The following is a 144,179-nucleotide window of genomic DNA, read 5'->3' on the forward strand; positions in this document are numbered from 1 at the left end:
CCACGATTTGCGGATCGCATGACGGATGCACATCCGCAAATCGCGTGACCGGGGCCGAAAAATCGCCCGAAAATACTGCTCCTAGTCGCGTTTCAATAGAAACGGGCCGGAGCTGTCCAGCGCATTGCATTCAATGGAGCCGGCAATACAGGCGGCTCTATTGAAAGCAATGCGCTGCGGGCGATCGCGGGATGAATTGACGGGAAGGGCTTAAATATATAAGCCCTTTCCTGCAATTCATCCAGAAATGTGTAAAAATTAAAAAAAATATACTCACCTGGTCCCGGCAGACGGAGTTCAGCTGCGGCCTGCGGCAGTTCTCCTGAACTGCTCAGAGAATGAGCTGCCTCTGATTGGTCACAGCCTGACCAATCAGAGGCAGCTCTTACTCACACCCATTCATGAATTCATGAATGGGTGTGAGTGAGAGCTGCCCCTGATTGGTCCCTGCGCTGAGCCAATCAGAGGCAGCACTCACTCACCCATTCATGAATTCATGAATGGGTGTGAGTGAGAGCTGCCTCTGATTGGTCAGGCTGTGACCAATCAGAGGCAGCTCATTCAGCAGGCGGGGATTTTAAATCCCCGGCTCCTGAATACTACTCTGAGCAGTTCAGGAGAACTGCCGCTGGCCGCGGCTGAACTCTGTCTGCCAGGACAAGGTGAGTATATATATATTTTTTGTTTTTACACATTTCTGGATGAATTTCAGGGAAGGGCTTATATATTTAGCTGTATTGCCGGCTCCATTGAATTCAATGGGCAAACATCATTCTTCTCTGCCACAGCTGTTTCAGCTGTGGCAGAGGAGAATGATTTGTCTACTATATGTTCTCAATGGGGTCGGCGCTGCTGCCGCCGGCCCCATTGAGCGCATATAGAGAAGAGAACAGGAATCGCAGATAGGTGCTATATGCGATTTCTGTTCTTTAATTTATCGGACGAGCGCATAAAAAGCGCTCATGCGTCCGATACCATTGCAAAGCAATGGTTTTATAAAATCGCCGGACGCATGCGCATGCGCAAATCGAACGAAAAAACGCCCGGCTGACTGAGCCCTCAAAGTGAATTGCAGTACTTTGGGTCCACCAGACAAAATTATTCTGTGTCCACCATCCATCTATACTGATTATATGCGTGTCCATTTTTAATCTTTTCTCCTTAGGGAGAGCACGTAGACCGTGGGTGAGGAGACTTAAAAGGCCATTTATGCTTCTCTGGGTAATATGCAAATAAGGGAGATAGAATAAAACCTCCACATTGCCACCTATTTTAAGGCAGCATTCCTTTAAGCCAAAGTCAGACTCTTTATAAAAGGTATTATTTCATCTCCCTTATTTGCATATTACCCAGAGGAGCATAAATGGCCTTATAAGTCTCCTCACTCACTGTCTAGGTCAGTGATGGGCAACCTTTTGAGCTCGGTGTGTCAAAATTCGCCAAAAAAACAAGCATAACTCGGGTGGTGTGTCACTTCGGGAAAAAAAACATAAATTTGCGATATTTATAGTTTAAATAGCAAAAATATATAATTGTAATTGATAACTGTATTTAATAAACCCAAAACACCCATAGCACAGGCCCTCGCCTCTCGCAGCCTCCTCCGCACTTATCACCCACAGCGGCCCCCAGCAGTGACAGTGGCCCCCGCAGCGGTGCCCAGCAGTGACAGTGCACCCCACAGTGACCCCCAGCAGTGACAGTGCCCCCAAAGCGGCCCCAGCAGCGACCTCGCCCTCAGCAGCGACGGCGCCCCCAACAGCACCCCCCCAGCAGTGACAGCGCCCCCCACAGCACCCCCCCCCAGCAGCAACAGTGCCCCCCACAGCAGCCCCCAGCAGTGACAGCGCCCCCCACAGCAGCCCCGAGCAGCGACAGCGCCCCCTCCCCTAGCAGCAACAGCGGCCCCAAGCAGTGGCCCCCAGTGGTGATAGTGCCCCTCACATCGGCCCTTAGCAGTGACAGCTCCCCCCCACAGTAGCCCCTAGCAGTGACAGCGACCCCTACCGTGGCCCCCGGAAGTGATAGCGCCCCACAGCAGTGACCCCCAGCGGTGATAGTGGCCCTCACAGCGGCTCTTAGCAGTCACAGTGCCCCCACAGCGGCCCCCAGTGGTGATAGTGCCCCCCACAGTGGCCCTTAGCAGTGACAGTGCCCCCCAGTAGTGACAGCGCCCCCCCCAGCAGTGACCGCCAGCGGTGATAGTGCCCCTCACAGCGGCCCTTAGCAGTCACAGTGACCCCACAGCAACCCCCAGCAATGATAGTGCCCCCCAGCAGTGATAGTGCCCCCCACAGTGCCCCCCAAGACCCATGCACTTACCCCCTCCACGTCCTGAAAGCTTCGCTCCTCCTCTGAACTCCGCACTCTCCAGCAGCGATGATCTCCCGCGCACACTGTGATGTCAGTGTGCTGCTGGATACCTTCTCCCCTGGACGCTCTCGCGGAACCAACAGGTAGGAGACGTCAGGGCAGGGGGAAGGAGGATCCCGGCTGCACAATGACATCACAGTGTGCATTGGGATCAGCGCTGCTAGTAGCGCTGGTTAGTGAATACTAGCAGGGGAGCCAACGGGGTGAGCAGCGACTATGGCTACCCGTGTCAGTGCTGACACGACTGTCATAGGTTCACCATCACGGGTCTAGGTGCCTTCCTAAAGAGAAAAGATAGTGTTTCTGACCCCGTCCCAGGCCTTTTACTAGCAAAGCCAGACTCCTACTGTACACTGATGAAGGGCAAACACCCTGAAACCGCTGTCTATACATGGAGTCTGGCTTTGCTTTTAATTTCCAGTCATTGTTACAAGGCTTGTATAAAGAGTCTGACTTTGGCTTGAAGAAATGCTGCCTTACAATAGGTGGCACTGTGCAGGTATTACTCCATCTCCATTATTTCCATTTTTAAATGCATTGTAAACTATTTCTATTATCATTCTACACACATGATATAGTCTTAATAAAGTCTAAAAGGTTATGCCATCTTGTGCATTCCAAGCCTTTTAGTATCCTGCTTTTGTAGTTTTTTTTTCATCTGAACAGGAGAAGTTATTTATCATTTTGAACAAATACTAAAGTAAAGATCCATTAAACTATTCCTCTAAGATATCACTGTGGTCTCCATGCTGCTGTGTCTATAATGAAGTCAAATCAATACTGACATAAAAACACATTCCTAGAGTCTCATTGTTTATGTGTTATGTCCATGCAGCGGAAAACCATGCAATTCTGCACACGCATCACCATAGAGGACTAAAACTGTACTAAACAGGGCAAAGACAGACTAAAATGAACAAACACAGGCAGGACGAATACAAACCTGAGAATATGTTCCCTAAACAAACTAGGGCACTGGTGGACCCCTGCCTGAGAGCAGGGCAATCATCCTGATAATGATGGCCCCGTGTCTCGTTCTTACTGGGCCTTGTCTATTACTGGATGACAATAAGGGATAACAAGACACAAGAACACGTCAGACAGGGAACATCGCTTCACCAAACTCACAAAACAAGACATGGATTCAGACCTCTGTACAACTACGGACAGGGGGAAATTGGGCATCTACACACCTACGGATCGAGGGGATTCAGACATCCACATACCTATGAATGGAAAGGACAGACAAGAGTAGGCCCTAGTGTCCGTTTTGCAATGGATGAATGGGAACGTACAGGACGAGACTTAGGCGTAAAGCAAACAAACATGGACCAGGCGTCCAACTACCCATTGGATTGATGGATCAAACATGTGAAAAAAATGGACTGATAAACAAACAAGCAGATGGACTAACAGACAAATGGACGAACAGACGGATGAACTTACAAAGCTCAGCATGGCATGCATGCAACAACATGACAGACAAATTAGATCCAGACAAACGGAGCTCAGAAACAACAAGCAGACAGACAGAACAGGAATGAATGAATTCTGGCCATGCAGCAATCACGCTATAGCAGGCATAGGCAAAATGACCAGTGATCATGGGAGGGCGTTTTAGGATTATATAGTAAAAGTATATCTCTGATTGTTCAACTAGGAGAACCTCCCAGAAAACCAATTGGAACACACACTTCAGGGGATGATATAGCAGCTAAGAGAAGAGGGAAACCTGAGATACTCAAAACAGCCCAATGGCTGAAGTGATGGCACGCTGCAAGACCCCTTCTCTTATACCTCCCCGGGAACCACTGTACTTAGATGAAAAGGTGATTGGCTGGCTGAACTATGACAAAAGAGATGAGACAGATGGACAGTCCAAATCACAACATGACATTTGGCTTTGAATGCTTAGACTGTTCCACACAGACTCTTGTTCCATGAGAGCTTCAACAGCAACTGTTGCAGTTGAGTATAGTTTTTTCTTTTTGACATTTTGTTACTCATCAGCTACATAACATTCACTAGTACTAGTACTTAAAGTTATACCCAACTCCAAACTAATACTGATTATGCTACTGCCTTGACTTTTGGTCGTTACGTTTGATTCCTGATCTGCTCTCCTTGATTCTACTCTAGACTCAGCTCCTGTGACTACATTCCAGTCCTGCTCTTGCGAACACGTTTCAGTCATGCACCTGTGACCATGCTGCAGTCCTGCTCCTGTATTCATGTTCCAGTTCTACTTTTGTGGACATGTTTAAGTCCTTCTACTATGGCCACATACCACTTTTGCTCCTATGACCATGTTCCAGTCCTGTTGTGATGCCTGTGCTCCAGGTGTCATTGTTCCTTTTCCATAGTCCATGTCTGCTCTTGTTCCTCTCATCACTTCTGTGTCCAGCTGCCTTAGCTATTTTAAATGATGTTTAAGGACTTACAATTATTGATATGTACAATGTACTTATTTTATATAAGAAATACACACTGGTTTGCACATATGATCTGATAATTGTATTTAAGAATCTATTTTTTTTACAAATGAAGATTATCTTAGCAAGACCTGGTTACACTGTGACTTTGTCAGTGAACTAGTTAAGCAACTTAAGAGGAGTGTCTAAAAGTGGATGTGGGATGGAGAAGCAGAGAACAGCGGGGCTGTTTTTGTGCAGCAATGCCATGTCATACAGAACACAGACTACATCTCCTGCCTTCTGCCGCAGCTGTGCCAAGGTACTGTGCAGTTTTATTTCTAGTCCTTAAATAACAGGTTTCACTATAGTTCCCTGTAGTTTAGCTCTCTAGTCCAGTTTTCGACACTATTTATGATTATTTTGCAACTCAGTAACATCACTTTTGTATATTTTCAGACATTGAAAAGTTATGTATACATAACACTTACTATTTACTATAGGTATATTGATACCAGACAACATTGAAAAATAATGTGCTATGGAATGTATTATGTGCTTAGAGCTTATTTGTATATAATATACTTACAGTTTATTTAGAAAAAAAGTGTAATATTATACAGCAATTCAGAGCAAGAATAAGAGAGGGAGCAAGTGTTATAAGTAAATGATTAACATTTTCTCCTTCTTCCAATTAGTAGCACCGGGGAAATTAAAGTGAAAAGCTGATGAAACACAAGTTTTGAATACAAATACTGTAAGTAATTACAATGATATCACTTCCGATAGTTGTGTGAATATTAAGGTTCTGGAAAATGATGCTGAACAATACAAAGTGAATATATTGCTTTGTACATACTTCTTTTCTAAGATGACTCTTAGATTCTTGATTCTTTGTCATTTTGACACCCAGCTTTCTGCCATACAGATGTAGGAGGGCTAAACTGTAACTGGCTTGTTTCTTTTCTGCACGGTTAAGAAAATGAAACCTTTAGTTGTGCAAAATGACAAACTCAGCTTTGCTACATCTGTGTGTAGGCTTTTTGAAATGATTATGGAACTGTCTTCTGTATAATATAGTAGTTGTACTTACAATCGTAGCAGAAGCATTTCCAAGAAAATTATATTTACTGTAGGATAAATTAAAGCAGATAATCCTCAAAACAGCACTTGTCCAACATAATAGTTGGAAATATTCCCTTTAGAAACATGATTAATCCAATCAGAAATGATCAGTGCTGTGAGCATACAATTTCCTCATTTCCTGATAATTATGTACAAAATACGTATTTATTCACAACACAGCCTACTGGATGGTATTGTATGTCTGATAACCTACCTCGTCTGCTATTAGGGTACTTTAATTGCAAGATACTGATTCTGATAAAAGCTTTATATTTTGTTGATGATAGCTATGCTATTCCATATTATGTAATGCTGAGCCAATAATTTACAAGGAGGAACCCATATTATTGTATATAAACTGATTGCCAGAAAATCCACTTTGATCTTTAGAAACATAGGGGTAGAGTCGTAATACCTTTGCATCTGATCAGTCCAGAGAGTTATTTATTTCCACCAGACAATTTCTACTATTGCCAAAGTGGATGAGTTTGTAGTCATCAAAAAATACTGCAAAAACACTAGTGCGAGCCCTTACTCATTGGATTTAGAAAAATAGCCCAATATGTGCTTCCACAGTCTGTAGGATCCAGTGGTGTAATTTGAAGCTGAGTGGCCCCAATGCAAAATTTTTAACAATGCACCTAATCTACTATTTGCCATTTACATTACTCTTTGGGACATGATCCACACCCAGGAACCTACTTACTATATATGACTATATCCTGCACCCAATTTAACTAGGTTAACCCAACTGTTTTAATTCAACCATCTTCACATGGCAGGTGTGTGGAATAATTTCTTAGGTAAAAATCATTTACTCAAAACATTAGAATTCCGTATTCCATTTGTGGTGCTGAGATCCTTCAAATAGTTTTCTTTAAGGCCATAGTACAGTCACAAGATTGTCACAGCCTATGTAGGAAACATGATTAATTTCAACCAAAACTGCTAATTAAATTGATAATTAATTGTTGGAAGCCAATGGTTGGTAGAATAACACGTTCTGTTTATTCATTATTTCCAATTCAAGAAATTAACCTTAGCTAATAGTTTATTCTCTGTGGTCCAAGATATAATATAAGGGTCAAGACAGTTGAACTTATTGGCTGGCTACAACTTATATAATGTATAGTTTGTAAAACAGCTTTAATTTGGTCTGTGAAAGAACAACAAGTTGATGTTTATTTATTATATTCAATAGGAAATACTGTACAAATACAAAGTACATAATAAAACATGTTAACGTCATACAAGTCTTGGTAAGAGCTCCACATTGGTAGATTTAAACTCTTACAAAAAATGGAAATCACTGGCCAGAACTATAGAAACTTGTTTCATTCTCCTTAACAGGAATGTATATATTTCTCTACCAATTGATATGACATATAAACATGTCAGAAAATGAGACTTGTCTTGGTGCTTAAACCTTTACTTACAGATATAGTAAAAGTCCAATGGAACTACTTTCTTCTAGATTTCTATAGTTTATGTTACATATCTCTCATATGCATGGAGATTAATAGCAAATCCCTGAGATAGTAGCCAATTTGTCAAAATGCTTTAAAGAATGTCACAGATTGTTTCATTTTAGTAATTTATCTCTATTACATGTTAGAAGAAAAGTAAATGTGCATGCACCCTTTAACCCATTGAGGACCAAGCACCGTAAATTTACGGCGCTTGGTCCTGGGCTTTAATTCCAGACAATAGTAAAAATAAGGCAAGGGATTAAAGTCCCTTCTTCTGCAATCAATCAGAAGCAGGACAGGTTGTCAGCTGTTCATCACAGCTGATAACCCGGAGGAGGAGGCAGGAGTGGTTTTTAACCCCTTCTGCCTTCTCCTTTCCCTAATACACAGCACTCAATGAACGCTATGTACTGAAAAGGGAAAGTGGAAGTATAACTTTCACTACACGAGCCGGCAGTCACGTGAATGCCCGGGATCTCCGGGCACAGCAGAGCTACAGGGTCCCAGGAGACCCTGATCAGCTCTGCCAGTGACTATTGTCACTACAGGGGATGTTTTCCCTGTAACTGGGGCTCCTATGGATGCCCCACCTGCAGTGTAAAAGTGTCAAAAAAAACATCTGAATGTCCCTAGAGTTCTTATATGACGTCATGAGGGACATAGATGGTAAAAAAATAATTACAAAAATAGGTAAAACAAAATTACAGAATAAAATAAAAATATTTACATAAAAAACAAAAAAAAACACAAACCAAAACTGTCGCCGTATGCGTCCTGTAATCCAAAACCATACATATAATATATCAAAATGTCTGAAATAAGAAGAGGAACCCATTCCCATACTTTATTTAATGTAAATATACTAATTAAAAAAAACAAACTATAAATGTTAAAAAAAAAACTTTTTTTACGTTTTTACCCCCAATAAAACTAAAAAACAGGGGAAAAAAGTCAGTGAAAAAGATATTTTAAAAAATCGCCCTATATGTCATGCGAAAAATAATGCAGCAAAAATAATTTTGGTAGCTGAAGGAAAAAAATAGGGCAGTTAAACCACCAGATGGGTAAAATCCCTAAAAGGTGTCTGGTCCTTAAGGTACAAAACAGCCTGGTCCTTATGGGGTTAATTTATTGTCGCATTAGTTTTAATCACAATCCGCATAACATAGTACACACCTTCCTGTCATACTGGGGGTCCACAAAGCACCCTAATATCTCAGATACTGCCACTGACCATTCCCTTTTCTACAAAAAATTGGAAAAAATGATTGTCTGGTCTTCTGGACAGCGTATAATATCCCATTCACAGTTGATGTTTCATGTTCATTGAAAAAAAAATCTACTTTTAAACACCAATTTACTATATTCTGCATCTAAAATCTACATAATATGCTTTACGTGATTTAAAATTCAAGAGTCAGCTAGTTTCAAATTATTTGAGAGCATTGCATTGTGGGAAATGACAGTAAAGAATAAGCATTGTGTGGAACTAATTGGATGTCCATTTATAGTGGGGAAAGCAGCAAGAATGTCAAACAAATGCATATAGAAAAATGTGAAACAGTTAGAAAACTTACATAATAAATAAAGCAAAATATTTTAGTTAGGCTTCATTGACACTACGTTTTAGCATTCTAGCACTGCCTACTTTTGCGCCGCTATCCGCCCAAAGCAGCAACAAGTCAAACTTTACTGCTCACTGCAACACTGCTATCTAACACAGTATGGAAGTGAATGCAACCGGACCCTCCCCCCCAACTGTAGCCTAAGCGGTGGAGACAGGAGAGGAGTCGGGCTGCATTAGCTACCATGCTGTGTCAGATAGAGGTGCCATAGTGAGTAAAACAGATTGACCTGCTGCTATTTGGGCCACCAGCAGTGTAGTGAGGTACAGAACAAGCACTATTTGGGATGAGGGCTTAATTATCTTGAAGGATAGAGGTGCTTGTTTAGGATCTTGCTTAGAGGTAACTTGAGGGACCATCACTGCTTATTTGGAGACTTCATTACTTTGAGAAAGGCACTATTTGGGGATGAATTTCCTTGACAGCACACACTTTGGGACTAAATTACCTTGGGGATTGCACTATTACTTTAAGGGCACAGAAGGGGGACTATTTGAGGACTCAGTCACCTTATAAGGGCTCAGTTACTAACTGGACACAGAGAAGGCACAAATTTGGGGCTGAATTACAGTACCTTTTAAAAAGTATTCATCCCTTTAATGTTTTTTCTTATTTTCTTGCATTGCACCCTGGAATTAAAATGGACTTTTAGGGGGTTGTACATTTTACACAATATGCCTCATACTTTAAAGATGCAAAATATTTTTAACTGTGACACAAAAAGTCATTACGACAAAAAAAGATTTGCATAAGTATTTACCCCCTGAAAGCTAATAATTAGTATAGGAACTATTTGCTGCAATTACAGATGTAAGTCTCTTGGGGTATGTTTATTTTGCCTATTCTTCCTGGCAAAACTGCTACAGCTCCTTCAAGTTCGATGGGCTGCTTTGGAGTAAAATGATCTTCAAGTCATGCCATAGATTCTCAGTTATATTAAGGTTTTGGCTTTGGTTAGGCCAATTCCATAAAATGTCACTCTGTGGTGTGTATAGATTACAGTAGTCCTATAGACAGATAGTTCTATCTCTGCTGTGGATCTTTGGAGCTCCTTCAGAGTTGGCATTGGTGTCCTTGTTCAATCTCTGATTAATGTCCCCCTTGCGAGTATGTGAGTTTTTGTGACCGTTTTGTCTTGTCAGGTTTGTAGTTGTGACATGTTCTTTCCATTTGGTTATAATTAGAGATAGAGATGAGCGAGCACCAAAATGCTCGGGTGCTCGTTACTCGGGACGAAATTATCGCGATGCTCGAGGGTTTGTTTCGAGTAACGAACCCCATTGAAGTCAATGGGCGACTCGAGCATTTTTGTATATCGCCGATGCTCGCTAAGGTTTTCATTTGTGAAAATCTGGGCAATTCAAGAAAGTGATGGGAACGACACAGCAACGGATAGGGCAGGCGAGGGGCTACATGTTGGGCTGCATCTCAAGTTCACAGGTCCCACTATTAAGCCACATAAGCGGCAAGAGTGGGCCCCCCCCCCCCCTCCCAACAACTTTTACTTCTGAAAAGCCCTCATTAGCATGGCATACCTTTGCTAAGCACCACACTACCTCCAACAAAGCACAATCACTGCCTGCATGACACTCCGCTGCCACTTCTCCTGGGTTACATGCTGCCCAACCCCCCCACACACACACACGACGCAGTGTCTACAGCGCACACCAAAGTGTCCCTGCGCAGCCTTCAGCTGCACTCATGCCACACCACCCTCATGTCTATTTATAAGTGCGTCTGCCATGAGGAGGAACCGCAGGCACACACTGCAGAGGGTTGGCACGGCTAGGCAGCGACCCTCTTTAAAAGGGGCGGGGCGATAGCCCACAATGCTGTACAGAAGCAATGAGAAATATAATCCTGTGCCACCGCCATCAGGAGCTGCACACGTGGGCATAGCAATGGGGAACCTATGTGCCACACACTATTCATTCTGTCAAGGTGTCTGCATGCCCCAGTCAGACCGCGGTTTTTTATAAATAGTCACAGGCAGGTACAACTCCGCAATGGGAATTCCGTGTGCACCCACAGCATGGGTGGCTCCCTGGAACCCACCGGCTGTGCATAAATGTATCCCATTGCAGTGCCCATCACAGCTGAGGTAACGTCCGATTAAATACAGGTGGGCTTCGGCCCACACTGCATGCCCCAGTCAGACTGGGGTTCTTTAGAAGTAGACACATGCAGTTACAACTCCCTGTGGACCCACAGCATGGGTGGCTCCCTGGAACCCACCGGCGGTACATAAATATATCCCATTGCAGTGCCCAACACAGCTGATGTAACGTCAGCTTTAATGCAGGTGGGCAAAAATTAATTGGATTACACTGTAGGCGAGGCGAAGCTAAAAGGTCCACGTTTTTGATGGTGATAGAGAACAATGCTTCCATCCGCGGGTGCAGCCTACGTATTGTTTAGGTATCGCTGCTGTCCGCTGGTGGAGAAGAGAAGTCTGGGGAAATCCAGGCTTTGTTCATTTTGATGAGTGTAAGCCTGTCGGCACTGTCGGTTGACAGGCGGGTACGCTTATCTGTGATGATTCCCCCAGCTGCACTAAACACCCTGTCTGACAAGACGCTAGCCGCAGGACAAGTAAGCACCTCCAGGGCATACAGCGCGAGTTCAGGCCATGTGTCCAGCTTCGACACCCAGTAGTTGTAGGGGGCAGAGGCGTCACGGAGGACGGTCGTGCGATCGGCTACGTACTCCCTCACCATCCTTTTACAGTGCTCCCACCGACTTAGCCTTGACTGGGGAGCGGTGACACAGTCTTGCTGGGGAGCCAGAAACCTGTCAAAGGCCTTAGAGAGTGTTCCCCTGCCTGTGCTGTACATGCTGCCTGATCTCTGCGCCTCCCCTGCTACCTGGCCCTCGGAACTGCACCTTTGGCCACTAGCGCTGTCGGATGGGAATTTTACCATCAGTTTGTCCGCCTGGGTCCTGTGGTATAGCATCACTCTCGAACCCCTTTCCTCTTTGGGTATGAGAGTGGAAAGGTTCTCCTTATACCGTGGGTCGAGCAGTGTGTACACCCAGTAATCCGTAGTGGCCAGAATGCGTGTAACGCGAGGGTCACGAGAAAGGCATCCTAACATGAAGTCAGCCATGTGTGCCAGGGTACCTGTATGCAACACATGGCTGTCCTCACTAGGAAGATCACTTTCAGGATCCTCCTCCTCCTCCTCCTCCTCCTCCTCAGGCCATACACGCTGAAAGGATGACAGGCAAGCAGCATGGGTACCCTCAGCAGTGGGCCAAGCTGTCTCTTCCCCCTCCTCCTCATCCTCCTCATGCTCCTCCTCCTCAACGCACTGAGATATAGACAGGAGGGTGCTCTGACTATCCAGCGACATACTGTCTTCCCCCGCCTCTGTTTCCGAGCGCAAAGCGTCTGCCTTTATGCTTTGCAGGGAACTTCTCAAGATGCATAGCAGAGGAATGGTGACGCTAATGATTGCAGCATCACCGCTCACCATCTGGGTAGACTCCTCAAAGTTTCCAAGGACCTGGCAGATGTCTGCCAACCAGGCCCACTCTTCTGTAAAGAATTGAGGAGGCTGACTCCCACTGCGCCGCCCATGTTGGAGTTGGTATTCCACTATAGCTCTACGCTGCTCATAGAGCCTGGCCAACATGTGGAGCGTAGAGTTCCACCATGTGGGCACGTCGCACAGCAGTCGGTGCACTAGCAGATGAAACCGATGTTGCAGGGTGGCAGCATCCGTGTGGGACTTGCGGAAATGTGCGCAGAGCCGGCGCACCTTTCCGAGCAGGTCTGACAAGCATGGGTAGCTTTTCAGAAAGCGCTGAACCACCAAATTAAAGACGTGGGACAGGTATGGCACGTGGGTGAGGCTGCCGAGCTGCAGAGCCGCCACCAGGTTACGGCCGTTGTCACACACGACCATGCCCGGTTGGAGGCTCAGCGGCGAAAGCCAGCGGTCGGTCTGCTCTGTCAGACCCTGCAGCAGTTCGTGGGCCATGTGCCTCTTATCTCCTAAGCTGAGTAGTTTCAGCACGGCCTGCTGACGCTTGCCCACCGCTGTGCTGCCACGCCACGCGACACCGACTGCTGGCGACGTGCTGCTGCTGACACATCTTGATTGCGAGACAGAGGTTGCGGAGGAGGAGGGTGGTTTAGTAGAGGAAGCATACACCGCCGCAGATACCAGCTGGGGCCCGCAATTCTGGGGGTGGGTAGGACGTGAGCGGTCCCAGGCTCTGACTCTGTCCCAGCCTCCACTAAATTCACCCAATGTGCCGTCAGGGAGATATAGTGGCCCTGCCCGCCTGTGCTTGTCCACGTGTCCGTTGTTAAGTGGACCTTGGCAGTAACCGTGTTGGTGAGGTCGCGTACAATGTTGCGGGAAACGTGGTCGTGCAGGGCTGGGACGGCACATCGGGAAAATTAGTGGCGACTGGGAACTGAGTAGCGCGGGGCCGCCGCCGCCATCATACTTTTGAAAGCCTCCGTTTCCACAACCCTATACGGCAGCATCTCCAGGCTGATAAATTTGGCTATGTGCACATTTAACGCTTGAGCGTGCGGGTGCGTGGCGGCGTACTTGCGCTTGCGCTCCAACACTTGCGCTAGCGACGGCTGGACGGTGCGCTGAGAGACATTGGTGGATGGGGCCGAGGACAGCGGAGGTGAGGGTGTGGGTGCAGGCCAGGAGACGGTAGTGCCTGTGCCCTGAGAGGGGGGTTGGATCTCAGTGGCAGGTTGGGGCACAGGGGGAGAGGCAGCGGTGCAAACCGGAGGCGGTGAACGGCCTTGGTCCCACCTTGTGGGGTGCTTGGCCATCATATGTCTGCGCATGCTGGTGGTGGTGAGACTGGTGGTGGTGGCTCCCCGGCTGATCTTGGCGCGACACAGGTTGCACACCACTGTTCGTCGGTCGTCTGCACTCTCAGTGAAAAACTGCCAGGCGTTTGAGCACCTCGGCCTCTGCAGGGTGGCATGGCGCGAGGGGGCGCTTTGGGAAACAGTTGGTGGATTATTCGGTCTAGCCCTGCCTCTACCCCTAGACACCGCACTGCCTCTTGCAACCTGCCCTGCTGCTGCCCTTGCCTCCCCCTCTGAAGACCTGTCCTCAGTAGGCGTAGCAAACCAGGTGGGATCAGTCACCTCATCGTCCTGCTGCTCTTCCTCCGAATCCTCTGTGCGCTCCTCCCTCGGACTTACTGCCCTTACTACTACCTCACTGATAGACAACTGTGTCTCATCGTCATCGTCCTCCTCACTCACTGAAAGGTCTTGAGACAGTTGCCGGAAGTCCCCAGCCTCATCCCCCGGACCCCGGGAACTTTCAAAAGGTTGGGCATCGGTCACGACAAACTCCTCCAGTGGGAGAGTATTCGGAACCCTTGCTGCCCATTCTGGGCAGGGGCCCGGGAACAGTTCCTGGGAGTCTGTCTGCTCCTCAGAATGTGTCATTGTAATGGAGTGAGGAGGCTGGGAGGAAGGAGGAGCAGCAGCCAGAGGATTCAGAGTTGCAGCAGTGGACGGCGCAGAACTCTGGGTGTTCGATAGATTGCTGGATGCACTTTCTGCCATCCACGACAGGACCTGCTCACACTGCTCATTTTCTAATAAAGGTCTACTGCGTGGACCCATTAATTGTGAGATGAATGTGGGGACGCCAGAAACGTGCCTCTCTCCTAATCCCACAGCAGTCGGCTGCGATACACCTGGATCAGGAGCTCGGCCTGTGCCCACACCCTGACTTGGGCCTCCGCGTCCTCGCCCGCGTCCACGTCCTCTAGGCCTACCCCTACCCCTCAGCATGGTGTATTACCAGTAGTGCAGAAACAGAACGCTGTAATTAAATGTGCCACTTATTGGCCTGTGGTTGGAGGCTGACTTCGCTTACGGAACGCACAGCAGAGCCAGGAAATAATTTTGCGCAAGCCTGCTGTAACACTTAGCTGGCTGCGTATGAATTAGGACAACTACCCCCAGCACAGACCCAGTACACTGAGGACAGTCACAGGCAGCCCAAATAGATTTTTTTTCCCAAATGTTTTTGGAAAGGCCCACTGCCTATATTCAATAAATATGTCTTCTGTCCCTGCCTCACCACTACTGGCCCTGGAGTATGTAAAATAACTGCAGACTGTTGCACTGTGGACTGGAATACAGCGGTGATGTAACAGCCAACACAGAGCCAGGAAATAATTTTGCGCAAGCCTACTGTAACACTTAGCTGGCTGCGTATGAATTAGGACAACTACCCCCAGCACAGACCCAGTACACTGAGGACAGTCACAGGCAGTCCAAATAGATTTTTTTTTCCCAAATGTTTTTGGAAAGGCCCACTGCCTATATACACTGTATATGTCTTCTCTCTCTGCGTCACCACTACTGGCCCTGGAGTATGTAAAATAACTGCAGACTGTTGCACTGTGGACTGGAATACGGCGGTGATGTAACAGCCAACACAGAGCCAGGAAATAATTTTGCGCAAGCCTGCTGTAACACTTAGCTGGCTGCGTATGAATTAGGACAACTACCCCCAGCACAGACCCAGTACACTGAGGACAGTCACAGGCAGCCCAAATAGATTTTTTTTCCCAAATGTTTTTGGAAAGGCCCACTGCCTATATTCAATAAATATGTCTTCTGTCCCTGCCTCACCACCACTACTGGCCCTGGACTATGTATAATTACTGCAGGGCACAATGCTCTGCACGGCCGATATACAAAAAAAAAAATGTGCAACACTGCAAAAAGCAGCCTCCACACTACTGCACACGGTTAGATGTGGCCCTAAGAAGGACCGTTGGGGTTCTTGAAGCCTAAAATACTCCTAACACTCTCCCTATAGCAACTCCAGCAAGACAGCACTTTCCCTGATCTCTGTCAGAACGCATCTGTGGCGAGTCGCGGGAGGGGCCGATTTATATACTCGGGTGACACCTGATCTTGCCAGCCACTCACTGCAGGGGGGTGGTATAGGGCTTGAACGTCGCAGGGGGAAGTTGTAATGCCTTCCCTGTCTTTCTATTGGCCAGAAAAGCGCGCTAACGTCTCAGAGATGAAAGTGAAAGTAACTCGAACATCGCGTGGTACTCGCCTCTAGTAACGAGCATCTCGAACACGCTAATACTCGAACGAGTATCAAGCTCGGACGAGTACGTTCGTTCATCTCTAGTTATAATGGATTTAATGGCACTCTGTGGGATGTTCACAGTCTGGGATACTTTTTAATAACTTAAACCTAATTTATACTTCTCCACAACTTTGTCCTGATCTCTTTGGAGACCCCCTTGGTCTTCATTTTGTTTGCTTAGTGGTGTTGCAGACTCAAAAGGTGTATTTAAATTTTAAATGACTGATCATAGGAAACTTTGATTACAGACAGGGGGACTTTATTCAACTAATTATGTGACTTCTGGAGTAAATTGTCCGACCCACGGCCCATCCGCAATTGACATTGCGGATAGGTCGCTGGTACCTGCGTCATCGTCTAGCGACAGCGTGGGTGGAGCAAACATTTAAAGAAAAATCTGTACTGTGCATGACCGATGGTGAGCCACAGCGGTCACAGAAAAGACCAGGTACGCAAAGTCGCCAGATGGAGACAGAGTAAGATTCCACTGCACCAAACAGAGCATGCTCAAAATCCTGAGTAGGGCTTTAGGATACATACTGAGGATATGGCAGAAAACTGATCCCTGCTTGCTGGGCACTGCTGACTTGAGTAAGAAGAAACACCTGCACAAGAAACTATTCTGCAGTTGAGTATTTACTAATTAGAAAGGATGAGACAACACGTTTTGAGCCATAATTTATATTGTTTCTACTCCTAAATCTTTGACAACAAACAAGCTGCAGAAACTTAGTTGAAGTGTTTTATTTATAAGAGACATTGTTTAGGGAGAAGGGAATTATTGGTTAAAATAACATTTCTAACAAAGTGAAGTTACATTATAAAATCTATTAAGCCACGAAACTACCAACTTTCCTTGTACTGTTCACTATGAGGATTATTTAGTCGTTAACATGAGAACAGAGATTTCACTGTATTCCTTTTTAGTTTTACCTCTGCAATACATTCAGTCTGTTAATCATTAAACTCGTTCACACAATGGGAGTTTACAACAATGAGAAGGTAGATATTTAATCTGATAAATCACACCGTCCACAGGTAAAATATATAGGAAATTTACAGCCAGACTCGCAATTACAGAACGGACCATATTCCATGTAAGTTAAAACTGGGATTCTTGTGCATCAATGGCGACAGCAATGAGTCTGTGATTGGTGACTCAGAAAAGTTGAAAATATAAGACAACAAAACAAAATTCACATAGACTCATGAAAATAATAAGTCTGTTCATTTGTCCATCATATTACATTGCTAGATTTTTTGATAATAATCTGTCTACCAATTATTTAATATTTATTATACCCTTCATCAAAAATGTAATGTTAAACTCCAGATGTCGACACTTTTAACACTGATAACAGTGAAGTTATCTCATTTCCCAGTGAAATAAAAACCACGTCTTCCGATTAATGAAGAATATAGATGATGGATGCATATCCAGTAACTCAGCAAGCAGAAATTAGTACAATCTCACCTGAAGTGGAAAAGCCAGGAAGAATATAGGCTTTTCCAATACCAATAATCGGGGTGGCTTTCTGTGCTGAGTTCCTTTCCTCTCCCATTAATAAATGCGGAGATAATGCCACCACATAGTCCTTAAGGGCTGGTATTGTTTGTCTTTATTTTTGTTTGGTGTGCCCCATGGGTTACATTTTAACGAATTATAATAAAAATTGAGTTTTAATAATTAATCTATACTGTGAAGCACATTGCTTTAACCACTTCATGACCGCCTATTGTTAATTTAGATTGTGCGGTCGTGAAGAGTCTTTGCTCTATACCTGGCAGCTATCAGCTGTTTCTGACAGCTACTGGTAACTGCCATGATCAGAGCTAGCTAACTCTGATAATGCTAGTTAACTGTATAGATGCTGCGGTCAAAGCTGACTGGCATTTAACAGTAAAGAAAAGTTAAAAAATATTACAAGTAAGAAAAAAAACCTTTTTCCATTAAAAATCAAACAATTAAAAGACCCCACATATTTTATATCACCATCTCTGGAAAAGTACAAACTATTAAAATAATACAATATTTATCCCATTTGGTGAAGACTAAAAAAAGGACAGAATTGCAATTTATTTTTTGTATCCGGTCTCCCTAAAAATTTTAATAAAAAATGACATGTTTCCCCAAATAGTACTAATAAAGACTACAGCTTGCCCTGCAAAAAACAAGCCCTCACACAGCCCAGTTGACAAACAAATGTAAAAATTACAGGTCTTAGAAAATGGCAACAGAAAGCAATTTTTGTTCAAGGAAAAATTGTATTCACTTTTTCAAAAACAGAAAGACATTTTTTTAAAAACGATATAAATTTGGGATGACTGTAATTATACTGACCCATTGAACAAATTTCATATGTCACTTTTACTGCACTGAGAACGCTGTAAAATCTCTCCCCCCCACCCCCCAATTGCATTTTTTAAATTTCTCCCCACTTAAAACTTTTTAAATGCTTTTCTATAAGTTAGCATTAAAGAGTAGAGCTCTCTATGACTATGTCAATGGGAAAATTAAAGCGTTATGAAAAATATGTGGTCCTGCAAAGGTTAATCATTATGCTCCACATATTATTGGCCAGCTGAGTCTTGTGATTTTCTCAGAAATAAATCATTGAAGAGTTGCTGGGCTGCTTAAAGTTCATCTCTGGAGGTGGTGGGAAAGGGGTCTGGAAGAGAAGATGACTTATTAGCTTTTCCACTAAAATCAATGGGGTAGGATGGGTGAGTAATGCCAGGCATCCATTATGCCAAGTACATCAGACCCCTAGCAGCTGTGTGGTCTGCCTCCATTACAACTGTAACACTGCTTCCCATGCTGCATATAACTGTGTTTAAATTCTTCTTAGTTAATTATGTCTTCTGCAGGAAACTTTCTAGGCTATCTGAATCAACCTGTTACCTCTGGTCTCACACTCTTATTTTTTTTTATCATATAATATTTAATTTAAATAGTACATTTAATTAAAAAAAAATCACAATTACTCATTAGGTAGCTGTAGATACATATTAGATGTAGTGCATAAAACTACACATGGTCCTCGGACTACAAAGTTCAAATATGTGCTTTTTGTGAAATAATAGAAGCAGCACCTACATAAACTGTACAAACCACTATGTAATAATCATGAAAATTAATTTTTATTAGTATCTAAAAACACATGAAAAAAGTTAAAAAGTCCTGAAGAATACCACAATGGTCAGTAGATAATGTGAATAGATCACCAGGGACATGAACTCACTAGTAGTTACTGATCTGCATGAACCACAGTTATGGGTCTAAACTACATCATATATCCCACAAGGGCACATACTAGAAAGGGTCGGTATCTATTGCCTATACATGTTACAGTCTTCTGTGTATATTTTCTCCTGTAATCCTCCATTCTGTCAATCTATACATATTATTTTATATAGACTGTAGCCCTTAGATCAATCGTTAATGATTATTAGTACATAATAAGAGAAATTTTACATGCAATAGTAAAAATGTAATCTATTTACATGGGTTTTCTCGAATGTCTATTGATGACCTATGCTTTAATCTAATGTCCATGTAATAAACAATAGCTTGGAAGGACTTCTAGGAATGTGAAAAGGAGGATTGTAGAACACATTTATAACATGAAAAGTGGTTTTGAGACGCATAATCTGTCTCAACACTTTAAGGGAATATTACTAGTGTATTCCTAGGGGATTGAGGTTTTTAGCTGTACATATTGTGCATAAAGATCAGAAAAGGAAGATTTTATGGTTAAAATATCAAGAGCAGAGTCAAGAAAGATTTACGAGCTTGAATTGCAAGCCCCCAAAAGTCTTAATATTAATTTTGAGATTTTTGGACTTTTATAAACACCTTTCTTTTCTTCATGTATATGTGCGTATGCACAGCTGTATGCATGGGAATATATTCTTCTGCAATCAATGATAAGTCTTCCAGATCGGGTTTGACCCAAACCAGGTATCCTTTGCCTCCAGCTGGCCAAGTTTAGGAGTATTTTATATGCATGATTTGTTAGACTCAAGGAAATTACCATGGTGCAGATGCAGTGCTTAACTCCTTAGTGACTGGCCTATTTTGTGCCTTAAAGGGTTTTTACCGGACTAACAAGTTATCCCCTTTCCTGTACATAGGGGCTAACTTGCTGATCGGAGGCTGAGGGGGATTGTCTCACCGCTGAGACTTTCACTGAGATCGAGAATGGGACTCCCCTGTCCTGTTCTCCTGTGACTGCAGTGACATGACTCTGATTGGAGTGCTGGCAGAGCGTGCGCAGTCATCGCTTCATTCACCTTCAATGGGACTGCTGAGATATTTCTAAGCTGCTTCTACACTACTCAACTAAAAACATATACAGTTTTACTTTATTGTTTGAACTCTAGTTTTTGCGTAACAATATTTTGCTAATTTGAGAGCATTGTTATTCTTAAGTAGTATCAATGCACCTCAGTGGATTTCTGTAATCTGCCAAGTCTATTGAACTTGCCTCCTATGTTTTAAAGTATTTTTTATCTTTCTTCCAGAAGACGGTCTCATTCAGGCTTTAGTGTACTTTATGAACTGATGTTTTGTATAGGGGTATATATGTGATCTGGTATCCATAATCCATCAGATTTAGGGGTTCCCACAGTATGAATGATATTTAAAATAAATTGCATTTAGGGGTCGTTCAGATGAGCGCTGTTTTAGCGCTGTTAGCAGCGAGAAAAGATCGCTGCTATAGTACTGAAAAGATCACAAGCTACATGAGCTAGCCGGTTCACACAATCCGAGGTATATGCTGCATGCTTTCAAGGCTCCCATAGGAGCCTATGGAAAGCACACAGCAAATATAGGACATGTCCTATCCTTCCACGCAACTGGGAGCCCAATGGTTCCTATAGAAGCACTGTTTTAACGTGTCTCACAAGTGCTAAAACAGAGCTCATCTGAACGAGGCATTAAGAATAAACTACTTTCCCAAAATTTCATTTTCAATGTTATTTTAGAAGTTGACCTCAATTTACCTCTTTTTTAAGACAGTTTTATAAAAAATGAGGCCCTGGGCAACAAGCAAAGCAGATCCATCTGGTCAGTTTGTCTTGTAGGTTGCAGTTTTTACCCGAATGTTTATATCCAAATAATGTCAAAAAACATTTCCATACAGCGCTCACACAATACAGCTGCTAAGTACCCAGATAATACCAACATAGAATACCTAAATAGTACCTCCATATAGCATCTCAATAACAGTAGCATCTAACTTTTGACTTGGACTGACAGAATGTTCTTCTGCTCCAATGTCAGGTTGCTGCTGAGGGTCCCATCTTCGAAGAGCGGCTAGAATATGGAGGCCCTGGTAATATTCCAGTTTACCTTCCGATGAAATTGTTCCTGATCTTTGTTCACTGTTAAGCAGGATTCCCATACGTATCCTAACAATGGAGAGAATGTACTAAACCTAGCTTTTTCTGAGCTGGGCTTAGTACAATTCTCCCATGCCCACGGTGCACTGAATACATGAAAAGGGGCACACATCTTCATGAATTCTGCGCATCCCGGCAGCTCTGTGCGCCTAGACAGAAACGTATGCCAGGTCCGACCAGGAGTTCATTTCTGGTATGATTTACACCAGTTTCTGGTGAAAGTTATACATAAATCTGTCTACACACCCTCCTGACAAGCCCCATCCATTTTTTTCAAAAAGTGGCAGTGCCGGCGCAGTTGCTAATTTTTACGCAAACGTGTAACTGGCATAAAATAGGTTGAAAATGTGCTTCAAAGTATAGTGTAAGCCAACTGAGCCTATGAATGACGAGGACCTTTCCTATCTTTCACACAAGTCTATGGAAGATATAGATGTCAGAACTAGCGACTTTTGGGGTCTCCGTACCCTCACTGATGATCCTATCTCCCGGGCTGCGAGGGTGCGGCGCAGGGGAGCCCCGGTCTTGGTGACCTCCCCTGGCTGCCGTGATCTGGTACGCCGGCTCTGGACGCACGCTCCCGTGCGCAGGGGGCATGCGCCTAGTTAGCCGAGTTGCTGGGGATGTGGCAGCTACTGTCCCGCACCGCATTACCTTTGCCATGGCACCCGGGCGTACTTGCTCTACACTCGCTGATTGATGTCTGGGTCTCTGCTCTGCACTTGCTGCATCATGTCTGGGTCCTGCTGCTGTTAGGCTCCCCGCCCAAATCAGTTGCTGGGGCTGGAGTTCTGACAGCATTTAAACTGCTCTGTTTCCTCCAGAAGTTGCCAGTGTGTGTTTGGCTTCCAGCTACACCCGCGTACCCTTGGATTGATGCCCTGCTTGCCTTTGACCTGACTTTGCCTACGCCTGACCCCTTGTTGCTCGCCTTCTCCTGTTGCCAACCCGGATTGCCTGATCTGCCTTTGTGTCTGTGTGTCTCCTTGTATTTGTCTGTGTGTCTGACTCCCACCCTGCATCCCTAGTGAGCCTAGGGACTGTCACCCATTTGTCGCCCTAGGGCTTAGACTAGGGGGGCAAGTAGGTAGGGACAGGGGTTGCGGGTAGTTTCAGGGACTTCCAGTTACCCGGACCCCAGTTCCCTGACAATAGAATTGTGTGTTTCCATCAGTCCCAATAGCTCTTATTACTGGTTCTTTTCTGCCCTAGTTTTAGAGTAACAACAATAGACCTGTTCTCAGGATCTGTGGAGGTTCCAGTAGTTACACATTGGAACACCAGTACTAATAACATGGCTTCAGTTCTTACTACTTTCGATGTCAGTGAATTCACTTTATATAGCATTTGTTTTCATAGCTTTCATAAAATGCTTGTCCATTATGGGAGATTAGTCTCCCAAAATTGTTTTGTGCTGTTGGGCCAACTGCCTCCAGTTAGCTGTTTCTTTCCATGTTTTGCTATCTAAATTCCCATCTCTGATAGCTCACCTGTTGCTCCAGATGCTCTGTAAGGTAACAGAAAAACAGCTGCTGTGTGAGTTGAGCAATAAAATGTTCTGCTCGTCACAAACATAAAGCAGCAGTAAACAGATGCAAGGCCCTTATGTTGTATGCATGCATGGACAGAATGTATGTTGTATTCGCAATATGCAGTTGCACTATTACAAAGAAAAGATACCTTTTTGAAGAACATGGAGGAGGAGTGGCCAGACATACTACCGTATATACCGGCGTATAAGGCGACGGGGCGTATAAGACGACCCCCCAACTGTCACCTTATACGCCGGTATACAGTGGTGAAAAAAAAAAAATTCATTACTCACCTCCCACGGCGTCCTGTCGCGCTCCGGCAGGATGTCGCTCGCTCCGGGAGGCTGTCGCTGGCTCCTCGTCCCCGGCGCAGCATAGCTTTCTGAATGCGGGGCTTGAAATCCCCGCTTCCAGAAAGCTAATACACACGCCGGCAGCCATGACATCATTGAATGGCTGTGATTGGCTAAAGCGCGCGTGGCTTCAGCCAATCACACTATTCAATGACATCATTGAATGGGTGTGATTGCTAACACGTGCGCCTTCAGCCAATCACAGCCATTCAATGCTGTCATGGCTGCCGGCGTGTGTACTAGCTTTCTGGAAGCGGGGATTTCAAGCCCCGCATTCAGAAAGCTATGCTGCGGTGGCGACGAGGAGCGAGCGACATCCTGCCGGAGCGAGCGACATCCTGCCGGAGCGCGACAGAACGCCGTGGGAGGTGAGTAATGAATTTTTTTTTTTTTACACTTTTTTTTTTTTTGTATTACCGGCGCATAAGACGACCCCCGACTGCAGAGCAGATTTTTCGGGGTTCAAAAGTCGTCTTATACGCCGGTATATACGGTAGGTCTCCCATAATAAAAAAATTAACTTTTGTTTTTTTGTTCTAAATGATCTAATAATACCCAGGACAGTGGCGGTAACAAGGGGGCATCCTCTACATTTCGAAGAAAGAGGGGGGTTCTTTACTGTAAGAGCAGTGAGACTGTGGAACTCTCTGCCTGAGAAATTTGACTGGGGAGTTTAAGAGGGGACTAGATGTCTTTTTAGAGTGCTCTGACATTACAGAATATAGACATTAAATAGTCAGAAGGGTTGCTGATTAGTGGATCTTGCGACTGTCAGACTTAAAGTCAGGAAGGAACCTTCTGTGAAGAGTGTTGATCCAGAGATTATTCTGACTGCTATTATGAAGTCCGGAAGGAATTTTTTACCCCAGGGTGTGGTAAATTGACTTTTTGCCTTCCTCTGGATAAACATGGGGGGATGGGGTGGAAACAGGCTAAATTAGATGGACATTTGTTTTTTCAGCACAACATACTATGTTACTGTTTCATCTATTACACTGGGGAACACAATTTTTGGTGACTGAGGTATTCGAACTTTTTCGGGGTATTTTGGGGTCATAGATTCTGAAAATGATATTAGTTTTTCTCCATCAGGTCTGCTTATCATGATATGACATATGTCCATATAAATATATACATGTACACATATTGTATTGTACATGTAATGACTGCCAATCAAAAGTTGAAGGTACAAAGATAAATCCCAAGAGGACTTGAACACAAATAAAACAAGAGTTTCTTCACTGAGACATGTCGCTGAAAGTACATTTCTGTGATTTCCTGTGATGAGATATTCCTGGACATTCGCACTGGATGTTTCACCAGTAGTCCCCCATCATATGTGTATCCCATTGTCTGCATTCCTGTTCTTCCATGGTCACCAGTAGTCCGCCATCATATGTGTATCCTATCATCCACAGTCCTGTTCTTTCATGGTTCTTATCTCCTGGTAACATTGTTCACCCTGTTCATCACTTACATCACCAAGACAATCTGGAAATCCATCCACAATGACTGCTGGTCCTGCAATCTCATGCTCATGTTACACCCAAGTCTTCAGAAACAGAAGTGATAATATTCTACAAAAATGTACCTAGGTTTACAGCCTTATAGTTCCCAAGGAAATGCTTTACAACCATAAAGAACAACGACAGAGCACACGCCTCAAAGTTGTCCACTAAATCTTGGAGACGCGGGTATTTCATGAGTTCCCAGATTTGTAGTCCATCGAATTTACCTGCTTTTAACTTCCTCCATGCTCATCACAGGACATATTCTACATTTGTAGTCGACACACGTTCCATTTCTCTTCAATGTCTTTAGCAAATTGTTTCATCAAACCAAGTTTATTGTGCAGCTGTGGTGATATGTATCATATGTACTAATAGTAAGCAAATGTTGGCGGGAAAATAAAGTAAATGTAACAAAAATAAATAATGACAGCTTGTAGAACGAAATGAAGGGTATTTTCGGAATGAGCAGCACAAAAATACCCAGAATTAGGTCTAGAATTCTAGGCACCATGAAAAAACATTTTTTTGTTCCCAGTGTTATTTGTTATGTATCAATTTTGAGATAGTATGGTTTTCAGTCTGATAATTATAACAGCTATTCAAAGACTTTTTCTTGTGCAGCCACTTTTTGTGAATCGGTGTTAGACTGAGGAACAGTACATCAGGCCCACCAGTGGAATTGATTCTGATGGCCCACCTTTAATCTGTTCAAAACTAATGCATCTTCATTCTTAGTTCTGAATTATCCTTAGCTTCCTGAACTGCAGCTCTCCTTAATACGGGTATTTCATAAATTGCGAAATAGTACAGAATTCATAAATGTGAGCAAACTGCAATTATTTACTAATCACAGATTTTACACAGGAATTGGAGGATGACAGGTTATGAAGTATGTAGACAATGCAATACAGTATGAGAAATGAAGCAGAAATAAAATGGAGATAAGACAATGGTGCTGCTACAATATTGTTAGGTCTGGAATCAAATTACCTGTAGGCAGAGAGCTGAGAGAAATGAAGATGTTTGGTAAGGGTCTTCAGAGTGGTAATATTCAAGGTGATTACTAGATAGTGGGTAATTGTAGTAACATGGTATATAAGGCCAAAAGACATATGTTCATTCAGTTCAACCTTTTATCCTACAATGTTGATCCAGAGGAAGGCAAAAAACCCCATGAGGTGAAAGCCAATGTTCCTTGTTTTAGGGGGAAAGCTCCTTCCCAACTCCACTCTGGTAACCATAATAAATCAAGTAACCAGTGATTATAACTAGAGATGAGCGAACACTAAAATGCTCGGGCGCTTGTTACTCGAGCCGAGCTTTTTGTAATACTCGAGGGCTCGTTTCGAGTAATGAACATCATTGAAGTCAATGGGAGCCTCGAGCATTTTTCAATGGAGCCGCGGCTGCTGAAAACAATGGTCTGCCGGCATCCCTGAATTGTTTTCCATGGAAGGGCTTTATATATATAAGCCCTTCCCTGAAAAACAATAATTTTAGTGAGAAAAAAGAAAATTACCTCTCAGCCGCTGCCGGTTCACCCGCGAGGATGCAGAACACATCTGCCACACGCGGCAGATGTTTCCTTCATCCCCGCTAGTAAAAAGAATTCCCTGCTGTTGCCCCTGCCACATCTGTGACAGATGCAGCAGAGGAGTTCTTCAATTCCTTACCACAGCTGTCACACATGACAGCTGCGGTAGAGGATCCTGCTGTGGCTCCCTGTCATTGGATTTCAGGGAAGGGCTTTAAATATAAGCCCCTTCCCTGAAAAACTAGTAAAAGTAGTGTAAAAAACAAAAAAAATACATACTCACCTCCCTTCAGCTGCTGGAGCTCAGCTGCATCTTCTCTCCGCTGTCCCCGGCTCTGTAGTGCTGATCTATCAGCAGGCAGGGATTTAAAATCCCCGCCTGCAGAAAGAGTTGATTGTGATTGGCCAAGGAGATGGCGGGGTTGGTAAGGATGATTATGTCACGGTGGCTCTCGATCCACAGTCCTAGTTATCCGTGTGATCCTGCTCCCGGCGACTCTCTCCAACTTTCTACCGGTCAACACACACTTCAGGTGTCTTTCTCTCTCTCCTTCTCGGAGCTTTAATGGTAACACTGGCACATCCTGAGAAGAGTAGACCCAGGCTGAGCTGAAGGATATCTCTCAGCTTCTTCCATACTGCACGCACAGACCGTCCAATGTCTCTGGGGTTCACTCTCTTGCAGAGACTACCTTACTCTTACTGACTTTGACCAACTCTATGCACATACCCTCACTCTCTCTCCTCCTTTTTGCATCTACCATGCAAAGCCATATATGAATCACAGTCACATGACATACAACATGATACATTTCTCAGACATAATCCAGACATTAACCCTTTCAGTGTTGCAGAGGTGCAATATACATCTCAAATGCATACTACATAGAAGACACTGACAATTCAATTGTATAAGACAAACATATAACATTATGGAGGGGCCCCACTAACTTCAGGCCACTACACTTGCAGGCAATGTAAACTTTGGGAAGCTTGTCCCATCTCATAGAGCAGTGTTTCCCAACCTTTTCAGGCTTACGGCACCCCTGGGAAAAAAATTTTACGGCGCGGCACCCCTACCAAAAGGGGGTGTGGTTAGGGGTGTGGCTGTGGTGTCATCAGGGGCATGGCTAGGGTGTGGATTATTATGACTTATTATGATTTTTACCTCCATCATCATAAAAAGGACAGGGCCATTTAAAAAAAATACATAGAGAGGAGCGCTGGGTGGGCTATTGATATACATTATATTTAAAATTGACATGCTGCGGAATTAAATTCCGCCCCTCATGTCAGCGTCTGCACAGGCTTTGTGCAGATTGTTTCCACACCGTGTGGATGATTTTCAAAATCTCATCCACTTTGCTGCTACAGCTGCTATAGAATCCACAACTAATTCGCCCTGTGTAGTAATAGTGTCCCCCCCCCATGTTGGTGGCCCCACTAGTAATATCAACCCCCTATATTGGTGGCCTCGGTAGTAATTATTGCATCCCCAGCAGTAACAGGTGACCCCCATTGCGGCCCTGGCAGTAACAGGTGACCCCCATTGCGGCCCCGGCAGTAACCGGTGACCCCTAGTAGCCATTGCAACCCCTATTGCGGCACCAGTAGCCATTGTGACCTCTATTACGGCCCCAGTAGCCATGGCGACACCTATTGCGGCCCCAGTAGCCATGGCGGCACCTATTGTGGCCCCAGTAGCCATGGCAACCCCTATTGTGGCCACAGTAGCCATGCCGACTTCTATTGTGGCCCCAGTAGCCATGGCAACCCCTATTGCGGCCCCAGTAGCATCATTATCCCTCCCCCAGTAATAACATTAACCCCCCCACTAATATTAACCCTCCCCCAGTAAAAACTTTAACCCCCCCCATACCCCCAGTAACATTAAACCCCCCAACATTAACCTCCCCAGTAATAACATTAACCCCCCTCTTCAGTAGTAACATTAATTCCCCCCAGTAATAACATTAACCCCCCCCCAGAAATAACATTAACCCCCCCCTCCCCAGAAATAACATTGCCCCCCCAGAAACAACATTAACTCCCCCCAGAAATAACATTAACCCCCCTCCCCAGTAATAACATTAACCCCCCCTACCCAGTAATAACACTAACCCCCCTCCCCAGTAATAACACTAACCCCCCAGTAACATTCACCCTCCTCCAGTAATAACATTAACCCTCCCCCAGTAATAACATTAACCCCCTCCCCAGCAGTAACATTAACCCCCCCCCCCAAGTAATAACATTAATCCCCCAGTAACATTAACCCTCCGGTAATATTAACCCCCCCTAGTAATAACAATAACCCTCCCCAGTAATAACATTAACCCCCCAGTAACGTTAACCCTCCACCCCCCCCCCCAGTAACATTAACCCCCCCCCCCAGTAATAATAATAACCCACCTCAGTAACATTAACCACCCCCCAGTAACATTAGCTGCCGAGTAATAACATTAACCCCCAGTAACATTAATCCTCCATCCCCCCAGTAACATTAACCCCCCCAAGTAATAACAATAAACCCCTCCCCAAAACCCATATACTTACCTCCTACTCGTACTTGTGTATCTTGAGCCACCAGGAAGCTTGGGGTGTGACAGTGCAGGGATGTAGGAATGCCCCTGACACACCCCTAGCTCCAGATTGGCTGCACCTCCAGGTCCTTGAAGGTCCTATAGCAGTGGATTGTATGTCGGTGCTGTTCCTCTGCTCGGTCTCTGCTCCTGGCAGCATTCCTCCAGCTCCTCTAGCAGGGCCCTGCATGTCCCCACTACCGATGTAATTTCCGCGGCACCCCGGTTGGGAACCACTGTCATAGAGAGTGAAAGTAAATCTGATCTCCACTTCTGTCCACTCTTATGAAGCCATAACCCTATTTTCTGTGGAACCACACTATGGTGCCATGCTGGCATTGTTTCAAGCCTGATGCTCCCCAAAAAATATTGAAAACCTAAAAAAATATATATTAACCCCCATAAGGACATGGCCCTTTTTCCGGTTTTTCCTCCTCCCTTTTAAAAAAATCGTAACTCCTTCATTTATCCATCGACGTCGCTGTATGAAGGCTTGTTTTTGCAGGATGAGTTGTATTTTTTAATGGTGCTATTTAACATACCACATAATGTACTGAAGAGCTTTCAAAATTCTAAGTGGAGTAAAATGAAATAAAAACGAAATTGTGTCATCTTTTGGTACGTCTCGTTTCTACGGTGAACAAACTGCAATAAAAATGATATGATAATCTTATTCTATTGGTCAGTACAGTTACTACGATACCAAACTTACATAATTTTTTTTTGTTGTGCTACTTTTATTTTTTTCAAAGAATTTTTTTTTTATTATTATTTTCTGTCGCCATCTTCTAAGCGCAATAACTTTATTTTCCTGTTGATATAGTTGTGCGAGCGCTCATTTTGTGTGGGACATCCTGTGGTTTGCGTTGGTACCATTTGAAATACATACGATCGCTTTTTTGATTGCTTTTAATATTTTTTTCTTGGAGACAGGGTGACCAAAAAATTTCTGATGTTCTTTTTTTTTTTCTAATGATATTCATTGTGCGGGGTGAATAATGTGTTACTTTGATAGATCGGACTTACTGATACCAAATATGTATTTTTGTTTTATTATTTAGATTCTTTTATTATAAATATGGCAAAACTTTTTTTTTTTACTTTTATAGCTTTTTTAATAATTAGTAAAACTTTATTGATCTAATTTTAACTTTTTTTTTAGTCCCCACAGGGGGCAACAATTTATGATGCTCTGATCACTCCTGCAGTATGATGTAATGCTATAGCACTACATCATACTGCAATCGGGCAGGCATTCTATCAAGCCACCCCACAGGGATGGCTTGATAGGCATTCTGCTATGACAGCCCTAAGCCCTTTCAGAAGTCCCCCGGCTACAATGACACCTGCCTGGCTCCCTGTGATCTCATCGCGGTGCCGTACAAGACCCCCGAACATTATTCGGGAGATTTAAATGCTGCTGTCCGAATTGACAGCGGCATTTAAAGGGTTGGCAGCTCCGATCAGCAGTGTTGTATTCGGAGCTGTTGCTACCGGGTGTCGACTGTAAGAGACAGCTAGTGCCCGCGTTGTACAGAGAGAGATCACCCCGCGATCTCCCTTCATACATAGAACGACGCTGCAGGACGTAACTGTACATCCTGTAGCATTAAGGGGTTAGGGAGAAAAAACATAGGAAATAGGAAGAGACTGTAAAGACTTTCAAATAGGAAATGCACTGGTTTTTCCGAAGCTGAAATTTCAGAGGTGGAAAAGGGAGTATCAGGGGGAAAACCAAGTACTAAAAGAAAAATTAAAAATAAAAGGCAGACATCACGGACTCGCATCCCCTACTTAACACATGGTCAACCAATCTCTTCAATAATAATAATAATAATAATAATAAAAAGCAGGATGTAGTGCAACAGGAGGATCGAGACTTACTCCACTCATTTCAAACTTCTTTCAAATACTGGTAACCCCCCTGCCATCACGAAATCAACCAAATATCATACCATCATATACTTTGGGTCAATCAAGCATGATGACAAACAATTCTATACAACTACTTACTCCCACTTCCCATCGGTTCAGTGGAATATCACACGGCTCCTCAACTTTTTGGGGGTTAACCGAACTTACAATTATGCAATGCAGACAAAATAGGCCACAATCAGAAATAATTAAATCTAATGATATTGACAATAAAATAGAGGATACCATGCAAATCTGTAACCTGTCATTTTGTTGACTGAACAAAATGTAGGGGCCAATTCTCCAAGAAGAGTTTCATTCACCCCAAACATCAGCTTTTAGCCATTTTGAATATGTTTAGGATATTAACCTGTTCTCTTGCAAATTAGCATTGTATAAAAGTAATTTACAAAAAGGCAGTTATCTCAATACACCAAATATCAGTGACCCGAAAAATTCTAGAGGACCTATTAGGAGAAAATGTATCGGGGCGAGGAGCAATTGGGGGACCATTTACTGCCTTGAAACCCAAAAAAAACCTCTCAGTATACCAGCACTGATGTCTTTACAAGACTTGTTGTTGAAGACATCAAGGAGATAAAGCCACATGTTATTCACTCGAATCTCAGCCGCGAAGAACAGCAGGCTCTTAAGTCCTAGGGACAGTAAGGAAATTATTTTTAAACCATCTGACAAAAAGGGCAATGTGGTCATTATGGATCGGTTCAACTACATTATTATGGTTAATTGTCTTCTCTATAATATCTATCATACTTTACCAAAAAATTCCACAGCGGCGTACCTCACTGAATTATATACCATCTCAGAAATGGCAAAGGAGGAGAATCTCATTTTTTGGATGAGTATAACTTTATGTTTGACCCCAATCCCATTATATCCACATTCTATGCTCTCCCAAGATTCATAAAAACATTTTTACGAATTCCCGAAAGACTGCTTGCCTCCAGAAATAAAAATTTCACGCAAAACGTGAGTATTTATATTGAAAAGATCCTTCGCTATTTTGTGGAGACTCTCCAATCCTTCTTGAAGGATACCAGGGACACAATCATTATATTGATAACATCCATATACCACCAACTACCCTTTTCTAGTGAGTATTGATTTATATAGTATTTGGATACCATTGTTATAATGGTTTGACACCTTTTATGTACTATCATCAGGCTTATGCATGTAGACATCAATTTTAGGCTGTTTATGTGTGTTAGGCCAAATGCAGACAGCTGGGTCGAATTCCGACTGCAAGATTCTCGCAGCGGGATGCGACCCTGTGCCCCTGCAGTGATCCGCAGCTTACCTGTGTCTTCGCTCTTCTCTGCGGATGTGCAGGCTGGCACGCAGCCGCACATGCGCAGTGCAGAGCCGGCATGTCAGTGATGACGCGTCAGTGCGAGCCTCTGCGAGGCTCATACTGAAATAGGACATGCCGCGATTTTGTTATCGCACGAGTTATCGCAATCAAAATGTGTCTGCATAGGATTGCATAAACCAATGCAATCCTAATGCAGGGTGCAACGGCAGAAATTCTGCGCAAAATCTCAGCGCAGAATTTCCGCCCGTGTGCATTCGCCCTTAACATATGGATACCACTGTTATAATGTTTTGGCTTTCTTTATTCACTATCATTGGGTTGATTCTTGTGAATGAATTACATGAATCTATTATCTATAATAATGGCAGAACAGTGCTGGTAAAGCCCTATGGCCAATATTAATAATACATCATTGGTGTCATCGTCATCACTATTTCAAACATTATGGTTTCCTCCTTTCATGGTAAGGAAGATACTGTTTCTCTTGGATCCTGTGAAGGTAACATCTTGATAACCACAGTAACGAGGGATGTGCCTTGTTAGCCCCTCTCCCGGCTGTTGAATCGATCACGCATGTGCTTATAATCTTGATGGATTGGGTTCCATCATAGCAGCGTCCCAGTTGCTTGGTGTATATTTTCCCTGCTGTCACGTGAAATGAGAACATATCTTGATGACCCTGGGGAAGCGCTGGCTACACTCTGCAGTTGTGGCAGCATCAATATTTGCAAAAGGGTGGACCCAATACTATGTATGAATGACTGTTTCTCACAAGTTACATCGCTCTGTATTGGTTCATTGAAAAACTTGATCTGATTGGAGGACGCAGGGTGATGATGTCACCACAGGCTATAAGGTGAACTCAATATTACGTATGATTGGCTATTCTTCACGAGTTATAACAGTCCTTATTGGTTCATTGAGAGACTTGATTGGATTGGAGGATGCAGGTTGATGAGATCATCAGAAGCTATGGATTACTCTTCACCCTCCACCATTGGACTGTGATTGCTCCCCAAGCTCCTGCTAACGCCACAGAGGTGGTGAAACATGTCAGGGAGGGCTGTTTGTTGCTTTTTTAATTTCAGTAAACTCATCAATTGCTGCTAGAACACAATAATAATTATGTTTAATATGTTTTTATTGAAATTTTAACATATTTATACATATAGACAAAGAAAAAAACAACCTTTAGCAGATCACATAGGACTGCAACATTGGCTCAAAATTTAGGAAAAGCAGATATCTTAGTAGTCAGAACAGCTGGAGCCTCTGCTAAAAAATCTTGCGGCTACATTCTTAACAACTGTTTGAATAGAATACTATAACATGACACCAGTGCCTCTGAACTAGCACTTCCTCCTACTTTCAATTGATTCTACAATTACAAATAACTAAGATCATAAAACATAAACTAAGACTAGGGCCTTCTACAGAAACTAGGAAAAATAAAGAACACAGAGACACATATAGGATGCAGAGAAAGAAGGGAGGGGGAGTGGGTGCCCGAGGTTGCACGGGTAGACAGGAACACTCTGTAGAGAGGGAGTGAAACCCTCTGTCACATCCCCTCTGCTGCTGCTCGATACCGCACCTCACCCCGAACATATCACCACCGCAGCCCCACACCCCATGGGCATCTGCCCCACCCCCCATCCCATGACATTCTGGAACTCAGGAGATTTGCGGAATGCGTTCCACAGAACCCAGGCACGCCCGCTCAACAATAGCCCCTCTGACCCCTGGTCACCCAACATCTCCATATACATTAGCTGATTCAACTCCTGTACAAACTCCAGGATTGAGGGAGCAATGTTACTCCGCCAGTGGCATGGGATCACAGCACTGGCCGCAGTGAGGAAGTGTCGTAGAAGAACTTTTTCATAGCAGCATACAGCCCCGGGGTGGCAAACAGCAATGCCAACTGTGGGGTTGCCTCCACTGTTCTATCCGACACCCCCTCATATACCTCAAATGCCGCCCCCAAAAAAGGCTGGATGAGCGGGCAGTCCTATCAGATATGTAGCACGGTACTTCGTCCGGACTCACATCTCCAACACTCTTCTGGAACTAAGGGAAAGATGCGGTGAATCAGAATAGGGCATCTGTACCACCTAGACAGGAGCTTGTAGTTCCTCTCTTGTGCCACACAGGCCAAGGGTAATTTGTGAGTGAACGCATCAGAGTCCTGCCAATCAGAATCCTGCAGTTCCAAGGCTAGGTCCCTCTCCCAGCTCCCGACATACTGAGGAAGGCCCTGAGTGAGCCACTCCAATATGATCCCATAGATCCTAGATAGCACCCGAGCAGGAAGACCAGCCTGCATAAACAGTTCCTCAATGGATTCAGGGGGTTCCTGAGAAGACACGACCCCAAACGGGCTCTCCAAAATGAAAGCAACTGGAGATATTCCATCTATAGCAGTTTCTGTTCTGGCAGAGATTTCCTGCAACTCATTAAAAGATGGAAGTCCCCTGGAACTCACGATTTGGCAGCATCGAGTATTCTCCTCCTCCCGCCACCCCAGAAAGCTCAGTCTCTCTGCCCCAGGGGTTGTGAAATAGAAGGGTCAAGGCTCCCCTGCAAATCGCAATGTCACCTCATTTCATGTCGCCTTTCATTTTCAACACGTTTAGTCACCTGAACCAGCTCAGTTGTTTAGCCACATCACCGTTCAGCTCTTCTGTCAGCTTTTCCAGCAGAGGGACATAATTAAGATGGTATAAGGATGATACGTCCGCAGTTAAGTGTACCCCTAGGTATTGGGTGGAGGTTCAATGATTTGGCAGCATCGAGTATTTTCCTCCTCCCGCCACCCCAGAAAGCTCAGTCTCTCCTGCCCCAAGGGTTGTGAAATAGAGGGGTCAAGGCTCCCCTGCAAATCGCAATGTCACCTCTGGTAGTCAGTCTGTCCCACACATCCAAACAATTCCAAGTCAATGGAGAATGAGGTAATACCTCAGGTCTATCTGCCACCAGAATCCACGGTAGCAGTCATAAATGGGGCCAGATCAGAGTCACTTCCAAGCCCACCGATTGCTTTAAAGCGGCATGGTGATGCCAATCTACCAGTCTGGTGAGGACCTCAGCCCAACAGTAGATTTTGAGGTCCGGTAGACTGACTCCTCCCCTGTGCTTTGTGTGTGATATGGTCCGATAGCTGATACAGCTATTCCCCCCCCCCCCAAATCTGCGGAACAATTGCTGGACCTGCCTGAAATAGTGCACCGGCACCCTAATCGGCAGTGCCTGGAACAGGTATAGAAATTTGGGGGTCACTTTCATTTTCAACACGTTTAGTCGCCTGAACCAGCTCAGTTGTTTAGCCGCATCACCGTTCAGCTCTTTTGTCACCATTTCCAGCAGAGGGACATAATTAAGATGGTATAAGGATGATACGTCCGCAGTTAAGTGTACCCCTAGGTATTGGGTGGAGGTTCAATGCCATTTAAAATCAAATTGATCTGCTAGATGGGCTACCTCCCCGGGTGGGAGAGAAATGTTCATGGCCTCTGATTTGTGTAAATTAACCTTGAAGTTGCTCAGATGTCCAAACTTAGAGAACACCCGCAAAATTGCCGGAAATGAAGCGGCGGCTGAGAGATGAAAAGGAGAAGATCGTCTGCATACAAGGCCATCTTACAGAGTTGGGTCCCAATCTGCACGCCCTGCACATTTGGGTTATTCCTCAGGGCCACAGCCAAATGTTCCATGACAATGGCATACAGAAGAGGGGACAGGGGGCAGCCCTGTCTTGTCCTGTTCCTAATAGGTACAACAGGAGGCCGTTCACCTGGATCTGCGCCGATGGGCTCCCATACAGTGCGAGAATCCAGTTCAGAAATCTAGGCCCCAGACCTAAATGCATCTGCACAAAGCTTAGAAAGTCCCAGCTTACGCGGTCAAATAGAACACAATAACAGTTAGATAGGATTTTTCCTTCTTTATATACATAGCAATCTAGGAAATATAGCTAATATCTGTTAGAGCAGCATGTGGAAGTTCCTGGATTTTTAAATATCCCTTCTTAATGCACACCAATAAAGATGATAGCTTTTAGTAAAGTGATACTAGAATTTGGTTTAGATTGCATCAGGCAAATTGTGAATTGTCTATTGTAGAAAAAAGATACAAAAACAGTGAGTGCTCCAGTATGTAGTTGTTTGAAGAGTAGTTTGTTACCATTTAGTTCCTGTGGCTTGTCATATCTACTGTGGTTAGCTCATTTCCTGGTACTCAGTAGAAAATATTTCCAGGTGAATGTATCTCAGTAGACATGCCCAGACGCAGAATGACTTCATTAGGATCTTGGTATATTTACTCGATTGTCTATATAATTTTCTCTCTTTTGTACACTTTTAAACATGTCACAATATATTTATGTCTTAAAGAGAACCTGTCAGGATGAAAATGCAGCCCAATTTGCTGGCAACATGTGATAGAGCATGAGGGGCTGAGAAGATGAATATACACTCATTGTCAAACAAAATCAAGCACCCACAAGGAGTTGTTGTTTTTCTGCATAACTTTGCATGCAGCTACATCTCAGATAGATATGCAAATGATTAGAGTTGAGGCATGAGTAGATGAATCGTCTTGTCACCTAAGGCCCTAAAAGTGGTTCCAACTTTGGCCTTAAAAAGCATCTCAGAGGCTACTTGTGCGTAGTAGACCTCTTTTTCCACTTGTGTAGGGCTTGTTAACTACTAGACATGCCTTGTCAATTGCATTGTAAACAGAGTTTGGAAGGAGGCACATTATTGGAATGCGAGAAACTGGATGGTTGTATCAATGAATTGACGCCACCTGGGAGGTTCTGACCAGACTGTTAGGTGGCATTGGGTACAGTGGATGTGTGAGGGCACACAAGGTGACCGGGCTCACAATGCCCTCAACAGATCACCAGTAGAAATGATTGCCTGATCGTTCAACAAGCATGAGCTGCTCCAACTGTTTCATTGTCCGCCATCCAGAGACAGGTGGCACCATTGTTACAGGATATGTCTGTCAAAACCATTTCCAGGCACTTGACTGAAGAACATTTGTTTCTCACGGCGCCCATTATGTGTACTGCCTTTGATGCTCACAACTGTTGCCTCCGTTTGCTATGGTGTCGTGAACGGCAAAACTGAACTGTTACGGAGTGTAACCAGGTTGTCTTTAGAGAAGAATACAGGTGTAGTTTGGGCGCTGATGATGGCCGTTATTGTATCTCGAGACCTAAGGGTGAGCAGCTTAACCCTGCCTTTGCTGTGAAGCTGCACACTGCCCCCACTGCTGGTGTAATGGTCTGGGGGGCATCACATATGACAGTCAGTTACCCCTAGTACTCATAGGAGGGACAATAACAGCTCAGTGATATTCTGCAGCCACATGTGTTCCTCTCATGGCAGCTTCCAAGAGGCTGGATAATTTTTCAGCAGGATAATGCTCGGCCGCAGACACAAGGGGGTCACAGGAGCCTCCACAATATTGCCGCACTTCCATGGCCTGCCTGGTCTCCAGATTTATCACAAATAAAACATATATGGGACCATCTTGGCCACCAATTTTGACAGTCTATTATTTTGCACGATCTAGAGGCTCAGTTCCAGCAAATGTGGACCGATATGCTATAGGATACTGTATGGAACCCGTATGCCTCCTTGCCCGCCCCTAACACATCTTGCATCCAAGCTAGAACTAGCCTAACAGGGTACTAGAGCCTCCCATTAAAGGTTCAGTTTTCCACAATAATTTATGCTTTTGCTCTGATATTATAATTAGAGATGAGAGAGCATGCTTATCCGAGCTTGATGCTCGTTCAAGCATTAGCATACTCAAAAGCACTCGTTCCTCAAGCAAGCACCACTGCGGTGCTCGAGAAAATTTCCCACTTTCCATTGTCTTCAATGGAGCCACAGCTGCTGCCAGCGGCTCCATTGAAAACAATGCTCTGCCGCCACCCCTGCATTGTTTTTCATGGAAGGGCTTTACATATAAGCCCTTCCCTGATAAACAAGGATTTTATTGAAAAATTTTTTTAAAAAACTTACCTATCTGCCACTGCCATGTGCCCCGCGGGGATAAAGAACACATCTGCCGCATGCGGAAGATGCTTCCTTCATCCCCGCTAGTAAAAAGAATTCCCCGCTGCACCTGCAACATCTGTGACAGATGCAGCAGAAGAATTCTTCAATTCCCTATCGCAGCTGTCACACATGACAGATGCATTAGAGGATCCTGCTGCCGGCACCCCTGTCAATGGATTTCAGGAAAGGGCTTTAAATGTAAGCCCTTCCCTGAAAAAACAGTAAAAGTAGTGTAAAAAAATTTTAAAAATAGATACTCACCTACCTTCAGCTGCCAGGGCTCAGCCGCGTCTTCTCGAAGCTGTCCCCGACTCTATAGTGCTGTTCTATCAGCAGGCGGGGATTTTAAATCCTCCCCTGCTGAAAGAGCTGATTGTGTTTGGCTGAGGCGCTCAGCCACTCACAGGCAGCTGTCGCCTTTCATTCATTCTATTTGTTCTGACAACGTTCACTGTTCAGGACAAATAACATTATTTTGATAGATCAGACTTTTATAGATGGTGTGATACCAAATATGTTTTATGGTTTGTTTTGAGTTTTCTTTATTCAAAATATTAGAAAGGTTTGTTTTTTTTTTACATTTTAGGCTAATTTCACACGGGTGAGGTTGACATCGCGCCATGAATCCTGCCCCCATAATGCATTCCCCACAACGTGAATTCCCTGCAGATGTGAGGTGTTTTATGTAGCGATCCTCCGCCACGGTGCACTGTGCACTCGCATTGTGTGCACCTAGCATGTGGTGCGATGCTGCCACCGGCCCCATTGAAAACAATGGGACTGAGATGTGAGAGCACACACAAGATAGAACATGCCGTAATTTTTTCCTGAATCGCATCGCAGTACATGCAGGAAAACGCTGCTCATGTGTATGACCCCTTTCAAAAGATATATTTGTGCGTTTCGCAATGCACAAATCTCATGCAATTTTCTCACCTGTGTGAAGGCAGCCTTAGTATCCTGTATTTTTTTAAAATAATATAGCAGTTTTTAAAAATTATTTTTATCTTTTTAGTCCTTGGGGGACTTGAACTTGAGTTTAAACTCCTGACTTCACTGGTACTTGGCTTGCTTTCATAACCCGATGCTTTGCTCTGAGTGTAGTTACATTAGTGTCTTGTAATGTTGGAGAAGGACAACAACAGGTGCTGCTGACATTAGTAAGTAGCCAGATAAATCAGGAAAGACAGAGCTTGTGCCTGCACAGCTCACACTTGCCAACACACAGAGCACTGCAGTGCTTCCTGCTATATAGATGGTACAGTACAGCTGCACATATACTCTGAACAGTCACTTTAGTCTCTTCCTGATAGATAACCAGCTGTAGGAAAGGAATGTGTCATTTATGAAGAAACAACTTTCTTGTTTCGCTGTCACACAGGAAAATGTCTCCATTTCTACGAATAAGTCTCTCCAATTTTGAAGTTGGGCCATGCGTGCCACCGAACGGGGACGTCATGCAGAGACCCTACTGTGCCGTTATGGTCAAAGAAGCTGTTGAGACAGGTAGGTGTCTTCTTATATGTTGTATGCTTATCCCACGGAACAGACCGCAAAGTTTCAACAGAGATATCCAGCTATATAATAATTCCTTGAAGAACATTTACAGAATATGTTGAAGGTGGGTAATAAGTGATGATATTTAATAACTGTTACAATACCCAGCTGAAAAGATCTAATGAATAGTAGTACAATATATATTCCCATTGTGGTTAAATATTGGTTTCTTTAGCTATGCTGTCACTTGTGTACATGGCAGATCGTGGTCATTAGTCCAGTGTGACATAAAATATGATGGAAATTATTTATATAGGAATTTAGCATTTAAAAGGTTGATGTTCTGGTCCATTTTTGCTTCTTTTTGCTAATGTAGGGCACTCTCATCTTCAGATATTTTTGGTTCACATGGAGCTTGGTAGCTCCTGTTGGAGCATTTGTGATTTGCCACTTAGGGCTTAAACAGACGAACGTGTTTGCGTAGGGTTATTGGCGTGCAATTCCTACGCACGAGAAAAAATAGGACATGTCCCAGCTGTCTCGCATGTTTTTATACGTGCGAAAAACACAGGACTTGCCCTATCTTTCTGCGTTTTACATAGAAAGCTGCCAAAGAAGTCTATGGCAGGTTAAAAAAATCAAGGGGAAGGGTGTGACCCAGCGTAGAAGGCAGCGGAAAAAAGACAGCTGACCCTAAGTCTGCCTTCACACAAGTGTCAAAATCATGTGAGATTTGTGCGTTGCGAGACTCACAAATCTCGCATAAATGTGAACCCCATTCTTTTGAAAGGAATCATACACAGGAGCGTTGTTTTTCTGCATGTACCAAGATGCGATCCAGGAAATAAATTGCGGCATGTTCTATCTTTCTGCGTGATTTCACAGCGCAGCGCCCATTGTTATCGATGGGGCTTGCGGCAGCATTGCAGCACATGCTAGATGCACTTGATGCGAGGTCTCTCTTGAAAGCAATGGGAGAAACTCTGTGATCCCCCGCCGTGGCTGACAGTCGCGACGCAGATTCCCTTCATCCCCGAAGTAATGCGAGGCTGTTTTGACATGAAAACGACTTACATCTTTAGGAGGATCACGTGATGGGGAGCATGATATGGGGGCAGAATTCACGGACCCATATCGTGCTCGCCCGTGGGAAGTTAGCGTAAAGCTGCTTTCACATGGCCGTGAAACTCGTGCGAGATTTGTGTATTGACAAACGCACAAATATCGCACGAATATGAACCCCATTCTTGGCATCTTCTAACTTTTCATGTTCCTTGGAACACATCGTCCATTGATTTCAACGGGGGCTTTAATGCCTCGCATGCCGTGCGATGCAAGGTTTCCCATTAAGGGCGACTACCCACTACAGTTTTTTCACTGCGAAATTCACAGCGTTTTTTTTTCTGCAGGAATCTGTGGGCTATGGGACTTGTAAAGTTAAAATCGCGATCGCGCAAAATCGCAATTTCGCGGTAAATCACGATTTTAACATTACAAGTCCCATAGACCCCTGCAGAAAAAAAAAAAGCTGCGAATTTCGCAGTGAAAAAAAACCTGTAGTGGGTAGTCACCCTAAATCTGAGGATCGCTAATTTACTGAAGTAATGGGAAGCGTTTTCAACAGAAAAACACCTCGCATCGCAATGAAAGCGTACATGGGCAAGTGCAATATCGGGGCGAGTTTCTCATTTGGCTTTAAAAAGCCATTCTATTCCATGAAAAGGGAGTATGTGAACTGGCTTTTGGAGTGCAAGAATACATTACTACACGCTGGAAAGCCTGATTATTGCCATTTCCAAGCCTTGTTCATTCATAAATTCACTCCGCTGCAGCAAGCGGATTTGCTAGTATTACCTTGTTTAGCAATTCTTTTCTATCTGGAAATCCCTGGAATTCTTCCCTTCAGATGCTTCATTTGGATCATGTGATCTTAGGCTGCCTTTACACTGGCGAGGGCATTATAGGGCCATGGTTCATGATCTGACATCTCCTTTGCTATCCATGTGAAAGCCCCGTGGGTGCAAGGCATTTTCATGTGAAAACAGCTCTGCATCAAGAACTCAGCGGCAGAGGAACGCTGAGTTCTCCCACTGCTCTCAATAGGACCGGCGCTGCTACTGCCACCCGCCCCGTAAAAAAAATGGGGCTGCGATGTGAGATCTCGCGGCTAGATAGAACATGCTGCGATTTGTTCCCTGCATTGCACCACATCACGGTGCCATGCAGGAAAACATTGCTAATGTGTATGACCTGGGGTTCATATTTCTGCGAGTTTTTCGCGCCACTGTGAAGGCAGCCATAGTATGATGACCTGAGAATTACTTGTCCTTGTGTGACTCCTGCAGACAACAATCTCAGTCACTAGGACCTCTTGTATAATGAAAATGCAGGGACTGTACCACACAGGACCTTCACAAGGGGGCAGAAACTTCTATCACAGTTAATGATGATGATTAGATGCACCGTCACACAGTTATAATAAGAATGATACCAGTTTATCCTCCCTGACTGTGCAATTATGGCCTTTAGCTTTAAGTAGGAGAATATAGAGGGTAATGATAATTACACTGTCTTTCCAGCTGGCAAACATGATACTGGCTCTAGCTAATTATGTGATGCTGTGCTGATGCATCATGGTATTTCTAGCACAGCATAGAGGAAGAGAAAGTAGAGAAAATCTGAAAATTAAGCTGGTGCCTTATAAGTATCAGACAGGAGGCTGTACTACAGGGAAATTAATATCAATATACAGAGCAAGCAAGATCCTTCTCAAAATTATGCAGGAAAGACTGAGATGAGTAGTTGAAGCAGCACTCACTGATGTGCAGGCAGGATTCCAGAGAAGACGCATCCCCCACGACCATATTGCAAACCTGCGATGGACCATGGAGAATGCTTGAGAATATCAAAAGAATATCTATATGTGCTTCATCGACTACATCAAGGCCTTGGACTGCATCAACCATGACAAGCAATGGCAGACCCTACAAGAGCTGGGCGTATCGGCACATCTAGTCAGGCTGATAAAATCACTTTATATCAACCAAGAAGCCATGAGAAAACAGTATGAGGAGACAGATTGGTTTGGGATCGGCAAAGGCGTCCGACAGGGCTGCATCCTCTCACCCTTCTTGTTTAACTCATATGAGGAAGTGATCACTCAGAAAATGGACCTAGACGAATTGGAAACCGGGGTGAAAATAGGTGGAAGAAACATCAACAGTCTCTGTTATGCGGATGACACAACTCTGCTTGCAGAAACAGAAGCAGTTCTGAAGCAGCTGATGTGTAAGCTTAAAACTGAAAGTGAAAAAATGGGCCTCTAACTGAATATAAAGAAGACTAAAAGTATGACAACTGCAAAAAATGGACGAATTCAAATAAAAATCGACAATGAGGCCGTAGAATGCGCGCTAGACTTCATCTTCCTTGGCTCAAAAATTGACCAGGCTGGAGAATCTATACCAGAGATAAAACGTAGGATAGCATTGGGGCGAAGCGCGATGCTAAACGTGGACAGAATATGGAAAAGTAGGGATATCAGTATAGCAACTAAAGACAGAATAGTGCAAACCATCATTATCCCCATAGCCATGTATGGATGTGAAAGCTGGACTGTGAAAAAAGCTGATAGGAGAATTAATGCGTTTGAGCTGTGATGCTGGCGAAAGCTGCTGCGTATACCCTGAATGGCGAGAGTAACAAAGTCCTGAATCGTATAAGACAAGATCTATCACTGGAGGGCAAGATGAGCAGACTCAGACGCACAGATTTTGGCCATGTAATGTGTACAGAGTCGCTAGAGAAATCTATAATGCTTGGGCAGATCAGCGGTAAAAGAAGACCCGGCGCCAAAGAACAGGATGGCTGATACTGTCAGAGATGATACTGCCATGGATATCACACAACTGAAAGCTGCGGTGCAAAACCGAAAAACATGGAGGGAGGGAGCCTTTAGGGTCACCGAGGGTCGTGAACGACTAAACGACTTACACCAACAAACATAGGATATATTCAGAGCATGCAAGGCAATCAGGTGGGGTTGCAGCGATAGAAGAATGCATTTTTGCTGGAGTGGACCTTTAAAGTGTACCAATCTATACAACAGGAAATCACACGTAGCTGAAACTATACATTAAATGTAGTGCAAACTGAACTGTTGTGTCTGCTTTGCATATTTTTGGCCTTTTTCCTACTCACTTCTGGTTTCTGTAAGTTTCTCCCCCTGGTGTGATGTAAGAGCTATGAAATCAAACGTTTCTCCCCTATTACCCCTCTACCTGTCTGCAGCCTGTAGGCAGAGAAAGCGGAGCTCCAAGCTGCTCAGGTGTGAGAAATACAGTTTTCTGTTGCTTTCTAAGGCTAGCCCTTGTACTTACCGTAGTAGTCTTTAACATATAAAATGTATCTTGGGTCCGGAGTCGAGGGTTATGTGGTGAGAAACATTTCTCTTTTTCCATTATAGCTGCGGCTGGACTTCAGCCTGTAAGATGTATTTTTCTTATCTGGGATACTGTTAACACTTGTTCAGTGTTTCACTTTTTCCACCAAAAAATGGAAAGGCAACATTCTCTTAACCAATATATACTGTCAATGAACAGAAAAAAATGTATAGATTTACTGAAGAGCTCTTTCACACGAACGAAATAATTCCACAATCCGCACCAAAAGACGATGCTTAAGTCTTTGACAGATGGGCATGATTTAGTCCTGTTATAAAGCCATGATAATCACAGCCACTTGACAAGATGAAATGAAACCATTTCAATGATTTCCTTTTCACTATTGGGATTCCTGCCCGTTAATGCTAAATAGGACTCGCAGGTAGCTAATACTATGTGCGGGAAAGATAGGGCAGGACCTATTCTCCCCCTTTTTTTTATCAAACTCGCACGGAATAGCCCGGAGTTTGAAAGGTAAAAAAAAAGAAGATTTTTACCTCGCTCATGCGCTACTACGCTCAGTAGTGACGAGCGTAGTTGTGTATACGCGCATCTGCTGCTGTAGAATTCCACTACAGAACCAACAGATCTACCTGCAGATTCCGATGTGGAATTGATGGCAAATTTAATGCATTTTCAATCTCGCATCAAAATCCGTATGGAGGCTGCAGACTTTGTTGTGGAGTTTTCTGTGTCTTGCGGTGTGTGTTGAGGGCTAATTCTGCCCGTATAAAAGCACCCTTAATGTATCTGTTTTTTTAACATTCTATAACAAGAGTAGTACATGGAGTAATTATATAGTAAGGCTTTCCATCTTCGAGGTACACTGGCATCTGGGCTTTGCTTATTCTGCAAGTTGTTTCAAATCAGCTGAATATCAAGCAGAGCTCTCCTGTGTGTTCAGCCTCATAATAGCAGCTGGCTGTCAATTACAGTCTTGCTTATCCACAAACCATTACTTCTGTTTTCTACTTGCGTGATCATTATACATGAGGAAGAATTCATAGCGGGCATGAGGTTCTTCTCAGATATGAGCCATTCCTATGTCTATATCACGCAGTGCTCTAGTTTATAAATCAAAGTAAAGAACATTGACAAAAATAATAATAATACAGTACAATTCTATGAAAGTAGGTGAAATGTGCACATTGGAGCTCATATTTTTCATGTATCATTCTCATTCCTTAAACAGTACCGCTACTTATTTTATACAAAGTTAAATAGGCATTGCACCTTTACAAGTGGCGTATGAAAGACTTGCCAACAATCCTGTCCATCGCTTTAACAACTCTCTAGTACAATTGCAGCAATACCAAATATGTATATTTTTTCAACGTTTTAGTGCTTTTGCACTATAAAAGCAAGTTTTATATAAAAAAAATAATTACCCCTCCATACAAACCCTGAACCTCCATGATGTAAATATACATCATGGAGTGTTAAGTGGTTAATATTGTATGCACAATAAAATATATATGGGGCAAATAGCTTAAAATATGCTGTTTGGCGTATCTTATTCTTGCAGGAACTTTGGTTAACCGATGGCTAAATCCACTAATTGAAATATGCAGTCACTGTCCCCCGAACAAATTATTAGCACAGCACCTTTGGGAAGGCTGTACAGTAATGAAGTCAAAATAATCAGTTTTACTGGTGAACAACCTGGGTCATGGCTCTCACGGTTACACACCACCAAAACTTTAATATCAGGATATTGTTTGTCGGTCTATCTGCTATCGCTGGTGGTCTTTCTCCTAGTGTTGGTTTGGTGCTTGCAGTCAGTAATTTCAGCTGACATTTCCTTAGATTATTGGTAGATTTCCCTCTGGCACTTGCATTGCAGCAATTGGATAGCACCACTCCAAGGATCCAAGTTGCATTCTCTCCTTCATACAGCAAAAAACAAGCCCTCCAGTAGCACTGGGGCAGCTCACTCCTAACAAGGCCCTGTGTAAAAACTGCTGAGTCACACTACAGCCCGGGAACAGTTCCTGCCTTTTAACCCCTTGAGTGGCGGGTTTCCTACCACCCTGTTGTGCCCACCAGGGCAGGTTTTTTAAAATGGTCTAATCATTGAATTTTAACAAATTTTGCAGTTGCGTCTCAAGAGCCATAACTTTTTCATTTTTCCATTGACATGGCCATATGAGGGCTTGTTTTTGCGGGACAAGTTGTGATTTTTTTAAACAGGGGGGAGGAAAAAAAGAAATGGGGAAAAAAGAAAAAAGGGGCCATGTCATTAAGGGGTTAAATAATGTATTAACTTCCTTCTCTGGGTCATTACGACACATGGATACCACATGTGTGATTGTATTTTTGATTTTTTCAAAGTAAAGGGAGACAAGTGTTTTTATTTTTTTTATAATTTTTTACCTTTTTTTTTTTTTTTAATTTTTATTTATTTTATTTTATTTTTTGTCCCTTTAGGGGACTTCCACAGGGACCCATCAGGACCCCCTGATCACATTCCGGGGGTCTGATGGTGACAGCCCTTTACATGCTGCAGTGACAGCCCTTTACATGCTGCAGTCACATAGACTGCAGCATGTAAAGGGTTAACACAGCAGAGATCAGGTTTTCTCTGATCTCTGCTGTAAGAGCTAGTACCTAGCTGTCCTCTCATAGCCAAGCACCAAGCTCTCCCTGCCACAGAGACCATCGCTTGCTTCTGACAAGCCGATTGTCTCTATGGCAACCTGTAAACAAAGCAGAAGATTGCCGGCATATCGGCAATATCTTCTGCTGGTTTTTCAAAGCCCTTGCTTTGTTCTCTGTGGGACAGTGCAGACAGAGCACAATGTCACAGCTTGTGGCATTATGCTCTGCAGCTCCCATAGTGATACATAGCTCGGAAATCTTCCTGGCTATGTCGCTGTGAGCAGTGGAGCTCGTCCCGGAAAATTTCCGGGCGTGCCACTCAAGGGGTTAAACCTAACTCATCAGCCAATCAATGAGTAGTGCACTTCCTCTTAATCCACAGAAGCAAAGTTAGAGTAAAAAAAAGTAATGTGACCTCTCTGAATGTTCTATCAAAAACATATAAAAATATCAGCAACAATATACATACAAATGCATGGGTATTCACCCCTTACATTGGCACAATCTTGCAGACAGTAATGTCTCTGCATATGAATATACAAGTGTCTATGCATGATGATTTTTAATACCACCACTTTCAAACACCTGCTGTATTCTGTCTGTCCGTGAATCTATCAAATAAACTAAAGTTATGACACTTCCAAAAAGTCATTCTAGTTTAAGAGTAACTATCGCTGTTGAGGGGATAGGTGGGCAGATAGATAAAAACATAGATATATCTGTTCACTGAAAGCGTAGATCAGAGCTTTGTTATAGCCATGCCATGAAGTTGTTATTTTGCTAATATTGTGTGATGGATAAGAATTCATTGTAACAAAATCCTCAGAATCCAGTTAATACAATATTATGTAAAATATATTTCCTCCTGTGCCACCGGCATAGATGTCAGTGTCTATCCCTTTAGAGCCTAGAAACATTACTTGGATTATTAGCCAAGCCAGAGACATCCATCTGTTTTGGAGTTGTTCTTTAAACTGTAAGTTACGGTTCGGGTTCGCTGTGTGAGATGCCTGGTGTAGTGGCTTTTGTAGATCCAGCTGATTGGAAAATGCAAGTTCTTTGAAATCGGATGTTGATTTACATGGTCGCCACTTATAGCACATTTGACTATTTCTATAATACAACTTAAAGGGGTTGTCCCGCGGCAGCAAGTGGGTCTATACACTTCTGTATGGCCATATTAATGCACTTTGTAATGTACATTGTGCATTAATTATGAGCCATACAGAAGTTATCAAAAGTTATTCACTTAACTGTTCCGTTGCTGGCGTCCTCGTCTCCATGGTTGCCGTCTAATTTTCGCCGTCTAATGGCCAAATTAGGCGCGCTTGCGCAGTCCGGGTCTTCTGCTTTTCTCAATGGGGCTCCGTGTAGCTCCGCCCCGTCACGTGCCGATTCCAGCCAATCAGGAGGCTGGAATCGGCAATGGACCGCACAGAAGCCCTGCGGTCCACCGAGGGAGAAGATGCCGGCGGCCATCTTCACCGGGTAAGTAAGAAGTCACCGGAGCGCGGGGATTCAGGTAAGCGCTGTCCGGTGTTCTTTTTTAACCCCTGCATCGGGGTTGTCTCGCGCCGAATGGGGGGGGGGGGGTTGAAAAAAAAAAAAAAACCTGTTTCGGCGCGGGAAAACCCCTTTAATCATGGCATTTTGGATGAACTGAGTCCTTACTTGTACTGTTACAATCTGCAAATTCATTGTACTAATTCAATTCATTGTTGAGTATATCCAAATGCATAGGTAACCTAGGCATAAGGAAGTTTGACTATCAATGAACTTTTCAAGTTTTATGACATTGTGTTCGATTTAAGAAATCTGACTGAAGTCCTGAATACATTAATTTACAGCTGTTTACTACCTTATTTAGCTGGCACAAGTTAATATGTTGTCATCTGCACAGAGATGCCTTTGGTCTGTATTTAGAACAGATTAACTGTAACAGATAATATGAGAATCAACTGATGTAGATCCACTGTACTACGCATTGGTTCGAAGAACCTCGGTTTTCACCTGTATTTCCCACCAGTCAGGATTTGGGCTTCACTGTGTGATCTCCAGGCTGTTACACCAGAAATGGTCTCAGTAATATGGTAGCTGACATTACAATAGACCAGGGTGCTATACATGAGCGTGTGAATAAAGAAATATTCAGGGAAATCCAGATCAAGGCAGGCATTGCCTGACCTGCCCCTGCATCCAGAAAGCTAGCACTGTTGAACTGAGTGGGGACCATTGAGAGATTGCTGCAGTGTGCTGCAACAGTGTTGATCTGTACCCAGGAAAGTTGATGAGAAGTCCTTTGACTCAGAGATGTAAGCAAGGACAGTCCTCGATAAAAACCAAGTGTGCACACTAGTAAACAGCATAAGAAAGTAAGCAGGCCTGCTAGATAGAGACTTATCATGTTGTACAGTTGGACATGAGCGTATTTGTTGGCTATTATACCTTGCTGGAGATAAGACAGAGCTCTTCTGGAACTTTGTACCAAAAACACATCTGTTTGCCTATTGCAGACAAAGTCCTTGCACAATTTTTTGTTACATACAGACTGCATACAGCAGGCTGCTACCTCTTGGTTCTTCTTATAGAAACGTGATAGCTGGCGATCGTCAGAACCGTAGGATGAAATGGTAACGTTATTGAACATTTACCAACTGTTTTTATAATCTTTACATATGTATATTTCCCTGCCATTATCTTTTGTAAAAATCTCTTTGTTTGTATGTCCAGTGTCCACTTTGTATTCTGAACACTGTGTGGCACCACCACCCACAACATATACATTAGACATTAACCCCTTAACGCTATAGGACGTACATTTACATCCTGAAGCGTCGGGGTATGTATGCAGGGTGATCTCCCTCCATATAACATCGGGGTATGTATGCAGGGTGATCTCCCTCCATATAACGTGGGCGCTAGCTGTTTCTTACAGCCGACACCCAGCAGCAACAGCTCCGATAAGTTGCACAGCTGATCGGAGCTGTTAACCCTTTAAATGCCATGTGGGTGTCCTGGCAGCTGAAGGACTTCTGAAAGGCCCGAGGGCTGTGTTGGCAGAATGCCTATCAAGCCATGCCTGTGGGGTGGCTTGATAGACTGCCTGCCCGATAGCAGTATGATGTAATGCTATGGCATTGCATCATACTGCAGGAGCAATCAAAGCATCGCAAGTTGTTGTCCCCTCTGGGGACTAAAAAATAAGTAGAAACAAGATCAATAAAGTTTTACTTATTATTAAAAAAAAGCAATAGAAGTTTTTAAAAGAAAAACCTTTTGCCAGAAATGTAATTAAAAGATTTAAAGGAGATGTCCCGAGGCAGCAAGTGGGTCTATACACTTCTGCATGGCCATAATAATGCACTTTGTAATGTACATTGTGCATTAATTATGAGCCATACAGAAGTTATAAAAAGTTTTTTACTTACCTGCTCCGTTGCTGGCGTCCTCGTTCCCATGGAGCCGACTAATTTTTGGCCTCCGATGGCCAAATTAGCCGCGCTTGCGCAGTCCGGGTCTTCAGCAGTCTTCTATGGAGCCGCTCGTGCCAGAGAGCGGCTCCGTGTAGCTCCGCCCCGTCACGTGCCGATTCCAGCCAATCAGGAGGCTGGAATCGGCAGTGGACCGCACAGAAGAGCTGCGGTCCACGAAGACAGAGGATCCCGGCGGCCATCTTCAGCAGGTGAGTATGAAGACGCCGGACCGCCGGGATTCAGGTAAGCGCTGTGCGGGTGGTTTTTTTAACCCCTGCATCGGGGTTGTCTCGCGCCGAACGGGGGGGGGGGGTTTAAAAAAAAAAAAACCCGTTTCGGCGCGGGACATCTCCTTTAAATATTAAACAAAAATACATATAGAGCATTTCAGCTGAGCATTTATGTGTATGGGGAAGCTCGGAAACAGCTCTTAGCTGAATGATCATTCACCCAACAGTTGAAGAATATGTATGTGCAGCTTTAGTTTCCATGGTTGACCACTGTGTTTCTGGCTCTGAAGTTTTTACATTTCAGCTGGATTCTCATATAAGTTAAAGAGGCATTCACTGTAACATTAAAGGCTGAGTTCACACCAGCATTTGTTTTTCAGTTTTCCTGTTTCATCATTGAAGCAGAAAAACAGAAAGCGGTACAAGCAAATACACATGGCTACAGTACTGCTGCAAACAATATCTGAATTGAACCCATCTGCTACATTAAGGCAACCTTTACACTGACAGATTCACTTCTCCTTAGGCCTAGACCTCCAAAATGCATTCAGAGAAAATGTAATGCCATATCCATTCTAAGACAGAAACAAACTGTGCCAGTGTGACCCTGTTGACTATAATGGGATCCGTCACGCTTCCATCTTGCCCTCCAACACAGACAAAATGACACAGCGTGCTGCTCTACTTTCTCCAGCATTTTGTTTCTGATCTGCGCCACATTCTCTGACACAATTGTGATCATAGCCTTATATTGAATCCTTTCCATATGCATTGACATTCCAATTCTTAGTGAAAAGGTGACTTAACTCTGTGTTTATATTCCTATGTTAAAGTGTTATTTAAGTTCCATAAATTGCACTTTGGCCAAACATAGTGCACCGTTCTAAGCTTACAGTAAAACCTCTACTAACGTTGGTAATCCATCCGAGAACAAGCAGCTTTACCTGAAACCATTGCTACTCAAGGTAATTATTTCCATAGGAATCAATGTAAATCCAATTAATTTATTCTGGACATTCCAAAAACACGCCAAACCACTTTTAATGGAGAATAAATATGGCATTTAATACCAAAAGCAATTACAATAATAAATGACAATAAAAGACTACTGTACAGAATAAATGAACATTTAATATGTTATGGAACATGTTACTGTGTGTTATCTGTGGTGTTACAGAGGACTGCAGGTCACATCTACTGTACTACAGTACATCATCTGTCCTCAGTGTTATCACTGTGTTCTCTGTGCTGTTACATGGGACTGCAGGTGACATCTGCTGTACTGAAGTACATCATCTGTCCTCACCGCTATCAGTGTTCTCTGTGCTGTTACATAGGACTGTAGGTGACATCTGTTGTACTATAGTACATCATCTGTCCTCAGCATTATCACTGTGTTCTATGTGGTGTTTCATAGAACTGCAGGTGACATCTGTTGTACTACAGTACATCATCTGTCCTCAGCATTATCACTGTGTTCTCTGTGCTGTTACATAGGACTGCAGGTCACATCATCATCTGTCCTCAGCGTTATTACTATGTAGTCTGTGCTGTTACTTTGGAGTGCAATTGTACAGTACAGCACTGTACTAGTGTATTACCCATCGCTGATGGTGGAGAAGGGTGGGTTGCATTAGCAGCAGCAGGAGGAGACACCAAGCAGAGACGTGGGTTCAGCAGCAAGGTCAGGTGGGCCGGCACAATGGGCCAGTGTTATTAGAGGCAACCAATGTTACTAGAGACAACATTTTGGCTAAAAAAATGGCCTTACCCGAGGTCAGCCCTAGTAGATGTCAATGCTAGTAGAGGTTTCACTGTAATTCTTACTTTTCTTATCACTGTTTTCAGTCTTGTATGCTGTATGTGATTTTAAATACAATTCCATTAACTTTTTTTTTTCATTGCAGAAAATGGTAGGATTTATGTACAGAAGAAGCCAACAATGTATCCACCCTGGGAGAGCACATTTGATGCTCATATTAACAAAGGGAGAGTTATGCATATCATTGTGGAAGGAAGGACTGCAGGGGTGGTGTCAGAGACCACAATTGAGCTATTTGCTCTGGCTGAAAGATGCAAAAAAAATAGTGGCAAGATGGAGATATGGGTAAGATTAATTTGTTTTTTTCATAATATAGATAGATAGCATGTTTCCCTGAAAATAAGACTCTCTATTATATAAATTTTTGCCTCAAAAGAGGCACAGTGTCTTATTTTCAGGGAGGGGGTGTCTTATAATACTCACCTAGCGGCTGGCGATCAGGTCCCTTGCGCTGGTCTCTGTCACTGCTGCAGGCTTCCGTGTCCTCCTGCACGTCGACAGAGCAGTTCTTCCTGGTAAAGGGGCCTGAATACCTCGCCTCCAGCAAGCTAATGCTCTGATTGGTTAATCGAACGCCACATCAGCCAATGAGAGCCAACGCTTGATTAGCCAATCACAGGCATTCATTGAATTATATCATTGAATGGCTGTGATTGGTTAATCGAGAGTCGGCTTTCATTGGCTGACGCGGCGCTCGATTAAGCAATCAGAGCATTAGTTTGCTGGAAGCGGAGTATTTAAGCCCTGCTACTAGAAAGAACTGCTCTGTCAGCATGCAGGAGGACACAGAAGCCTGCAGCAGCGCCGCAGCCTAGCGCAAGGGATGCGAGCGCCGGCTGCTAGGTGATTATTGTTTTTTTTTTACATGTAGTTTAGCTAGGGCTTATTTTCAGGGGATGGCCTATATTTCAAGCCCACCCCTCTCCCTGAAAATCAGGGTAGGGTTTATTATCGGGGGAAACACGGTAGATAGATAATCTCACTTAGAATCTGTCTTGTAAGGTTTCGACATTGACTTTAATGTATACAGAACATCCATAAAAGTAAAGTAAATGAAGAACATATTACATAAACTTGGAGACTTCAGCAATATTACAAAAAGGTATACAATTTTAGCTGTAAGTTAACTGAGCAAAGTGCAGAAACACAACATGGCGCTGGCACCTCCAGAAAAGTTATTATGTGCCGATAATAGTTATACAGTGTTGACTCCATCAGGAGTCTAAGTCATAAAACCAGGAAATACTTTATTTTATTATTATTTGTTTTCTTTCAAAAAAATTTTTAAATTAATTTCTTTTAAAAACTTTGCGCGGGGAATAATGTAAAAATGCTCATTTTTGTTTTCTGTGCAGATAGAACTTAAACCACATGGCAGAATGATAATGAATGCAAAGTATTTCCTGGAACAAACAGGCAAGTATATATTTTTTTTAAAAGCATTGTTTCAAAACCAGAGGTCAAACTTAGAGCTCATACCCACTGCCACAGACTTTCCTGTGATGTGAGATTGAGTGAAAACACATGATTATGAAACCAATGATTTTTAATGGTTTCATTCTCATTTGTAATGTCTTCACTTAACTGTCACAACGCTAAGAAAAATCTGCGCTATCGCCCATTGTTTTCAATGGAGCCAGCGGCAGCAGTATTGGCCCCATTAAAAACATGCGGAGTACGTTGCACTCCCCTGCCACAGCTGTCACAGCTGTGGCAGAGGTCCATGATGCTATCCCATTGCTTTCAATGGGGCCGGTGCTGCTACCTGTAGTGATGATTTTCAGGTGGGGAGGCTTGAAATATAAGCCCTACCCCGAAAATCATCTCTAGCTGTAAAAAAAAGTTTAAAAAAAATTAACTGACTTAGAAGATCCGACTCTTCTCTCTGCCCCTGTCAGTCTTTATCTATCTTCTGGTGGCCGGGGATTGAAAAATTTCCGCCTCCAGAAAGCGCCACCTCTGATTGGCTTAGTGTTGTGCCCAATCAGAGGCGGCGCTCAGCCATTCATTGAATTCAATGAATGGCTGAGCGCTGCCTCTGATTGGCTGAGTGCTGTGACCAATCACAGGCAGCGTTCAGCTGTCATACAGTGACGGCTGAGAACTGCCTCTAATTGGTCTCAGCGCTCAGCCAATTTAGAGGTAGTGCTTTCTGGAGGTGGAGAGTGAAAACATCCCAAATGAGAATGAAACCATTGAAAATCATTGGTTTCATCATCATGCGTTTTCACTCACTCACGCATCGCAGGAAAGTCTATCGCCAGTGGGTACAAGCCCTAAATCAACAGAGTGATAGGGACGCAAGATCTCCTCTTCTCTGTGTGGATATATGCAAGACATCATTGCAGCTTCATTAGTAGCTCAAAGAGTACTATCTTAACATGGTGCTTTGAAATAAATGTACTCCTCGTTAATTATAGTCTTCCATTTGTGCTTGATTATGCCTGTAAATAGAAGTGTTGTTTGTTAACCTCATTATGTATATTGCGCAGTATATTATACTCTGAGGGATTCCAGTTGGAATATTTGTTACTTTTGTGTAGATTGTATCTTTCAGTGAAATAGTAATAGTGCACCTGACCCAAGCAGAGTAAGTTGGAATTCCCAGCTTCCTTCTAGGACATTCCCAAAAGAAAATCTGGTAAAACAAAATTCTTATGTTGAAGCATACAATGGTTTTCCTACAAAGGCAGGCAACTAAAGTAATTAAGGGAATGGGCGGACTACAATACCCAGAGAGGTTATCAAAATTGCTTATTTTAGTTTAGAGAAAATAGCGGCTGAGGAGTGACCGAATAACTATGTGTAGATATATCAGGAGATAATACAGGGATCTCTCCGATCATCTGTTTATACTCAGGACTGTGACTGTAACAAGGGGGCATCCTCTATGTCTAGAGGAAAGAAGGTTTCTACACCGACGTAGAAAGGGGTTCTTTACTGTAAGAGCAGTGAGACTATGGAACTCTTTGCCTGGTGATAGTAAACTCACTAAAAGAGTTTAAGAAGGGCTTGACTTCTTGAGTGCAATATTACAAGCTATTACTTCAGAAGGTGTGATTACCAGATTTGGAGTTGGGAAGGAATTGTTTCCTTAAAATGAGGGAAATTGGTTTCTACCGCATCAGGTTATTTGCCTTTCTCTGGATCAATACTACACAATAATAAGCTGGACTGGATGGACGATAATAGGCTGAACTGGTCTTTTTTTCAGCCTTACATATTATGTTAATATATTAGGAAAAGAGGATACATATCCAAAATACATGCAGAGATTACTATTAACTGAAGCCAACTACCCTCAAAGAGATGAACATTACGCAATGTTTCAGAGGACATGCACCTTTTCTCAAGTGGTTGGCTTCAGCTAATAGCAAAATCTGCATGTATTAGGTCTATGCAACCTCTTGGATTCATTTTTACTCTTTTATCCCACATGCTATTATGAGATGAATTACAAGTTTAAGTCCTATTACATCCGTGCTGAGCGTTTATGTGTAAAACACCAAAACCACCACCAAACACAAACAAGAGGGAAAAAAAGGGAAATCAAGCCCTAACACCCAGAAGATGAAAACCCCCTGCCTAAAGTAGGGCGAGTACCCCGACAAGGATGTCCCCATGTCCCAAACCTGGGCCACATGCACTTACCCTAGAAAATATATCTATAATCATGTGGAAGCAACCATGACAAGTCCTCAGTATTTCTGAAGGCTTTAGATTCATGTTTTTGAATTACTTTTATATTGTGTACCTTTTTTCCTTCCCCCTACTTGTGTATTTTGTTTCTCATTAACAAAATGTGTATTTTATATATTTGTGCATTTGTGATCTTTTTGGTTAGTTGCTTATTTATAGCATAAACATGAATACCAATTACTAAGGTGATGACAGTCGCATTTAAAAGTAATAGTTGTTCTTCCTTGCTTTTATTTTTCGTTTTATTTCATGTTGATTTTCTTCCACAGATCCAAAAAGCCATTATGATTCAGACTCTGAAAGTAAATTTGCTTTACATCAGCGTCGTGGAGCCATTAAACAGGCCAAGGTTCATAACGTCAAGTGTCATGAGTTTACAGCTACTTTCTTCCCACAGCCAACGTTTTGCTCCGTTTGTCATGAATTTGTATGGTAATTGTAATGTTTAATGATTTTCATCCTGTAGATTTGCATAGTACATGCAGTGATCATTGTGTTTGCGTGTGTTAAAATGCTAGATGTACTGTAGGTTTCAAACAAAGAACAGAGTATGTGATCTGGTGTTTTTTCACATTATGTGTTAGATATACTGTAAATCTGCAGCATTTTAAACGATACACACATATTCTTCCTCCGTATTAATGTGAAATGATCCATTTTACAAGTTTCCTGATTTCCGAGTTTTTAGATTACTTAGTAGTCCTGACTTGTGCTTGGTTCTATCCAAAAAAGAGCTTTACATGCTCGATCCTATTCCATAATGTAATTCATAATAGTCTTATTAAATGGGTCCATTGGGAAAGTCTCACCAATACCAGCATATAAATACAATTGCTGTTTACCTTAGCAACAGCTATTTTCTTGTTTTCTGCTTTAAATGTGCAGCACTGAAATACCCCATGGGGATGCGTTGCATCTAGAGATGAGCGAACACCAAAATGTTCGGGTGTTCGTTATTCGTAACGAACTTCCCGTGATGCTCGAGGGTTCGTTTCGAACAACGAACCCCATTGAAGTCAATGGGCGACCAGAACATTTTTGTATTTCGCCGATGCTCGCTAAGGTTTTCATGTGTGAAAATCTGGGCAATTCAGGAAAGTGATGGGAATGACACAGTGACGGATAGGGCAGGCGAGGGGCTACATGTTGGGCTGCATCCTAAGTTCACAGGTCCCACTATTAAGCCACAATAGCGGCAAGAGTGGGCCCCCCCCCCTCCCAACAACTTTTACTTCTGAAAAGCCCTCATTAGCATGGCATACCTTTGCTAAGCACCACACTACCTCCAACAAAGCACAATCACTGCCTGCATGACACTCCACTGCCACTTCTCCTGAGTTACATGCTGCCCAACCGCACCCCCTCCCCCCCACAGCGCACACCAAAGTGTCCCTGCGCAGCCTTCAGCTGCCCTCATGCCACACCACGCTCATGTCTATTTAGAATTGCGTCTGCCATGACGAGGGACCTCAGGCATACACTGCAGAGGTTGGCACGGCTAGGCAGCGACCCTCTTTAAAAGTGGCGGAGCGATAGCCCACAATGCTGTACAGAAGCAATGAGAAATAGAATCCTGTGCCACCGCCATCAGGAGCTGCACACGTGGGCATAGCAATGGGGAACCTATGTGCCACACACTATTCATTCTGTCAAGGTGTCTGCATGCCCCAGTCAGACCGGGCTTTTTAATTCATAGACACAGGCAGGTACAACTCCCTATTGTGAAGTCCCTGTCGACCCACAGCATGGGTGGCTCCCTGGAACCCACCGGCGGTACACAGAAATATCCCATTGCATTGCCCAACACAGCTGAGGTAGTAATGTCGTGCTTAATGCAGGTGGGCTTCGGCCCACACTGCATGCCCCAGTCAGACTGGGGTTCTTTACAAGTGGACACATGTAGGTTTAACTCCCTGTGGACCCACTGCCTGGGTGGGTGCCAGGAAGCCACCGGCGGTACATAGAAATATCCCATTGCATTGCCCAACACAGCTGAGGTAGTAATGTCGTGCGTAATACAGGTGGGCTTCGGCCCACACTGCATGCCCCAGTCAGACGGGTTCTTTAGAAGTGTACAGATGTATTAAAAACTCAGTGTGCACCTACAGCATGGGTGGCTCCCTGGAACCCACCGGCGGTACACAAAAATATCCCATTGCATTGCCCAACACAGCTGAGGTAGTAATGTCGTGCGTAATACAGGTGGGCTTCGGCCCACACTGCATGCCCCAGTCAGACTGGGGTTCTTTACAAGTGGACACATGTAGGTTTAACTCCCTGTGGACCCACTGCCTGGGTGGGTGCCAGGAAGCCACCGGCGGTACATAGAAATATCCCATTGCATTGCCCAACACAGCTGAGGTAACGTCAGCTGTAATGCAGGTGGGCTAAAAATTAATTTGATTACACTGTAGGCGAGGGCCCACAAAAATTGCTGTATCAACAGTACTAATGTACATCCCAAAAATTGGCCATGGCCAGCCAAGAGGGCAGGTGAAACCCATTAATCGCTTTGGTTAATGTGGCTTAAGTGGTAACTAGGCCTGGAGGCAGCCCAGTGTAACGAAAAATTGGTTCAAGTTAAAGTTCCAACGCTTTTAAGCTAATTGAAACTTATAAAAATTGTTCTGAAAAATTATTTGAGTGAGCCTTGTGGCCCTAAGAAAAATTGCCCGTTCAGCGTGATTACGTGAGGTTTCAGGAGGAGGAGCAGGAGGAGGAGGAGGAGGAATATTAGACACAGATTGATGAAGCACAAATGTCCCCGTTTTGGATGGTGAGAGAGAACGTAGCTTCCATCCGCGGGTGCAGCCTACGTATTGCTTACGTATCGCTGCTGTCCGCTGGTGGAGAACAGAAGTCTGGCGAAATCCAGCCTTTGTTCATCTTGATGAGTGTTAGCCTGTCGGCACTGTCGGTTGACAAGCGGCTACGCTTATCGGTGATGATTCCCCCAGCCGCACTAAACACCCTCTCCGACAACACGCTAGCCGCAGGACAAGCAAGCACCTCAAGGGCATACAGGGCTAGTTCAGGCCACGTGTCCAGCTTCGACACCCAGTAGTTGTAGGGGGCAGAGGCGTCACCAAGGATGGTCGTGCGATCCGCTACGTACTCCCTCACCATCCTTTTGCAGTGCTCCCGCCGACTCAGCCGTGACTGGGGAGCGGTGACACAGTCTTGGTGGGGAGCCATAAAGCTGGCCAGGCCCTTAAAGACTGTTGCACTGCCTGGGATGTACATGCTGCTCGATCTACGCACATCCCCTGCAACATGGCCCTCGGAACTGCGCCTTCTGCCACTAGCGCTGTCGGCTGGGAATTTTACCATCAGCTTGTCCGCAAGGGTCCTGTGGTATAGCAACACTCTCGAACCCCTTTCCTCTTCGGGAATCAGAGTGGGCAGGTTCTCCTTATACCGTGGATCGAGCAGTGTGTACACCCAGTAATCCGTAGTGGCCAGAATGCGTGCAACGCGAGGGTCACGAGAAAGGCATCCTAACATGAAGTCAGCCATGTGTGCCAGGGTACCTGTACGCAACACATGGCTGTCTTCACTAGGAAGATCACTTTCAGGATCCTCCTCCTCCTCCTCCTCCTCAGGCCATACACGCTGAAAGGATGACAGGCAATCAGCCGGTGTACCGTCAGCAGCGGGCCAAGCTGTCTCTTCCCCCTCCTCCTCATCCTCCTCCTCCTCCTGTACGCGCTGTGAAATAGACAGGAGGGTGCCCTGACTATCCAGCGGCATACTGTCTTCCCCCGCCCCCGTTTCCGAGCGCAAAGCAGCTGCCTTTATGGTTTGCAGGGAATTTCTCAAGATGCATAGCAGAGGAATGGTGACGCTAATGATTGTAGCATCGCCGCTCACCACCTGGGTAGACTCCTCAAAATTACCAAGGACATGGCAGATGTCTGCCAACCAGGCCCACTCTTCTGAAAGGAATTGAGGAGGCTGACTCCCACTGCGCCGCCCATGTTGGAGTTGGTATTCGACTATAGCTCTACGCTGTTCATAGAGCCTGGCCAACATGTGGAGCGTAGAGTTCCACCGTGTGGGCACGTCGCACAGCAGTCGGTGCACTGGCAGCTTAAAGTGATGTTGCAGGGTGCGCAGGGTGGCAGCGTCCGTGTGGGACTTGCGGAAATGTGCGCAGAGCCGGCGCGCCTTTACGAGCAGGTCTGACAAGCGTGGGTAGCTTTTCAGAAACCGCTGAACCACCAAATTAAAGACGTGGGCCAGGCATGGCACGTGCGTGAGGCTGCCGAGCTGCAGAGCCGCCACCAGGTTACGGCCGTTGTCACACACGACCATGCCCGGTTGGAGGCTCAGCGGCGCAAGCCAGCGGTCGGTCTGCTGTGTCAGACCCTGCAGCAGTTCGTGGGCCGTGTGCCTCTTATCGCCTAAGCTGAGTAGTTTCAGCACGGCCTGCTGACGCTTGCCCACCGCTGTGCTGCCACACCGCGCGACACCGACTGCTGGCGACATGCTGCTGCTAACACATCTTGATTGTGAGACAGAGGAGGAGGAGGAGGAGGAGGGTGCTTTAGTGGAGGAAGCATACACCTCCGCAGATACCACCACCGAGCTGGGGCCCGCAATTCTGGGGGTGGGTAGGACGTGAGCGGTCCCAGGCTCTGACTCTGTCCCAGCCTCCACTAAATTCACCCAATGTGCCGTCAGGGAGATGTAGTGGCCCTGCCCGCCTGTGCTTGTCCACGTGTCCGTAGTTAAGTGGACCGTGGCAGTAACCGCGTTGGTGAGGGCGCGCACAATGTTGCGGGAGACGTGGTCGTGCAGGGCTGGGACGGCACATCGGGAAAAGTAGTGGCGACTGGGAACTGAGTAGCGCGGGGCCGCCGCCTCCATGATACTTTTGAAGGACTCCGTTTCCACAACCCTATACGGCAGCATCTCAAGGCTGATGAATTTTGCGATGCGGACGGTTAACGTTTGAGCGTGCGGGTGCGTGGCGGCGTACTTGCGCTTGCGCTCGAACACTTGCGCAAGCGACGGCTGAACGGTGCGCTGAACTACACTGCTGGATGGGGCCGAGGACAGCGGAGATGAGGGTGTGGGTGCAGGCCATGAGGCGGTAGTGCCTGTGTCCTGAGAGGGGGGTTGCATCTCAGTGGCAGGTTGGGGCACAGGGGGAGAGGCAGGGGTGCAAACCGGAGGCGGTGAACGGCCTTCGTCCCACCTTGTGGGGTGCTTGGCCATCATATGTCTGCGCATGGTGGTGGTGGTGAGGCTGTTGGTGTTGGCTCCCCGGCTGAGCTTTGCGCAACAAAGGTTGCACACCACTGTTCGTCGGTCGTCAGGCGTCTCTGTGAAAAACTGCCAGACCTTAGAGCACCTCGGCCTCTGCAGGGTGGCATGGCGCGGGGGGGCGCTTTGGGAAACACTTGGTGGATTATTCGGTCTGGCCCTGCCTCTACCCCTGGCCCTGGCCACCGCACTGCCTCTTGCAACCTGCCCTGCTGATGCCCTTGACTCCCCCTCTGAAGACCTGTCCTCCTGAGTAAGCGTTGCACACCAGGTGGGGTCAGTCACCTCATCGTCCTGCTGCTCTTCCTCCGAATCCTCTGTGCGCTGCTCCCTGGGACTTACTGCCCTTACTACTACCTCACTGCAAGACAACTGTGTCTGATCGTCATCGTCCTCCTCACCCACAGAAAGTTGTTGAGACAGTTGGCGGAAGTCCCCAGCCTCTTCCCCCGGACCCCGGGAACTTTCGAATGGTTGGGCATCAGTGACGATAAACTCCTCTGGTGGGAGAGGAACCGCTGCTGCCCAATCTAAGCAGGGGCCCGAGAACAGTTCCTGGGAGTGTTCCCGCTCCTGAGCAGGTGTCATTGTAGTGGAGTGAGGAGGCTGGGAGGAAGGAGGAGCAGCAGACAGAGGATTCGGATTGGCAGCAGTGGACGGCGCAGAACTGCGGGTAGACGATAGGTTGCTCGAAGCACTTTCTGCCATCCAGGACAGGACCTGCTCACACTGCTCATTTTCTAATAACCGTCTCCCGCGTGGACCCATTAATTGGGCGATGAATGTGGGGACGCCAGAAACGTGCCTCTCTCCTAATCGCGCAGCAGACAGCTGCGACACACCTGGATCAGGAGCTTGGCCTGTGCCCACACCCTCACTTGGCCCTCCGCGTCCTCGGCCACGTCCACGTCCACGTCCTCTAGGCTTACCCCTACCCCTCAGCATGCTGTATTACCAGTGATTAGATTTCCCAGGCAGGAAATAAATTGGCGCAAGACTGCAGGCCAAATATAATTTTTGCCCTTTTTGGAAAACGAAAGGCCCCACTGCCTCTAGTGAATGAATTATCTAAGTTTAATAACTGCGCTGTGTCCCTGCTTATGTGTCACAGAACGTGAGGGTAGCAGAGTTATTAACTGTGGCAGAGCAGGTATTTTTTTTCCCAATTAAGGAAAGCAAATGGCGAAGCCAGCAGTAAAGCGTAGCTGGCTGCGTATGATTTAGCAATGTTTTTCACGCAGCTCACACGTCTCCACAGGCGTAAGGACGGACACAGGCTGGACAAATAGATTTCTTTTCAGTTTTTTCCCACCAACAGGCAGCACTGCGTATATTCAATGAACCTGCGAAGTTTAATAACTGCGCTGTGTCCCTGCTTATGTGTCACAGAACGTGAGGGTAGCAGAGTTATTATAACTCTTGGAGAGCAGGTATTTTTTTTCCCAATTAAGGAAAGCAAATGGCGAACCCAGCAGTAAACCGTAGCTGGCTGCGTATGATTTAGCAATGTTTTTCACGCAGCTCACACGTCTCCACAGGCGTAAGGACGGACACAGGCTGGACAAATAGATTTCTTTTCAGTTTTTTCCCACCAACAGGCAGCACTGCGTATATTCAATGAACCTGCGAAGTTTAATAACTGCGCTGTGTCCCTGCTTATGTGTCACAGAACGTGAGGGTAGCAGAGTTATTAACTGTGGCAGAGCAGGTATTTTTTTTCCCAATTAAGGAAAGCAAATGGCGAAGCCAGCAGTAAAGCGTAGCTGGCTGCGTATGATTTAGCAATGTTTTTCACGCAGCTCACACGTCTCCACAGGCGTAAGGACGGACACAGGCTGGACAAATAGATTTCTTTTCAGTTTTTTCCCACCAACAGGCAGCACTGCGTATATTCAATGAACCTGCGAAGTTTAATAACTGCGCTGTGTCCCTGCTTATGTGTCACAGAACGTGAGGGTAGCAGAGTTATTAACTGTGGCAGAGCAGGTATTTTTTTTCCCAATTAAGGAAAGCAAATGGCGAAGCCAGCAGTAAAGCGTAGCTGGGTGCGTATGATTTAGCAATGTTTTTCACGCAGCTCACACGTGTCCACAGGCGTTAGGACGGACAGAGGCTGGACAAATAGATTTGTTTTCAGGTTTTTCCCACCAACAGGCAGCACTGCGTATATTCTATGAATAATAACTGTGTTGTGGCCCTGCCTATACAATTCTTTCCCTGCAGTATCAATGGAGGGTGGAATGCTCTGCAGAGGCGATTTTGAGAAGCCCAAAAAAAATGCAGCACAGCCAACAGCAGCCTGGACAGTACTGCACACGGATAAATATGGCCCTAGAAAGGACCGTTGAGGTTCTTGAAGGCTACACTCACTCCTAACACTCTCCCTGCCTATGCAGCACTTCTGTCCCTAATGCCAGGTGCAACGGTCTGCAGAGGCGACTTTGAGAAAAAAAAAAATCCCACTGCTAACAGCAGCCAACACACAGCTATCAGTGGCCCTAATAAGGACCTTTGGGGGGTCTTGAAGCCTACACTAACTACCAATTCTTTCCCTACAGCAGCTCCGGTATAAACAGCACTGTCCCTCATCTAACTCACACCGCATCTGAGGCGAGCCGCGGGAGGGGCCGACTTTTATATTAGGCGAACACCTGATCTCGCCAGCCACTCACAGCAGGGGGGTGGTATAGGGCTTAAACGTTGCAGGGGGAAGTTGTAATGCCTTCCCTGTCTTTCAATTGGCCAGAAAAGCGCGCTAACGTCTCAGGGAAGGAAGTGAAAGTAACCAGAACACCGCATGGTGTTCGTCACGAATAACGAACATCCCGAACACCCTAATATTCGCACGAATATCAAGCTCGGACGAACGCGTTCGCTCATCTCTAGTTGCATCATTTTACCCCTAAGGCTGGGGTCACACGGGATGGAATTTCAGCAAAATTCTCGCAGAGTGGAGGCACCGAAAAACCGCAAGAATTCCGCTGGGAAAGCACAGCTTCAAAACCCGTGGCTTTTAGCAGCAAGTTTTATAGCAGTTTCGCCATCGGCATTCCACTGTGGCTTTGTCTCCCCATAGAGAGGGAAGAGGCCACTGGGGCAAAGAGAAAAGAATTGGCATGCTGCGGAATTGATTTCCGCACCGTATGTTAGTTTTCGGATGGCTTGGCCGCAGCATGTGGACAAGGTTTTGGCAAAATCTCATCCAGTTTGCTGGCTAATCCTGGGATTAGGAGCCGTGGGTGGAATTGCTGTGCGGACTTTCCCCACGAACATTCTGCGGCAATTCCGCCCCATGTGAACCCAGCCTAAGAACGATCAACCTAAGCTCCCTATGTCATTTGTCTACTGACATCATCTAGTTCTATCCTGTGCATAACATCAATCAATATTCTACTTTGGCTGGTTAGCAATGAGTATTGTGTATCATACTCTTTTATATCATAGACAAAGGACTTGTATTTACATAAAAATATAAATAAATAAATCTTTTTATTTGTATAGCGCCAACTTAATCCGCAGTGCTTTCATGTAATTTATTCCCCCCCACCTAGCTGGTTATTCATTTTACCAACCTCAGTAGGATGAGTTAGCTTTGAGATGGCTACCTGAACCAAGCGGGGATTGAACTCACAACCTTCAGGTCCTGAGCGAGAGCTTAGGACTGCATTTCTGCAGCCTTAGCACTCTACGCCTCCTAAGACTATAAAACATAAACTTTATTACCTGATTAAAACATAATGAAAAATCCTAATAAACCCTAAATAATAGTAATAATAAAAATAAATATTTATGGATTTATTAGGGTTTTCATTATCTTTCCAACCAGAGTAATAAAGGCTGTGCTTAATATGGTAATGTGTCCTTTGTCTGTAAACCTACGCGCTTTTTATCCCTTTGAGCTGATTGTTGGGGATGCAGAAACCATATTAACGTGTTTTGCTGTTGCCTATGCTAATACATAATTCTAATGGCCGGTGTGGTTGGCTGCATCATGCGGATAGGAGATAAATGTTGACCTAAAAACAATGTGTTTAATAACATTTACTGCACTTAAATTCATTTTATATTACCAGCTGCATTTTATTAAATCCTTTGCTAATATTTTCTCTCCATATTTCATCATTTGTTTAGGGGCCTAAACAAGCAAGGATACCAATGCAGACGTAAGTATTTTAGCTTTGATTTTATTTTTTTGAAAACCTATAAATAATGGCCCAAAATATTATTTTTTTAATGTTTTTATACTTAGAGTGCAATGCAGCTATACACAAGAAATGTATTGACAAAGTCATCGCAAAGTGCACAGGATCTGCAGTTAACAGCAAAGAAACAGTGGTATGTCTGTCACTTCATAACTTGTAATTCCTCACATTATCACATACTTTGTACAGAAAGGATACCTGCAGACTTAGTAGTGGGACAAGTTGGCCAGTGACATAAATATAAGTGAGGGGGCCCATAGAAAGGTCAAAATGGGTCCCTCATTACGGTGCCAGGTTTCACCCACCAGGACTTTGCTTATGTTTGTTTTCCATTTTATGCCCTTTCGATGACTTACAAGAAATTTTACACCCTATTGTTTACTTGCAATGCAGTTCCTTTGAAGAGGTAAGTTCTTGGCACCCAATAGCAAAGGCAATGAGATCAACCAAAGATGGTCCCCATATCTCCATGAGCCCAATAGCAGATGTATGGTCTAACCTCTATGTTAGTTATGCTCTTAACCCTTTCCAATCCGCTGTCTGACGTCTTCCAACATTCTGATTGAAGGCTGTACAGCTCCAATGACGGAAGGCGTCCGGCAGGGTATTCTTACTGTATATTACTGGCCGCTCTGTTGTTGCGGGCCTCTCCAGCATGTCACATACTGCAGTACTGGCTCTAGCCAGAAAGCCCCCTAGGTAACCCTGAATCCAAAATTGGATTGCAAAGGTTTAATGCTGTCCATTTCTTTCCTGCCAATCAGTCCTAAGTTCAAAGAAAACTATTAAACATTATTTATCCCTTTTTTCGTAAATATAAGCACTTGACGTTCATCTTTTTCAAGTTTTTAAAATACTCAAACTATTTCTTTGCTGTACTTATTTCTGGAAAAACACCTTTGTGTCCACCATGGCAGCTACTTTAGGGCTTTCCACTAGCTTTTTTAGACTCCCGACATATCTGCCTTTATGTCTAGTGACATATGATTGCAGTCTTTGCATGATTAAATAGAAATGCTATTCAGGAGATTTTTAAATGCGGGGGATGAGCTCTGGGAAAGTAGTAGATGCTTTCATTGATAGATTTTTAATGGTGCATTCATATTTTGTATTATGTTATTCTATTATGTGTGCCACCTCTGTATAATATTGGTTTCACAGTCTGTTGCCTCATATAAAAAGATTCTAAAAGATGCTACTGGCAGATAAGGTATTTCAATATTTTTTCACTTGCACTGCACTCCTGGTTCATACATGACCCCTGCATAAAACCTTCAGTTCTCCTCCACTTCAAAAGTGTTTGAAGTCTAGTCCCTGTATCCATGAGGTGCACTTTGTACCTTCCATCTACACTTCATAAGCTTTGGCTCAGGAAACACAAATCATCAAATGCAGAATAACAAATATAAGCAAGACAGACTTAGTAGTCTTCCTCCCTACGATGATGACTTTGAGGCTTTCGTTGATGGAATAGGTTCAATGAATAATTTTTACTGATATTGTCCCCATTGACACTCAGAAGTAAGTCGACAGATCAATAAGTGCAACTTGAAATGGTTTCAGTAAATGAGTGAGTGACTTTAGTAAGTAACCAGCAAACCTGCAGTCAGTGTTCTATTGGGGTACCTTAGAATAAAAATGCCTGCACACTTGACAAGTGCTGGTGATGGAAATACCTTGTGCTGTCTGAGAGCGAAGAGTGGTTTATAGAAGCAAGTTATATTGTTTGGCTAAGGTGCTATTACTTAATGATTGGTAGGGATTTGACATTTGGAGCACATACTGGCCACTAAAATGAAGGGGCCATTGTTATTTCAGCATTTTTTCTGTATAGAGCCACTCCCAATCAAACTTAGGCCTCATTTACATGAGCCCTGTCTGCGCGCATTAAAGGCACGCACAGGACTTGCTTCTTAGGAACCAATCGCTAAATTTGCGCACCTAACAAAGATAGGGCATCCAACTGCAGGTCGCATCTAAGCTCCGTCTAGTGTCCAGTGGGTTACTCACAGGCTTCAGATGATGTCCCTGCTGCACGAAGCTCAATGCAATGGGATGGTTAATTTCAGCGATTAGGGCATGAGAGAAGATAATAGTGTTTGTTTAGGTGTAATTCTTAATTGTCAATTCATTTATATACTTCCAAGAGAAATTAGGCCTCATGCCCACGGACGTGACGGACTCCGTCAGCCGAATATCGCAGCGGAGTCCGTCAAAGACCCCATACTCACCTCTCCAGATCCGCCGCTTGAGTCCCGTCCGGCGAGCCAACGCACATGTGCAGTGCAGCGCATGACGCAACGGCGGTGGGGGGTGACGCTGAGCTCACACTGGAAGTATCGTGTGACGACCCTCTTCCATTGACTACAATGGAAACCGGTTGTGCGTTTTTCCATGGCAATTAGAGCATGTCACAGTTTCTTTCACGCTGTGGAATAGCTTGAACATTGAGCTCGCAGCAAGAAAACATTTGTGGACATTAGCCCTTTCAGAAGAATGGGTATTTTCATTAATAAAATATATATTATACCCGCATCATTGCTATAACACATTCTAAGCATGTATAGAGGATGCCAAAAAGTTAAGTTGCTTTCACTGAAAAATTGTATCCTTCAATGCTGTAAGTAATAAACCCTGCAGATCAAAGTGTACAAGCATACAAATGTATGGACATATATCTTATGCATGATACGTGATATTAAGCCATATTACACAATAGGTGCACATCAATTCTTGCATGCACCACCCACTGATAATAATGACCCTGAAATGAATGCCGTACTCCCAGCACATTACATCCAAGTTGCAGAACTTTCTATCATGTCTTTTTGTAACACTGCATATTTGAATACTCAGCTGATTCCAATGACCAATTTTTTTACAGCTCCACAAAGAGAGATTTAAGATAGATATGCCACACAGATTTAAAGTGTACAATTATAAAAGCCCCACCTTCTGTGAACACTGCGGGACCCTTCTGTGGGGCTTGGCAAAGCAAGGATTAAAGTGTCTGGGTAAGTTCAAGAGTCTTCTTATAGACAGCAGAAAAGAATAGGAGTGATTTTATCTATAGCATTAAAGCTATTTTACGCTGCCTGAGAGATGCCCCCTGCGGTTCCAGCTCTGCGCAAAGTTTTATTGGCAATTTAAGAAACATTTACCAATCTTCATAGGCTGATAGAATATCTTTCACTTGTTATTACCAGCTTTAGGCAGTGCACACATTTACCATGAAGGTATATTTTAGGGTTTAACTTTATAAATTCATAATCGTTTCTGTTTGGTAGTAACCAACTATACATGGAATTACTTAGAATAAAAGTACAGTAATTTATCAGGGTGTAGTCAAAAAGACTGATGCAATGCTGTATCTCAATACTGGTGTCCTATGGTGAAATAAACATAGTTGACTTGCATAGGAGGGCATAGATACTCTACATGATAGGCACACGGCCCTTGGGAAACCCGGAACATGGATTTCAATTTTGTGCTGTGGCCCCTGTAAGAGATAGAGAAAGTATACTTAAAGTGGCCACTCGTGCTACAATAGGGGCAGATCATCCAGGAACTCATCCACCGTGGTCTGCAGGAGATTCAGCTACCGGTCTGAGTTGAGAGTCCCTGAAATGAACGAGGTCCAACGACGGCTCTATGCATGTATCATAGCAGAAGGAGGCCACTTTGAGTATGCTTATTCTTACTTCAGTCTTAGCAGCGGTTCTACAGGACTAAGGAGATGTGGATAATGGATTTCTGCTTCTCACATGCTACTGATCAACTCTGCAATTGGGTTTTACTTACTGTCTCTTACAGGGGCTACAATGCAAAATTGAAATCCATGTTCAGGGGCCCCCAGGGGCTCGTGCACCATACCATCATGTAGCGCATTGATGCCTTCATATTCAAATACACTACTGTTATTTCAATATAGGACACCAGTACACCAGTATGGAGATATAGCACTTGATCTGTCTTTTTGACTACACTCTGTATAATGTTATGTGCATTCATGAGCCGTAAAACATAAAACACTTTCCCTCATATGAAAAACATTACATTCTACTTTTACACAATATAGCATGGTTTTCAGTCTTTTCTAGAGATGAGCGAGCGTACTCGGAAAAGCACTACTCGCTCGAGTAATTTGCTTTATCCGAGTATCGCTGTACTCGTCCCTGAAGATTCGGGTGCCGCTGCGGCTGACAGGTGAGTCGCAGCGGGGAGCAGGGGAGAGCGGGCGGGAGAGAGGGAGAGAAAGATCTTACCTCCGTTCCTCCCCGCTCTCCCCTGCAGCTGCCCGCTCCATGCCGGCACCTGAATCTTCAGACCCGAGCACAGCGATACTCGGATAAAGCAAATTACTCGAGCGAGTAGTGCTTTTCCGAGTACGCTCGCTCATCTCTAGTCTTTTCCTACCAGTACCTCGCTAGTCAGAACATAGCCCATGCCCAATACTTAAAAATTACAGTAGCTATTTAGTTTAAAGTTTGTCTCTTGAAGCAAGTATGACAAAATAAACGCAAACTTATTTAGTTATGCTACTAAACCAGAAACTGGTGCAACCATAGAGAGGCCTTTGCAGCATATATATATATATATATATATATATGCCTCACTAACAAGTGGGGGCAGGTCACCACTACAGCCCTCCTCACAGATTGACAAGCACTTCACTATAGTGTCTTAACAACACTGAATCCACATTTATAAAATAGCTGAGACGTTTGTAAAGAAGTTTATAAGACTAAAATGTTGATGACCAATGCTTAGGATAGGTCATTATTACCAAATTGGTGAGGATGCAAAGCCCAGCACTTTGAATGATCAGCTGTTTGATGAGGCCAAACACATTTGGACCTGTAACATCATGTTCATCAATCACATGGATTTTCTGAAGCTCAGTTCCAGTCAAGTGAATAGTACTGAGCTGCATAACCAGGCGCATCCTATATGTAATGTATTGTGCAGTGCCTGGTATACAATGAAGAGGCTACAACACTTGTCCAGGCAGTGACGCCCCTTCAAACTGTTGAATAACAAAGGTGCCAGGGGTTGGACCCACACTCATCCGATATTGATGACCTATGCTAAGCATAGATCATCAATATTTAAAAGGATTGCTTATGATTAGGAAAAAAATGTTAATAACATGGCAGTGTTAGTCCAGAAACAGGACTACACCTGTCTACCGCTTCTGTGTTACATTGCAGTATATCCCCAGTCACTTCACGGGATGGAAAACTACAATACCAGACAACCCATGAACAGCTGTGGTGCTGGTTTTGGAAGAAAGAAGTTATATTTTTCTAATCTTGGGCAACCCCATTAAGTCCCAGACAACTCCATGAAGGTCATATTTACACATGGTACAAAACTTTCATGTGTATATGCCAGCAAATCAACTACAAAAAGCACATGTACTAAAAATCCACAACATAAAGCTTATGCTGGCTTCATATAAAATCTGCAGCATGCCCTATAAACCGCACAGACTTTTTGTAAAACCACATTCACATTCATTGCACTATACTCAGCAGTGGATTGGAAAATCAAAGTGGCCCTGGAAAAAAAATTACACAGTGGCCCCATGTCGTAGGTGGGCCCAAGCCAGCAGCAAGTGGGGCAAATACAAGTAGGCAGGTGTCAGCAATTACCCATGCATTATGCCAATGGGTAATTATGCCAGCCAGAGGCCTTCAGCACAACCTAATCGATGACTTTGCCTTTTAGATGTAGAGGAAATAATTCTCTGCTATATGAAGTATATCAAAGATTACATTGTGACGTCCCTAGTAGATAAAGGAATAATTGTTAATAAAAGTAAATTTACACCGTTTCAATTTCTTTTTCTATTTTGTGAAAGTACACACATAGTATCATTGTAATCATCAAGCCATATAATTACCTCTATACTGTCACTGCACAAAACCCACCATACCAAGACCAGAGCTACCAGCCATTATACTATATAACGTCCAAATAATACCACTACACCATGACCACATATTACCCCCACACAATGATTAATGCCAACATACTTCCACTGAATAAAGACCACTACAAAGATCAATACTACCAGTAATAACACTATAGAAGGGCCAACTAATACTGCCACTTCATGACCACATACTACCCCACAAGCCCCAGAACCTAGGGGCGTAACTATAGAGGATGCGGTTGCACCTGGGCCCAGGAGCCTTAGGGGGCCCATAAGGCCTCTCTTCTCCATATAGGGAGTCCAGTACTATGTATAAAGCATTATAATTAGGGGCCCTGTTACAGGTTTTGCATTGGGGCCCAGAAGCTTCAAGTTATGTTTCTGTGCAGCATGATTTAGGTATGGGTACGGGTACAGATACAGATAGAGGGGGGGGCAGCTCACGTTTTGCATCAGGGCCCCTGAGCCTTTAGTTATGCCCCTGCCAGAACCCAACCAGCCTACTGTGAATATTCCCGGTTGGCTGAATGGCCAATCCAACCCTGACTATACTTGACAAATAACTACTGCACATTTGAGCATAGTATTAAGCACAAATTAATGACATTATAACATATACAACCTCTTTAGCAATGTCTAATGATAGATTGTACCTTACATAAATGAAGCATATGTAGGACAAGCCAGGACTGGCATCAAGCTTATATCTATTTCATAATTAAAAATGTCAGAACTTGACATTTTAATTAAAACAATGTAATTGAGACATCTATCAGATGCCAGACAATATGTCAGTATTAACAAATAACAGGAGCAGCTTTGTGTAAGAAATTATCATTTAACTATGTTTCTTCTTCTTTTGCATAAAGAATGTGGTATGAACGTCCATCACAAATGTGAGACTAAAGTAGCAAACCTGTGTGGGGTTAATCAGAAACTGATGGCAGAAGCACTGGCAATGATAGAGAGCACACAACAGGTAAATAGAGCTGTCCTCGACTGGAAGCGTTACTCTATGTCACATCAATGGCATATTTTTATTCTCCTTTGTTTATAAGGCTAAAATATGGCTGCAACATCCTGTCTCTTTGCACCAAACGTCGATGTAGTGATCTAAGCTATATTTAGTAGAGTCTTAGGCCTTTGGTGCTGGAGCCTTAATACCATGCAGCCTAAAGGAAATTTGATATAGGTTACTTGGCTTGCCAAAAGACAAAGAATTCAGGAAAGATGCTTTCTAAGCCAATATGAGCACTAGACTGGGAAGAAAAAGAAAAGAATTGTGGACTTAATTGGGGGGAAAATCACAAATATTTCAATAAGTATTATACTTGGTTCTTCTTTTATTAAAAAATGTAAAACAGTCAATATAACGCATTTTAGGACTACACCCCTTCTTCAGAAATGACTGTAAGGATCATGGAGTGTGTTCGAGATTTCTCCTGTCTCTGCTCCTGTTGAGAGCAACACCGGGTATAATACTCATTGAAATATTTGTAAGAGTTGCACCATTAAGTCCACAATTTTTTCATCCTCCTCCCAGTCTACACGCTACGCTCCATGTATATGGTTGGGTTTAGTGGACAGGTAGCACCTGACTACATTTCTTATAAGGAATATTAACCCTATAAATTAAAGGAGCTCTACCCCTACCCCTCTTCATCTTGAATATGAGCCCTAGGACATTTATAGTCCCATTCATGGTTTGTCTCTCATATTCTACTATTGAAGTAAATGTCATCATGCTTAAAGGGGTTGTCTCGCGAAAGCAAGTGGGGTTATACACTTCTGTATGGCCATATTAATGCACTTTGTAATGTACATCGTGCATTAAATATGAGCCATACAGAAGTTATTCACTTACCTGCTCCGTTGCTGGCGTCCCCGTCTCCATGGCTCCGTCTAATTCTGATGTCTTCTGGCGTTTTTAGACGCGCTTGCGCAGTCCGTGCTTCTGGCTGGTGAATGGGGCCGCTCGTGCCAGAGAGCTGGTCACCGCGTCGTCATTGTAGCTCCGCCCCATCACGTGTGCCGATTCCAGCCAATCAGGAGGCTGGAATCGGCAATGGAACACACAGAGCCCATGGTGCACCATGGGAGAAGACCCGCGGTGCACCATGGGAGAAAACCGCAGTGCATCCCTGGGAAAGGACCGGCGGCCATCTTAGGGAGAAGATTTTTTAAACTCCTTATTTCGTTGGATCGGTGAGTAGCAAGCGGTTTAAAAACCGCTTTAATTTGCTATTTTATGCCAGGGGGGTGACAGGGGGAATGGGGTAATGTAAAATTTTGATGCTTGCCGCGAGACAACCCGTTTAAGTACATCTCAGAGGGCTTCTTCATACAGGCGTGTGGTGACAACATATTATGCTGGCATGTTTTGCACATGAGATACACTGTACCAATCTGCTTTAGGCTCCCATGTTGTCACTCCCACATTGCACAAAATACGCCTGCAAGAAAGATCGCAGCATGTTCTATATTGGCGCATTTTACATGCACATATACACCAAGATAATGCGTGATAATTGGCGGCACACATGAAGTACGCAATGTTGGCATGCAGCGAATTATATTTGTGTGAGCCCGGCCTCAAGGCTTTTGTTTAAGCAGGCTGATTCATTGCAGACCAAGATCTTTTCTAAGTGCCCAGTTTGTGATGTCTAACTAGGTACCTGCTTTTTTTAGAGGCAGTGCAACCAATTCTAAAAACAAAAACGGGAAAACTAATAATCTCGTTAGCAAAAGGTCAGTAAATATTCACCACTCAGCACTGGGAATATCAATGAGATGAAAGTAGTTACAATAGATTTTTTATTACTCCGGACTATTTATGATTTCTACCACGTGGGTTGTACATTAGAAATGTAAATTAAAGCTCATGGTCCCCAATACAAAATCTGTAACAGGGTCCCTTCATCTATTATGGGTCATATTAATACCAGTGCCTTCTTATTTGGCAAAGAGGGCTTTGGTTTCCCTCAAGAACCAGGACCATATGCAACTGCCAACTCTGCTCCTCTATAGCTATGCCCCTGACATAAATATATAAATGCTGATTTTGTAAAATATCATTTTTTCTTCAATATCAAGTGAAAACAGGACAAAGATCATAGAAATAGTGATCTACAATTAGTCCCACCTAAATGAAGACTGGTTGACAGATAGTCCAATGTTACTTTGTGACTTAAGTAATCCAGCACTGTCCTGGAACGTTCTCTTCAAATGTGTGTTGCCTTTACAATAGTTGAAACAGTTATTAATATGTGTAATTAAGATTTCTAGGTCTCATTTTGTCCTGATTCTAGGGTAGGAGACAGAGAGAATCTGAATGTATCTACAGAGAGGGGCCCATTGAAGTTGGCCACAGAAGCACATTTCAAGATCAAGCTGTAGTTTTATCTGCAAAGAAAGGTAAAAGACATTGTGACATTCTAGTAAGAAACAGTGGGGTTAGTATGAAAATTGTAATGACTTATCGTCCAATATGTTCCAAATACATAGAAAAAATAGAATACAAAGAACTCTACACTCAGTGGGGAGAATTCTCTAGATGTTTTGTACCAGTTGGTGTCAGTTTTAAATTTTTGCACATGCTATATTTGTGCTAAAATGTGTGAATTTTTACTTCTCAAACCACTTTTGAAAAATTACAAGAAAAGTATGTGGGGTTAGGTGGGCTGGGTTGGGATCCCTGTTGGTCTGACAGATTTACAATAATTTATACCAGAAATTGGCGTAAGTCATAGCATAAATCTCCGCCAGCTCATAGCAAGTGTAGATTTCAATGTTTGGCACATGGACAGCTAAAGTTGCCTCTAAATAAATTAGGCTGATTTTACTCCTGTATACTTTGATAACCAGAAAAAGGAAAAGCTAGTGACGTCATTCAAGAATAGTACAAAGTTTATTGATACTTATTTAAATACATATTACCAATGAAAATAAGGACGGGGTCCGCACAAAACTGAGAAAAAGAAGATAGTCAACCTTGAAGAATTATTATATGCCCTACATAAATAGATATATAGAATGATAAATAATATATGGCCATCAAAGCAGATATTGCCGAACGTGACAAAGATAAGTCTATAAGAACATACACAGAAAGATAAAATATGAAGAAAATAAACCCGATGCAGTGGGTCACTGGTATTACTGGGCTTGTTGTGTTCTTGATATTTTCTCATTCTATGTATGGTATTATAGACTTATCTTTGTCATGTTCAGCAATTTCTGCTTTAATTATAGATTTGATGGCCATATGTATTATCATTCTACATGTCATTCCTGCTCTTTTTATCTATATGTAAGGCCGCCTGCAGACGACCGGATTTGCATTGCGAAATCTGGAGCGGGTGTCCACCTTAGGGTTACGTAGCAAATACGTTCAATAGCATAATATGGAAAAGAGCTTTTTCCTGTACACGAGCGAAAATCAATTGCGATTTTCCGCTTGTAGAGGACAAATCACAGCATGCTTTATTTTAGTGCAGTGTGTGAATGGACAGCTTCCATTAAAAACAATGGAAGCCGTCCAACCTGTGGCCCATCCGCAATTAACATTGCGGACAGGTCACGGATTCTGCATTATCGTCTAGTGACAGCGCAGGACAATCTGTACTGCGCATGTGCAACAGCGAGCCGTCCGGACCATACACAGCACAGGTAAAGAAGAAAAAGGACAGGTACACCGGGTCACCAGCCGGGCACAGGGTCGGATTCCACTGTGGTTTCCCACATCCGGAATCCGACCCGGTCATGTGCAGCCAGCCTAAGGGATATACTAATTCTTTCAGGTTGTCCATTTTCTATTTTCCATTCTATGGGGACCTGGTCCTTATTTGTATTATTTATATGTATTTTAATATGTATCAATAAACTTTTTACTATTTTTGAATTTATGGTTCTTAGCTTTTCCTTTGTTGGTTTTCTATTATACATGCTTCTTTATAATCCTATTGGAATGTTTAATTAGTGTGGTGTCTAGTGTACTTTGGTTTAAAATTGGCCTATGACACTCCAGCATTAGTAAATTTGCCCCAATGAATAATAATGTTGTTTACCTAACCTGAGAATACAAGGATATAATGAAATAGGGCTAAGGCTTTGTTCACATTATGTCTGATCTTTCCATCAGATCTATTCACTGAAATATTTCACGATGTATACCCCAGATAGAAGGCTCCAACTTATGTCACTATAGAAGCATATGAATTGCACAGTGTATCTACTTTTTTTGCAGGTTGCTTTTGCAGGGAAAACTGTAGTCACTGTACAAAAAAGTATAGGAAGGTATGCCAATGTACACAAGCCTGATGGAGGCCAAAAGTGCCATTTTTTAGCCTCTGTCCAGTAAATGTGGGCTTATGGAGAGGTTTTACACACTCCCTATACCAGGAGCTTTCCTAGAGTATGCACCAGATACACAACGCAAATGAAGTATGAACATAGCCATTCTGTTGCACAATCTCTTCGCATTGACAAGGAATGTGCCAACATAAAAGCAGTGTTCATTTATATCGTGGAAAATAATAATGCCTGATTATTATATATAATTTATATACTCTATTTTATTACTAATATAATTATTTTATCCTATTATTTCTCTATATATTCTGTGTAGAATCTCAAGGCATTTCTTGGGAGTCACCAGTAGTAGACTCTAAATATGCAGAAACTTCAGCGGAGCCAAAACTGAGGATAGAAGAATCATGCAGTCACATTAAAGTGACATTTGATGACTTTGTCTTGCACAAAATGCTTGGCAAGGGAAGCTTTGGAAAGGTAAAACTTTGATGCTTATGTAATACTTTTTCACGGATCACATCCAAGAATAATGACTCTTAAATGGGCTTTCTGGAACTTTAATATTGGCCTATCCTTAGTAAATGCCAGCAATTTGACTATTGTGAGTCCAATCCCTGAAACACCCCCTTGCCCCAAGCAATAGAATGAAGGGGACATGGCAGTCGGAGTTTTCTGTTTTACACTGTCATACGGCTCACAATAGTTTCATCTGTTTTATCATACTACATACTAATAGTATTGTATTAAAATATACATGATATCCATTGTTAGAAGAATAAAATAAATAGGTCCTGTATTGATGCTACATAAACAATATACACTGTCTTTTGGTATTCATATTGGTATTCTGTAAATATGTCGTCAAATTTTAATAGCTAGTTTTTATTTTTTCAAAGCAAAAAGGCTTTGCATTATATTCCTCCTTTAGTTCTTTCCATGATACACATCTAAAGGAATAAAACGGAATAAAACTACATTAGTATTCAAGAGCGGTACCAACTAAACCCATGGGATCATAGGCCATAGTTATAAAGAGGAAGAGAGTCAGATACCTTAAATTATGGCTATCGATCACAGGCAACCTACATTCTAAGCAAAGCAGATACTATACATCACACGGAAAAAATAACGGGATAAGAATAGTAACAATAATACTAAATTCAGGCAAATAGAAAGTACATGTTATCTGAAGCACTACCAACGGTAACATTACAGCGACCGCCTTTACGTAAGCTTGCATAGCACTCACATCAGGAAATGTTAGTTTAGGTTTAGACTAGAGCTAATTAGCTTCATACACTTTGTTGTTGTAATGTGCTGGGAAAACAAATGATCTTCTATCCATGTACAGTAACTGCTATTTTTCTAGGTTTTCCTCACAGAACTGAAGGAGACAAACCAGTTCTTTGCAATGAAAGTTCTAAAGAAAGATGTAGTTCTCATGGATGATGACGTTGAATGCACAATGGTAGAGAAAAGAGTCCTTTCTCTTGCTTGGGAACACCCTTTCCTGACGCACCTGTACTGTACATTTCAGACAAAGGTACCGGCAGCATCTTAATAATCCAGTATTACAAGCAGCGTCTTTGTCACTTATGTATATTCTTGGAGTGTGGTGCTTGAGCGGGGCATAAATACCATGTTTCCCCGACAGTGTCTTATATTGATTTTTGTTCAAAAAGGTTTAACTTTTTTACATGTATAGCTGCCTGGACACTATTTAAATTGACTTTTTTAATTACCTTTTAGCAGGGCTTAATTTTAGAGTAGGGCTTATATTTCAAGCATCCTCAAAAAGCCTGAAAAATCATTTTGCATCCTCAAAATTCTGGAAAATCATGCTATGTCTTATTTTCAGGGTATGTCTTATTTTCAGGGAAACAGGGTAGACTTTTTATATGAGGTGTCTTTAACTCAATGTTTTGTGTTCAGTTCCCATTACATTCTCTTCCTAGTACATCTTCCATTTACACTATATGCCTGTATTCTTAATATAAAGGTTTATGTAGGCAATAATGTACTCACCACTAAAATGTACTGTGATGTTAGGCATAGAGTAATATCCTATTAAGCTTAGAAATTCTGTATGGAGCAGGTGTCTGCAGGTACAGAATGACTAGCACCTCAGATAGGCCGCAACATGTCACCTATGACTTTAATATTTGTCTGCTCTTTAAAAAAAACTCATCAAAAATTTCTAAATCTGCAATATCTAACCAAGAGACTTAAAATACTTCTGTAGACGGCTGCAATCCACTTTTGCAACTGCAGTTGATTTCAAATGTCCCTCATTACTTGCATTCTACACAGTATTCTCTATTGGCAGTTGGAATGAAAATTGTCTTTCCCACCAGAATATACTACTGTCACAATCGAACGCATTCAATAATTCTAGTACAAATGCAATTTTCCCATACCCCTCTCTGGATTTCCTCCTTTTATACCCACTGCAGAATGAGCTTTAAATTGATACATCAATGTACATCATAGATGCAGATGGGGCCTCATTTATCAGTACTGTCTAACAGTACTTTCTGGAGAGATGTAGACACTTATCAGGTGAGCATGGTGAAAGCTTTCACCAGGACAGTTGAAAAGCGGTATAAGGGAAAGTGGATGCCAGCGATGCCAACTGATTACTGCTGGAATATTCCAAGAGAGAACACTGGCGGACATAACAAAAATAAGTGATTTGATAACTTCCCATATTTTCATGTCATTTATGGAATTTCTTTGTTGTTATACACCGGGTGGTCTTATAACTGAATGTTACCCCATTCACGACTTACTGTTTATACTGTAACTACAATTATATCTACCCTTCTTTATTTTACTGTGAAGATTGTATGTAAATTTGCTGCTGACAGTAAACATTTGAGCACAAATTTGGAATCAGCACCCAAATCTCTGTAAGGCTACCTTATGTCAAAAATACCTCCCATCGCTTCAATGCAGTAGCTTTACAGTTGCGTCAGAGGATCAGCAATTTTCCCCTATTATTTTCAATGGGAAACTTTGCATTGCCATGCGATGTGTTTTACCGTTTCATTGAAAACAATGGGTGATGCATTCCGAGGAACGTGGAAAGATAGGACATGCAGCAATTTTTCACCCACATCGCTCATGTGTATGACTCCATTCATATTTGTGTGGGATTTGTGCATTTCGCAACGCACAAATATCACGCGGGTTTCTCACCCATGTGAAACCAGCCTAAGAAACACAAAAAATTTGTCCAGAAAAAAAATAAACATTTTGTAACAGTGTAATTATTGCATTTATATTATTAGATGGCAATACAGGTTAACTTAGAGCTTATGTCCACAACCATTTTTTCATCACGTATTACTCGTGCATTGCAGGGCTGCATAATACGCGGTGAATGGAGTCAATGAAAGTCAATGGACTTGCATTGATCCAAGCACATGTGCTTCTAGACACTGTATGTTGATACACATGAGACGTAGATTGCAGCATGCTCTATCTCTCTGCGTACCACGCAGCGTGAGCCCTTTACAGTGGTATAGGCTGCGTATGCAACGCTGTCCATGTGCAATACATTGCGTATGGGCGGCATTTTCATACACAACATCGCTGTGAAACAGAGCAGGACATTTTTTTTAAACTCACACTGTGCATGTCCTTTGGCGTGTGATACACAGGACACTCAAACTCATACATGGTCTCTGCCGACTCTCTGCCGGCAGACCCACTGTTTACAAAATCGGTAATTGTTTTACTAATACAGCCGTGGACATGAGGCCTTAATAAAATCAGAAATAAAACAAAGAAAAAAGAAATTAGGCAATTAAAGAAATTAATGGTAAATGTAGTATGTCGGCCTGTTGAAGATGTGATGAGATCACAACTGAGGAGCATAATGTCCTTCAAAGTGAGCATATTGTGGTAATGAAATTGCCATTTGTTAGAGTTTATTTGAGAAAGATCCACATTTAATTGGATAGCACTAGTGAATCTACAAAAGATCACAGTTTAGACCATTGTATTATAGTGTCAGTTTTCCTAATACTTACAATTAGAGATGAGTGAGTATACTCGCTAAGGCACATTACTCGAGCGAGTAGTGTCTTAGCCGAGTATCTCCCCGCTCGTCTCTATAGATTCGGGAGGCGGGGAGCGGCGGGGGAGAGCGGAGAGGAACGGAGGGGAGATCTCTCTCTCCCTCTCTCCCCCCCTGCTCCCCGCCGCCCCCCGAATCTTTACAGACAAGCGGGGAGATACTCGGCTAAGGCACTACTCGCTCGAGTAATGTGCCTTAGCGAGTATACTCGCTCATCTCTACTTACCATCAAATAAATCCAACTCATGTATCTGTATCAATACATTTATATCTAAATTTAACAGCAGAGTCAAAAAAAAACAGATCTATACTTTTATCTTTGCGTTCTGGTATTAAGTTATAAGCAGCAAAGGAAAGAATGATGTTACATTGTGTAGAACTATTATAGGACTGCTTTAATAGGGTCAGAAAGATTTTTTTTCCCTGTGGCCTACAATTCCTCAGATGGATTTTGTTTCGCCTTTCCCTGAATCAAATAGATGGATCATTGAAAGAGTGAAGTAACCATGAAATATAAAAGTAACTTTTCTGTGCAAGTAGCACAGTCGGCACATCAAGAAGTCAGCAGCAAAAAGACAGTCAATTGATGCCCTGACTTAGGGTGCCTTTACATGGGACGACTATCTGCCGAATACTCGCTTAAAAGAATGAATTCAAATGGTAGTCACCAAAAAAATATTCACTGGTTGATAAAACAAATCTGCTGTAAAGTCACAACTGAAGAACAATAAGCACTCTGTGTGCAAGTAATCAAGCAACTATTGTTCAACTATTTTCAGTGACCTTTTTGAGTGACTTACCGAATGATAGTTGCCCAGTGTAAAGATACTCGAGTCGTATATAAGGTATCAATGAAAATTGCAAATATGATGATTGTTATTTCAGTTTTAGTTTTGACCAATACCTGCATCCCTTAATGCTTTTGTACATTTCACTGTAAAATTGGTGTTGCCTGTATAAACATGGGAAGTAAGAATAGCCAATTTCTCAGTTCTAAATATACAAAAAAAATCATTAGCTTTCGCTGTCTCGGTCTGTCCATTTCTATGTGGATTCCCAAAGATCTTTGTCTCCCTCTAGTGACATTCTGCCTCCATTCATAGGAAAGCGATGCCTGATCCTTGTCTCTAGATGTAATGGTGTTATATACACCAGGAGGGGATGCCATTCTGATTGCTCCCTACATTCAGCATGCATCCCTGGATGAAGCCCTTGTGCCAGTTGTGTAGGTAAAATATACTAAAAGAACTGGCAAGGAAGCTGTAGCTCAGCCCGATTGTTTTTTGTAGCAATGCCAGGGGCGTAACTACAGTGGGTGCAGGGGATGCGGTTGCACCCAGGCCCAGGAGCCTTAGGGGGCCCATAAGGCCTCTCTTCTCCATATAGGGAGCCCAGTACTATGAATAAAGCATTATAGTTGGGGGCCCTGTTAAAAATTTTGCACTGGGGCCCAGAAGCTTCAAGTTACACCTCTGAACAGTGCCCATGTAACATTATGTTAAAAAGCATATCTGGCATAATTAGCGCTTTATTCAATGGTTTCCAATCTAGTTACATTAAGCAACTATGTACAACTTGATTCACTACAACCAAATACTATACTGCTTTCTTTCACAAACACCCAGTAATCAGTCTAGGCTTATATGACAATACGGAAGATCTGTTATATGGATAGCAGTTGGTTTATAGATCAACCCTATATCCATTAACCCATAAGCTCCTGCTACATTGAGACATAGCTGCCCAAATCTGGAGAAATAGACTTTTTTATGAAACACATGCTGTTGTCATGCTTTATATTTATATTGGGTTTGTGTAGGTTTCCTCCAAAACATACAAATAAATTTAAATAATGTGAGCCTCAATGGGGACAGAACCCCTAATATCAAGTGATGTGAAGTGCTAAGTAATATGTATGCATTATATTAATAGGTTGCTTAGCAATTAAGGCATTAGTTCTAATTTATATTTAGTTGCCGGGGAAGATGTTAACCTGCTAATATAAGACAACTTAGAGACCCTTTAGGATGTCTGAATGTTTATAATATATTTTAAAAGAAATAGTGGATTTTAAAGAGCCTGTCATCACCTTTAAGCCTCATAAACTACGTTATGGGGCTCAAAGGTAAAGGAAAAGGGCGCCCGGGAGCTACGTTTTTCACCCACGAAGGTGGCAAGCACACAGCGTAACTCTTCAGACAGCTCTGTGCATAAACTCTCTGATTTATCTCTATGGAAGAGCATGCAAAAAGCCATCTAAAATGAGTTAAGCTGTGTGTTCGCATCAACTTCGAGGGACACAGCACTAGAACAAGGTTCCCAGTGAGTATGAAACATAGCTCCCCAGACTCCATATTCCCTCACTTTTGACCACCATAACATAGTTTATGGGTCTCAAAGATGAGGACAGGTACTTTTTTTAACTCCCAGGACTGCTAAATTTTTCAACTTCTATGCATCAGATAGTTGGGCTCTGTCGATCATAGTTCTAAATGTCAATTTAGGGACAGTGAACTGTTAGGTGGACTCCTCTTTGCCTTCCTCTAGATCAACCAGAATAAGATATAGAATAAACTATACTTAATTTAAACTGTCAACATTACAGGTTGAATGCAAGCAACATGGTAAATGTCCTATACAGGTAGGTATAAATTGTAAAGACCCTAAGGCTTCTATATACAGGGAGTGAAGGAGAACCCAAGTCATGGGGAACAAGGACCTTTTTAATGAGTTTGTGTCCTGTAGAGAAGTCTTTTTTTATTTCTGAACATCTACTGAAGAAATGGCCTAGAATAATTAGATTTGGGTTAGTACATTGCATGAAATGTTTAATGCAGAGATCGCTTGGCACCTGCAAACATTTATAATTTTTACTGATGATTCCTAAAGATGTCAGATTCAACAAGAAAAGAGCTTAAAGTTTTTGAATGATGGTGTAGTATATCAGCAAACTGAGTGTATATCATACATTTTGGTACAGTCCATAAAATAATATTTTCCCCCTGAGCACACAGTATAGATGTTACAGTACAAAAGATAAGTGTTTGCTGAGCACAAAGTGTATTCTGTACACAGCTGTTTACCGCTTGCATTTCAATATATTGAGGTCTTTCTTCTCTTTGGAATATACCCCTAGAAGGCCATTTCTGAGTGCAGGGAAGCCACTGGAGCGGAGGTTGTATAAATCACTGTGCACTTTGTGCTTCATTTAACAGCCAATTACTACTCTGTCTTTTTACCATCAAACACAATTCAATCAAAAGTCAAATGGAAAAAGCGCAGGACAGAGCAAGGTGCAGACAAAGTGTAAAGATTTTTCTGCCACCTTTTAATTCAAGTGTCGTGCTGGTTCAGAATTGATTTCTGGATCTTTCTGACCTTTTTCCCAGCTTGATGGTCACTCAGCACATGAAAGGCTTTCAAAGAAGAGAGATTCCGCTAGTCAATAGGTCTTTCATACTCAGAAGAGTGGGGCCATGTCTACTGCGGAGCATCATACATGGGCCTATTTGTAATGAGAACAGCTAGCATGCCTAGCATGTGCCGGCTGAAAACTATCACTATGTCTTTGATAAAAAATTTCGGATGCTATTTTAGGCCAGGACACATCTGAAGATAGAAGAAACCTAGATAGATAGACGTTTGACTAAATTTTCAACTGTAGAGGTTCACCCAATGTCACCCAATGCAATATCAAGTATCATTAATACCATTAAATAGTATCAAATGAATACATAAATAAATAGTATCATTGGATCATCAATAGCAGATTTGTGAAGCTCCCTAGCCAGTCACCTGTGTGTATGAAGCTACCTTTATCTAAGAAGCAGACAGCTCTGTACAGTGTGCAGTGGCCTCGGCGGGCACTGCATGCTGAGTCCCATTAACTTCAACGGAATTCAGCATGCAATACCAACCAAGGCAATGTGCAATGCATGGAGCTGTCTGTTTCCAACAGAAAGACTGCTCCATACACGCAGGTAACTGGCCCAGGGGAACAACTGATTGCCGGAGACATCCGCTGACATCCTTTTGAAGACCTACCCTGAGATGTGTCATCAATAGCCAGAAGTGGGAGAACCCCTTTAAAAAATTGGATTTGTAGTTACTGATTAAATAGTTTTTAAAAAATGAGAAACTTTGTAATTATATAGCTTTACTTATCATGTAGTGATTATGACATACATCCTGTATCATACTGTAGACCTGAGCTATATTCACAATTCTACTTTTTGTTATTAGCAACTCTCCATAGCTTGTCAACAGTTTAGCACATCTATAATGCAGTAGGAGAGTTAACATTTGTACATCCAATTTTTGTATGATGCCCGATTTCAAAAAGTACTAGTAATTATTAGGAAATTATAGTACCAGAGTTTCTGGTAGCGCAATGTGCTACAGAGCTCTGCTACATGCACGCTACACATACATCACTGCTACATACATTGTTCATCCCATACAACAGGGATCAGAAGCAGCACAGCACTGGAGATGAAGGACCTGTCACATGTCACCATCATGTTCCGCCCCTGATCACGGATGATAGTGACACTCATCCCGAGTGAATGACTTACATGCTCCATCCATAATCACATGACGGTGATGTCATCAAAGGTCCTTCATCGCCAGTGAGGGAATTACATGCTCTGCCCCTTATCACATGACGGTGACATCATCAAAGGTCCTGCATCCTTGTGCAGATTACGGGCAGACAAGGAACCCCCTGCAGCCTCAATTGCTATAGAATACTAACAAACACATAGCCGGACAGCAGCCATGTGCATACAGGACCTGTGATAATATCACCGTCATGTGATCAGGGGTCGAGCATGTAACTCCCTCACTTAGGATGAAGGACCTTTTGTTGACCTCACCGTCATGTGATCAGGGGCAAAGCATGTAAGTCACTCATGCACATACGGACGGACAGGTCATTTTTAGTAGTTTGATACTTTTCCAGAAAGCAAGTCAGCAAGGCAATCTCTTTGCAGATACTGACCCAAGACTAAGTGCTAGGAGACTTTAGCTTTGCCTATAAAGCTGTAAATGTAGTACTTGACTATAAACTGTAAACTATGATCAGTACAAAATAAGTAATCCAATGTATTTAAAAAGTTGGCTATTCAGTTGTCATGTGGGAAAAGTTACATACATTCAGAAGTATTAGTCACCATTAGAGATGAGCGAACGTACTCGGTAAGGGCGATTTCGCAATCGAGCACCGCGATTTTTGAGTACTTCACTACTCGGGTGAAAAGTACTCGGGTGTGCTGTGGGTGAGCTGGGGGTTGCAGCGGGGAGTGGGGGGGGAGAGAGAGAGGGCTCCCCCCTGTTCCCCGCTGCTACCCCCCACTCCCCTCTGCAACCCCCCGCCCCACAGCGCACCCGAGTACTTTTCACCCGAGTAGTGAAGTACTCGAAAATCGCGGTGCTCGATTGCGAAATCGCCCTTACCGAGTACGTTCGCTCATCTCTAGTCACCATGTATTTCAGGAATGGCAGAGTCTGTCAGTGTAGGAGCCATTATTTCCACTGGCTCTTTGCTCTAAATAAAAGAGGGGCTGTAGAATGCAGTACTCCTGTATATGATGCCCACGTGCTTTACAAGGCATTTTGAAATGATCGATCTGTGACTTTAACATTGATGACCTATACTTAGAATAGACCATCAATGTTTGATCAATGAAGATGTAATATCCAGAACACCCAAGGATCACTGCAATGAAGAGGCTTCGGGACTCCATTGTTTACAAAGGCACAGAGGCTTGTGTGTACAAGTTGTTGTACCTCATATTGCAGTTCGTCCTATATACTGGAATTTTGCAGAACATGACTGCAGTACCAGCACAACTACTCAGACAAGCGCACTCACAGGAGCCCCACAGCCCTTCAATGTGCAAATTGGTGCAGGTCCCATAGGTCGGCCTCTCACCGATTGAACATCAATAGCCTATCCTAAAGATAGGCCTTCAGTGTTAAAGTCCCTATTTAGGGCGACAATACACTTTAGGTGCAGTTTTAACCAAAACCAGACGTGGATCCTAAAAAGAGATATATAAAGGAAAGACATATACATGGTTATTCTTTTTTCTTGGCAAGTTAGTTAAAAATCACTGACAGTCAAGACTTTTTACAGGCAAATTGAAAATCTCTAATGTATTATCAAGATTATAAGTGATGTATTGTATGTCTATAGGAGAGAATACTAATATGAACTCATCATAATCATTAAGGCTAAGGCTATAAAAGTGGCTTTTGGCTGTGACACTGTGCTATTAAAGTCAATGGGGTTGGGATGCAATTCATAAATTGCCAGGAAATGTGACCCACAGGCAGCAAAAAATGCATCTCGCACTGCAACCCCAGAGAGGTCACAAGGCTACACAGCAATCTTGGGGTACATGACTGTTGTCATGGCCAAAATTTGCCCTAGCCTTTTTGCAATTTGTAAAAAGATGGTAATTACAATCAGAATCTGTAAAAGCTTCTAAAAGCTTAAAAATGAACTTACTGCATATACTCGAGTATAAGTCTAGTTTTTCAGCACATTTTTTGTGCTAAAAAAAGCCCCCCTCGGCTTATACTCGCGTCAGGGAAGGCTTAAAAAAAAACCCCTCCATACTCCCCTCCCAGTCGTTGTCTGTGTCTCCGGTGGCGGGGCGGTAGGCTGCTTGAATTCTTTCTGCTGTCATCCTCCACCGTCCTCTTTGCTCGGCTCTGTCATCCCCCGCCTTCAGCGCTGTATAAGTAGGAGCTGTGATTGGATCCAGCGCCAGCCAATCACAGCCGGTGCTCGATCATTCTCAGCCAATCAAGCTGCTTTAGAATTCCCCCTGCTGTCATCTCCCAGCTCGGCTTTCAAATCCCCTGCCGTCAGTGCTGTGTAAGTAAGTGCTGTGATTGGGTCGAGCGCCAGCTGTGATTGGCTGGCGCTCAATGCAATCACAGCGCTTACTTACACAGCACTGACAGCAGGGGATTTGAAAGAGAGGACGGCGGGGGATGACAGCAGGGAGAATTCAAGCAGCTTGTCGCACAGACACAGACGCCGGCTGGGAGGCGAGTATGGAGATTTTTTTTTTACCTAGTGTATATACTCGAGTATAGCTCAGCTTATACTCGAGTCAATAAGTTTTCCCAGTTTTTTGTGGGGAAACTTATTGTCTCAGCTTATATTCGGGTCGGCTAATACTTGAGTATATACGGTAAATTGCAGGCATATCAAATTCTTACGGACTATCCAGAAATTTACAGATGGTGGCCAACTTTGCTTGTTCGTCTTTTTTTCTTTCTCTAATCCTAGCATTGGCTATAAAAATCATACAAAAAGTGCCCCAAGACCTGGCAGTGTGAACAAGACCTAAGCTTTGGATTCATTCATGAACTTGCTATATTCCTGAAAGTAATTTCACACGCATTCAGGTTCACATGTATTTTTTTTCCGCTCTGCAACGGATCTAAACACATAGAAAAACTGGTGACAGTTTTCAATTCCACATCAATTGTGCAAACTTAACCCACAAATGATGAGGAGTTGTGAAAATAAAACGGACCGTGATGTGTCTGATGAAGGCAGGTGATACATTTTACCAGTTTGGCATCATAAAATAAGTAGAATCTGTCCACCCATCTGTAGTGAATCACAGTCACCTACCTAGCCCAACCTTAACTGAACTCTTTAGTTTTCGGTTATTTTGTGATTGGAGTCTTGTATCTATAACCTCACTGGCACTTTTCAATAACCTCATCAGAGTTGTTATGAGTGTGTTTTGCCTTGCTGTGGTGGAGTTACTGCCAGGAAACTGACTCATCATTGGTTAGATCTTCCAGATACCAGTGCATTTATACTCAGATCACATGAGACACTTTGTCTGCACATAGGTGACTAATTTTGTGACTTCAAAACCAACTGACTGTTATAGTGATAATTCACATGTGTCATACATAGCAAAAGGGGTTAATATTTAGGTATTCATTTATTTTCTGTTTAATAATTGTCATGAATGTAGATTACTTTGTAGAGATTGGAATTTTATATTTACAATTTAATTACATCATTCTCTCCTTCTCGAACAGGAGAACTTATTTTTTGTCATGGAATATCTGAACGGAGGAGATCTCATGTTCCACATACAAAGTTGCCATAGGTTTGATCTCGCCAGAGCTACGTATGTTTGCTAAATATATATATTTTTAAATGTCTTTTGAAATGCTTCTTAAAGTGTTGCACACATAATATGTTCTACTGGACTGCTTAAAGGGTACCTAAACTTTTAAGGCACGCTCGCATGGATTATTTATGTGGCAGAGCCATGATTGATTTTTATGGTATGGAACCGTCACAATAATCTGAGCTGAGCCTCAGAGTTCTGCCATGGGTTTGCATGTGGATCTGAATGCAGAATTAGCCACATTCGATAGGAAAAGCCATATGAGGCTGCCTGATGTGGTTTCTGGGCAGAAACTGTGTCAAGAATTGCCAAGTCAGTAGTCCTTTTTTGCGCGACACGGACTTTAAAGTCTATGGCACCGATTCCCATTGAGTTCAGTGGGATGTAAAAAATATAATGGATTTCACCATGTGATCCATGTCAGAATTTGCACCAATAGTACTTTGTGTGGACAGAGCCCTAAACTTTTATTTTTAATGACTCAAGCTACAGGCCAAAAAAACCTGCTTCTTTCTCCAATATCAGCCACTTCTGACCCTCCCTCCACTGTTCACTCACTCTGCATGTACTGATAACATCTGTACATTGAAGTCCATATACAGATAGGAAAACAGTTGCAGCCTATAAAAGTCTGTAAGAGGGGAGAGAGAGCTGCTGCAGGGAAACAACTAATAGTGCTTTATCTCAGTAATGTGCTCCATGCTTCAGCCAAGTGTATGTATGTGTCTCTCTCCCTTCAGCAGCTTCTTACTCCCTCCTACACCTTTATAGACTTCTATGGGCTGCACCTTGATTCTGATCACTATGTGTAAGGACTTCTGTGTACAGATTTTAAGAGTACATGGCGAGTAATTGATCAATACAGGGGGAAAGACATGTTTGATAAGTGGAGAAATAATTCTTTTTCTCTAATAAGATATATTACAAAGCTTCTTATATTCACCTGTACTATTGATTTATAGGGAAAAAGTTTAAAAGCTTAATTTTGCTTTAACTTAAAGGGGATTTGTCATCTCAGGCATTTATGCCACATTTAACTACCTCACTTGATCAAAATGGAGTTAGAGGACTCACATTATCTGAATATATGGGGATCCCAGAGATGTGACCCCTACCTATTGACATTTATGGCAAAAGCACTTTAGTACAAATCAGTATTATTGCAGAAAACTACTAGATCGTTTTTAAAAATACCCAGAGGAACCATTTCAGAAATGTATTAAGAATTAAAGCTTTTGCTTGAGAAGAAATATTCAGTGAAACTTCCTAAAAAGACCACTTCTTTCAAAGGACCACCCAACATCTAGGCCAATTTGTAACAACTTTTTAATACCTATAAATGCAGTCGATATACTGGAATCTTCTTCGATAGATCCACCCTTCTACAAGAAAGTGTTTCAATGCAATTTGGAGTGTTTGTCTTGAAGGTTTTACATTTTGCAATTAAATGATTATGGTTAAGCTGTTGAGCCCGTGTATAGCAAGGCTTGTGGCTTAACCATGGGCATTTCAGATTACCACAACTGCTATGTGCCCCCTGTAGGCACACTGCAATAAATTCTAATTTAGTATATAGAATTTCCATTTGATTAACAGAATTTTCCTCAATCATTTTTAGTTTCTATGCTGCTGAAATTGTGTGTGGTCTCCAGTTCCTCCATTCCAAAGGAATAGTATACAGGTAAGTTTCTTTATTACACTGCTATTGGAAGCCATTGATATTTATACAAAGATATTGTTTTGTGGAACACACTACAAACATCAGTATGTCTTCAAGATACAAATAACAAATGTCCCCTTCTATTCTGTCACTGCATAATCACACCTTTATATTATCATTTTCCTACTTAATATATCTTACCTGCAAGAACAATAAGATGAAGCAGAATGGCACAGCATTATCTATATAGTCCAGTTAAGCCTCCTGCACATGGGCGGATTTGCATTGCGAAATCCAGAGCGGGATTTCGCCTCCAGATTCTGCAGCTAATCAAGCCCATAGCATACTATGAGAAAACGCGATTTGCTGCCCACGAGTGGAAATCAATTAGGATGTTCCACTTGCGGGGGAGAAATCATGGCATGCTGCAATTTTGTGCGGGCTACACGCGGCTGGCTTCCATTGAAGTCCATGGAGTCTGTCCGTCCCGCAGCCATTCCACAATCGTCATTGCAGAATGGTTGCAAGAGCCGCGTCAACGCCATAGCGACGGCGCAGCGTCCTCTGTACTGCGCATGTACACCAGCGCTCCGGCCATCATATTCACAGCAGAGGAGAAGATGGTGGAGAGGTAAGCTGGGGTCAATAACTGGGCACTGGGTCAAACTCTGCTGCGGGAATCCTGCATGCGGGTTCCAACCTGCTAGTGTGCAGGAGGCCTTATATCAGAGTGATCAACTTCAGCTAAAAAAGAGGAAAAAAAGAGGCACCAGGTCTGTTTTCCTCATAAGTGCAGAAAATGTTACATAGCATAATACATTTTACCGGAACAGTTTAGCAGTGTGTTTTATTTGCACTTTAAAGTATTGTACCAGAATCTGAAGTTATCCCCTATGCACATCTTTAAAAGGGTTGTACCAAAATATAAATGATCCTGTATCCATAAGACAGGGGATCACTTTGTGATTGGTGAGAGTCTAACCACTGGAACCACCACCATTCCTAAGAATGGGGGTCCCAATAGTCCCTGCATGAATGAAGTGTCGGTCGCACATGCAAACCACCATTGCATGCATTTTAATGATGGCATTGGAGATTGCTGAGCACTCATACTCAGGCATTTCCAGCCCAGTCATTTAAACAAATGGAACAGTAGCTTGTTCCCTGCGATCAGATCCCCACTGAAAATAAAGCTATCTTCTATTCTGTGCAAATACCGTTACTCTTATTGTTGCATTATTTAGCTATGACTCAACTCTGACTAGGAAGGACAGTCACGTAGTTTAGGCCAACTTCACAGGGGCGTATTTGTGCGCAATACGCAGAGCTTAGAGCCCATTGATTCCAATGGGTTCATTCACATTTCCATATTTTGGGGGCACATTTCAGCCACGCAAATAAAAATAAAACATGTTCCATTTTTCTGCATATTTGTGCACCATAGAGTCAATGGTGGGGGGGGGGCACAAATGCACATGTAATACGCAAGGAGATGTGTGGAACACTGAGTTTAGCACACTAGCTCCTGCCCCCTCCCATTGCCATGAGCCAGAGATAAGCAGAGATAAACTTTCTCCCCCCGCCCGACAGTATTCCAGGTGTGGCATATACTCGTATAAACGGGCGTTAAAACGGGAGATACAGCCATGACTTGGTCACGGCTGGCTCTCATTAATACGATTTTCAGCCACGCTGTGGCCATGACGTAGCCGGTTGAAAATTGCAGCGCTCTTTTCAAGGAGCCCTACAAACTATGTTAAATAACTGACTGAATGATCTTTACAGCTTAATTCAGCATCAAGTCACTTTCTCATATTTCAGGGACCTGAAGTTAGATAATGTACTCTTGGATATGGAAGGACATATAAAGATAGCAGACTTTGGAATGTGTAAGGAGAATATGTTTGGAGATGCTAAAACAAGTACATTCTGCGGGACTCCCGATTACATTGCTCCAGAGGTATGTATTCCTTTCTATGAAGTACATGTCTACAGGGGACACCGTATAGCAGTGCACAGAGAGTTCTACATTCCTTTGATTTATCAAAATATGAATCATTCTGAAATACAAATTCACTGTGAATCTCAAACATAATAAATGACTTCTAGCATATCTGACAGTTTTCTAGTATTTCTTATTTTACATTACAACATTAGGAAATGTATTCACCGAATAGACTTTACATTCAGTGTATACTTTGGAAGTTACCTACTGATGTATGGCCTGACCATAAAGCTCCACCATTTGCAACTGTATACCAAACAGTTATATGCATCATCCATACGTTCCTATGATTAAAAAAAAAAACCACATACTGCACGTTATACTTTTTTGTGGTGACCAATGGTATAGGGAAGAGCAGCAGGTTACACCGCTATGTAGTAAACATTAAGGTACTGTATATTCACTTATCACTGCCAGGTGGATACCAAAAAGACTCTTTTGGAATCTGTCAAGCTCATCGGTGTTTATACATTTGTGGCCAAATTGTGCGCATTCACTGAACATATACACTGAATGCAGATTGAATATAGTCGGAGATATTCAATGTCCCAGATTTGTTTTTACTGTAGAAAATTATACATTTATCCTATATGTTATGGGAGAAACTGCATGTATAGCCAGAATCACAAAGTACTTTATTAGATAACAGGTAAAATAATGCTAAAACAACTGGATAAAGAGATGCTTACTATGAATACCCTTCTGGCGGATAGTTAAATACCACAGGGAAAATGACATATTACATGAATTATTGTGCATGGGAATTGTGAAACGTGTCTTGGGGTCCATATGCGCCAGTTTAAGGTTTGAATATAATAGAAGTTCGGAAAGCGCCGAAGGATTCTTCCATCGGTTAGCTGCTACACAGATCAAATCCACTGATGCCAGGGAGAGCTGCAGAGACAATAAAGGGGATTCTCTAAAATATATAGAGTCTCCTCTAAAGAGGTTGAAACAGCCTGTGTTATTTCCTCCATAATATATAGGATAGATGTGCTTTGAATGTGGAAGGAACACTTGTTTATTATGTAGGGTGTGATACACATTTTTCTTCAAAATGTTTTTATCAAAGTATTTTAGATGACATTTTTCAAAATAAATGATCCCCAGTCTTGGGACCTCTTTCTTCATAGAAGAGATGTAAATGCTGGTACAGAGAGAGCTATAGTCTTGTAAATTAAACTCTTCAATGCTAAGTACATCAATATCACTGTTTCATTAAAATATGCTTCATCCAATTTCCCAAAGGTCTACGGATCTGGTTTTATCTGTGTGGTTTTTTTTGTAATAAAACCTGATTTAGCAGCAGTGAATGCAAAAGGCAACAGATAAGTTCGTACAGAGTAAGTTAGTTTTTGGCCTATGAGCCCCAAGCCCTCCATTAATCTTTAGTAGAGATGAGCGAACGTACTCTTCCGAGCTTGATATTCGTGCGAATATTAGGGTGTTCGGGATGCTCGTTACTCGTAACGAGTACCACGCGGTGTTCTGGTTACTTTCAGTTTCCTCTCTGAGACGTTAGCGCGCTTTTCTGGCCAATTGAAAGACAGGGAAGGCATTACAACTTCCCCCTGTGACGTTCAAGCCCTATACCACCCCCCTGGTGTGAGTGGCTGGGGCGATCAGATGTCACCCGAGTATAAAAGTCGGCCCCTCCCGCGGCTCGACTCAGATGCCGTGTGAGTTAGTGAGGGAAAGTGCTGTTCTATTGGAGTTGCTGTAGGGAGAGTGTTTGTAGTGAGTGTAGGCTTCAAGAACCCCAACGGTCCTTCTTAGGGCCACATCTACGTGTGTGCAGGCTGCTGTTAGCAGTGGAAAATTTTTATATTTTTTTCTCAAAATCGGCAGTGCAGAGCATTGCACCCGGTATTAGGGACAGAAGTGGTGCTTAGGCAGGGAGAGTGTTAGGAGTGAGTGTAGCCTTCAAGAACCTCAACGGTCCTTTCTAGGGCCAAATTTAACCGTGTGCAGTACTGTGCTGGCTGCTGTTAGCAGTGTTGCATTTTATTTTTTTTTCTAAAAATCGTCTGTGCAGAGCATTGCACCCTCCATTGATACTACAGGGACAGAATTGTGTAGGCAGGGCCACAACACAGTTATTGTTCATTGAATATCCGCAGTGGGGCCTTCCCTTTGCAAAAAAGCGAAAAAATTATATTTGGCCTGCCTGTGTCAGTCCTAAGGTCTCCGTGTACGTGTGTGCTGCGTGGAGAACATACAAAAATCAGACGCAACCAGCTACGGTTTACTGCAGGCTTGCGCCATTGTCTTTCCTGACTGGCAAATACCTGCTCTGCCAGAGTTAATAACTCTGCTACACTAAAGTTGTGTGACACTTTTTCAGGGCCACACCACAGTTATTAAACGTATTGTTCATTGAATATCCGCAGTGGGGCCTTCCCTTTGCAAAAAAGCGAAAAAATTATATTTGGCCTGCCTGTGTCAGTCCTAAGGTCTCCGTGTACGTGTGTGCTGCGTGGAGAACGTACAAAAATCAGACGCAACCAGCTACGGTTTACTGCAGGCTTGCGCCATTGTCTTTCCTGACTGGCAAATACCTGCTCTGCCAGAGTTAATAACTCTGCTACACTAAAGTTGTGTGACACTTTTTCAGGGCCACACCACAGTTATTAAACGTATTGTTCATTGAATATCCGCAGTGGGGCCTTCCCTTTGCAAAAAAGCGAAAAAATTATATTTGGCCTGCCTGTGTCAGTCCTAAGGTCTCCGTGTACGTGTGTGCTGCGTGGAGAACGTAAAAAAATCAGACGCAACCAGCTACGGTTTACTGCAGGCTTGCGCCATTGTCTTTCCTGACTGGCAAATACCTGCTCTGCCAGAGTTAATAACTGTGCTACACTAAAGTTGTGTGACACTTTTTCAGGGCCACACCACAGTTATTAAACGTATTGTTCATTGAATATCCGCAGTGGGGCCTTCCCTTTGCAAAAAAGCGAAAAAATTATATTTGGCCTGCCTGTGTCAGTCCTAAGGTCTCCGTGTACGTGTGTGCTGCGTGGAGAACGTACAAAAATCAGACGCAACCAGCTACGGTTTACTGCAGGCTTGCGCCATTGTCTTTCCTGACTGGCAAATACCTGCTCTGCCAGAGTTAATAACTCTGCTACACTAAAGTTGTGTGACACTTTTTCAGGGCCACACCACAGTTATTAAACGTATTGTTCATTGAATATACGCAGTGGGGCCTTCCCTTTGCAAAAAAGCGAAAAAATTATATTTGGCCTGCAGGCTTGCGCCAATTTATTTCCTGCCTGGGAAATCAAATCACTGGTAATACAGCATGCTGAGGGGTAGGGGTAGGCCTAGAGGACGTGGACGCGGCCGAAGACGCGGAGGGCCAAGTCAGGGTGTGGGCACAGGCCGAGCTCCTGATCCAGGTGTGTCGCAGCCGACTGCTGCGCGATTAGGAGAGAGGCACGTTTCTGGCGTCCCCACATTCATCGCCCAATTAATGGGTCCACGCGGGAGACCTTTATTAGAAAATGAGCAGTGTGAGCAGGTCCTGTCCTGGATGGCAGAAAGTGCTTCGAGCAAGCTATCATCCACCCAGAGTTCTGCGCCGTCCAGTGCTGCAAATCCGAATCCTCTGTCTGCTGCTCCTCCTTCCTCCCAGCCTCCTCACTCCACTACAATGACACATGCTCAGGAGCGGGAACACTCCCAGGAACTTTTCTCGGGCCCCTGCTCAGATTGGGCAGCAGTGGTTCCTCTACCACCAGAGGAGTTTATCGTGACTGATGCCCAACCATTGGAAAGTTCCCGGGGTCCGGGGGATGAGGCTGGGGACTTCCGGCAACTGTCTCAAGACCTTTCAGTGGGTGAGGAGGACGATGACGATGAGACACAGTTGTCTTGCAGTGAGGTAGTAGTAAGGGCAGTAAGTCTGAGGGAGCAGCGCACAGAGGATTCGGAGGAAGAGCAGCAGGACGATTAGGTGACTGACCCCACCTGGTGTGCAACGCCTACACAGGACAGGTCTTCAGAGGGGGAGGCACGGGCAGCAGCAGGGCAGGTTGCAAGAGGCAGTGCGGTGGCCAGGGGTAGAGGCAGGGCCAGACCGAATAATCCACCAAGTGTTTCCCAAAGCACCCCCTCGCGCCATGCCACCCTGCAGAGGCCGAGGTGCTCTAAGGTCTGGCAGTTTTTCACAGAGACGCCTGACGACCGACGAACAGTGGTGTGCAACCTTTGTCACGCCAAGATCAGCCGGGGAGCCACCACCAACAGCCTGACCACCACCAGCATGCGCAGACATATGATGGCCAAGCACCCCACAAGGTGGGACGAAGGCCATTCACCGCCTCCGGTTTGCACCGCTGCCTCTCCCCCTGTGCCCCAACCTGCCACTGAGATACAACCCCCCTCTCAGGACACAGGCACGACCGTCTCATGGCCTGCACCCACACCCTCACCTCCGCTGTCCTCGGCCCAATCCAGCAATGTCTCGCACCGCACCGTCCAGCCGTCGCTAGCGCAAGTCTTTGAGCGGAAGCGCAAGTACGCCGCCACGCACCCGTACGCTCAATCGTTAACCGTCCACATAGCCAAATTTATCAGCCTTGAGATGCTGCCGTATAGGGTTGTGGAAACGGAGTCCTTCAAAGCCATGATTGCGGCGGCGGCCCCGCGCTACTCAGTTCCCAGTCGCCACTACTTTTCCCGATGTGCCGTCCCAGCCCTGCACGACCACGTCTCCCGCAACATTGTACGCGCCCTCACCAATGCGGTTAGTGGCAAGGTCCACTTAACTACGGACACGTGGACAAGCACAGGCGGGCAGGGCCACTACATCTCCCTGACGGCACATTGGGTGAATTTAGTGGAGGCTGGGACAGAGTCAGAGCCTGGGACCGCTCACGTCCTACCCACCCCCAGAATTGCGGGCCCCAGCTCGGTGGTGGTATGTTCGGCGGTGTATGCTTCTTCCACTAAAGCACCCTCCTCCTCCTCCTCCTCCTCAACCTCTGTCTCGCAATCTAGATGTGTCAGCAGCAGCAGGACGTCGCCAGCAGTCGGTGTCGCGCGGCATGGCAGCACAGCGGTGGGCAAGCGTCAGCAGGCCGTGCTGAAACTACTCAGCTTAGGAGATAGGAGGCACACGGCCCACGAACTGCTGCAGGGTCTGACAGAGCAGACCGACCGTTGGCTTGCGCCGCTGAGCCTCCAACCGGGCATGGTCGTGTGTGACAACGGCCGTAACCTGGTGGCGGCTCTGCAGCTCGGCAGCCTCCCGCACGTGCCATGCCTGGCCCACGTCTTTAATTTGGTGGTTCAGCGCTTTCTGAAAAGCTACCCATGCTTGTCAGACCTGCTCGTAAAGGTGCGCCGGCTCTGCGCACATTTCCGCAAGTCCAACATGGACGCTGCCACCCTGCGCACCCTGCAACATCGGTTTAATCTGCCAGTGCACCGACTGCTGTGCGACGTGCCCACACGGTGGAACTCTACGCTCCACATGTTGGCTAGGCTCTATGAGCAGCGTAGAGCTATAGTGGAATACCAACTCCAACATGGGCGGCGCAGTGGGAGTCAGCCTCCTCAATTCTTTTCAGAAGAGTGGGCCTGGTTGGCAGACATCTGCCAGGTCCTTCGAAACTTTGAGCAGCCTACCCAGGTGGTGAGCGGCGATGCTGCAATCATTAGCGTCACCATTCCTGTGCTATGCATCTTGAGAACTTCCCTGCAAACCATAAAGGCAGCCGCTTTGCGCTCGGAAACAGAGCCGGGGGAAGACAGTATGTCGCTGGATAGTCAGAGCACCCTCCTGTCTATATCTCAGCGCGTTCAGGAGGAGGAGGAGGAGCATGAGGAGGATGAGGAGGAGGGGGAAGAGACAGCTTGGCCCACTGCTGACGGTACCCATGCTGCTTGCCTGTCATCATTTCAGCGTGTATGGCCTGAGGAGGAGGAGGAGGAGGAGGAGGATCCTGAAAGTGATCTTCCTAGTGCGGACAGCCATGTGTTGCGTACAGGTACCCTGGCACACATGGCTGACTTCATGTTAGGATGCCTTTCTCGTGACCCTCGCATTCAACACATTCTGGCCACTACGGATTACTGGGTGTACACACTGCTCGACCCACGCTATAAGGAGAACCTTCCCACTCTCATTCCCGAAGAGGAAAGGGGTTCGAGAGTGTTGCTATACCACAGGACCCTGGCGGACAAGCTGATGGTAAAATTCCCATCCGACAGCGGTAGTGGCAGAAGGCGCAGTTCCGAGGGCCAGGTAGCAGGGGAGGTGCGTAGATCGAGCAGCATGTACAGCCCAGGCAGTGCAACAGTCTTTAAGGGCCTGGCCAGCTTTATGGCTCCCCAGCACGACTGTGTCACCGCTCCCCAGTCAAGGCTGAGTCGGCAGGAGCACTGTAAAAGGATGGTGAGGGAGTACGTAGCCGATCGCACGACCATCCTCGGTGACGCCTCTGCCCCCTACAACTACTGGGTGTCGAAGCTGGACACGTGGCCTGAACTAGCGCTGTATGCCCTGGAGGTGCTTGCTTGTCCTGCGGCTAGCGTCTTGTCAGAGAGGGTGTTTAGTGCGGCTGGGGGAATCATCACAGACAAGCGTACCCGCCTGTCAACCGACAGTGCCGACAGGCTAACACTCATCAAGATGAACAAAGCCTGGATTTCCCCAGACTTCTCTTCTCCACCAGCGGACAGCAGTGATACGTAAGCAATACGTAGGCTGCACCCGCGGATGGAAGCTACGTTCTCTCTCACCATCCAAAACGGGGACATTTCTGCTTCATCAATCTGTGTCTAATATTCCTCCTCCTCCTCCTGCTCATCCTCCTGAAACCTCACGTAATCACGCTGAACGGGCAATTTTTCTTAGGGCCACAAGGCTCACTCATAATTTTTCGAAACAATTTTTATATGTTTCAATGCTCTTAAAAGCGTTGAAACTTTAACTTGAACCAATTTTTAGTTAAACTGGGCTGCCTCCAGGCCTAGTTACCACTTAAGCCACATTAACCAAAGCGATTAATGGGTTTCACCTGCCCTCTTGGTTGGCCATGGCCAATTTTTTTGATGTACATTAGTACTGTTGATTCAGCAATTTTTGTGGGCCCTCGCCTACAGTGTAATCAAATGAATTTTTAGCCCACCTGCATTACAGCTGACGTTACATCCGCTGTGTTGGGCAATGCAATGGGATATTTTTGTGTACCGCCGGTGGGTTCCAGGGAGCCACCCATGCTGTAGGTGCACACGGAGTTTAACCTACATGTGTCCACTTGTAAAGAACCCCAGTCAGACTGGGGCATGCAGTGTGGGCCGAAGCCCACCTGCATTAAGCACAACATTACTACCTCAGCTGTGTTGGGCAATGCAATGGGATATTTCTATGTACCGCCGGTGGCTTCCTGGCACCCACCCATGCTGTGGGTCCACAGGGAATTATAAATGCATCTGTTTCCACTTGTAAAGAACCCCAGTCTGACTGGGGCATGCAGTGTGGGCCGAAGCCCACCTGCATTAAGCACGACATTACTACCTCAGCTGTGTTGGGCAATGCAATGGGATATTTTTGTGTACCGCCGGTGGGTTCCAGGGAGCCACCCATGCTGTAGGTGCACACGGAGTTTAACCTACATGTGTCCACTTGTAAAGAACCCCAGTCAGACTGGGGCATGCAGTGTGGGCCGAAGCCCACCTGCATTAAGCACAACATTACTACCTCAGCTGTGTTGGGCAATGCAATGGGATATTTCTATGTACCGCCGGTGGCTTCCTGGCACCTACCCATGCTGTGGGTCCACAGGGAATTATAAATGCATCTGTTTCCACTTGTAAAGAACCCCAGTCTGACTGGGGCATGCAGTGTGGGCCGAAGCCCACCTGCATTAAGCATGACATTACTACCTCAGCTGTGTTGGGCAATGCAATGGGATATTTTTGTGTACCGCCGGTGGGTTCCAGGGAGCCACCCATGCTGTAGGTGCACACGGAGTTTAACCTACATGTGTCCACTTGTAAAGAACCCCAGTCAGACTAGGGCATGCAGTGTGGGCCGAAGCCCACCTGCATTAAGCACAACATTACTACCTCAGCTGTGTTGGGCAATGCAATGGGATATTTCTATGTACCGCCGGTGGCTTCCTGGCACCCACCCATGCTGTGGGTCCACAGGGAATTATAAATGCATCTGTTTCCACTTGTAAAGAACCCCAGTCTGACTGGGGCATGCAGTGTGGGCCGAAGCCCACCTGCATTAAGCACGACATTACTACCTCAGCTGTGTTGGGCAATGCAATGGGATATTTTTGTGTATCGCCGGTGGGTTCCAGGGAGCCACCCATGCTGTCGGTCGACAGGGACTTCACAATAGGGAGTTGTACCTGCCTGTGTCTATGAATTAAAAAGCCTGGTCTGACTGGGGCATGCAGAGACACCTTGACAGAATGAATAGTGTGTGGCACATAGGTTCCCCATTGCTATGCCCACGTGTGCAGCTCCTGATGGCGGTGGCACAGGATTCTATTTCTCATTGCTTCTGTACAGCATTGTGGGCTATCGCCCCGCCCCTTTTAAAGAGGGTCGCTGCCTAACCGTGCCAACCCTCTGCAGTGTGTGCCTGCGGTTCCTCGTCATGGCAGATGCACTTCTAAATAGACATGAGGGTGGTGTGGCATGAGGGCAGCTGAAGGCTGCGCAGGGACACTTTGGTGTGCGCTGTGGGGGGGAGGGGGGGCGGTTGGGCAGCATGTAACCCAGGAGAAGTTGCAGTGGAGTGTCATGCAGGCAGTGATTGTGCTTTGTTGGAGGTAGTGTGGTGCTTAGCAAAGGTATGCCATGCTAATGAGGGCTTTTCAAAAGTAAAAGTTTTTGGGAGGGGGGGGGGCCCACTCTTGCCACTATTGTGGCTTAATAGTGGGACCTGTGAACTTGAGATGCAGCCCAACATGTAGCCCCTCGCCTGCCCTATCCGTTGCTGTGTCGTTCCCATCACTTTCTTGAATTGCCCAGATTTTCACACATGAAAACCTTAGCGAGCATCGGCGAAATACAAAAATGCTCGGGTCGCCCATTGACTTCAATGGGGTTCGTTATTCGAAACGAACCCTCGAGCATCGCGAAAAGTTCGTTCCGAGTAACGAGCACCCGAGCATTTTGGTGCTCGCTCATCTCTAATCTTTAGTAATCAGAAGCCGGGTAAGACCAGATGTACAGGACTTGTGAGGGGATCCCTGCATGTCCTTAATTTGAAGGTCTCTGGAAAAGATGCCAGGGAATAGGTGGGTCACCAAACACCTCTGTCTCTGGGTGCCATGTAGTTAAAAAGTTGGTGGAATTTTATCTTCAATCGCATGCATTTAGGAAGTGTGAATATGAAGCTTTACTAGGAAATGTTTGTTTTTTTCTACCTTATGAATAGATGTTTCTATCCAGTCCATCTGAATAATTTGTGAGTGGCTGCCCCAAGAGCTGGGGTACAGATATTTGACCACACATAGGTTATATGTATATTCATAATTTATGTTGGTGCAATACAATTACGCATGTGTCTAGTGCTAAACTGATGTATACATAATAACATGGTGGCAAAGAAGAATCATAAAATTGGACTGTTCCTCACAGGTCAGATCACATAAATGATATTCCCATGATTAAATAACACCTTGCTCTTTTTGGCTTGTGTTGTAGATTTTACTGGGACAGAAATACAGCTACTCTGTTGACTGGTGGTCATTTGGGGTTCTCCTCTATGAAATGTTAATTGGTCAATCTCCATTCCGTGGTATTGATGAAGAACAGTTATTTCAGTCTATACGCATGGATGACCCGGTGTATCCTCGTTTTCTCAGTAAAGAGGCTAAAGATATACTGATTATGGTAAGATATCTTTCAGTATGTAATAACTATTTTTTCACGTATTTTAACCATTTAGACTCATAGTTGGTGGAGGTAGGAGTTCATAACTTATGTTTAACCCCTCATCATTGTTCTGCTTCAACAAAATAATTTGTGTTTTCACTAATAAACTTATAAAGATTTACATACATCTGCCGGAGCGTTGTGATGCTGAAACAGCAGATTTTGTAGCCTGTTGGATCTACATGAATGCAGTGCAGTTGTGATTTCTTGGATGTAATTTACGGGTTAACTCTTTTTTTAGTATGCTTTTAGCTACAATAACCACATCAAGCACTCTTACTCTAGCATTTAGGTCCTGAAATAGTAAACTACCCTTTAGGAGCCTCTGCTGTGCCAATCCTTCAGTACAAGGAACCTGTGTAGTAGCAGTCTGTGACTGATTGTGCTTAGCATCCTTTTATAGCAAGAGAAAACGGCTTTGATATTGGCTAATAGTACTAGGTCAGTGCTATAACCTAGAGAATGTTTTTATTGGCAATTTCTTGAAAGAAGAAAACTCCCATCAGAGATTTTTTTGATTACTTGCTTCCAGGAATTCTGAGCCCTTCTTCCAGTCATATTTAGTCATATTTCCTTCTATAGGTCTGCTTAAATGTTGGCATCAAACCCCCAGTTGATGCAGAGAATCGCACTGACACAACACTCATGGACCCATGAAAACCTCTAGATGACTGCCAAACACTATCATTGTGGTGCAAACAACATATAGACCATGATGTTTGTTTCATGCCTAATATTCTGCAAGATCTGACAGTGCAGTCTTCTCAATGAATCACTAGTACAACAAATGCTGATACACATTTCTTTATCAGTATTTGTCCTTTGGAACAAGTCCTTGCCCAGATAAAAGAAATTATTCACAACCTCTAACATTTCTCCATGGATGTAAATTGATGTAATGTCACCTGGCTGTAATAAGATCCTAGCTTTATGTTTAAGCCATTTCTAGGCTCTGGCTAGCACTGGCAAATATGGTAGATTAAGTCATTTAATGTCAGAATGCCCTTTCAGAATCAACATCGTAGTTAGTGGTTATGGAAATCTTTGTGCATGTAAAAGCAATACACATATCTTACTAAGTCCCTGTGGAGAAAAATGGTGCACTTATCTGTTTTTTTTTGTTTGTTTGTTTTTGGTGGGGGGTACAGGGGGTTGCATTGAGTTTTCCCATTCATGCATTTTCAAAGCCTCATACTTAGTTGGCAGGCTTTCCTATATCCACGTTTCTGGCTTGGGAGCATTCCTAGAACTGATAGACATGATAAGCACAGCTACTCTTCCCCTCTTCTCTTTCAGAGGCTGTGTAGCATAACCACGCCCACTTAATACTACACAGCTCTCTTACTGCTGATAAGAGCAGATAATTCATTCTGTGTGAATTACAGCCGTTTGTAATAATCGCTTTCTTTGCTATCCATCCTCCTGATCTCCTCCACCATCTCACGGCACTGTCATAAAGCCCTCTGTAATAGCTCAGTGGAGACTGGAAATTTGCTAAGACATCAGTCCTGCAGTCTACAGTGCCTTGGAAAACCATACAAGCATATTAATCAAACAATCAGAAATTGTTAATGAAAAACAATTAGAAAAAGTCTTCATTTATAAAAACACATTGAGTAAAAAGAAAGCAAAGGTGCACGTAGCCTTTTATAACCTTTGATTTACTCAGACATGTATATAACAAATACTTTGCCAGTGATGCTAACGGGTCACTAAGCATTGAAATGAGGTGTGTATTGGATCACAGGTATAGTACACTAAACCAATGGATCACCAGTGTTGACAACTAATCCTAGAAATAACCACCAGATAACCAGGAATTCACCAATTAAAAGGACACTGCACAATAATGCAAAGTTGAGAAACTCATTTGATTTATCTAAAAAGACTATCTGATAACAGTATGTGCAAATTGGTTCTATACGAGGATCAAGGAAAACTAAGAAAGGATCACTTGGCACTGCTTAGATTTATATTACTGCATCACGAATATCTGGCAAAATTGCATAAAAAAGGGACCTCATAAATTTTCCATTTTACATAATAAAGTACAACTATTGGTTGCTCTTGTTCAATTTCAAAGAAAAGAGGCCAGATACAAGATATATACTACAGAAATGCTCAATCGCCATTTGACCTGAAGGCATGCAGTAAGCCAGATTGCTATGTAGAGGAGCAAAAATGTTCAGGTGCATGCTGATTGAGCAGCCACTCAACTCAACCTAGGGTGGGGGAGGGGTGACTGCCAACAGACCCAGCATGCACCAAATGAACTGATACCAGGACAACCGCCATAGATATGTGAGCCACACATACAGGGGTACAACCCGCACTGACAAAGCAGTGGATAGCCCTGCAGTAAAGGTGTGACACACAGGCATGTCAGCCTCAGCTTCTCCAGCATCTATAGCAAACTGCATGCATTAAAAAAACACACACTGATAAATGCGGGTGTTAGTATTTTAGGCCCAAAACACGTAAACTGGCACGCCAACGGCAGGGCTATCGCGCGTACGCCAGAACCTACACTCTCTCACAATTAACTACATAAAATCACAGAGGTGAGAAAAAATGCTCAAAGACACAACTCACAGAAAAAATGGCCAGATACAAGATATGTACTACTGGAAATGCTCAATCGCCATTTGACCTGGTAGCATGCAGTAAGCCGGGTGGGGGAGGGTTGACTGCCAACAGACCCAGCCTGCATCATATGAACTGATACCAGGATGACTGCCATAGATATGTGCACCATACATGCAGGGGTACAACCCACACTGACAAAGCAGTGGATTGCCCTGCATAAATTTTCCATTTTACATAATAAAGTATAACCATTGGTTGCTCTTTATCAATCTGGTTTTCATTCAACAACATTAGCAATCAGCTACTCGGTTTACGCATGGCATGTATTGTGGCCACGTTACCAGATTTGTTAGGGACTCAGTTACTATACAGTCCTGCAGAGCAGTAATTTTGGCTTGTGTGTTACCAGGATTATTACAAAAATGTCTTCTAGAAATGAAATAGACCCTCTGCTACATGAGTTCATTTAGTTACAAGAAATGAGTACAGGAAAATGCATTAATTTACTAGAACATACTGCCTTTGAAATCATTGAAATGCATATTAGTCCTGACAAGATTATAATTAATTGACAGCTAATATATTCCATGCAGCCCTAGACAGATAATTAAAAGCCACTATTTATTCACTATACTAAGGAGAATAGATATAATGGGATTTAAGCAGAGAATATTTGGCTCAAGTACATCTGTGACAACTAAGCGGCATTTCATTCCAGCAGGCTGTTCAGAAATGTGAAATTCACTTTTGAGGTGGGATATAAATGTTTCCTTTTTATATTATAAAACAATTCATGGTGATTTGCTCTCTGACACTTACTAAAATATTTAATAGCTCATACACATTAGCCTTGCTTGGGTTTTTAGACTTAACAAGTAGTAAAGTATATTTCTTTTTAGACAATAATACATGAAACTTTCACCTTAGTATCAGGAAAAAGTGGCATCTACTTCACCTTCCATTGCCCGTAGCCCCTCTTTTCTTGCCTGCCAAGTCTTTGCCGATGTTCAAAAACAGTCGTAAAACAACTGTAAAGTAAAAGTAAAAGAGTAAACTGAGTAAAAAGTAAAAGAGTAAACTGAAAGGGAGGAGAGGGATGTAACCACAGTTTGTATAGTTCAGTGTGTCTATGAGACTGCTGTTACATTCATGTGGGCAAGTGAGCATCGGGCCGACATGAACGTTACCAAAGATAGGGAACACCAGGTGGAACTACCACCAATAACCCCTGTCCCTATCTTCTTGGAAGGTAAGTGACCACGGCCCTAACAGAGACTGACAATAACTGAGACACTCCTCAAGCATCCCCGCACACAAAAGCAGATGGAATTGCTATAATTGTTACCATGAGGCCGGTCAGGGATCCTGGGTGGTGGTGGCGCGGTTCGCCGCGGTGTCCTGGGATGACGTTGCGCCCTCGTTCAGGTCAGCGAGCGGCGGCGCCGTGCTCCTGTGTGCGTGCATGGCACGTGGCACACGCGGCTGTGCGCGCGCGTGTGCCTGCTGTGCGAGGCGCGTGCGCTCTATCCCTGTGAGTTATAGTGGCTGGCTGGGAGCTCCGATCAGCCGGCTTGATGGGTCTCCGCCCTAGGGGTGGAGACTCCTGAATATAGTCTGGCAGCTGCTGATAGCAGTTGCCAGTTATTGGTTCTGTCCTCTGTGTGTTTGACCTCGGTCCTGCACCAGTGGAAGTTACCCTGTCCCGATCCAGCTCTGCCTGTGGTCTGTGGTTTTCTTTCCTGTTGGTTATTCCATCTGCCTAGCCTGTCAGTACTAGTAAGTAGTACCCTGCATAGGTACGGCGGTTCCTTCCTGTCCTGCCACTAGGCAGCATAGGGTCAGAGTTGGCGGCTTGGACGTGTCCACCTTCTAGGCTATCTCCAGGAAGGGGCGTTGGCAAGAGTCAGGGAGCCCCGTGCCGTGTGTACCTATGCACCCCACTAGTACTGTATCATAATAACTGGCCCAAAAAAATATTTTCCTGGGTTTTTTTGGGTAGGATTCGCTGTGTAAATGGAGTCAATGCAATTCCTGGTCAGATTCATGACCTGGCCGGGATGGTTCAGGACCAGTCGGGCGTCTCAGCCATCATGAGTAGCGGTTGGTTGTGCCCACTGATCCAGTACCAGAACCCAAATGCCCATTACCCAAGGTGTTTTGGGGGGACCGGAAAAAATTCTTTGTCTTCCGGGAGGCTTGTAAATTGTTTTTCCGCTTGCGGCCTCATTCCTCTGGGTCTGAGTCCCAACGGGTGGGGATTGTTATGTCTCTGCTCAGAGAAGGGCCTCAGTCATGGACCTATTCTTTACCATCTGATTCCGCTTGTCTGCAGTCGGTAGATTCTTTTTTTCTTGACCATTTTTGATGAACCCGATCGTGCGGGTTATTCAGTCAGTAAGTTGTTGGCTCAACGCCAGGGACGCCAGTCAGCAGAAGTTCGGTCGCCAGTCGGCTCTAGTTTCAGGCAGTATTCTGGCGAATCTGCATGGAACGACTGTGCACTCAAAGATTTATTTTTGGTAGGCCTGTCTGACGCAGTAAAAGATCTATTGCTGTCCCATCCGTCACCATCCACCTTGAATCAGGCTATGGAATTGGCAGTCAAAACTGATCATAGACTCAGGTCTAGAAGGGAAACTAAGCTAGAGGCCCATCAAGAATGTGGTGTCAAGTCTCTGGTGACTTCTACAGCCTGTACCCCATTGTGAACCCCCGAGATGATGGTATGGAAGTGGACTGATTGAGTCCTGGAAAGTGGAGGCGCTTCTGGGTTTCTAACCAACTCTGCTTTTACTGCGGCAAGGCTGGTCATCGCATCGCATCCTGCCAGGAAAGGCAGCTACAGAAGAAGCAGGAAAACTTCAGCTCCTAAGTGACTGTTGGGAGGGTCATCTAGGAAGTCAGGTACTCCCTAAACTATTGGTGCCTTGTAGTGTGTCTTACAAGGTTTTTCACAGGGTGTAACAGGCATTTATAGATTCTGGGTCGGCCGCAAACCTTATCCATTTGCAGTTTGTAAGACCACTGTTGTCAAGTTTTACCACATTAGGTTTGCTGATCCACTTTACCAGTATCGATGCAACCCCTCTGTCCTCTGCGGAAGTCGTTGGAGGACATCAGAACTTTGGTTCATGGTGGGCACATTACATTCGGAGGTTATTTTATTTCTGGTCATGGAGAAGATATCCGTGGATATTGTTCTGGGATTGCCGTGGCTAAGGACGCACAATCCTCAGTTTAATTGGACTATGCTGGAGCTAGTTTGGTGGGGAGGGTTCTGTCAGGATCATCTAACGCCTGTTACATTGTGCTCCACTGATACTATTAGTATTCCAGACTATTCACAGGATTTTCAAGATGTGTTCTCTAAGAAGCTTTCTGAGGTATTGCCCCCAGACTGCGAATGGGATTGTAGGATTGATCTTGTCACGGGTAGCCCCATTCCTAAGGGGGCCATATTTAATCTGTCAGGTCGGGAGCATGAGGCTCTTAAATCCTATATTTCAGAGGCTTTAGCCAAGGAACATATGAGACCATCAAAATCACCAGCTGGAGCAGGCATATTTTTTCTTGAAAAGAAAAATGAGTCTTTGCGGCCTTGTGTTGACTATCGGGCTTTAAATAAGATCACCATAAAGAATCAGTGCTCGCTCCCTCTGATCCCTGATCTGTTGAATCAGGTGGTGGGAGCATGCTGGTTCTCTAAGCTTGACCTTCGGGGGGCTTATAATCTCATATGTATTAAGTCTGGTGATGAGTGGAAAACCGCATTCAACACCCCGTTGGGGCACTTGAGTGTCTGGTTATGCCCTTCGGGTTATGCAACGCCCCTGCGGTTTTTCAGGGGTTTATGAACGCGGTCTTCCACCATTACCTAGACATTTTGGAGTACTCGTCAGATTAGGACATGCATGTCAGACATCTCCATTTGGCGTTAGAGCGGCTACAGGAGTAGAAATTGTATGTTAAATTGGAGAAGAGCTTATTCGGGGTCAAACGCATGTCATTCCTTGGGTATATCATGACTCCAACTGATGTGTGTATGGAATCAGACAAGGTTGCTGCAATCACACAATCAGTTAAACCAGATAATTTGAAGGCTCTTCAACGCTTACTTGGGTTTGCCAACTTTTACAGAAAATTTATCACGTGACGTCGTGGTCTCCGGAAGCTTCACAGGCGTTTGAGCAACTTAAGAGGACTTTTTCCACCGCGCCGGTGCTTGCTCAGCCGGACCCTCAGAAGCCCTTATTCGTGGAGGTAGATACTTCTGAAGTTGGGGTCGGTGCAGTCCTCTCACAGAAAGTAGAGGGCTGCTCAGGGTTTAGTCCGTGTGCCTTCTTTTCCCGTAAATTCACTAGTGTTGAGCGCAACTATGATGTTGGGAACAGGGAATTGTTGGCAATAAAATGGGCATTTGAGGAATGGCGTCATCTTCTGGAGGGGGACTGACACCAGGTGACAGTCTTCATCGATCACAAGAACTTAGTGTATCTTAAGAATGCTAAGCGGCTCAATGCGCGGCAGGCCAGGTGGGCTCTTCTCTTCTTGAGATTCAATTTTACAGTCACGTATCTACTGGGAGATAAAAATGTGAAAGCTGACGCTCTCTCCTGCAGTTTCGGGACTCCGGAGGTTGGGGACTCTTCTCCGGAAGGCATCCTCCGTCCGTCGTGATGGCAGCCCTGACACGGAACCTTCCGGCAGGGAAGTTATTCGTACCAATGTCTCTGCGGTTGTTGGTTCTGGAGGAGTCTCATTCCTCCATTTTTGCAGGGCATCCGGGGGTCCAGGGGATTCTTGAGCTATGTTCCTGATTCTACTTGTGGCCCGGCATAGCACGGAAGGTCCGGGAGTTCGTAAATCGGTGTTCAGCTTGTGCATGTGGCAAGAGTTGCCGTAAGAGCCCCGAGGGACCGTTAAGGCCGTTGTCAGTGCCTGTTGGCCATGGTCGCACGTGTCCATGGATTTTGTCACTGACCTGCCTCTGTCACAAAGTTGTTCTACCATTTTGGTAGTTGTTGACAGGTTCTCGAAAATGGCCCATTTTGTTGCTCTGAAAAAATTACCATCTGCCGCTGAATTAGTGAGGATTTTCATTAAAGAGGTTGCACAGAATAACGGTCAATATAGTTTCGGACTGGGGGGGGGGTTCAATTCATGGCTCAATTTTGGAGGGCCTTCTGTAAAATCTTGGGAACATCTGTCTTTCTCATCAGCATTTCATCCGCAGACGAATGAGGAAACGGAACGTAAAAATCAAGACCTAGTACAATACTCGCGTCTTTTTTGTGGACGAGAGAGTCAGTCGGTGGGTAGAGTTTTTACCTTTGGCTGAATTTGCCATAAATAATAGTATAAGTTCAGGGTGTCACCTTTCTTTTGTGTGTTCGGTCGCCATCCCCAGTTCCTGACTTCCATTCCTGTACCTACAGCTTGTCCCGCTGTTGATGTTGTTACTAGTGAGTTCTGGGAGTTCTGGAATGGTGTACACAAGAACCTGGAGGAAGCAAATGGTTGTATGCAACTACGTAGTTGTAAAAAGTCCACTATTTCGGAGCCATATGAGGTCGGTCAGAAGGTCTATCTGTCCACAAATAATTTAAAATTGAAGCTCCCCTCGGTAAAGCTTGCGCCACGTTTTATCGGTCCCTTTGCCATAACGGGAGTCATTAATCCTCTTGCCTATAAGTTGGATTTACCACGTTCTTGGAGGGTACATAGGGTGTTTCATAAATCCCCTTTGAAGTTGTTTATCCCTCTAATGCTAATTTGAAAAGAGCTTTAGAAGTTGCCATATGAAGTTAACATTTTTGTAGGTTAGGTAAAAATATTATTTTCAGAAGAAAAAATCATGGAGCAGAAAATTTTTCACCTGAAAAGATATATGTACTGTGCCTTTATCACATACATTTCAATTAGATAACATTGCAATACTCAAAATGGCTGCTGCAAAAAGCTCAGAGTATGAACCAGAACAGTGTAAACATTAAGCAAAGCTGGTGTAAAGCTTACAGCGACCACCATGCTCTCACAAGTGCTGTGGCCCCTTCAAACAACTGATCAGTGGGGGTCCCAGGAATTAAGGCCCATTTAGACAACGATTAGCTCTCAAAATTTGCTCAAAAACCCTTTTTTGAGCAATATCGTTGGGTGTAAATGTGCCCACCTTTCAGTTTTCTGCCGAATGCCAGTTTTCAGTTCTGCATAAAAACCATTGTTCAGATGAACAGCTGATAAGCCCAAGGAGAGCTGATTACAGCTGATTGCATTGTATCAGCTGTTCTCAGCTGTTAGCCCCTTGGACAGAACAAAGCGAAAGTAATCAGGAAACAGCGGGAGGTTCTTGATGACTCACATGCTACAAATTGGTACTAATAGGCATTAGTACCAAGTAGTAGTTTATGCAAAATGATCACTCAAAAGCCATGTTTTGAGTGATCATCTTTACAGTGTAAATGCACCTTAAGTTAAGCCAGCAATTTTTACAACCTGAATGACTGATTTAAAAAAAAAAAAAAACAAGTCACCGTATTAAGTTAGATGACTGACAAACAATATCCAAATCCTATTCATTTTAGTCATTCTTAAAAGGAAATGTACTAATTGTATTTACATGTATTCCTCTTATTTGCAATCTTCAGCTCTTTGTCAGAGAGCCAGACCGAAGACTTGGAATCAAAGGAAACATTCAGCAGCATTGCTTCTTCCATCAGATAGACTGGCATAGACTGGAAAGGAGAGAAATTGAGCCGCCTTTTAAGCCTAAAGTGGTAAGGAAGATCTTGGGGTACATGCACACAGATGACACTTCTGTCCAATTTTCAGATCGAAATAGCACCTTTTCATCTGAATGGGCGTGTGCACACAGGCTTTTTTTTATACTTGGATGAATAGTCTGAGTAAAAAAAAATAATCGCAGCATGTCCAACTCTTGTCTGATTTTTGGACGAGAATTGCACGTCATTGTGCCGTGTTCAGCATATTGGATGGGATTCCCAAGTGCTGTTGGATGTGAGTTGCAACTGAATGTTTTGGGCGCAACTTTTAAATGTAAAAGCACCCTTACTCTGCATATTTGTGTTGTGTGTAAAAGGGCGTTTTTTTAAGACAAACGTATGTGCAAATACGTTCGCTGGTACAGAACGTATTTGCGCCTGAATGAGGTTGGGAATTGGCAAGAAACAGACTGATACATTCACGCCAACAGATAGTTCAGTTACTTATGCCATCGAAATGTCAGTTCACACGTTCGTGTTTTCCACCCTTCCCGTGGAATAGAATGGCAATTAAATACCAAATTAGGGCCAGCTGTCTTTTTTCCCCTTTGTTGTATGTGGGGTAACTCCCTCCCCCTCCCTTTTTTTAAACTGCCATAGACTTCTATGGCAGCTTCCCGCGTAACACGGACAAAGATAGAGCAGATCCTATCTTTTCTCCTCTGAAGAATTTTCATAGTAAAAACTCGTTGGTCTGAACTAATCTTTTGAAATCAAAGGCTTGCCCCATCAAAGATGGGGCAAGCCCTATATTTTCTCGCCCGTACAATTAACGGGCAAGAATCCCAATAGTAAAAAACGAAAACACTGAAATCCATTGAAATCAGTGGTTTCGTTTTGTCTCATTATGTGGCTGTGATTATCGCGGCCACATAAGGGGAGAAAATCACGTTTGTCTGAAACTGCCCGAAGTCACTGGTCCTGTGAGTCAGGAATTAAGGTCAGTACCCCAATAAATCATTGCAGTGGTCATCACACTGCTAGAGAACACCAAACACCACAGTGATCTGAATGGTGAATTTTTTCCCACTCCCCTGTATTTATAGTATGAATGCATCAAACAACTTTTTGTGGAAATATTTTCTTCTCCTTCCAGAAATCAGCAAATGACTGCAGCAACTTTGACAAAGAATTTTTGAATGAGAAAGCCAGAATATCAAGTACAGAAGGAACACTGATCAACAGCATGGACCAGAATACGTTCAACAACTTCTCCTTTGTGAATCCGAAGATGGAGACAATTATCTGCTGAGATGACAACCTTTTCATTGGAACGATAGCAGATTTCAAATGCCCTCCGAAATATAAACTGCCGATACCCATACTCGAATTTCACGAGTGGTGGAAGCAGGCTGCATGGTACATACTGTAATATTGTCAGGCTCTCTTTAGAATTGCCATTATACTATATGTGATAGGCCAATAGACAGGTATGTGGTATCAGAAAGGAAGCTGTATTTATTGTATGCTGATGACATTTGAGAGTAGTTCCTCATTCAACAGTGAAGGGATTTAACATGTATATATCAATATCCTACGACTAAATTTCATCCTCCCTTATATGTAAATTAATAGAGAAGACTCGTACTAAAATTCTGTTCGACATAGTATTGCATGTTAACCCTTTCCAATCCACTGTCTGACGTCTGAAGACATTCTGATTGAAGCCTGTACAGCTCCGATGTCGGAAGACGTCCGGCTGGGTATTCTTACTGTATATTACTGGCTGCTCTGTTGTCGGTGGCCTCTCTGGCATGTCCCATACCACAGTACTGGCTCTAGCCAGCAGATGGCGCCATTGTATAATGGCAGAAAAAGAAAGCCCCCTAGGAAACCCTGAATCCAAAATTGGATTGCAAAGGGTTAAAGTTCAGCAACTGTAATATTATATTAAAGAAACTATCAGACCTTTTAAGAATAAAAAATGGCACTAAATGGTATAAAATAGCACAAAAAAAAGTGATACCTCTACAATTCCCCCCTGATCCACTATGGAAACTCCAGCAATCCTCCTGAATTTCATTTGCAAACACATAACAAGTGATCATTGCAGTCAGATGCCATATTCCTGGCATAATTTCTCAGCAGTGGGGGGCCATGATGCCAGCAGTACATTATGTGATAGCTGCGGGCAACTGATTTGCGACAGCGGTCATATAACAGCTGCATGTATACAAAGAGCAGGGAGACGGATGGAGCTTATATGGTGCATGGGTGGGATTGGAGAGCTAGCACTTTGTTTCATTCAATTTGATGCTGTTTTTATATTTGTAATAGGTCAGAAAACCCCTTTAAAATACACGCCATGCTATTTGCATAGGAAATCCCTGTGCAGAATATGATATTCATGGCGATACAGCTGGAGATTAGGCAGCATTGGAATGCATTTAAGCATGGATACTAGCTCATTACTGGCATAAGTAATTACTCACATCCCATCATGGAGCTATGAAAAGGTTTTTCTGAGGCCTACGTTATTGTATCATACCCAATGTATGTAGCAGCAACTGTCTTACATGTATAATATTTAAGAATAGCAGTGGTAAGTGTACATGAGAATCATGAAGTATTTCAGATACATTTTGTCTTTGTAGATGAGGTGTGGTGATGTATAAGGCATATTAAATGTTTCGAAAATTGAAGAATAGAGTCGTAGACTAAACCACTCAATCTGTATTATTGCATCAATTCCTGGTGTGCGGTTACAATGCAATACACTAGAACATTTTACCTACAGGAGCACTTCAGTTATTGTTCTACATAAAACCCATCAAACATAAGTGCAGCCTTTAACCTAATAATGGGAAAGTAGCTTTTTAAGCAATACATAGAGTCATGTAGAGTAGTCCATATAGTGACTCATATTATAACTGTTCACATGTAGAATAAACGTGTAGCAATAGACATCTAACTGTTCACAGAAGTGCTCTTTTCTGAAAACTTTCAGCCACCAAAAAGTTTCAGATAGGCCTCCTGCACACGGGCGGGTCAGACCCCGCATGCGGGTTTCTCGCAGTCAGCGCAGTTCGACCGGGTGCCAGGACGCTGACCCCTGTGTACCTGTCCGGTGTCTTCTGTCAGCGCTGCAGATGTGCCGGCCGGCACTCTGTCACGCATGCGCAGTAGCTGCCGGCGCTAGATGATGACGTGTATCACACAATACTTCCAGTGTTCACTGCAGAAGTGCCGCGGGATGGATGGCTTTCATTGACGTCAATGGAAGCCATCTGTACGTAGCCACGAGCGGAAAATCGCAATTGATTTCCACTCATGTAAAGAGCATTGCGATTTGCCATAACATGCTTTGGGGAGGTATTTGCTGCGGAGTCCGGAGGCGGACATCCATCGTGGACTCCACAATGCAAATCCGCCCCGTGTACCTGAGGCCTTATAGTCAGACTAAGTCAGTGGTTTCTTCTATTTTAACCCCTTCCCGCCATAGGACGTAAATGTACGTCCTATCAGAAGGGTACTTAATGCAACAGGACGTACGCTTACATCCTGGGGATGCAGCAAGATCAGGAGAGATACCGTGCAATCCGGCAGCAGGAGCTGGCTGTCACCGATAGCCGGCCTCCCTCTGCAACAGCGGGGGTGCATTGGGACAGCGACTCCCACTGTTAATCCCATCCCTGCAACGATCTATATAGATTGCGGCATGTAAAGGGTTCACAGAGGGAGTACGCTCCCTCTGTGACATCATCAGACTCTCGCGTTGGCAACAGGACGCCAGATACCGGAGTCCTGCATTGCCATTGCCTATGATCACAGAAGTCCTGCAATGCCTTATCATAGCGATCATAGGTGTGATTGTGCAAGTTCCCTGCAGGGACATAAAAAGTGTAAAAAAACAGATGAAATAATGTAAAAAAAAATAGAGAAATGTAAAAAAAAAAAACCCTTTTTCGTACTTTTTCCCATATTAGCATAAAATTTTTAACAAATTTAAATTCCACATATTTGGTATCATCGTATGTGTAACCAAGCATATAATAAATTCAACACGCTTTTTATCCTGCACGGTAAAAAAAAAACTGAGGCAAAATGCCTATTTTTTTCATTTTGCCTCCCAAGAAATGCAATAAAAGTGATCAAAAAAGCCGTATGTACCTCACAATGGTACCAGTAAAAACTACAGCTCGTCTTGCAAAAAATAAGTGCTCACAGAGCTCCGTCTATGGAAAAAAAAAAAGTTATAGGACTTTGAATGCAGCGATTTAGAAAAAAATAATTAAAAAAAAGGGGTTTTAATGCGGAAAAGTGGAAAAACCTAAAATAAAAAGAATTTTGGTATCGTTGTAATCGTACTGACCCACAGGAAAAAAAAAATCTATGGCAGAATTGATGTGTTTTCTCTCCCTGATAAGTCACTGAGGCAGAAATTCTTCAAAAATAAATATAAGGGTAATCACTGAAGAAGAATTAATTAAAAAACTAACTTTATTAATAATAATTAAAATCAAACTGGACAGAACACAACATATATCTTAGGGTGCATTCACACGAACGTATATCGGCTCGGTTTTCACGCCGAGCCGATATACGTTGTCCTCGGGTGCAGAGGGGGGAGGATGGAAGAGCCAGGGCCAGGAACTGAGGCTCCCGCCCCCTCTCTGGCTCCTCTCCGCCCCTCTGCACTATTTGCAATGAGAGGAGGCGGGACAGGGGCGGGGCTAAAGTCCGTTAATTGGCCCCACCCCCGTCCCGCCTCTCCCCATTGCAAATAGTGCAGAGGGGCGAAGAGGAGGCAGAGAGGGGGCGGGAGCCTCAGTTCCTGGCCCTGGCTCTTCCTTCCTCCCCCCTCTGCACCCGAGGACAACGTATATCGGCTCGGCGTGAAAACCGAGCCGATATACGTTCGTGTGAATGCACCCTTAGGTTGAGGTATTAGGAAAAACCCTTCACTCCTCTGAACCTAAGTAGGTCCCTCAGCAATGACTTCCACTAGTAATTATTAGGTGTCTCAGTTCTCATGTGCAAATTTATGAAGCACATGAGATGACAATCTTCCTTTATTGATGTGGCATTAGTCATTGAAGTGAGTGAGGTTTAAACCACGTCCTGCTGATAAATAAATAAATGATGGGGTTACCCTCATGATAGGTCCCCAAAATCAGACAGAAGTTCCAGATAGAGAACAAGGTGTTATGTATATTGCTCAGACACAACACTGTGCTTAAATATACTTGAGTTAAGACCCTCCTCCGGAGATATATAAAGAGGAGGATTAGATTATGAGCACAGTGTTTAAATACTCCCTATATAACCCTTTATTCAGATGTAGTAAATGGAGGGTATCGGGCAGCCGTCTAGTTCTACAGTGCTCTTTGGTGTATGCACTGTTTCATCAGGATGCATCACTACAGGGATGCCGCCAGATATCACGACTGCTCCCTCTGTTACCTACTAATGCATCCTGATGAAACAGTGTATACACCAAAGAGCGCTATAGAAACGCGTCGATGACGTGGTTTTAGTGAGTCAGTAACCTTCCAGATAGTTAGTTCAGGTGTTTGAACTAGACGGCTGCCCGATACCCTCTGTCGGGCAGCTACATCGGTGCCGACCTAGCTTCTCCCTATTCACAGCGCTGCTGTGTACAAGTGCAGGGTTTTTTCCCCTAGAGTCCTGCATCCTCATTAGTATTTAAAGTGATCTGTACTACAGGAACAGCACTCTTTAGCACTGCCGACTTTCAGGCACTTTTAACCCTTTAAGTGCTGGTTTGGTGCAAGAGTTAGCAACTACTCCCTGAATTGTGTATTAATATTCAGGGTAGTAGTTTTGAAGTGGTGCCATATATTTCTTGAGTGGAAGGGCTCTCTATATACTAGTTAACCCTCTCCTCTCCTCTTTTTGATCTACCTCTATCGGTTGATTATAATTTGGAGTTGCTTGAATGAGGAGCATATATAACTAGGAGAGAAAAAACAGTTCATTCTCTGTATTTATCACTGGTTCTTCCTATCCACTCTTTCTTGGCACTATTTAACCCTTTGCTAACTGGACCTTCTGAACCTTAATTGGGCCTTATATTACACATCTATACTGATATTTAAAGTGGAGGCTCTCCATTAGCCCACTCTTATTAATATCAGTTTTTGGCTCTCTCAGCTGGTCCTTTCTTTGACACTTAACGCTCTCCTCTCCTTGAGTGGTGAATAACCACCATTTACTACATCTGAATAAAGGGTTATATAGAGAGTATTTAAACACTGTGCTCATAATCTAATCCTCCTCTTTATATATCTCCGGAGGAGGATCTCAACTCAAGTATATTTAAGCACAGTGTTGTGTCTGAGCAATATACATAACACCTTGTTCTCTATCTGGAACTTCTGTCTGATTTTGGGGACCTATCATGAGGGTAACCCCATAATTTATTTATTTATCAGCAGGAGGTGGTTTAAACCTCACTCACTTCAATGACTAATGCCACATCAATAAAGGAAGATTGTCATCTCATGTGCTTCATAAATTTGCACATGAGAACTGAGACACCTAATAATTACTAGTGGAGTCATTGCTGAGGGACCTACTTAGGTTCAGAGGAGTGAAGGGTTTTTCCTAATACCTCAACCTAAGATATATGTTGTGTTCTGTCCAGTTTGATTTTAATTATTATTACATAGTAACATAGTATGTAAGGCCGAATGAAGACATTGTCCATCTAGTCCAGCCTGTCTATCCTACTGTGTTGATCCAGAGGAAGGCAAAAAACCCCAAGGCCAGAAGCCAATTAGCCCTTTTGGGGGAAAAATTCCTTCCCGACTCCCTAATGGCAATCAGACTGTTCCCTGGATCAACCCCTAATAGTTCCTACCTGCCTGTATACCAGGATTGACACTTAACCTAATATTTATATCCTGTAATATACTTCTTCTCCAGAAAGACATCAAGTCCCCTTTTAAACTCCTCTATCGATTTTGCCATCACCACTTCCTCCGGTAGAGAGTTCCACAGTCTAACTGCTCTTACAGTAAAGAACCCCTTTCTATGTTGGTGATGAAACCTACTTTCCTCTAATCGTAGCGGATGTCCTCTTGTTACCGTCGTGGTCCTGGGTGTAAACAGATCTTGGGAGAGATCCTTGTATTGTCCCCTCATATACTTATACATGGTTATTTGGTCGCCTCTTAACCTTCTTTTTTCTAGAGTAAATAGTCCCAATTTGGATAGCCTCTCTGGGTATTCCAGTCCCGTCATTCCATGTATTAGTTTAGTTGCCCTTCTTTGAACCCCTTCAAGCACTGTGACATCTTTCCTGAGCACCGGTGTCCAGAATTGTACGCAGTATTCCATGTGAGGCCTGACAAGTGCCTTATATAGTGGAAGGATAATGTTCTCGTCCTTCGCCCCTATACCTCTTTTAATGCACCCCAAGACTTTATTTGCCTTTGCAGCAGCTGACTGGCATTGGTTACTCCAGTTTAGTCTATTATCCACTAAAATCCCCAGGATCCTTTTCCATATCACTTTTCCCTAGCGGTACCCCATTAAGTGAATATTGGTGACATCCGTTTCTCCTGCCCATGTGCATAGTCTTACATTTTTCAACATTGAACTTCATTGCCATTTTTCTGCCCAAGCCCCAAGTTTTTTAATTAATTCTTCTTCAGTGATTACCCTTGTTTTCTCTCCCTGCAATCATAACAAAATTAATAAAAGTTATAAAAAATAGTCTTATGTACCCAAAAATGGCACCAATGAAAACTACAGTTCGCCACGCAAAAAACAAGCCCTTATACGGCCACGTTGACGGAAAAATAAAAAAGTCATGGCTCTTGAAAAATAAAGATGAAAATCCGCCAAAAATCGTTGCGCCTTTAGGCCCAAAATAGAACATGTCCTTAAGGGGTTAACGTCTGTGAGTGATACAAAAGCAACCATTATTGCTGAGGTAGCAGAAAGAGCAAATTACTGAGAATGGGAGAATGTAATGAGACCTAAGCAATATTGACCCTCTCATGACCAAGGGTCATTGACGTGTCTGTGCCCAGGTCACATTCTGCAATTCTGGTATTCCCACGTTCAATAAATGAATAACTTTTTTATTTTTCAGGTGGCATAGCTACATGAGGGCTTAGTTTTGCGGTGCAAGTTGTATTTTTCAATGGTACCATTAAACATACCATATAGTGTATTGATAGACTTTCAAAAATTTCTAAGTGTGAAAAAAACACAATTGCACCATTGTGTGTGTGTGTGTGTGGGGGGGGGGGGTATTTTTACACCACTCAGAGTGCAGAAAGAATGACATGGTGTCTTTATTCTGTGGGTCAGTATGAGTGCAGCAATTCAAAATTTATATAGTTTTTTTTTATATATTAATACTTCATCACTTTCCCTTTTTATTATTGTTATCCTAGTTACCTTTCGCCTACTTAAAAACTTTCTAGCCATAGATCCCTTGCTCTGTCATCCAGACAAACCCTATCTTCCTCCTCAGAGGAATTAGTCTGCACTGATATTGTCTCTTGCCCCTCAGATCCTGAGACAGACCCAATTGAAAGAAGGAGCAGAAAGTGCCCAGCCATCCCCTTGGGGGGTCCGACCATGCAATAAGAGGATAAGGAGTCTAAACCCCAGAAACAGACCTCTAGTTAAACACCCTACCAGATCCCACATGCATCCCACCAAATCCTTCCAACTATCCCCTCCTACTTGTACCTCGAATCAAAAGTTCAGCTGCAAAACGTAAGAAGAAGAAAAACAGTATTCAGGAATATGTGACATTAATTAAATACTGTTAGATGCAAATACTGACTCAACTTACTTGGATTAGGGGGTAGTGATGCAATCACCTAACCCCCTCCAGGTGAACTTCAATTGGCTATGTCTGTAATAAGGTAATTTATCATCTAAAATTGAGCCATCATGATTAAAGAAGTCTGACGTTTATTCCAACCACAAGTACAATGCAACGCGTTTTGTAGCCACGCATTTTCCTTCTTTTTCAAGCATTCACAGAACAAGAACATGGTACACATATATATAGTTCCTGGTATTTAACCCTTTCAAATCCACTGTCTGACGTCTAAAGACATTCTGATTGAAGGCTGTACAGCACCGATGTCGGAAGACGTCCGGCAGGGTACTCTTACTGTAGATTACTGGCTGTTCTGTTGTCGGGGGCCTCTCCAGCATGTCCAATACCACAGTAGTGGCTCTAGCCAGCAGATGGCGCCATTGTATAATGGCAAAAAGAGAAAGCCCCCTAGGAAACCCTGAATCCAAAATTGGATTGCAAAGGGTTAAATTATAAAACTGAACTATATAAATGTGCATCTTGTTCTTATTCTGTGAATGCTTGAAAAAAGGGGAAAACGCATGCCTGTGAAATGTGTCACATTGACTTGGGGTTGGAATAAACGTCAGACTTCTTTACTCATGATGGCTGGATTTTAGATGATAAATTATCCTATTACGGACATCTCCTATTGAGGAGTTCGCCTAGAATGGGGTAGGTGATTGGATAACTAGCCCCAATCCAAGTAAGTTGATTCAATGTTTACATCTAACAGCATTTAATTAGTGCCTCATATCCTCAATTGCTGTTTTATTTCTTTTTACTTTTGCTGCTGAATTTATGATTGCTGTATATCAAGACCATCCTGGACCCTTAGGATCACTAGTGCTCTCCTAGTGGATGTCAGCTGCACGGGGATACCAGACACCCATACCATATTTGGCACTGAAGGACCTTTAGGTGCAACAGTGAACTCTTTATGGGTTTTGCCAGAAAGCCAGGTGAGTCCTTGCCTTTTTCTAAAAGATATCTGGAGAAATACATTTTAACATAACCAGATACTACCATAGGCACTATCCAAATTTCTCTTGTTTTATCTTTTATTTACATATTACTTGTACCTGGGAAACCCCAGATATCCCCTCCTCCCTCAAGGAACCCACCCCAGGAGCCTGCAAGTCAGGCTAATTGCCCTACTGCTGAGACATAAGAATAACGGGGTAAAGAAGGTGACAAAGACTCACCAGGCTGCACAGGCGATCGCTTCAACTGGACCAGCTTCACATCCACAACGTTCCAACAGCTCGCATCCTCAGTGTCATCGCCCACCATCTGCTGACCATACTGGTGGAATCACATTGCATGCATAGAACCACTATGAACATCTAGGTTCCTGGTGGAGCCCTGTTGGCTGGCAGTTTGAATTGCAGACCTCTGGTGGGGACGGGCCTGCACCCTCCTGTAGAACCTGAATGGCACCTAAGAACAAGATTCCTCCTGTCGTCTGGAATCCCTGTAAGAGAGGAGGGGGAGATAATCCTTATTTTTGCCCCTGTATCCATTTTTTGAATGCACTATTGCATGTTAATGGTGCCCCTACTTGTGTTGTGCACACATTGCTCTTTCTGTTGTAAAGGGTTGGTAGGCTGTTGTACACATTCACACTGCCAGGCCATAGAATTTGAAGGGACCTCGAGGGTCATCTGGTCCAACCCCCTGCCCAGTGCAGAATTCATTAAATCATCCTAACTTGTCAGGAATTGAACCAGGGACTTCCTGTACTAACTGTACTCCAAGTAGTAGCCTTTCTTATTGAGCTATCCATCCTGCAGCAGTATCCGAGCGAGACGTGCCAAAGTGGAGGAGACCATGGAGATGCAGGTAACGGGTGGCTCTGCAATCTCTCCCGACAATGCAGCAAAGGTTTCCCACTCGGTTGAAGCACAGTGGCACAAAATGAACACAAATTTACTGTTAAGATGAACGGTGGTTTGTAACGTGACGCCAGCACTTCATCCGTGACTACGGTAGTCAATGGCGGGAATAATTTGACATGAGTCCAGGTAACTGTTTTGTTAGCAAACCAGGAGTGCACAGTGTACTTCAATATTTCAAAGTAGTTGAAACACGGTACAACTAACAGTGGCAGTCTTGCAGAATGATAGCAGAGCAAATGGTTATGCAGTACAGTTGATTCAATTGTAAACACAATTTCCTCTTCAACGCTCTCTCTATTTGAACTTGGAAGGTTACCGAGGATGAGTTCCCACAGGCCTAGTTATCTGTTGGGCTACTAGAAGTAGATTATGCAGGTGTTGAAATTAGAGATAAGATGGCCACTTTACTTCTTCTGGCTTTGAATTCACTGGGTCTTGTGTAACTCACTGTTTTAGTGGAATGGCTTTGATCTTACTCCTCCGCACTGCCGGTAAGACTAGGGAGCTGATGAATCCTGACTTCCCTGAAGAAAACACTTGCTTCTGCTGCTCGCACTGCAGACCTCCTCCCTGCACGTCGTCCTCCGACGACATCCTACGCAGACTGACTACTGAAGACTGCTCTGACTCCTCCTTCACTTCCTGCCTTCTTCCTGCACTTTTTCTCCTCTCCTTCCCCTTTACCATACTGCTCACTGGGTAGTTTCCCACTCTGAGCTCTAACTAACCCCCCTGTCCAATCAGTGAAGGCATGACATACAGCCAATTAGCAGCCAGCTGTTGCCAAGCTTTTAGCTTAGTAGAGAGAGAAACAGGGTTTCTCTGACATAAGGCACCTCCTGTGCCTCATTGAAGCACATAGTTGAAAAACCCTTATGCATGTCCCTTTCCCTAGGCTCTATTCCTATATATGTATTTATGTCAAAAGAAAAAGAAGATGCATGAGACGAACCTGTGTACAATACCCATATACACCATACAACCCCTAAAGGGGAGCAATATAAAGTAATACATAATTCAGGTTTGGGAAACAAAAGTTATATTCTGACACTCCAGCCCCAGCACAAGCACCAACAGTGGTGCATTGCAAATCTTGGCCACTAGATGTCAGGCTATGACTTTAATATGCAGTTACTAATATCTAGTTTAATAAACTAAGGAATATTTGTTGTAAATGATATTTAAATACAAAAAAACCTGAAAGCCAAGTAGATGGTTATAGTGCTACGTTGATACAGAGTTGGAAACTTGTATTCTAAATAACTCCATATTAAACAAAATCTCTCAATCCCCTTTATAAGGGCAGAGTCACACAAGTGTATTTTTCTTATCACTGTTTTGTGAGCCAAAACAAAGAGTGGAATGAACAGAGAGAAAGTAGAATGGGAAAATTAGCATTTCTTGCATATTTTGGACCCACTCCTGGTTTTGGCTTACAAAATACTGATGAGAAATACTGACGTGTAAATAAGCCCTTAGGGCGGCTTCACATGGCCGTGTGCGCAAATACGCTCATCACTACGGAGTGTAGATGCGCATGAATGTTTTTTTGTTTTTTTTTTAAATCTCGTGCTGTTCAAACTCTGCGCCATAGTGCCGGAGTTTGAAAAAAACTGCGGGAAGATAGGTCCTGCTCTATCACGGCCGCATAATGGGACAAGACGAAACCACTGATTTCAATAGGATTTCAGTGGTTTCGTTTTCAGTAGCTCTTTTCCCGGCCATTAATTGTACAGCTGAGAAAATAGAGGACTTGCCCTATCTTTCCTGCATGTAGTGAATACATTGTAGTGCTGGAGCAGGAAAAATAAACATTTGAAAAAAAAAACCCAGTACTGCGCATGTCTGATGGCGGCTCGCTGCAACCATCCGCAGTACAGGAAAAGAAAAAAAGAACACAGGTACGCAAGGTCACTGGCCCGGTCAGAGATGGAATCCACTGCGGAAACCCACGTGCGGAATCCGCTCTGCAGTGTGCAAGCAGCCTTAAATGAGGAAAACTGTCTTCTACCCCATTGTGTTTTTTTTGGGGGGGGGGGGGGGGGGAGTTGCCTTCCTCTGGATCAACATTGCAGTGTAATAGGCTGAACTGATGGAAATGTGTCTCTTTTTGGACCTTACATACTATGTTATATATATGGGCCCAAAAGCTCGCAAAAAGATCATGTATTTTTGTTAGCCATCTCTCTCTTACTGACAACAATCACATATATATTGTACTCACCCATGTAAATACAGCCTAAGGGCTTATTCAGACGGCCGTATATCGATGGGGTTTTCACGCTCAGCCGATATACTGTGTATTATACTATATACGATATACTATATACGATCATCTGAAGCCGCTCTAACAGTGATATACATATTTACTATGGTGAAAATGGAAATTATTAGACTTAGCTGAAATCTGTAGTACAGTGTAAATTTTAGGCATGTGTGGAGAAGATGCGAGATAAAAAATACAAGGTAAAAAAAAATTCAAAAATAGGTGTCTGATTGACTCCAAATTTAAACTGCAGCAGGATAACAACCCCAAACATACAGCCAATGTCATTAAGAACTATCTTTAGCATAAAGAAGAACAAGGAGTCCTGGAAGTGATGACATGGCCCCCACAGAGCCCTGATCTCAATACAATTGAGTCTTTTTGGGATTACATGAAGAGATTTGAGCAAACCTACATCCACAGAAGATCTGTGGTTAGTTCTCCAACATGTTTGAGAAAAACTTCTTTCCGATTTCCTTCAAAAACTGTGTGCAAGAATTGATGCAGTTTTGAAGGCAAAGGGTGGTCATGTCAAATATTGATTTGATTTAGATTTCTCTTTTGTTCACTCACTCTGTATTTTGTATAGTATAATGCTCTCACCTCCCTCTTAAATGCCTGCTGGACAAAGAGTCCAAAAAGTCTGGACAGGCAGTGGTTACTGTATAGTTGCTAAAGAAGGGTGACCTTTCAAGCTGAATCAACTGGTGTGATATCACACTTCTGTGTGTCCCAAGCTGGTTATTCTATAATGTAGTGTTGCAATGCCTTTTAAGAACAGCTCATGAGCAACTACATGAAGAGAAAGCAGGATTCCGAGAAGGGTGGTCATGTATCATACTTTACACCATCATTAAATAGAGCCTTGTGTTCCAGAAGACGCTGTGTGTGAGGTTTATTGATTTGAAGGCTTCTTTCACATGAGCACATATCAGCCGGTCATTTTACAGTCGGCCGATATGCGCTGTGATCTGATGCATTGGATTCCAATGCATCAGATCATATGGGTGTATTTGCGAGACGTAAAAGCGCCCGGTGAGCCCAATATAGCTCCGGGCGTTTTTACGTTGGACCCAAAACATTGTCCCGGAACTATGTTTTGGGCCGGAATACGTCGGCCGCTGCATGGGCTCCCATAGGAGCTAGGGTTGCTAAACTCCCTACCTCTGCTCTCCTCTCTCCCATGCAGGCTCACCTCTCTTCCTCCACGCTCGTTCTGTACAATGGGAAGGGGCGGGACAGGGGTGTAGCCAAGCACCGGTCTGCTCCGCCTCCTCCCATTCATGCTATGGACAAGAGGCGGGGCGGGGGCAGAGCTAAGCGACTGCCCTCTCCCCGCCCCTTTCCGTAGATATCAATGGGAGGAGGCGGGACGGACCAGCGCTTAGCTACAGCCCCGCCCCCCTCCTATTGCACAGAACAAGTGCGAAGGAAGAGAGGTGAGCCTGCAAGGGGGGAGGGGAAATGGGAGATCGCCTGAGGACGGCGCATTTACCAGGCCATATGAACGGGTGCACAAACGTTTTATTTGTGCGCCCGTTTACCAGCTTTTTCTCCCTCAACGTAGCGCATATTTACGGCTAGCCGATATCCGCTCATGTGAAAGAAGACTAAGAAAGCATTCGACAACCTCCACCAAGACGCCCCGTGGAAGATCACCAAATCCTATGGTATACCCGACCAGTTCATTAAATCTTTCATGCACAGTACTCCAACTCTAGTTGCTGCATTCAAACCAGTACAGAAGCTACGGATGTCTTCAACATTGATAAAGTTGTTCGACGAGTCTGTTTGCTGTCCCCATTCCTTTTCAACCTAGTGCTCAGCCACGTCATCAAACGAGTAACTGCCCCGAATATAGTTGGCGATGTGGGATGTAAAGCACTACAACGGTTTACTGACTTGGACTTTGTTGGAGTTTGGGGAGCCCTGATGCCAGGAGAGCTATATAATCCGCAAACAGTGAAGGGGCTCACTCTCTGTTAGTTCTTTGAGGTCACCCTGATGGGGTGTTGTTATGTAAATTTATATGGGCACTACTATGTGCCTGGCACGATTGTATGGGCTTGTTATTGTGGTGATACTACTAAAATGCTGAAGGCCAAATATCAACAGGAGTATCCACACAATGGCACATACAACATTGCACGCGGTGTCATCATCCTACTCTGGAAATGCTTTAAGGCAAAGGATATTTATCTTTGTGGCAGAGAATTCCATCATTACTCAGCATGGAAATGCATAAAATTCATACCACATGACAAATTTTTCTCATGACTCACCAGAAAATGCTAATAGTAATGCCTTCAAAACAAAAGTCAGACATGAAACATTGTGCAAGACTGTGGGGATTATATAACTTATCCCCCATTCAAGGTATTTACAAGGCAGAGGAAATTGTGCAAGTTCTGTGGGTTTGCCCATTAATTAACAGGGGCGTTTTTACTCTCACACTGATAGTGAGAGATGGAAAAATTGAAGAAGGCCCTATTTTCATGTGATTCACGTGTGAAAATGGGACTTACAATGTACTATGTCTTGCACATTACACAGCTCACGGTGCAAGACATATGGCCTAACCCATATGCTGTGGCATGAACTGAAGAGAGTCATGCATGCAAGGCATCCCAGAACTATTGATGAACTATACACATTTGCAGTGGGTCCAATTTGCAGCTACAGGAAATACAGAGTACTGAACTCTCACTCACGACCTGAAGGTTGCAGGTTCAATCCTCACATGGTTTAGATCTACTCAGCCTTCCATCCTTCTGAAGTTGCTAAAATGAGTACTAAATAAATTACTTGAAAGCGGAATAAGTTGGTGCTATATATCAATATAATATACTACAGTAAAAGATTACTATTATAACAATTCTGGAAAAATAGTGAATCCTTATAGTGAAGTTATTGGACCTGATGACCTCTACCATTGTATGATTCTCCAAATATTTGGTGGAGGGGATTGCTACTAAAGGGTTATTAAATTGAAGGGTCTACCAGCATGTAGATTATGTGCTGATTAAAGGACATACACAGTACGGCTGGGTTCACACAGGGTGGGATTTCCGTGCTGACTTTCTGCACGGACATTCCGCTGGCAATTTTTGTCCCGGGATAAAGCAGCAAAGTGTACAAGACTTTGCAAAAATCTCGTCCACGCTGTGGAGAAGCCGTTGCGGTCAAGCTGCGATGAAACTGGCATGCCGCGCAGAATTCAAAGCAGCAGCATGTCAATTGTATCGCCGTCTCCACTGCAGCCTCTGTCCACTCTATGGGGAGAGACGGCCGCAGTGGAATGCAGTCGGCAAAGCCGCTTCAAAACCCGCATTGAACAGCATGAGTTTTGAAGCTGCATTTCTGTCGCGGAAATCTCGCGGTATTCCCATGCGGTCATTTTGTGAGATTTCCGTGGGATTTACGCCCCTGTGTAAACCCAGTCTACAACTGTCTGTTATTAGTTTAGTTAAATTGTGTTTATCTAAAATTGTAACTTAGATAACAATCAGACCACATATTATTGCATCTCCCTGAAAATAGGACCTACCCCAATAATAAGACCTACCCTGTTTTTTAAGAAGGCTTGAAATATAAGGCCTCCCCCGAAAATAAAACCTAGTTAACTTGCATTGAAAAAAAAATACTCACCTGGTCTGCGGCAATCACATCACTGAATGGCTGTGATTGGCTCATCGAGCGGCGTCTGTGATTGGCTGCTGGCACTCGATTAGCTAATCACAGCGCTCACCTTGGTGGAGGCGGGGTATTCAAAGGCCCGTCACCAGGAAGAAGCTAGATGGCAGACAGGGAGGACACAGCAGTTTGCCGCAGTGCCACTGGAGACCGTCGCAATGCGTCAGGTCGCCGTAGACCAGATAACTATAAGCCCCCCCCACCCCACCCCCGAAAGGTAATTCAAAAGGTTTCACTTACTTTTTTTGCCACTGCATGCATTGCAATAAAATTTACTAAGGCTCTAATCATACGGGGCAGTTCGATTACAATTAAAACCACACCAAAAACTGTATTTGCAAAACTGCGTGCATTTTTTGCCACATTTTACATAGAAACATACTAAAAACACACATTTCACTAATGCACTTTTTGGTACGTTTTTTATTGCAACTGAACTGTGCCATGTAAATGGAGCCTAAGGGCTCTTTCACACGAGCATAGCGTTTTTTCAGCCAATCATGTTACGGCCACAGTGTAGCCAAAAAATGTGTGAACGGGAGCACAAATCTGACGTTTGTACGCCCGTTCAGACGGCCAGGGCCCGGCGCATATACGCCGAGCCTGCAATGCCGCCGGGTGGGAGAAGACAGTATAGCTTGCTAAACTGCCTCCCCCTTTCCGCCCCCTCGCCGGCTCTCAGTAGGAGGTGGGGCGGGGGTGGGAGATAGTGTGCTAAGCTCCCGCCCCCTCTTCTCCCCTTGTCGGCAGCCAGCAGGAGCAACTAGCTCCTGCCGCGTCCCAACCCCTCCCACTCCAAACAGCTGGCAAGTGGTGGAGAAAAGGAGAGAAGGGGGAGGGAGTTTAGCAGTCACACTGCTAAACCTCCTCCCACCTCCCTTTTCCTACAGCTGTCATTGGCTCCTATAGAAGTCTATGCAGCAGCTGATGTATTCCGGCCAGGAAGATAGTTCGAGGACTATCTTTCTGGCTGGCATAAAAGCACCTAGCCAAAATGCGCTATCTTGGCTGGCCGGGCGCTTTTACGCGGCAGAAAATCACCCGTCTGATCTGATGCATTGGAATCCAATGCATGAGATAGTAGTGTACATCATCTGCTTGTGAAAACGGCGGCTGACATACACTCATGTGAATAAAGACTGCATCTCTGCATGTAATTGACCTGTACTAATCATCATTAATTGAAAGAAAATGCTGCCATCATTTTCAAACGTGATATTTAACCCCTTCATGCAACAGGGCGTACATTTACATTCTGGGTGTGTGGGATTTGTATGGAGCAGAATCCAGGACATCTAAATGTACTGACAAGACTGTCGATTGAAATAAAGCATAGATAATCCTATTTGACACACATTTTCGCCTTTATTAGCCACATTACGGGTCTAGTCCTGAAATAGAAATGCATTGATTCACCCACACTTTCCAGTGATTCAGACCAGCTCATCAGATCATTATAAATGTCACGTGATATAAACTGGGTCATGAAAACCAGGGCATGTAAATCCTGTCACTGCCAGCACAGGATCTGGAAAATGACTCTCTTACATAAGAAGTGTTTGAACATTAGGCTGAGTTCACACCTTCATCTATGGCCTCACTTAATTCCCATTGTTCTGTTCTGTCCTCGGAATGAACAATGAGAATACTGCAAACTGCCAGATCTAGCACAAGAGGCACAGCATAACCTGTTGATTGATGGGGCTCTTACTACTTAACTCCATCCCGTTGATGTAAAGAACAGGGGTCCCATGTCCACCTTCGTCCTCACTATAGGGTCATTGCACGCCAAACACTGAGAAGACTAAATAAGGCGCTGGTCGTGAAAGTGCACTAGTGCTTTTTTCACTTTCAATGGGATTGCCGAGATACCCGAGCGGCACCCACTCAGCCCCATTGAAATTAATGGAGTGTTGACCACGTGTGGCACTGCAGGGAGATAAGGAGATAGAGAAAGACAAAAATCCTGGCTTAGGGTAACCTCAGAAAGAATCACCTTTCAAATAGAAGGTCTAGTGTGGTTTAATGTCTCCTAGAATGAGGTGGACAAACCATTAATGGTGACATGAAATAGTTTTTCATTGAACAGAACAGAGTAGTGCAACGCATTTCGGAGCTCACACTGCTCCTTTCTCAAGCACAAAGAGACTGAATATAAATACAAGGGGTAAAATGTGGTGCAAATAGTCGTTAGACAATCAAGAATATAAAGAGTTGCAGGTGGCAAAAAAGAAAGAACAGATAATAAAAAAATAGATACAAAATAAAATTTCAAAAATGTCAGTATTACAAAAAAAAAAAAAAAGAAATATGCTTATGAAAAATGAAGTTGGTAGTAATGTTTTTTGCATCACCATAATAAGGAGGCTTCAGGAATGTGGATAACCGCAGTGGAAAAAATCACATCTGGGAATTTTTCAAAACTTAAAGGGGTTGTCCCGCGGCGAAAGTGACATTTTTTTTTTTTTCACTTTCCCCCACATTCTGCCCTGTTAAAAAGAAAGCATGGGTTAGTTTTTAAAAAGCACATTGCGCTTACCTGCATCAGCGTTCTGCAGCTTCTTCTTTTCTTCTTGTGAAGATGGCGCCGCTGGTCTTCTCCCATGGTGGAACGCAGGTCTTCTCCCATGGTGCACCATGGATTTTCTTCTCCTTCCTTGCGTTCCATTGCCGATTCCAGCCTCCTGATTGGCTGGAATCGGCACACGTGACGGGGCGGAGCTACGATGACGACGCGGTGACCAGCTCTCCGGCACGAGCGGCCCCATTCACCAGCCAGAAGACCGGACTGCGCAAGCGCGTCTAATCGGGTGATTAGACGCTGAAATTAGACGGCACCATGGCGACGGGGACGCTAGCAACGGAGCAGGTAAGTGAATAACTTCTGTATGGCTCATAATTAATGCACGATGTACATTACAAAGTGCATTAATATGGCCATACAGAAGTGTATAACCCCACTTGCTTTCGCGGGACAACCCCTTTAAATCAAAAGATATGTTTTGGATTTTCCAACTAAACACTCTAAAACCGGGAGGGTTAAATGAAGTTTTGAAGCCAAGCAACTAGAGAAAGAAAGAAAGAAAGAAAGAAAGAAAGAAAGAAAGAAAGAAAGAAAGAATCTATTTATACAAAAACACAAAAAATATTTATGTAAATCCAGTGGGATGGGACTTGGTGGGACGTTACCATCCAGCATGAGAAGCACAGTAGAAAAAAACAATAGGAAAACTCCCTTATAGAATAAACTTATAAAGAAATTCAGAAATACATGGAACAACCTCCTCCTTAGGGTGCCTGCACACGAGCAGAATTTCAAGCGCGTGATTTTAGGCACATAATCCGCCCCAGACCGCAGCCAATATACTCCTATGAGGATCCGCAGTTGTCCCCAGACGGACGGATGTGTATCGCGTTTTTTCACGCGAGTGAAAAAATCTGCGACCTGTTCTAATTTTGGTCGGATCATGCGCGTGAAGCCTCCAATACAAGTGAATGGGTGCGTTTTTTCACGCAGTACATCCGGAGTGCAGCTGCGGATGGAGTCACTGGTTGCTATGACTACAGGAAGTAGGCATGGTAGGAGGCGTCCCAGCACACAGCACAGAGCTTCACAGGCACATTTCAACTGCAGATCTGTCCTTTCAGTCCCCTCATCTACCAGAGAGCAGCCAGCAGACACCAGCCAGGGTGCACCCAGTACCTCCTTTTTTTCCTGGGGGGCTCTTCCTCCTCCGTTACCGCAGTACGTCCGAAAAAAGTGACATGGATCAACCATGCCCACAAAGACATCTGCTCACCGGGTGAAAGCATGTTGCCAGAATAATTTAACGGTGCTCACACAAGCAAGAGGGACAAAACGGAGTCTGAGTGTTGGTTTTTAAGCTGTTTTCCAGGGAATGGGCAGTTCTCTAGGGGTTGGGTTTACAATAAGGGTGTCTTCCGGATTTTTCTGCGCGTTTTTTTCCGCAACACATCCGCGTATATCCGCGCGTGATTTTTCACGCATCCGCACCTATCCGCAAGCACATTTAGGTACCATACGCGCGTGAAAATCCGCGAGTGGAATCCGGAACGCTCGTGTGCAGGCGGCCTTACAGTTTATAACAACTTTCTTTATGGTATCCGTCCATTTCTATACAAAAACAGCCCTCTAATTGGATAAAATCCATCCATCTATCATTTATTTGATTACTTTCTCCCTGTGGAACGCACTTCCATTCAATATGACACGCAGTATGACCACGTGATCACGGAGCAGACCGGCGTCTCAGCGCCATCTTGATCCTCCAGCATATAACAGGCTGCTCTGGCGAAGCCCCGCTACACAAGAGCAGCATCTACCAGGGTAAGAATGACTCCACAGAATCCTTTTGAATAGCAATCATTCCGCTGGCCCTATCAGGCGTGACACAGGTATATTATTGCACATCTATCAGGAGGAACTATTTTTTATTAGGCTGGTACCTATACTTTTTCCCTTAAGCCCCGGACAATACCTCTGTATACCTTTCCATATTATCTGTTCTTTCTTTTTTGCCACCTGCAACTCTTTATATTCTTGATTGTCTAACAACCATTTGTACCACATTTTACCCCTCGTGTTTATATTTAGTCTTTTTGAGAAAGGAGCCGTGTGAGCTCCGAAATGTGTAGCACTACCTTGTTATCTATATATATAAAATTGAATGTATGCGTGTGTGTCTGTCTGCGTGCGTGTCTGTGTGTGTGTGTTTGTCCTTTATGCGCTACTACACCATTCATCCGATCGCCATGAAACTTTGGGAAGTTGTTGAGTACACTCCTGGGAAGATTATAGGCATAGTACATTTATGCTACGATAAATGGCGCGCGTGCGTGCGTCGTCGACAGTTACGACCCCCCCACGTAGATCGTTCGATTTCCATCATTGCCACTAATTCTCTCACTTCCCGATGTTGTAGAAACATGAAATTTGGCACGAGCATTGATTATGTCATAATAGGAAAAGGTAATGGGTCCCAACTTGATTATTTAATTCTAAGCGCCAAAGAATTAGCGTCCAAATTTTACGTACGGAATCTAATTTTCTCGCTTCCCAATGTCATAGAAACTTGAAATTTGGCACGGGCATTGATTATGTCATAAATAGGAAAAGCTAATGGGTCCCAACTCGATTATTTAATTCTAAGCGCCAAAGAATTAGCGTCCAAATTTTACGTACGGAATCTAATTTTCTCGCTTCCCAATGTCATAGAAACTTGAAATTTGGCACGGGCATTGAATATGTCATAAATAGGAAAAGCTAATGGGTCCCAACTCGATCATTCAATTCTATACGCCAAAGAATTAGCGTCCAAATTTTACGTACGGAATGTAATTTTCTCACATAGAAACATGAAATTTGGCACAAGCATTGATTATGTCATAAATAGGAAACACTAATGGGTCCCAACTCGATTATTCAATTCTATACGCCAAAGAATTAGCGTCCAAATTTTACGTACGGAATGTAATTTTCTCACATAGAAACATTAAATTTGGCACGGGCATTGAATATGTCATAAATAGGAAAAGCTAATGGGTCCCAACTCGATTATTCAATTCTATGCTCAAAAGAATCAGCATCCTAATTTTACGTACGGAATCTAATTCTCTCACTTCCTGATATATATAAATGAATGTATGTCTGTCTGTCTGTCCTTTATGCATTACTACACCATTCATCCAATTGCCATGAGACTTTGGGAAGTTGCTGAGTACACTCCTGGGAAGATTACTGGCATAGTATATTTATCCTACGATAAGTGGCGCGCGCGCGCGTGCGAGCATCGTCGACAGTTATGCCCCCCAGACAAAGATCGTTTGATTTCCATCTCAAGCACGAAAGCAAAAGGCATTACGAGCAACGGGATGAGTGTTCAACCAGAAAATGATGCACCGCCGAACGTTTCCCAAGACAATTGCTGGATATTGAGAATGCTGAGGTAAAATGAAAGCTGTGCTGTGATTGGTTGCTATTTCTTATACTGCTGAGGTAACGTGAAAGCTGCTCTGTGATTGGTGGCTACTTCTTATACTACTGAGGTTGCATGAAAGCTGTGCTGCAATTCGTTGTTATATATTATACCACTGAGGTAACATGAAAGCTGCGCTGTGATTGGTTGCTATATATAATACCGCAGAGGTAACATGAAAGCTGTGCTGTGATTGGTTGCTATTTCTTATACTGCTGAGGTAACATGAAAGCTGTGCTGTGATTGGTGGCTACTTCTTATACTACTGAGGTTACATGAAAGCTGTGCTGCGATTCGTTGTTATATATTATACCACTGAGGTAACATGAAAGCTGCGCTGTGATTGGTTGCTATTTTTTATATTGCTGAGGCAGAATAAAAGTTGCGCTGTGATTGGTTGTTATTTCTCTTACTGCTGGGGTAACATGAAAGCTGCGCTGTGATTGGTTGTTATATTTTATACTGCTAAGGTAACATGAAAGCTGCGCTGTGATTGGTTGTTATATATTATACCACTGAGGTAACATGAAAGCTGCACTGTGATTGGTTGTTATCTAGATATATAAAAACGAATGAATGTATGTCTGTCTGTCTTCGCAGCAACGCGCGACGGGTAAGCTAGTGTATATATATAAAATTGAATGTATGCGTGTCTGTCTGTTTGTCCTTTATGCGCTACTACACCATTCATCCGATCGCCATGAAACTTTGGGAAGTTGTTAAGTACACTCCTGGGAAGATTATAGGCATAGTGCAACTATCCTATGATAAATGGCGCGCGTGCGAGCGTTCCCGACAGTTATGCCTCCCCACATAGATCGTTCGATTTCCAACATTGCCACTAATTCTCTCACTTCCCGATAGCGTAGAAACATGAAATTTGGCATGAGCATTAATTATGTCATAAATAGGAAAAGCTAATGGGTCCCAACTCGATTATTCAATTCTAGCGCAAAAGAACTAGCGTCCAAATTTTACGTACGGAATCTAATTCTCTCACTTTCCAATGTCATAGAAACATGAAATTTGGCACGAGCATTAATTATGTCATAAATAGGAAAAGGTAATGGGTCCCAACTCGATTATTTAATTCTAAGCGCCAAAGAATTAGCATCCAAATTTTACGTACGGAATCTAATTTTCTCATTTCCCAATGTCATAAAAACTTGAAATTTGGCACGAGCATTGATTATGTCATAAATAGGAAAAGTTCAAGGGTCCCAACTCCATTATGCAATTCTAAACGCCAAAGAATTAGCGTCCAAATTTTACGTACGGAATCTAATTTTCTCACTTCCCATGTCATAGAAACTTGAAATTTGGCACGAGCATTGATTATGTCATGAATAGGAAAAGGTAATGGGTCCTAACTTGATTATTCCATTCTAAGCGCAAAAGAATTAGCGTCCAAATTTTACGTACGGAATCTAATTTTCTCACTTCCCATGTCATAGAAACTTGAAATTTGGCACGAGCATTGATTATGTCATGAATAGGAAAAGGTAATGGGTCCTAACTTGATTATTCCATTCTAAGCGCAAAAGAATTAGCGTCCAAATTTTACGTACGGAATCTAATTTTCTCGCTTCCCAATGTCATAGAAACTTGAAATTTGGCATGAGCATTGATTCTGTCATAAATAGGAAAAGTTAATGGGTCCCAACTCGATTATTCAATTCTAAGCGCCAAAGAATCAGCGTCCAAATTTTACGTACGGAATCTAATTTTCTCGCTTCCCAATATCATAGAAACTTGAAATTTGGCATGAGCACTGATTATGACATAAATAGGAAAAGTTAATGGGTCCCAACTCAATTATTCAATTCTAAGCGCAAAAAAATTAGCGTCCAAATTTTACATACGGAATCTAATTTTCTCGCTTCCCAATGTCATAGAAACTTGAAATTTGGCACGAGCATTGATTATGTCATAAATAGGAAAAGTTAATGGGTCCTAACTCGATTATTCAATTCTAAGCACCAAAGAATTAGCGTCCAAATTTTACATACGGAATCTAATTTTCTTGCTTCCCAATATCATAGAAACTTGAAATTTGGCACGAGCATTGATTATCACATAAATAGGAAAAGTTAATGGGTCCCAACTCGATTATTCAATTCTAAGCGTAAAAGAATTAGCGCCCAAATTTTACATACGGAATCTAATTCTCTCACTTACTGATGTCATATATATATATATATATATATATATATATAAATGAATGACTGTCTGTCTGTCTGTTCTTTATGCATTACCACATCATTCATATAATCGCCATGAAACTTTGGGAAGTTGTTGAGTACACTCCTCCGAAGATTACTGGCATAGTACATCTATCCTACGATAGGTGGCACGCGTGCGAGCATCGTCGACAGTTATGCCCCCCAGACAAAGATGGTTTGATTTCCATCTCAAGCACGAAAGCAAAAGGCATTACGAGCAACGGGATGCGTGTTCAACTACAAAATGATGCATCCGCCGAACGTTTCGCAAGACAATTGCTGGATATTGAGAATCCTGAGGTAAAATGAAAGCTGTGCTGTGATTGGTTGCTATATATTATACTGCTGAGGTAACGTGAAAGCTGCGCTGTGATTGGTTGTTATCTAGATATATAAAAACGAATGTATGTATGTATGTCTGTCTTCGCAGCAACGCGCGACGGGTAAGCTAGTGATAAATAAAACACTATTTCACATCACCATTGATGGTTTGTCTACCTCATTCTAGGGGACATTAAACCACACTAGACCTTCTGTTTGGCCTCATGAAAGGTGGTTCTTTCTGAGGTTACCCTGAGCGCAGGATGTTTGTCTTTTTCTATCTCCATTCCTTCTGTGGGCTTTATTGGCCTCCCAGTTTTTATTCCTTGCATGCTCTCATTTGATGTCCCCACCACAGGACAGGGTCTCCTCTATCTACACCACCCTCACTGCTCTGCTCATCCTTACCATCACATACTGCAAAGCACTATAGGCCCATTTGGCTTCATAGTGGCGCTGTCCAGATCACCACATCTTTGTTCTGCTGGCAGGGAGATAAGCAACCCTCGTAGTGACAGGAGAGTAGATACAGGAGTCCAGTAGTGAGACCCCCACCGTTCAGCAAGTTATCCGCTATGCTGTGGAGAGAGGATAAATTCTGGTACATCCCCATTTAAAGGTTACAAAAAACTTTTTCCAATTTTCCCATTAAATGTAAACAACAAGAAAAAACACAGTTGGTATTTCTGTGTTTGTAAAAGTCTAAACTATTAAAATATTGCATTATTTATCTCACAAGGTGACTGCTGTAAGGAATAAAGGAATAATGCCAGAATTACTTTTTTTTGGTACCCCATCGCCTAAAGAAAAAGTGTTTAAAAAAATTGTATGTACTTGAAAATGGTACCAATTAAAAACTTCAGTTGACTCTGCAAAAAAGCACAATTGATGGAAAAGTAAAAACTTTTGTGTCGGGGGGCGTGGCTTAGGCATGGTATAGTGCGGATGCACGATCCGATAACTACCTGGCCTGACAATGAAGAGAGAAGGAAAGTGGAGGGGAGACCCGACGCCAGCCAACGGGACCCCGCTGAGCAAATGCCTTCACGGCGCGGGCGCTGCTGAAGCTGAGAAGCTCTCCACAAGCATGGTGTCGGGAAACCTCGTGGTCAGATTCCCAGCGGACCTTGAGGGGGCGTTCTCATTTCTGGAGGTCCCAGCAGTTCCTGTACTTGACTGGACTGTCCTGATGGACACTGTCACTGCAAATATATGATGGGCTGGGGCATAATTGGGCATCAACCCTTTAGCCATGGATTGGATTATGATTAATCTGGTCTGTTTCGCGGGCCCGTGACACTCTTGAGCCTCCTCGCATGCCCTGTTTTGTTTGCCCTCCCTACTCCACTATGGAGAAAGCAGGCAGTTGTTCTCTTGGTATTATAATTGTTTTCTCTTTTTCAGATAAGGACTTGCAAGTTGCGTCTGATTAATAGTGCAGTATTATATTTAATAAAAGCTGGATAAGAAGAGACGTTTCTTTTCTTTCTGTTCTCTATATACTGTTCGTGCTCGTCTGTGTCCTTATTAACCCAACGCATTCCCACGGTTCCCCAAGTAGGGTATCAAGGGCTCTGGTTCTACCCCCCGGGTTTTAGGGGATCAGGCCCTCTGATTAGTTTATAGCTGCTGGCTTCAAGCTAGCATAGACCTTGGTTGTGTAATTCTTTGTAGTCCCCAGTGTTTGTCCTTGTCTTTGTGAGTTTCCCCTGCCCCCTCTTTTTTCTCCCTCCCCCTCCGTTTCTGCTTCTATTCTTATTTCTATTTCATTTTGCCCTATCGCAAGTGTAAGCACTGTTGACCATGTTACCTGGCACTACCAATCTGGCGGTTATATCCCTTAATGCACAGGGCCTGAACATCCCAGAGAAAAGGTCCTCCATTCTCCATCTTCTTTGGAAAAGAAAAGCGCAGGTGGCGTTTGTCCACAAGACCAGAAGACGCATTTCCGTACAGATGCATTTCCCAGGTTCTCAGATGCCAGGTTCCCGAGCACCTACTACAGCACAAACCTCGAATCCAAATCTAAAGGAGTCTCAATTCTCATCGCCAACTCAGTACCGTGGGAACATGAGGAGACGCGCAGTGATCCAGGAGGTAGATATCTCTTCGTTAGGGGTAAGCCTGCCAACACATCAGTTACACTTGCAGTGGTCTATCTCCCTAACTCCAACTAGGTGACTTTTATTGAAACGACCCTGGAGGACTTAGAGGAATTCAAGGTAGGCACCCTGATACTGGGAGGAGATTTTAATGTTCCACTAGATCCTCACATAGACATCTCCAAGGGAAGTAGCAGCTTACCACTAGCCGCACACCGGAGGATCAGGAAAATACTACATAAATACAAACTCGTAGATGCATGGGGAATTTTGCATTCCTCCACTAAAGACTACACATTTTTCTCTGCAGCGCTTAACACATACTCAAGAAAAGATTATTTTTTTCTACATCACTCGATCTATCAATCCTAGCTTCGGTGGACATAGAAAACATTACATTCTCTGATCATGCCATGATCACCATATCCCTAGCTCTCACAACCATACACAACAGAATATGGCACTGGCGCCTAAACGAATCCCTTGTTAGCAACCCTGACACCTCCAAAGAAATCAGCAAGGCGCTACAAGAATATTTTGAAAACAACAATACTCCACAAATGTGTCATTCGAGGATTTTGTGTCAGCCTTGGTTCACGCATCAAGAAAGAGCGTAACGCACACCTTCGGGGACTACTTGCCCAGATTCAGACACTAGAACTCATTCACAAGTCTTCTCAGGATAGTGGTAGGGGGGCAGAGTTGATACAGCTTAGGGAAAAAGTCCGCTCGCTCTGTCTAGGTCAGGCAAAGGCGAACCTGGCAAAATGCAGACGCCACTTCTTTGAATTTGGGGGCAAGCCCAGTCGCACGCTAGCCCATGCTCTTCGCACCACTAGATCTAGAACACACGTTCCACATATTACAATGGCGGCATACGCGGACGATCTTCTGTTCTTTATCTCGAACCCTCGTATATCCTTACCCAACTTGTTAGCAGAAATAAATCAATACTCCTCCCTATCGAACTTCAAGATTAATTATAACAAATCGGCGGTGCTAAATATATATCGCTACTTCAGACCTTGGTATCCGAGCTTAGGGACTCTTATTCTTTCTCGTGGGCAGGGGATCATCTACAATACTCAGGTATCAAACTTACACCAGAGAGCTAATACTCAGCTAACTTCCCAGCTCTTCTTAGCAGGGTGAGGCAGGATCTCAGTTCCTAAACCAAAGACTTATTCTCATGGTTTGGCAGGGGGGCGATTATTAAGATGAACATTCTTCCCAGGGTGTTGTACGTGATCCAGGCTCTTCCCATCCACGTTCCAAAACAGTTCTTTCAACATCTAAACTCCCTCATGACCAAATTTATCTGATAGGCCCACTCGTATTGCATGGAACACACTCTGTAGACCAAAAACGAAGGGGGCATGGGCCTTCCAAATTTTACGCGATACTACCAGGCAGCCCACTTAACGTTGGTGGTAGATTGGCACACACACTCAGCAGTTAAGCAATGGGTCGCTATAAAGCAACATTCTACTCCCATGTCACTCGTAGTTCTCCCCTGGACGCAAGACAAGTTAGCCCCAGAGATAGCTTGACACCCTACGATTTGCCCCACTATGTTGGTTATAGCTAAAATATTTTCTAGGATAGACATTTTCCCTAGGCTTTCCCCCATGTTCCCAATTTTAGGGAATCCTGCATTTCCTCCTGGCATTGAGGACAGAGCTTTTCGCAATTGGTTATCTGGGGCCACATTTAGAGCTGAACAGTTCCTACAGGATGGCCAATGGCTGTTGACGGGCCCATTTCTGGATGGGATGAAAGGGCTCCGCTGTCAATTTGGCAGATGATCCAATTAAGGCACTTTCTCTCCTCACTCACCCTAACCAAGTACTTTTACGCGTCCAAAGATGCAGTTTCTCCTATGTGCTGGCAGTGTGGCATGGATCAGGGTAACTTGCGGCACGTGTTTTGGGAGTGTCCGGCATTGGCGAGCTTCTGGTCGGAAGTCTGGCAGATTACGTCAAAGTTCACGGACCGCTTCTGAAATCCCTGGCTTTCTTTCCCCTGCATCATAGCTATATCCCTCTGGTGGAGTATAAAAAAATCGGTGGAGTGCTATTTGGTGAACGCGGCAAGATTCTGCATCCCTAGACTCAGGAGGCAGACCGCCCCGCCCCCATTGGGCTTGTGGTTTAATACAGTAAATCGGAGCATGGAGATGGAGGACCTTACGGCATCACTTAAAGTTCTACAGGAGAAATTTAGGAAGACCTGGTACTACTGGATAGAGTTTTAGAGTTCAGAGGAATATCGGCAGTTAGTCCGTGCCTAAATTACTTTACACTACTTCCCCTTGAATCCTCCTTTCTCCCCTCCTCTCGTTGGCTGTAAGTTTGTCTTTCCTCTGTGTTTAGTCTTTACTAGAGATGAGCGAACGTGTTCTTCCGAGCTTGATATTCGTGCGAATATTAGGGTGTTCGGGATGTTCGTTATTCGTAACGAACACCATGCGGTGTTCTGGTTACTTTCACTTCCTTCCCTGAGACGTTAGCGCGCTTTTCTGGCCAATTGAAAGACAGGGAAGGCATTACAACTTCCCCCTGTGACATTCAAGCCCTATACCACCCCCCTGCTGTGAGTGGCTGGGAAGATCAGGTGTCACCCGAACATAAAAGTCGTCCCCTCCCGCGGTTCGCCTCAGATGCCGTGTGAGTTAGATGAGGGACAGTGCTGTTTGTACCGGAGCTGCTGTAGGGAAAGAATTGGTAGTTAGTGTAGGCTTCAAGACCCCCCAAAGGTCCTTATTAGGGCCACTGATAGCTGTGTGTTGGCTGCTGTTAGCAGTGGCAATTTTTTTTCTTCTCAAAATCGGCTCTGCAGAGCGTTGCACCCGGCATTAGGGACAGAAGTGCTGCATAGGCAGGGAGAGTGTTAGGAGTGAGTGTAGCCTTCAAGAACCTCAACGGTCCTTTCTAGGGCCATATTTAACCGTGTGCAGTACTGTCCAGGCTGCTGTTAGCTGTGCTGCATTTTTTTTTGCTTCTCAAAATCGCCTCTGCAGAGCATTGCACCCTCCATTGATACTGCAGGGAAAGAATTGTATAGGCAGGGCCACAACACAGTTATTATTCATTGAATATACGCAGTGCTGCCTTTTGCTTGTAAAACAAGTGAAAATAATTCTATTTGTCCTGCCTCTGTCCGTCCTAAGGGCGGTGGACACGTGTCGGCTGCGTGTGCAACCTGTAAAAATCAGACGCACCCAGCTACGTTTTACTCCTGGCTTCGCCATTTGCTTTCCTTAATTGGGAAAAAAAATACCTGCTCTGCCACAGTTAATAACTCTGCTACCCTCACGTTCTGTGACACATTAGCAGGAAAACAGCACAGTTATTAAACTTCTCATGTTCATAGAATATACGCAGTGCTGCCTTTTGGTGCAAAAAAACGGAAAATAATTCTATTTGTCCTGCCTCTGTCCGTCCTAAGGGCGGTGGACACGTGTCGGCTGCGTGTGCAACCTGTAAAAATCAGACGCACCCAGCTACGTTTTACTCCTGGCTTCGCCATTTGCTTTCCTTAATTGGGAAAAAAAATACCTGCTCTGCCACAGTTAATAACTCTGCTACCCTCACGTTCTGTGACACATTAGCAGGAAAACAGCACAGTTATTAAACTTCTCATGTTCATAGAATATACGCAGTGCTGCCTTTTGGTGCAAAAAAACGGAAAATAATTCTATTTGTCCTGCCTCTGTCCGTCCTAAGGGCGGTGGACACGTGTCGGCTGCGTGTGCAACCTGTAAAAATTAGACGCACCCAGCTACGTTTTACTCCTGGCTTCGCGATTTGCTTTCCTTAATTGGGAAAAAAAATACCTGCTCTGCCACAGTTAATAACTCTGCTACCCTCACGTTCTGTGACACATTAGCAGGAAAACAGCACAGTTATTAAACTTCTCATGTTCATAGAATATACGCAGTGCTGCCTTTTGGTGCAAAAAAACGGAAAATAATTCTATTTGTCCTGCCTCTGTCCGTCCTAAGGGCGGTGGACACGTGTCGGCTGCGTGTGCAACCTGTAAAAATCAGACGCACCCAGCTACGTTTTACTCCTGGCTTCGCCATTTGCTTTCCTTAATTGGGAAAAAAAATACCTGCTCTGCCACAGTTAATAACTCTGCTACCCTCACGTTCTGTGACACATTAGCAGGAAAACAGCACAGTTATTAAACTTCTCATGTTCATAGAATATACGCAGTGCTGCCTTTTGGTGCAAAAAAACGGAAAATAATTCTATTTGTCCTGCCTCTGTCCGTCCTAAGGGCGGTGGACACGTGTCGGCTGCGTGTGCAACCTGTAAAAATCAGATGCACCCAGCTACGTTTTACTCCTGGCTTCGCCATTTGCTTTCCTTAATTGGGAAAAAAAATACCTGCTCTGCCACAGTTAATAACTCTGCTACCCTCACGTTCTGTGACACATTAGCAGGAAAACAGCACAGTTATTAAACTTCTCATGTTCATAGAATATACGCAGTGCTGCCTTTTGGTGCAAAAAAACGGAAAATAATTCTATTTGTCCTGCCTCTGTCTGTCCTAAGGGTGGTGGACACGTGTCGGCTGCGTGTGCAACCTGTAAAAATCAGACGCACCCAGCTACGTTTTACTCCTGGCTTCGCCATTTGCTTTCCTTAATTGGGAAAAAAAATACCTGCTCTGCCACATTTAATAACTCTGCTACCCTCACGTTCTGTGACACATTAGCAGGAAAACAGCACAGTTATTAAACTTTTCATGTTCATAGAATATACGCAGTGCTGCCTTTTGGTGCAAAAAAACGGAAAATAATTCTATTTGTCCTGCCTCTGTCCGTCCTAAGGGCGGTGGACACGTGTCGGCTGCGTGTGCAACCTG

The 144,179-nt window shown here is 43.8% G+C and overlaps 1 protein-coding gene across 1 annotated transcript; it reads left to right on the top strand.

Annotated features, from left to right (window-relative positions):
* The first annotated feature begins 5,501 nt into the window (after positions 1-5,501).
* PRKCQ (protein kinase C theta) lies at positions 5,502-114,633 on the top strand. Its single transcript, XM_066592106.1, has 18 exons — positions 5,502-5,541; positions 39,736-39,860; positions 52,502-52,701; positions 53,772-53,832; positions 56,385-56,547; positions 65,515-65,546; positions 65,633-65,718; positions 68,470-68,599; positions 72,393-72,502; positions 74,832-74,937; positions 77,150-77,310; positions 78,203-78,376; positions 88,991-89,082; positions 90,704-90,766; positions 92,567-92,705; positions 102,426-102,614; positions 111,887-112,015; positions 113,118-114,633. The coding sequence occupies exons 2-18, from the start codon at positions 39,740-39,742 to the stop codon at positions 113,271-113,273; spliced, it is 2,112 nt and encodes a 703-aa protein (XP_066448203.1). The 5' UTR covers positions 5,502-5,541; positions 39,736-39,739; the 3' UTR covers positions 113,274-114,633.
* The last annotated feature ends 29,546 nt before the right edge of the window (positions 114,634-144,179 follow it).

The sequence above is a fragment of the Eleutherodactylus coqui genome, chromosome 2, assembly GCF_035609145.1.
Source record: "Eleutherodactylus coqui strain aEleCoq1 chromosome 2, aEleCoq1.hap1, whole genome shotgun sequence".
Classification (NCBI taxonomy): Eukaryota; Metazoa; Chordata; class Amphibia; order Anura; family Eleutherodactylidae; genus Eleutherodactylus; species Eleutherodactylus coqui.

Excerpts from the sequence above, each read along its gene's own strand:
- PRKCQ (XM_066592106.1), top strand. The coding sequence starts at position 39,740 with ATGTCTCCATTTCTACGAATAAGTCTCTCCAATTTTGAAGTTGGGCCA. Across the intron at positions 53,833-56,384 it reads GTATTTCCTGGAACAAACAG|ATCCAAAAAGCCATTATGAT; the intron begins GCAAGTATATAT and ends TTTCTTCCACAG. Across the intron at positions 56,548-65,514 it reads GTTTGTCATGAATTTGTATG|GGGCCTAAACAAGCAAGGAT; the intron begins GTAATTGTAATG and ends TCATTTGTTTAG.